We start from the raw sequence: 144,179 nt of genomic DNA on the forward strand, positions 1-144,179 counted from the left end.
TCTCACAATAAACACACACAAAGGCCTGTACCAGTACAATCGACTGGTTTTTGGAATTGCATCAGCTCCAGCTATCTGGCAAAGAGCTATGGAGCAAGTCCTGCAAGGGATTCCGGGGACTCAATGCTACCTAGACGACATCCTTATAACAGGAGAAAACGACAACGAGCACCTTGCCAATTTGGAGCAGGTGCTCACTAGGCTGAAAGAACGGGGCCTACGAGCAAATCGCCCCAAGTGCGAATTTTTCCAAAATCAGATATCATATTGTGGCCACATAATTAATAAGGAAGGGTTGCATAAGTCACCTGAAAAAATTGAAGCAGTTATAAAAGCCCCAGCACCTGAAAATGTTTCACAATTAAGGTCGTTCCTGGGATTAATAAATTACTATCATAAATTTTTACCGAACTTATCAACTATTCTACACCCTCTTAATGATCTTCTACAGACAGGAGTGATTTGGAAATGGAACGAAGACTGTAAACGTGCCTTCCATAAATGTAAAGACTTAATCACATCCGAGAAAATTTTGGCTCATTACAACCCATCACTACCAATCAGACTGGCGTGCGATGCATCCCCTTACGGCATAGGAGCGGTATTGTCCCATAGATTCCCTGATGGCTCGGAACGGCCGATAGCTTTTGCGTCACGCTCATTGAACTCAGCTGAGTGTAACTATGCCCAGATAGACAGGGAAGCACTCAGCCTGGTATGGGGAGTGAAGAAATTCAACCATTACCTACACGGACAAAAATTTACCTTGCTGACTGACCATCAACCCCTCATCTCCATATTCAACCCTAAAAAAGGTGTCCCCATTATGACGGCACAAAGACTACAGAGGTGGTCCCTTTTTCTAGGGGCACACCAATACAACATTGAATACAAAGGGTCAAAACAGCATGGGAATGCTGACGGTTTATCACGCCTACCGTTGCCAACGATAGAAGAGGCACCTACAGTAGACCCAGTAGAGATATTCCACTCTACCATAGTGGAATGTCTACCGGTGACAAATTCTGCCATTGAAAGGGAGACAAGAAATGACCCTAGTCTCTCACGGGTCTACGATTTAACAGTGAAGGGATGGCCAGCACATGGCGAACCACTGTTGCCAGCATTCTCGCAAAGAAGAGAACAGCTGTCAGTGTGCCGAGGAACCTTGATGTGTGGATCCAGAGTGGTGATTCCACCCAAACTCCAGGATAAAGTACTAAAGGAGCTTCACGAGGGGCATCTGGGTGGAGTGAAAATGAAGAACCTAGCTAGGGCGTTTGTATGGTGGCCAGGTATCGATGGATACATCGAAGACATGACCAAGAGCTGCCTAGGATGCCAGAAGGTCCAAAATGCTCCGCCACAGGCCCCTCTACATCCATGGGAGTGGCCCTCATCTCCCTGGCAAAGGGTGCACATCGACTTTGCTGGTCCATTTATGGACTCAATGTTCTTAATCGCAGTTGATGCACACTCCAAGTGGCCGGAGGTAATAAAGATGTCCTCCACCACCACGGAAAAAAACCATCACAGTATTAAGGACCATATTTGCCAGGAATGGGCTGCCGGAGCAGATATGTTCTGATAATGGACCGCAATTTGTGTCCAAAGAATTCAGAAAGTTCTTAAAGAACAATGGGGTAAAGCACTACACGTCCGCCCCATACCATCCCGCCACCAATGGATTGGCTGAAAGGTTTGTCCAGACCTTCAAGAAGGCCATCAAGGCCATGGGTAATGAAGACATAAAACTTCAGCACAAGGTGGATAACTTCTTATTTGCATATAGGAATGCAACGCATATGGTTACTAACCAAACTCCCGCCATGATGTTCTACAATAGAAACCTAAGATGCCGGCTGGATTTGGTCAAGCCCAACATCCGAAGGGACGTGGAGAACCGGCAGTTTCAGGGCATGAATGAAAGGCCAACTAGGGCCTTCCAGATAGGCCAACCGGTTTTGGCCCGGGACTACCGTACCGAGAAATGGCAGCCTGGAACTATCTGCACACGATTAGGACCACTGATGTATACCGTGGACATCGGAGACAGCATAATAAGGCGCCATGCTGACCAAATCATCAAGTCATCCGAAAAGGGACAACCTACACCACCACTCTATACATCTAACGATGAAGTAGAGATACCCATATCTACCTCCGATCCGGTGATACTGGAGCCCGATGAACCCGACACTGGCCTTCAAGCCGAATCAGCCTTGCCAGAAGAACCTACTACACCACCAGAAACTACTACACCCCCGAGGCGTTATCCGGACCGAGTCAGGAAGCCTCCTGAGAGACTAACTTATAATTAATTAATACAGCAATGTATATTATTTTGCATATAACATGTAATAATTACTTAAAATATGATGTACTAGTTAGCTAGAAGGGGAGGAATTGTGGGGTATGTGCCTTTAAGAGCAATTATGGTGTATGTGCCTTTAAGAGCCCCAGGTGTGCGTAATGCCGGTAATTGCCACTTGGGCTATATAAGCCTGTGTATTGTGTATATCCTTTAGAAACCCCCCCCAGACTTGCTTAGTAAATACCTATGAACCAACTCCTGTCTTCAGTGTCTTTATCTACACACGGACACTACATCATTGATCAATTTTTTCTTCACGGAAAGGATTTTGTGATCAAGTTATGTTTAAGTATTGCGTTTTAAAACACAATTTTATTTCACGAGGCGGCTTGGAGTCGAGTTGCGTGGTGGGCGGGGTTCGGACCCGCTGCCGGCTGGATCAGCTGTGGTTTTCCAATTTTAATTCAATTACCTTGTTAACTTCATTGGGGCACGCTGGCCGGTCCAATGACTGTGACCGGGTCTGTTAGCCATCTCTGATGACGTCATAATTGCAGCTGTTTTTAATGGTCCCATTCAACCTCAGCCTTTGTGTTCTTGATTCTGATGGTGTGTGCATGTTGGAGAGCTACAAGGAGTGCTTCCAGAAGCAAGGCAGCTCCACGCTTCAATGATGAGTCCCTCCAAGCTCTTGTTGAGGCAGTAAGAGGGCGCAGGGAGGTTCTTTTCCCTCCGGATGGCTGGAGGAAGCCTCCACAGCAAACGAAGGCAACCTGGCTGTGCATTGCTGAGGCGGTCAGCGTAAGGTCCGTGTGTTCATGGGTCCAGTGCAGTATCCCATCACACTTACCTTCAACAATAGCAAAATACTGCGGATGCTGGAAATCTGAAATAACAACAGAAAATGCTGGAAACAGTCAGCAGGCCAGGCAGCATCCGTGGAGAGAGCAACAGAGTTAACGTTTCAGGTCTGGGACCCTTCATCAGAACTGGAAAAAGCTGGAGATGTAACAGATATTAAGCAGATGCAGAGATGGGGGGGGGGTTGGGAGGGGAGGAAGGAATTGAAGGAGCATACTGTGCTAAGGTAAGAGGCAGGAAAGATAAAATGTTGTAAATGGGGATGGCAAAACCATACAGCATGAAAAATGGGAGCAGGGGTTATAGTTTGAAATTGTTGAACTCAATGTTGAGTCCAGAAGGCTGTAAAGTGCCTAATCGAAAGATGAGGTGCTGTTCCTCGAGCTTACGCTGAGCTTCATTGGAACAATGTAAGAGGCCGAGGACAGAGAGATCAGAGTGGGCGTGAAGCGGAGAATTAAAGTGACAGGCGACCGGAAGCTCAGGGTCACCCTTACGGACTGAATGGAGGTGTTCCGCAAAGCGGTCGCCCAATCTGCCTTTGGTCTCCCCAATGTAGAGGAGACCGCATCGTGAGCAGCGAATACAGTATATTAAATTGCAAGAAGTACAAGTAAATCACTGTTTCACATGGAAGGGGTGTTTGGGGCCCTGGATAGTGGGAAGGGAGGAGGTAATAGGGCAGGTGTTGCATCTCCTGCGCTTGCACGGGAAGGTGCCGGGCGAAGGGGAAGGACTGTTAGGGGTGATAGAGGAGTGGACCAGGGTGTCGCGGAGGGAGTGGTCCCTTCGGAATGCTGAAAGGGAAGGTGAGGGGAAGATGCGTTTGGTGGTGGGATCACATTGGAGGTGGCGGACATGGCGGAGGATGATCCGTTGAATGTGGAGGCTGGTGGGGTGAAAGGTGAGGACAAGGGGAACCCTATCATGGTTCTGGGAGGGGGGAAGGGGTAAGAGCAGAAGTGCGGGAAATGGAACGGACATGGTCAAGGGCCGTGTAAACCACAGTAGTGGGGAATCCTCGGTTGAGGAAAAAGGAAGACACGTCGGAAGCATTGGTATGGAAGGTGGCATCGTCAGAACAGACGCGGCAGAGCTGGCTGATGTCTTCACCGCCATCTTCAACCTGTCATTGGCCCAGGCAGTAGTCCCTACATGCTTCAAGACCGCCACCATCATTCCTGTGCCTAAACAAGCGGCTGTGACGTGTCTGAACAACTATCGACCTGTCGCACTCACACCCATCATAATGAAGTGTTTCGAGAGACTGGTCTTAGCCCACATCAAAGCCAGTGTTCCTGCCTCCCTTGACCAACACCAGTTTGCCTATCGGGCAAACAGATCAACGGAGGATGCAATCACAACTGCTCTACACTCGGCACTGAATCACCTAGATGGTAAGGAGACCTACATCAGAATGTTGTTTATAGACTACAGCTCAGCATTCAACACCATCGTCCCCAACAAGCTGGCCACCAAACTCCAAACTCTTGGCCTGAACACTTCCCTCTGCAACTGGACCCTGGACTTCCTAACAAACAGACCCCAGTCTGTCAAATTAGGTAACCACACCTCCCCCCCCCGACCCTGAACACGGGGGCCCCACAAGGATGTGTGCTGAGCCCCCTCCTCTACTCCCTCTTCACCCACGACTGTGTGGCTGTTAATGGTTCCAACACCATCATCAAGTTCGCAGATGACACCAGGGTAGTAGGCCAGATCACCAACAACGATGAGTCAGCCTACAGGGAGGAGGTCCAGCATCTCGTGAAGTGGTGCGCCGACAACAACCTGGCCCTTAACACCAAGAAAACAAAGGAAATAATTGTGGACTTCAGGAAGTCCAAAGGCGGAAGTCACACCCCCATCCACATCAATGGGGCGGAGGTGGAAAGGGTGGCCAGCTTTAAGTTCCTCGGAGTCCACATCACGGAAGACCTCTCCTGGTCCCTCAACACCTCCTCTCTGGTGAAGAAGGCCCAGCAGCGCCTATATTTCTTGAGGAGGCTGAAGGGATGTAATCTGTCACCCCCGATCCTCTCTAACTTCTACCGCTGCACTATAGAGAGCATCCTGACAAACTGTATCACGGTATGGTACGGCAGCTGTAGCTCCCATGACCGGAAAGCCCTGCAGTGGGTAGTCAAAACTGCCCAACGTATTACCGGCACCCGGCTACCGACCATAGAACATATATATCAGAAACGCTGCCTACGGAGGGCACAGTCCATCATCAAAGACCCTACCCACCCCAGCCATAGTCTGTTCGCCCTCCTACCATCTGGAAGACGCTACAGATGCATTTGCACCCGTACGACCAGATTTAGGAACAGCTTCTTTCCCAGGGCTGTCATCCTACTGAACTCCACAAATAAACACTAAAGCCTGCACATCTGCCGATGCACTTTATTATGGTCATATTTATGCTAATATATATGTACAAATGTATGTTGAAATGTTTAAGTGTCCTAATCCAAATTGTACACTCTCGGGAGCCGCAAGCCTACATTTCGTTGTACTGCACTTGTGCACTAACAATGACAATAAAAGTTGATTTGATTTGATTTGATTTGAGAAGCTGGGAGAATGGAATAGATTCCGTACAGGAAGCGGGGTGGGAGGAAGTGTAGTCCAGGTAGCTGTGGGAGTCAGTGGACTTGTAGTGGATGTTTGTCAATAGCTGATTGACAGAAATGGAGACAGAGAAATCAAGGAAGGTGTTAAGTCTGTGTGTTATAGTGAGAATTACTACACAGACCACAAGAGTAAATTTTAACAGGTCTTTACTAGTCGAAGGTCAGGGCGGAACTGCCCAATAAATCATTACACAGCACTTATATACCGGTGTGGTCACCACCGGTATTACAGTATACAGCAGCCAAGATAAAGTAGTGCAACCCTTAAAATAGTTCTCTTAAAGGTGGAACGGTTACATACACTACAATCCTCCCTTTTTAGCTTAACAGTATATATATTCCCCATTAAACATAACATCATAACATATATACACAACTTCATGTAAAAACAGTTCACAGATTCAGTCTCTGCGGAGGCGCCTCCTGCGCCTCCTGACTCGGTCCGGATAACGCCTCGGTGGTGTAGTAGTTCTCGGTGGTGTAGTAGGTTCTTGTTGCTGGGGTGACTCATCTAATAGTCCTTCACTGGACTTAACAGCTTGAACTTTCATAACTTCAGAACCAGCATTGCTGACTTCTAAAGGCTCGAGTACCTTGGGAAGTTTTTCTACTTCCAGACTGATTTGGCTCAGTTCGGATGGACCACGTGCGTGACCTGGTAGGGGTGATAATGGTTCAGATGAGTCATCATCTTCTGCTTCTTCTCTATTGTCTTCTATTTCCTCCATCACTTCAGCTTTTGCCTCCGCCACCAATCCCCTGAGTGGCTTATTACTGCTGACACTGCTCACAAAAGGGTGCTTTTTCTTCTTAGCTTTCAACTGATCGATGAATTTGACATATTCCCTTTCTTGCTCAGCTTTGATTCATTTGGCCTCATCGCGCAGACGGTTTGTGTGTTCCTGCTCCATTTTCTCAATCAGCTGCTTCTGCTGTCTTCCCAGATTCTCCAACTCTGTGTCAAAGAACTTTTTCTTTGCATTCATCTCTTGCTCAAAACAGCAAATCATTTGTTCTAATTGCTGTTGTAGTTTGAGATTGAGTTGAGTTCGAGCCCGGTGTTCTTCAGAAATGTGCATGTCTGTAGACTGGACAGACTCAGAATTCTCTGTCAAACTATGTTGTTGTTGTTCAGTGGAATTCTGTTCTGATACTTTGTTCTCTTCTGAAGCATTTATGCACTCCTTCGTTTTTCCATCATTAGTCTGCAAGTCCATTTTAGACTTGTCTTTTGCACATGGGCTGGTCTTACCATCATCAGTTCCAGAGTCTGAGCTGCTTGTCTTCACCGAGTTCTCACTCTCTTCTTTGTCACTGGCACTGCTGCATATGCCCTCATCCAATATTCTGGACAATCGTTCAGGTTTGACATCTTTTATTCCGGAATCTACCGTTATTGCTTTTAGGGAGTGCCAGTCCATATTTATTTTCCTGATCCACTCCCGTCCCAGAAGTGGTGGACCTCCCTCAGGTAGTACATATAAGTCCATTCCTTGGTGTTCTTTGCCCTTGTGTATCACCTTGACTTTTATCTTTCCGATGGGGTATACTTTTTGCCCCGTGTATGTCTGCAATACTATCTCCGTATCCCGTAGGGGAATATGTGTGAATAACCTTTTGTAATCTTGCTTATTCATGACCGTCAACGCCGATCCGGTGTCCAATTCCATCTTCACTTGGACTCCTGCTATCTGCAGTGTGACCCAGATAGTTTGTCGGTCAGCTTCCTTACTCACATTGTTAATTCTCAGACTACCCAGTTCCTTGCTGTTGGAGTCTGAATCCGAATTCTGTTCATCCGAACTCTTCTCAGCCACCTTATGTACCTTTCTGCACTTTTCCTGCGGTGACTTTTTGTTGCTGGTCTTCTTTCCTGACCGGCATACTTTAGCTATGTGACCAAGCTTGCCACATTTTCTACATTCCTGGTTTTTAAACCAGCATTGGTTCTGATCGTGTGTTGTCTTTCCACAACGATAACATTTCGTTGTACCCAAAGCCATTTGATCTACGCTGAGTACCGCTGCCTTCAGCTGCATTTCCGCAGTGCCTCTCGCTGCGGCTTCGTGCGATGCTGCAATAGTGACAGCCTTATCAAGTGTAAGATCATTCTCTTCAAGCAGCCGCTTTTGTGTTCCTTCTTTCGACAATCCACACACGAATTTGTCTCTCAGTGCCTCTGTCAGTCTTTCCCCAAACTGACAGTATTTCGCTAGCTTACGCAGTTCAATTAAATACTCCGCATTGCTTTCCTCTTTCAGTTGCGTTCTCGCATAAAATTTAAATCGTTCCGCTAACATCAGCGGTGTGGGGTTCAAATGATTCTTCAGGACAGCAACAATATTAGCGAAAGTCTGATCCGCCGGTTTAGCTGGTGATAGAAGATGCTTCAATAGCCCGTATGTCTTCGCACCCATTGAGTTTAGTAAGGTTAATGCTTTATCTTCATTTGATATTTTATTTGCCTTACAATATATCTCTATGCGTTCTACATACGTGGCCCAATCTTCAACATCGGGATCGAAATCGTTGATGTTACCACGCTTAGGCATCCTCGCAATCTTCTTGAGAAACAAAAAGAAATTTTCCTTTTATTTTTTTTTTCAAAATGGCGGTTCCCCCGCCTACGAAAATGGCGGCTTCCCGCGTTTGCCTTTCTCCCCTGCTGGCTGTAATGGCGATTGCCGTATTGCTGCGTTCGCCCTCCCCAGCGGTTCTCAAATCGTGCCTCCCAGCCCCCCTTGCAGTCCGGTCCTTTCCCCCCCGGCTGCGGCTGAGTTCTCCGCGGTTTTTTAAATTTTCTCCCGCGCCTTACGATCGTGCCTCCCAGCCCCTCTTGCAGTCCAGTCCTTTCCCCCCCCGGCTGCGGCTGAGTTCTCCGCGTTTTTTTTTAATTTTCTCCCGCGCCTTACGCTGTCCCAGTCTCAGCGCCTCTGGCCCCGACTTCTGTCCGGCTCTTTTCCCCGGCCGTGGTCGAGTTCTCTGCCCTTATATCCTCCGTTCTTCCCTCCCCGACTTCACAGCCAACATGGCCGACTTGCTGATCGTCGCTGATCGGCATACCCACCACCGTGATAGAAGGGATGATCACTGCCTGTTGCTGATGGAAGGCTTCGTGTCAGAATTCTTCCTTTGCTCTGCAGACCCGAGTCTTCTCTCAGCAGAATGATGAGGGCGGATGCCTCTTCTCGATGCCCGTTAAACTGCCTTGGGTGTGTCTCTGCCGTAGGGTAAGATCGTACTCGTCGCCACTGTTAAGTCTGTGTGTTATAGTGAGAATTACTACACAGACCACAAGAGTAAATTTTAACAGGTCTTTACTAGTCGAAGGTCAGGGCGGAACTGCCCAATAAATCATTACACAGCACTTATATACCGGTGTGGTCACCACCGGTATTACAGTATACAGCAGCCAAGATAAAGTAGTGCAACCCTTAAAATAGTTCTCTTAAAGGTGGAACGGTTGCATACACTACAGAAGGGAAGAAAAGAGTCGGAGATGGACCATGTGAAGGTAAGGGAAGGGTGGAAATTGGAAGTAAACTGAATGAACTTTTCTAGTTCAGGGCGAGAGCAGGAAACGGCACCAACACAGTCATCGATGTACCAGAAAAAGAGGTGAGGGAGGGGACCTGAGTAGGATTGGAACAAAGAATGTTCCACATATCCCATGAAAAGGCAGGCATAGCTACGGCCCATGCGGGTTCCCATAGCAACACCTTTAATTTGGAGGAAGTGAGAAGTTGTTCAATGTGAGAACAAGTTCAGCCAGACGGAGGAGGGTGGTGGTGGATGGTCTATACCTCCATCCTCCACCAGGTCAGCCCGAGGGCTCTCCACTTCTTCCTTGAACAGAGGCCCAACCAGTCCCCATCCACCACCACCCTCCTCCGCCTGGCTGAACTTGTTCTCACATTGAACAACTTCTCCTTTGACTCCACTCACTTCCTCCAACTCTTCTCTTCCCTTCCTTGACTTCTCTGTCTCCATTTCTGGTGATCAGCTATTGACAAACACCCACCACCAAACGCATCTTCCCCTCACCTCCCCTTTCATCATTCCGAAGGGACCACTTCCTCCGTGACACCCTGGTCCACTCCTCTATCACACCTAACAGCCCTTCCCCTTCGCCCGGCACCTTCCCGTGCAAGCGCAGGAGATGCAACAACTGCCCTATTACCTCCTCCCTTCCCACTGTCCAGGGCCCCAAACACCCCTTCCAGGTGAAACAGCGATTTACTTGTACTTCTAGCAATTTAGTATACTGTATTCTCTGCTCACGATGCGGTCCCCTCTACATTGGGGAGACCAAACACAGATCCCGATTTGCAACATTTTATCTTTCCTGCCTCTTACCTTAGCACAGTATGTTCCTTCAATTCCTTCCTCCCCTCCGAACCCCCGCCCACCCACCCCCCCATCCCCTCCCTGTATCTGCACCTGCTTAATATCTGTTACATCTCCAGCATTTTCCAGTTCTGATGAAGGGTCCCAGACCTGAAATGTTAACTCTGTTTCTCTCTCCATGGATGCTGCCTGGCCTGTTGAGTGTTTCCAGCATTTTCTGTTGTTATTTCACACTTACCTTCAATCTGCTTCCCTTCTCTTCTCACCACCAGCACTCTGCTTTGTAAGCCTGCTCCTCCACATCCCACCTTACCCTTACTTCCCTTGCACCCTTACCTATCCATCTCCGTCTCTGTACTGAATCACTTCACCACCTGCCTATGCATCCCTCAGACTCGCTCTCACTGTTATGCATTGACAACAACTAACAATGCACAGAGAGCTAGCTTCCTCTTGGCACCTCACTCCATCTTGGTCTCCCTCTAAGCTTCTATGTTAGGGATTCTTCACACTCACTCCATCACTGTGGTTGAAACTAGAATCATACAATCATAGAAAGTTACAGCATGGAGGAGGCCATTTCGGCCTATTGTGTCCGCGCCGGCCAACAAAGAGCTATCCAACCTAATCCCACTTCCCAGCTCTTGGTCTGTAGCCCTGCAGGTTACAGCATCCCAAGTGCACATCCAAGTACTTTTTAAATGTGGTTAGGGTTCCTGCCTCTACCACCCCTTCAGGCAGTGAGTTCCAGACCCCCACAACCCACTGGGTGAAGAAATTTCCCTCAAATCCCCTCTAAACCTTCCACCAATTACTTTAAATCTGTGCCCCCTGGTTTTTGACCCCTCTGCTAAGGGAAATAGGTCCTTTCTATCCACTTTATCTATGCCCCTCATAATTTTATACACCTCAATAAGGTCTCCCCTCAGTCTCCTCTGTTCTCAGGTAAACAAACCCAGCCTATCCAGTCTCTCCTCATAGCTAAGATTCTCTACTCCCGGCAACATCCTTGTAAATCTCCTCTGTACCCTCTCTAGTGCAATCACATCTTTTCTGTAATGTGGTGACCAGAACTGCATGCAGTACTCTAGCTGAGGCCTAACTAGTGTTTTATACAGTTGAAGCATAACCCCCCTGCTCTTGTATTCTATGCCACGGCTAATAAAAGCAAGCATTCCATATGCCTTCTTAACCACCTTATCTACCTGGCCTGCGACCTTCAGGGATCTGTGGACATACACTCCAAGGTCCCTTTGTTCCTCTACCCTACTCAGTGTCCTACCATTTAATGTGTATTCCCTTTCCTTGTTAGCCCTCCCCAAATGCATTACCTCACACTTCTCTGGATTGAATTCCATTTGCCACTGTTCTGCCCACCTGACCAATTTATTGATATCTTCCTGCAGTCTACAGCTTCCTCCTTCAGTATCAACCACACAGCCGATTTTAGTATCATCTGCAAACTTCTTAATCATACCCCCTATATTCAAGTTTAGATCATTGATATGTACCACAAAAAGCAAGGGAGCCCTGCAGAACCCCACTGGAAACAGCCTTCCAGTCGCAAAAACACCCATCAACCATTACCCTCTGCTTCCTGCCTCCGAGCCAGTTTTGAATCCAACTTGACACTTTGCCCTGGATTCCATGGGTTTTTAACTTCGTGAGCAGTCTGCCATGTGAAACCTTATCAAAAGCCTTGCTAAAGTCCATATACACAACATCAAATGCACCACCCTCATCTATCCTTCTTCTTACCTCCTCAAAAAATTCAATCAAGTTTGTCAGACACAACCTTCCCTTAACAAATCTGTGCTGACTATCCTTGATTAATCCATGTCTTTCTAAATTAAGATTTATCCTGTCCTTCAGAATTCTTTCCAATAATTTTCCCACCACCGAGGTTAGGCTGAAACTTCACCTGTGTCCCTCCTTGCAGGAAAAGATAGCCCACAATAAGAGGGAGAGAGCACAGACTGGAGAAGGCACATGAACCCTTGCAACGTTGACAAGTGCTGAGGAGGCTGCGCACGAAATTGTCGGAGGTGGCGAGGATCTGGAAGTGGGCGATGGAGAGATGAGCGCACTAGACGAAGCTGGTGACAGAATAGAGTTTCATCCCTTTCATTGACATTTAATGATTGACTGCAATGGCATATGATGATCATAGAGATTTGCTTTGTATCATCTGCACAAAAGGATGTGTGTGCTACATTAAAATCAGTTGTCTAAATCATGCCTTTACTCTCCCACAGGGCCATCGAGCGCCCCCCTCCCCACTGTCCAGGATGAACAGCCAGACGACTCCTCAGAGGAACCTGAAGCCTCTGAGGGAGCAGCGTCACCAGGACTCAGCGCACCCAGCACCAGCGCAGAAACGTACACCTCAGCGGGGCCCTCGCGACTTAGAGTAGTGTTGTCACCTGGTCTATCACAGCTCACAAGTGAGCATCAGCAGATGGTGGAGACAGCGACAGCAGTGGAAAGTCCTCATTGGAAGTCGCAGGAATCTCCTAGCTCTGCTCAGCTGCATGCTGACGCGGTGCCGCTGGGGCCATCCAGAAAGAGAAAGAGCGCAGTTTGGGAACTCCAGGAACAAGTGCAGGAGTCTCTAGAAGGGTTTGCCTCCAGGGTAAGTGTAAGTGTGCAGAGAATGGAGGAGTCCATCTCTAACATCAGCATTGCCTTGGTGGAGGCAATGGCACATGAACGTACCTCCATGGATAGGTTGCCAACCGCCATGGAGGAAATAATTCGCCAAAGTAACGAAAACATGGTGAGTGCTCAAAATAGATTGTCATCTCTGGAGGCGAGATGGGCAGCTATTGAGCAGAGACACCAGAACTTCATGGACGTCCTTGTTATGAGGACTGCCAGTATAGATACGGGCCCTCATGGCCCCCCTGATGAGCAGCAAGGTGCTCTCCTGCCATTTGCCTGCACTGAGGTGCGGCTGACCCATGAGAGAGATGTTGGTGGCAGGCTACAAGGAAGTGTGGGCTCCTCTCCAAGCACTCACACAACCATGCCGCTGCAGAACCCTCGCTCAGAGACCCACTTTGCAGAGCCACCTGTGATGGCTATTTCAGCCCCTGTACAGCCGCAGGAAGAGCAGACTGTTGAAGACCCCTCCCAGGCTCCCAAACCCAGAGGACGCCCGCCAAAGGCGTCTAAGCAGGCGCAGCATCCTAGTCAGCAAGGTGCCTCTACATCTGCTGAAGCCACAGGGGCAGCACTACATAGAAGCATGCATAAGAGGAAGATAAAGCACATCTTCTTCTTAGGCAGTCCCTCGGAACCGAGGATGACTTGCTTCCACATTAAAAATGAATTTGCAGGTGACTGATGAGTCCAATGCGGGACCTACAGTCTTTGTCACAGGTGGGGCAGACGGTGGTTGAAGGGGCGGGTGGGTGAGGTGCTTGGGTTGACGTGCACTCCTTCCGCTGTTTGTGCTTGGCTTCCACTTGCTCCCGGCGAAGGGACTCGAGGTGTTCAGCGCCTTCCCGGATGCTTCTCCTCCACTTTGTGCGGTCTTGGGCCAGGGATTCCCAGGTGTCAATGGGGATGTTACACTTTTTCAAGGAGTCTTTGAGGGTGTCCTTGAAGCGTTTCCTCTGCCCACCTGGGGCTCTCTTGCCGTGCCGGAGCTCCGAGTATAGCGCTTGTTTTGGGAGTCTTGTATCGGGCATGCGGACAATGTGACCCGTCCATCGGAGCTGATTGAGTGTGGTCAAAGCTTCGATGCTGGGGATGTTGGCCTGAGCAAGAACACTGACGTTGGTGTGCCTATCCTGCCAATGGATTTGCAGGATCTTGTGGAGGCAGCATTGGTGGTACCTCTCCAGTGCTTTGCGGTGCCTGCTGTACATGGTCCATGTCTCTGAGGCATACAGCAGGGCGGGTATCACTGCTGCTCTGTAGACCATGAGCTTAGTGCCGGGTTTGAGGTCCTGGTCTTCAAACACTCTCTTCCTCAGGCGACCGAAGGCTGCACTGGCACACTGAAGGCGATGTTGGACTTCGTTGTCGACGTCTGCCCTTGTTGACAGTAGGCTCCCGAGGTATAAAGCACATATAGTCACAAGGGGACTCACTTGGGTGTTTTGTCATGATTTTTCTGCTTGTACTTGCATTGTGATCCTTTTATAACTGTAGTAAAGAAAAGTGATGGCAAACAATTGAATGCGTGGCCTATGTGTTCTGGGAAATGGCAAATGCGCGCGCATTGAGGGCTCAGGGCGACTTGCATTTGTAATGATGATGGTGAAAGTGATAGGAAAGAACCGGTTATAGCAGAGATGATGTATGATGTTGGAGGAAGGTCGCCTACAATTAGAGAGCCATATGGTAGCCACCTATGGTTGAAGAGTAAGCTTATGCGAATGTGGCATGGCAGTGTGCATCCCCTGCTTAACGGGCAGCAGTGAACTGGAGCGATGCTGCACTGGTCACAACAGGGCCCGTAAGGCGTGCCTCCTCCTCCTCCTCTTCCTTCTCTTCTTCTTCCTCTTCTTCCTCGTCCTCCTCTTCCAAGGAAGATCTGCGCTGAGCCACGTGGCTGCTGCTCCTCCGATTATGAGGACCAGGATGAGAGGACATAAATGGTTCCCATCCCGTTGCTATAGGTTTAATTTGAGGCAAGAAGCTTGCAAGCGCACAGTCGAAGTGGCCTGAAATTATTCCAATCAGGTCACACTGCAGATGGCTGTCAGCTTGAATAGTCACAAGGTTAGTAGATTTGGAAAATCTTATCCCGAACCTCCAACAACAAAGTTGTTGCATTTGAATGTCAGCCATGTTACAGGAGTGTTTTTAAAGTGCTGCACCAATGACTACAAATCATGTCCTCCAGCAACGTGTCTCCTTGCAGCTGGCCTGTTTCTGACAAGACGGGAAACAGGGGCCAGAAGCACGAAAATGGGAAACCACTATCAAAATAGGATTAGCAAAGCAGTTAACAGGCTGTTAACTGCCTTAACTAGCTGTCCCACCGGTTCCAGTCGGGTCAGTTTGGGAACGGCTGACCCGACACTCACAAAAATCGGGTGGGGGCGGGATGGAGGCGGGTTGGCAGTCTGAAGCCATTTTTTCTGATTTTCGCTGCCAGCCCGCCTCCAAACCCACCTCCTCAGGGCTATTAAAATCGAGCCCAATGAATCCCACAGGCTAAAATACACAATAGGATGCAAGCATTGAAAATGTGTATTAAAGCCAGAAAGGCCAGTTTGTGAAATGCCACAGTTCACAATCTATTCCAAACTGATTCAGTGAGGGTCAATTTTCTCATCCCAGGTTCTTTGGCCATGATGAATGCCATTCATTTTGGAATTGGCAGGACATGTTCTCTTTAAACTCGCGTTCCAAGGGGGTAGGAGAAGTAGGCAATTTTATTAACAGGCCTACTGGCAAATCTCTGACCAGGGAGGAAGTCAGCATCACAACCTTCTTCCTGGCAGGGAACACAGATCACACATGGACAACCATGTTTTAAGCAGCAGAGGCAGCTGATCAAATAATCTCAATCTTAGTGACAAAGAAGTCCATGAGCTCCTCGCACTTGTTGTTGGAGGTGAGGGTGGAGGAGACAGGGGAGAGGGGTTTAACTAACATTGGGGCACACTAGATGTAATCCAATTTTTTTTTCATTCGCTTATGGGATCTGGGCGTCGCTGCCAAGGCCAGCATTTATTGCCCATCCCTAGTTGCCCTTGAGAAGGTGGTGGTGAGCCGCCTTCTTCAACCGCTGCAGTCCGTGTGGTGAAGGTACTCCCACAGTACTGTTAGGGAGGGAGTTCTAGGATTTTGACCCAGCGACGATGAAGGATCGGCAATATACTTTTAAGTCAGGATGGTGTGTGATTGGAGGAGAACTTGGAGGTGGTGGTGTTCCCATGCGCCTGCTGCCCTTGTCCTTCTAGGTGGAAGAGGCCGCGGGTTTGTGAGATGCTGCCGAAGAAGCCTTGGCGAGTTGCTGCAGTGCATCTTGTAGATGGTACACACTGCAGCCATAGATAGATTGAACTCCTTGTTGCGTTTGCAAAGATAATCCAGAGGCCGTATGCAGAGCTCAGTTCATGTTGCTTTTAATGGCTGATCCAAACACCCACTTACAGGCAAAAGCAATCGAATACCTATATCCAATGTCAGACACAATACAATGATAACAGCACTATCAAACTCCATGTGCTCAGGCCAGGGCAATCGAGTACCTATCACCAATGTCAGACATAACATTTCCTCCCCCCTCACAGAATTTCAAACATGAAATGTTGTGACAAAGTCCTGTAGGTGGCCAGGGCGAGAACGTGTACGAACAGGCTGAGGTGCGGACTGGTGAAGAGCAGGCCGAGGTGGGGAATGGTGAGGAGCAGGCTGAGGCACAATATCTGCTTGAGGGTTGGCTGGCTAAGCCACATGTGCATCCCGCCACTCTGGGGGTAAGGCTTGGGGATTAGATCCGTATAATCCCGCATCAGGGGGTGCTGGCACCTTCCGAAGGCGGCTGGCATGCCACCGAGAGCCGTCAGTGAGGCAGAAAGTGGCTGGTCCAAGTTGGCGGCTGATTTGGAGAGGGGAGGACCAGAATGAGGCCATCTTATTGTTGCGGTGAGGCCTGCGGACTCTGACCCAATCGGAGACTGAGATGTTGGGCGCCTTGGCCCTCTTCGACTGGTTGAAGCGGAGTTTCATCTTCTCCTGCTGTCTAGCGACTGTGGCTTGAACCCGTGGAGCAGGGCTCTGAGCTAGCGAGGGGCGGAGCCTGCCAAGGGGCAGCATGAGTTCACGGCCTAGCATGAGGGATGCGGGTGAGACCCCTGTAGTGGAATGCTGGGAGGCTCTGTAGTGCAGCAGTGTGTGGAGGAGGGCCTTGTCAAACGCACATCCCTGGGATAGGTGTGCTCTGAGGCCATTTTTCAGTGTCTGGTTAAAACGCTCCACCCCCCCATTTGACTCGGGGTGGTAGTACGTATGTGACGGATGCCCTTGCTCTCAAGGTAAGAGGAGAGTTCCGAAGAGACCATTTGGGGGCCATTGTCTGTGGTGATGGCCTTTGGATGCCCCCAGCGGGAGAAGAGGGACTCAAGGATATCGATGATGACCCGAGAGGTGACGGAGCACACGGCAGTGACCTCTGGCCATTTTGAGTGCAGGTTATAGGTCACCACTAGGAACCGTTGATGGTGGGGGACACCATGGATCTCCCCGCAGACGTCCAGCTGCAGGTGCTCCCAGGGCTGAGAGGGCCAGGCAAGGGGTTGCAGGGGTGGAGGAGCTTGGTGGCCAGCCTTGCCACTTACAAGGCAGGCTGCACAGTGTGGTAAACCACTGTTATTGTTGTTGTTGTTGTTGCACACTGTTGTACCTATGCATGCCTCAGCATGTCTCTGCAGGCTTCGCCCCTGGCTCCACCCACAGGCCCAGGTATAAAGGTGACCGCTCTGCAGCCCCCTGCCTTCTTGGAACCCAGTCAACCACGAGAGACATGCTCTGTTCTTTGCTAATAAAAGCCTTTAGTTACTCTCCTAACTCTCCGTCTTTTATGAGTAATTGATAGCGCATCAATTTTATTAGCAAAAACAAAATGTCGACAACAAACGCTGAGCAGCAGGCTGCTGCACCAAACGCTGAGCAGCAGGAGCTGCTGCGAGCCCTCAGACCAACATGCCTGGACCTAGACCCCCAAGAAGCGGGTTCGGCTACCAAATTCGCGCATTAGCTGCGTTGCTTCGAGGCCTACCTGCAAGCCTCAACTGTGACCCTGGACGAAAACAAGTTGGAAATCCTGGCCTCAAAGGTGAGCCACCAAGTTTATACAATAATCCAGGACGCGACGACCTACGCGGCGGCTATCGATCTGCTAAAAGGGCAATATGCACGCCTGGTAAATACGGTCTATGCCAGGCACCTCTTAAGATCCCGCAGACAGCAGCCCGGGGAATCGGTGGAGGCCTTCCTACGGGCACTACGGATACTCGGCCGAGGCTGCGATTGCCAAGAAGTATCAGCCGCAGCACACACGGAGGGACTGATCCGAGATGCTTTCGTTGCGGGTCTAAGGTCCAACTACTCCCGGCAGAGACTGTTGGAAAAGGGAGAAATGGACCTGAGAAAGGCAGTGTCCCTCGCGCTCTCACTCGACGCGGCCCACAGGAATATGGACGCCTTCTCCCCTAACCGCTCCGCAACGTGGACGCCACAACCTTGGGTCATGGGACCGCCACCTTCAACTGCTGCTGCGATGTCCAAGGCACAGAAATGTTATTTTTGTGGCCAAGCAAAACACCCCAGAGCACGCTGCCCGGCGAGAAACGCTACCTGCTCCGGCTGCGGGAAGAAAGGACACTATGTCAGCGCCTGCAAAGGTAAAACCGCTAACGCCAGCAGCGCCACGTGTGAACCGTGGGGGCAGCCATCTTGTCCGCCATCTTGGGCTCCCCCAGCCGCGTGGGGATCGGGATCATGGGCGCCGCCATTTTGTCCGCCATCTTGGACGTCTCCAACTTCAACCACGGGGGACCCGGACTCAACCACCGCCTCATCTGACGACCACATCGACTCGCTCGACCATACGCTGGCCTCCGTGACGCTGGACCAATCTCTCCCTCATCAACTGTCCAGGTCCATGATGGACATTACGGTAAACGGCCGCGCCACTACCTGCCTTTTTGACAGCGGGAGCACGGAGAGCTTTATCCACCCCGACACGGTGCGCAGTTACTCTCTCCCGGTCCTGCCGACGCGCCATCGGATCTCTTTGGCTTCCAAAGCCCAGTCAGCGGACGTCGGTGGCTACTGTGTAGTGACCCTTTCAGTAAGGGGCACAGAATACAAAAATTTTAAACTCCTGGTCCTGCTCCATCTCTGCGCTGCCGTTCTACTGGGGTTGGATTTTCAGTGCCACCTTAAGAGCGTCACATTAGCGTACGACGGACCCCTCCCCCCACTCACAGTCTGCAGCCAGCAGCTTTTAAGTCGCCCGCCGCGCACCATTTGCAGCCTCTCCACCCTTAAAGTCCCCCCCCTCCTTGTTCGCTAACCTCACCCACGACTGTAAGCCCATCGCTACCAAAAGCAGGCGTTACAGTGCCGGGGATAGGAGCTTCATTAAATCCGAGGTAGCGAGACTCCTGAAGGAAGGGATTATTGAAAGTAGCACCAGCCCATGGCGAGCACAAGTGGTGGTAGTGAAGACTGGCGAAAAACAGCGCCTAGTTATTGACTACAGCCAGACGATCAATCGCTACACCCAGTTAGATGCATACCCACTCCCCCGCATATCTGACATGGTCAATCAGATAGCACAATACCGGGTGTTCTCGACGATTGATCTGAAGTCGGCATACCACCAGCTCCCCATCAGGGCTGAGGACCGCCAGTACACAGCTTTTGAAGCTGACGGTCGTCTCTACCACTTCCTCAGAGTTCCCTTCGGCGTCACCAACGGGGTTTCAGTCTTCCAACGGGAGATGGACCGGATGGTTGACCAGAACGCGCTCCAGGCCACTTTCCCCTATCTAGACAATGTCACCATCTGCGGCCACGACCAGCAGGACCATGATGTTAACCTAGAGAAATTCCTCCGTACGGCCCAGCGGCTGAACCTAACATACAACAAGGACAAATGTATGTTTCGTACCAAGCGCCTTGCCATTCTTGGCTGTGTAGTGGAGAACGGAGTCATCGGCCCCGACCCCGACAGGATGCGCCCCCTTATGGAGCTCCCCCTCCCCCACTGCCAAAAAGCACTGAAGAGATGCCTAGGGTTTTTCTCGTACTATGCTCAGTGGGTGCCCAACTATGCGGACAAAGCCAGACCCCTCATCAAGTCCACCTCCTTCCCCCTGGCAGCAGAGGCCTGTGCAGCCTTCACTCTCATAAAAAGAGATATTGCGAGGGCCACGATGCACGCAGTGGATGAGTCCATCACTTTCCAAGTGGAGAGCGACGCATCCGACTTTGCCCTAGCTGCAACCCTTAACCAGGCAGGGAGACCCGTGGCCTTTTTCTCAAGGACCCTCCAGGGCCCCGAGATTCGACACTCCTCTGTCGAAAAGGAGGCCCAGGCCATTGTGGAAGCTGTGCGACATTGGAGGCATTACCTGGCCGGAAAACGATTTACCCTGCTCACTGACCAGCGTTCAGTAGCTTTTATGTTTAATAATAAGCAGAGGGGCAAAATCAAGAATGACAAGATCTTGAGGTGGAGAATCGAACTCTCCACCTACAATTACGATATCTTGTACCGGCCCGGGAAACTCAATGAGCCCCCAGATGCCCTATCACGTGGTACATGCGCCAACGCGCAGGTTGATAGACTGAAGACCCTCCACAATGACCTCTGCCACCCGGGGGTCACCAGGTTTTTTCACTTCATCAAATCCCGTAACCTGCCCTACTCCATCGAGGAGGTCAGGACCATGACCAGGAACTGCCAAATCTGCGCCGAGTGCAAACCGCATTTTTATAGGCCAGACAGAGCAAGCCTGATCAAAGCCACGCGCCCCTTTGAACGGCTGAGCGTCGATTTTAAAGGGCCCCTCCCCTCCTCTGACCGCAATGTGTACTTCCTCAACATAATTGACGAGTACTCCCGTTTCCCGTTTGCCATCCCTTGCTCAGACATGACCAGTACCACGGTCATTAAATGTCTGAATGACCTCTTCGCCTTGTTCGGTTTCCCTAGCTATATTCATAGCGACAGGGGCTCATCCTTTATGAGCGACGAACTTCATCAGTGCCTGCTCGCGAGAAGTATTGCTACAAGCAGGACCACCAGCTACAACCCCCGGGAGAATGGCCAGGTGGAAAGGGAGAATGCGACGGTCTGGAAGGCAGTCCTTTTAAACTTGAAATCTAAGGGCCTTCCGACCTCTCGCTGGCAGGAGGTCCTCCCTGCGGCGCTCCATTCCATTCGGTCACTGCTCTGTACAGCCACCAATGCCACCCCTCATGAGAGAATGTTCTCCTTCCCCAGGAAGTCCACATCGGGGATCTCGTTACCGACATGGCTGACTTCTCCAGGACCCGTCCTACTGCGGAAGCACGTGAGGTCCCATAAGACGGACCCCCTGGTCGAGAGGGTGAGCCTCCTCCATGCCAACCCTCAGTATGCTTACGTGGTGTACCCGGACGGGCGGGAGGACACAGTCTCCATACGAGACCTCGCACCTTCGGGTGCCCCCGAAACACCTCCTTCGCCACCCACCACTACCCACGCCTACCCCCAGTACGCTTACGTAGTGTACCCGGACGGGCGGGAGGACACAGCCTCCACACGAGATCTCGCACCTTCGGGTGTCCCTGAAACACTACCATTGCCATCCACCACTACCCACAACCCAACCCCGCTAGACGGCATGCCGCAGCCCCAGGACCCGTCATTGACCACCCAACCACTCAATGAGACGCCTGATTCAACGTTGGATGCTGCACCATCACCGCCGCCACCACGACGATAAGGACGGCATACAAGGCCACCTGATAGACTTACTTACACGAACCTTTAGTACACTTCACCCCGCCGGACTCAATTTTAAACAAGGGGTGAATGTGGTAAACCACTGTTATTGTTGTTGTTGTTGTTGCACACTGTTGTACCTATGCATGCCTCAGCATGTCTCTGCTGGCTCCGCCCCTGGCTCCACCCACAGGCCCAGGTATAAAGGTGACCGCTCTGCAGCCCCCTGCCTTCTTGGAACCCAGTCAACCACGAGAGACATGCTCTGTTCTTTGCTAATAAAAGCCTTTAGTTACTCTCCTAACTCTCCGTCTTTTATGAGTAATTGATAGCGCATCACACAGTCCTTGACCAGGGCCTCGATTTCCCTGTCGATACCCAGCCACCACACTAGGTCTCGGCATTGTTGTTTGAGCTTCACTATGCCCAAGTGGCCCTCATGCGCCATGGATAAAACACGCGCACGAAGGGCACTTGGGACCACAGTGCAGAGCCCACGTGCAACACATGAGTCATTCCAGCAGGAGAGCTCCTCTTTAACTCTGGAGTAGGCAGACAGCTCCTCAGGCACCTTGCGAGGCCAGCCATCTCTGATGAAGGTGCACAGCTGGGAGAGGGCCGGATCCTGTTCAGAGGCCTCTTTGCGCTCCTGGAGAGAGACTGTGGTTTGGAGAGGCGTGTGCAGCATCTGGTGATATCCTGTTCCACATGTTCAGACCCGACGAGTGGGGCTGGGGCAGAGACAGTGCGGGAGAGCAGATCTGCAACAACATTGTCACGTCCTGGTGTGAACTGGAGACTGAAACTGTATTGGCGGAGGCGGTCAGACCAGCGGTGTAGACGCAGTGGTCTGTGGCCCGTGCCGGATGTCGACAGCAGGGCAGTGAGAGCCTGGTGATCGGTTCGCAGGGTGAAGGCACGGCCATACGTGTACAGGTGCCACCGCTCACATGCCCAGACGCACACCAGCGCCTCACGCTCACCTACTGAGTACTTCTGTTCAGTGGGGCTAAGGGCTCGGGAGGCAAAGGCGATTGGTTTCTCCACTCCATTCTGTATCTGCGATAACACCGCCCCCACAGCTGCAGCGGGCGTGTCGCAGGTGACGAGGGTGGGGCTGACGACGTCAAAGTGAGCCAACACTGGAGGCGACGTGAGCTGCGATTTGAGGAGGCGAACAGCTTCCATACAGGCTTGTGACCACACCCAAGGCTCATCCTTTTGCAGGAGCTGGCGCAGTGGGGCTGTGGTGGCTGAGTACTGGGGCAAAAACTTCAGGTAGTACCCAGTCATGCCAAGGAAGGAGGCAACCTGTGCTGCAGAGCTGGGTTCTGGGATGCTGTGAATGGCATTCATGTTTGACTGGAGTGGGGATATACCATCAGCCGACAACCGAAACCCCACAAATTCGATCTCTGAAACAGAAAAGACACACTTTTCGCCATTCAGTGTGAGCTTCTGTTTTGCTAGAGCCGTGAAAACTCTGTGAAGGCGTTCGTCATGAGTGGAGGTCGAGGGCCCATGCACGACGATGTCATCCAGGTAGGTGGCCACCCCAGGAATGCCCGCGAGCACAGAGGACATCACCTTTTGGAAGCAGCTGGGTGCAGAGCTAAGTCCAAATGGCATCCTGGTGTACCGAAAGACGCCAGCATGTGTCACAAAAGCAGTGAGGTCCCTGCTGCTGGGGTGGAGGGGAACCTGTAGATAGCCCTGTCGAAGGTCCAGTTTCGAGAACAGGATGGAACCATAGAACTGCGCTGTGAGTTCCTCTGACGTGGGCAGTGGATATTTGTCAGGGATTACGGCCTTATTCACTGCTCGAAGATCGACACAGACATGTAGACCACCTGACATTTTCGTTGCGACCACCAGGTTGGAGACCCATGGGGAAGCATCAACTGGTTCGATGATGCCAGCTTCCAGTAGCTGCTTTAGTTCAGCTGTGAGCCCATCACGAAGAGCAAGCGGGATGTGGTGCAGTGGCTGAATGACAGGGGTAACGGTGGAGTCAACCATGGGCTGGTGGGTGAAGGCAGTCAGGCAGCCCAGACCCTCGAAGAGTGCTGGCCATGTTTGGCGCCACGGTGAGGCGACGTGTAGAATTGCAGACCCGCCGTGTCCAAGAGAGAAAAATCCAGGTCAGTGAAAAGATCCAGTCCCATCAGGTTAGCTCCTTGGCGTGCCACATGAAAACAGAAATCTGGCAAAACTTTTGTTCCATAGCGTACAGTGAGGTTGACTGAGCCCACTAGTCCAATTTTTGAATTACCATACCCGCAAAGGGCAGTGGAGGGCGCAGAGAGTGGCAGGGAGCTGAAAAAGCGTTTGAATGTGTCCACATTCAGCAGTGAGACGCTGGCACCGGTATCCAACAACAGAGGGATGCACACATCATTCAGGTTAATTGTGCATGACTTGAAAGCCACTACTGGCCCAGAGCTCACGTTGTGAATTATAGGCCAGCTGCTTGAGGACTGAGAGTGTTCATTTGTAGCAACAGGGGCAGAGCGACAGACATTGGCAAAGTGATTTTGTTTTCCACAATTGCGACAGGCTTGGCCACGCGCGGGGCAATTCTGCGCTCTGGTAGCATGTGAACGAGATCCGCAGTTTCCACACTGTTGCCGCGGTAGCGCGCGTTGCTGCCGTCACACGAGCATTACCGTGTCAGAGCTGTCGGGGCCGAGGGCGCTGTCACTGGGTGTGTGTGCTAGTTTCGCTGCACATTCGGCTGCAGACTCCACTTGAAAGGCAATGTTGACTGCCTGTGACAACGACAGATCGTCGGACTCGAGTAACAGTCTTTCACGCACTCTCACGTTGTTTGTGTGCTCTATTAGTTGATCACGCACCATCTCGTCTTGTAGTGCACCGAACTTGCATGAGCTAGCTAACCCCCTCAAATTAGCCACGTATTGATGCACCGACTCGCCGGGGAGTTGGTGACGCTGTCTAAAAATGAATCGTCGCAGGAGGGCACTTTGTGGGGCAGAGAAGTGTGTGCTTAACAGAGCCACAGCCACATCATACGTTTGAATTGAGTCTGCTGCACATAATGTCCCAAGAACACGCTGGCCCTCCGCTCCCAAGCAATGGGATAACAGTGCCTTTTTCCGTGCTATACTCACATTTTCTAGTCCAAGAGCAATGAGGTAGGTTTCAAAGGACTGTAACCAGCGAACCCATGGGATCGGGGGCTCACCGGGTAGTGCAAGGAAGGGAGGAGGTGGTGGAAGAGAGATTTCGCCATCCTCGTCACCAAATGTTGCGTTTGCAAAGATAATCCAGAGGCCGTATGCAGAGCTCAGTTCATGTTGCTTTTAATGGCTGATCCAAACACCCACTTACAGGCAAAAGCAATCGAATACCTATATCCTATGTCAGACACAATACAACGATAACAGCACTATCAAACTCCATGTGCTCAGGCCAAGGCAATCGAGTACCTATCACCAATGTCAGACATAACACTCCTATCTATCACCCCACTCAACTTAGTGTTATTCTGTGGGTTAGCAATATTTTCACTACCCACAGAATGAAATTTATTACAATAGCAAAACAATTTAGTTAGCTATCATTTAATGCTGTACATAGTGCACTGATTTTAAAGATACTCAAAGACTAAGGACACCAGGCCACTGATATTATGCTAACAATATTTTTTCAGTAATGTATTTTGCAGTACTTGTAACTTCTGGGTCTTTTGGTTAAAAATAAAATCTACAAAAGATTTCTCAGATAGATGAAATCATTAACTGTAATACGACCATTCTCCCATTCAGGTCAGTTGCAAATATTTTAAATGCTCATTACAAACTAACAAATTTTACTTAACAATGATCCAATGGATCCAGCTAATGCAACTTTCACAGCTGGTGACCCAATCACATAACAGATAATGTAGCAAAGTTGCAAATGTATGATTAATACTCATATTACTAGTTGTGAGAAAAATATTATTTGGTATTTCACCTCTTCCTTCTTTTATAAATATATCAGTTATCTTATTTATACAAGGTCCTAAGATTTGCCAGCACTATCCTGCTGACATTCTGTGTACAGACTGGGATAAAATAGTAGTTGTTAATAGTTGCGTCAGTGGCGTGAGAGTAGCAGCTGGCACAGTGCTATGATATAGTGAGATATTTGCTGTTACCAGGGTGTAACAGTAAGGTTATAACCTCACAAGTATAAAGTTGCATTTCCACAGCATCCGTTGATAGTACTTCATCAAGGATCAAGGCCCACTGGAATTTCATTCAAATCAAGCTGCAACAAGTAGGCATTTGAGTACAGAGCAACCCTGCATAAATAATAGTGAAAGAAGCCTACCCTCACTCCAATTTTAGGTTCTTTCCCAGGATATCAAAACCATTGAACCCTTTACCTTCCTTAATCTTGCTTTCCTCCTATAATCCACAATTTAGAAAAATAACAAGCTTGTATAGCAGAGTTTCTTGATTTATCTTGTCTTCTCTATATTCTTCTGAACTTTGGTGATTCCTAGCACTGTGGACTGTGGCTCTTCAGGTAGTTTCTTTCAACTTAAAAAAAGTTACAATTCCTTTCTTGAAGGCATTGACCGTTGCTATGGTCCAGTTCCATGAGCATTGGCCATTATGCTGTACCTCGCTCAAATACCTATTCTTCATATGTGACCCAAGATGGTGTCAGTAGTAGAACTCTTACTTCTGAGATAGAACGTCATGGGTTCAAGCCCTACCCAGAGACTTGAGCACATAATCTGACACTTTAGTGCAGTACTGAGTGAGTGTTGCACTGTTGGGGATACTGTCTTTCAGATTAAATGTTAAACTGAAGCACCATCTACCCTCCCAGATGAATATAACATCTTGTGGCACTATTTGAAGAAGAGCAAGGGAGTGTAGGATTCGCAAAATTGGACTTTATATTATAAAGGGTCAAATGGCAGGAGAGGCCATGATTTTAAAGACTGTTTTAAAAGAAGCCCAGAAAAAGGGGCATACAAAATGGCCGCCATACCACGTGACCGACCTATTGGGACACTTTAAAATGGTTCCTGCGAAACCTCAGACAGCTTTGTGGATTCAACCCACAGTAAGTTCTGGAAGCCGTTTCTGAGAGAACGAAACCAGACCCACACATATACATATGGATTAGATGCAGATCCAGTCAAGATCGGCCTGGAGACAGAGGCCATCTAAATGTTGACCCAGACAAAAGAGGACAATTTCATATTCATGAGAACAACACCAAGGACTAGATAACAAGATCAGCAGGACATTAAAAACAATGAAGGTCATTCCAGACCAGAGATGGGCCTTCACCGGCCATCTAAAATATTTTAAAATATAATAACTACCCCGCTGTGCTCCCAGCCCGCCAAAAAGTTAAACAAAGACTAACCTGATTCACAACAGCTGGGGCTGTTGTGAAAACCCTGAAGGAAAAGTATAATTGGAGGAGTTGGAGTTGTACAGATGAACCGAGTTGCAGTGGAACAAGAGTTGAGCAGTTGCGGAGACAGTTGGAGTGAAGTCACAGTTGCAGTCGTCGGACAGGCGAGTCATTGGAGAGTAGCTGGGTAAAGAGGAGCTGGTTTGGGAGAAGATCAGCGAACTCCTCTCCACCATCGGAGGAAGACGAAGAAGACTAAGCCGCCATCAAGAAGACCGCTCGAGCCGGCGTCCCGCCCCGGGGTCAAACATCGGGAGATCATCGACCAACCCCGGGCCGTTGACGAAAACGAGAGGCCCTCTCCCAACTCGGGAGAAGAGACAAAAATAAACAAAAGAAACGACGGGAGCCAGCCCAAGGCTCCTCTAACCGGGGTCGAGCCGACGATCCCCGACCCCGCCGACATCCAGAACCAGCTGGTGTCCAGCCGCCCCCGACCCCCACCTCAGGAGAGAGGTGTGGCGCAGCTCGCTGGGGCTCCATGATCCACGTGGAGACGGAACGCCTGAAAGGATCAAACGCAGACTGGTTCACAGATTCACAGAAACCCCACAGTGCAGATAGAGGCCATTTCGGCCCATCGAGCCTGCACCGACACATATCCCACCCGATCCCCGTAACCCCTACACCAACACATATCCCACTCTATCCCCGTAACCCCACGTATTTAATCCCCCTAACACTAAGGGTCAATTTATCATAGCCAATCAACCTAACCCGCACATCTTTGGACTGTGGGAGGAAACCTTGCACTTCCTAGTTGGATTGGTGAGCATGTTTCTGGCCCTTCACAATCAGATCTAGATAGGTTTAAGGGGGTGGATTTAAGGGTACAATTAACATGAGTTGTTGTCCCTCGATGTTCCGTGTGTTTCCTTATTTCATGATGATTTTTGTAGAGTATAAGATGCCTGTATTTGCCTTAGTTAGTATTGTGTCGTTATGATTTGTTTGTGTTTTTCCCTCCCATGTACTCTCTTATCTGCTTGCATTTGATTTATTTTTCCATATGCAATAAAATTTCATTTTGTTTCATCAAACTTGGTCTACAGGAGTTTTCTCTACATTGTAGTTCCTGCCCCAAAGTCCAGAGTATAGAATCTAAGGGACAAGTGGGTCGAACCACTCAAGGTTTTACTGTGCAAGAGAGAGAGGCCTCTAGAGAGAAAAACCTCTGTGATCTAAAACCCCTTACAGGAGTTCTCCCTGGTGTCCGAGCCAACATTTATCCCTCAACCAACATCACCAAAACAGATTATCTGGTCACTTATCTCAATGCTGTTTCTGAGACATTGCTGTGCTTGATTTGGCTGTGGTGTTTCCCTACGTTATAACAATGACTACACCTCAAAAGTTCTTCACTTTGGGACGTTGTGAGGAAATGAAAGGCATTATGTAAATGCAAGTTCTCTCTTCCTTAAAGAGTGAATTTCAGCAAGCTATTTGAACATACGGACATATGAAATTGACGGGCAGGAAAAGACCAGCTGGTCCATCAAAGCCAAGCCCATTGCATTCTCATCTATCGTCCAAGTATGTGAACTTTCCAGTAGGGCTCATTATATAGCAATGAAAAAAAAGAGTGGAATTGCTGGTTCATTTCCCCCTTCTTAACCTGGTGGGAGGACATGTGAAGTTTGAGAAAAATATTAGCACCCGAACTGCTCCCTACCTGAGATCGCTCAATACAGACGGTGGGGGGGGGGGTTAAAAATGTTGAGAAAGTCACCTGAGGAAGTTTGCAGAATGCAACAGACCACCCTGATTCTGAACACTTCAGTTTTCATTTAAAGCCCCCATCTTACCTGCTTAGGGTCAAAGTAATGGAATCTCTACTTGAGGGCATTGAAAACTTGCTTTATGATAATGCATTATCTTGTGAGCCTGATTGTACTTTTTTCTACTGGCATCTCTGAGTTGTGCAATGGCATTGTCAACCTAGAATTCAAACTATAATCCAAATCCCTCAATTGTGCATTCAATCGTCACCTTCAGAGTGCTGCAGTCAGGGATGGCTGGCTAAGAATGAAGGACTCATATAATGATTCATGGTATTATTCATTCAAATGCAAGTTCTTTCATGCATCAGAGATGTAGTTGGGAGTCTTTTAACAGTGGGTACCTTGGTCTCTACATAAGTGAAGCGGGTGATGTCCAAGATCTTGGAGAAGCAGCAATGGTACAGGATTGCTGCTTCTCTGCAACTGTAGCTCTGCATCTCTGCAATTCCTCTAGAACAGTGCCTTAGCCACATTTTGAATGCAGGTGGGCATCATGCTCTGGCTATTGTGTGGTTATCTGGATCTACAAGTGGGAAGAATCCCAGCCCCACAGGTCTACCTCTAGAGGTTCCATTAATGAGCCAGGCTGGCTGGTCATCCATCAATGGTGCTCTAGAGTACTGCAGCCTGACTTACTCATGCATCATATTACCCAGTAAAGTTGGTCAGGCAGGATCTTATCCTTCCAAAGGCATTTTGGCTACTATTTATTATCATTTTACTGTACAGATGATGTCAAGGTTGTTAATTGATGCCATTATTTTAGCTGTTATTGCCATATATTTGACAAAGTACAACAGAATGAATCGAAAGGGCTTTCAACTTCCCGTAATTTAGGATCTAAAGGTTTGTTTTATCTCAGCTAGCTAGTATTAATGATGTAAATAGGGTTGGAAACATATTCCTGGCTGTTTCATCACATGAACTCTGCCTCCAACTGCCTTGCTCCCACGCTTGTGGCTTTGGTTGCCCAACACGCCCATTCTCGTGGTACACCACGTTCCCACACCAATTGGAAAGTGAACAGGCGCTTCATTAGCCAATTGATTGATTCTTGACTGTCAGTCAGCCTTTTTCCAGTCTCCAATATTTGTATAATTATGCTTCTTCAACAGCACCTCCCAAACCCGCGATCTCCACCATCTAGCACAAGGGCAGCAGGCGCATTGGGAACACTGTCACCTTCAAGTTCCCCTCCAAGTCACACACCATCCTGACTTCGACACATATCACAGTTTCTTCATCGTCGCTGGGTCAAAATCTTGGAAGTCCCTATCTAACAGCACTGTGGGAGTACCTTTACCACACAGACTGCAACGGTCCAAGAAGAAGGCCTACCACCATCTTCTCAAGGGCAATTAGGGATGGGTAATAAATGCAGCCTTGCCAGCAACGCCCATTTCTCGAGAATGAATTTTTAAAAATAAAAGGAAGTGTTCAAAGAAAATGAAAAAAATGTTTTTTTAATGTCTTTATGATTTTTCTCCCTTGCAGTGTCCTGGCCAATATTTATGCCCCAATCAACATCACTAAATCAGATTATCTGGCCATTATCACATTGCTCTTTGTGGGAGCTTGCTGTGTGCAAATTAGCTGCTGCGTTTCCTACATTACAATAGCGACTACCTTTCAAAGATACATTGTTGGCTGTAAAGCACTTTGGAATGTCCTGATGTCGTGAAAGTACGTTCAAGGCTGAGATCGATAGATTTTTGGACTCCAGGAGAATCAAGGCCTATGAGGATCGGGCAGGAAAGTGGAGTTGAGATTGATGATCAGCAATGATCTTATTTTTTTTATTTGTTCCTGGGATGTGGGCGTTGCTGGCAATACCAGCATTAATTACCCATCCCTAATTGCCCTTGAGAAGGTGGTGGTGAGCCACCTTCTTGAACCGCTGCAGTCCATGTGGTAAAGGTACTTCCATAATGCTGTTAGGGAGGGAGTTCCAGGATTTTGACCCAGCGACGATGAAGGAAAGGCGATATATTTCCAAGTCAGGATGGTGTGTAACTTGGACGGGAATTTTCAGGTGATGGTGTTCCCATGCGCCTGCAGTGCATCTTGTAGATGGTACACACTGCAGCCACGGTGCACTGGTGGTGGAGGGAGTGAATGTTTAAGGTGGTGGATGGGGTGCCAGTCAAGCGGAGTGGATGTCCTGGATGGAGTCGAGCTTCTTGAGTGTTGTTGGAGCTGCATTCATCCAGACAAGAGGAGAGTATTCCATCACACTCCGGACTTGTGTCTTGTAGATGGTGGAAAGGATTTGGGGAATCAGGATGTGAGACACTTGCCGCAGAATACCCAGCCTCTAACCTGCTCTTGTTGCCACAGTATTTATGTGGCTGGTCCAGGATGTTGATGGTGGGGGATTTGGCGATGGTAATGCCGTTGAATGTCAAGGGGCGGTGGTTAGCCTCTCGCTTCTTAGAGATTGTCATTGTCTGGCACTTGTGTGGCGCGAATGTTACTTGCCACTTATCAGCCCAAGCCTGAATGTCGTCCAGGTCTTGCTGCATGCGGGCACGGACTGCTTCATTATCTGAGGAGTTGTGAGTGGAACTGAACACTGTGCAGTCATCAGCGAACATTCCCGCTTCTGACCTTATGATGGAGGGAAGGTCATTGATGAAGCAGCTGAAGATGGTTGGACCTATGACACAGCCCTGAGGAACTCCTGCAGCGATGTCCTGGGGCTGAGATTATTGGCCTCCAAGTTTTTCTTTTCTTCCAGAAGGATAACCTTTAATTGCCTGGATAAGCCCAGGAAAGTATTGGAGCGTTGTCAGCCCCAGATGTAAAACGTCAAATGAAGACCTAACTTTCTTTTTTGCCTCAGAGCCCCACATCCAGACCTCTGCCTCCCAGTCTAAGCCACAGGCCAGGCGATGACATCACCCTTAACTCAGCGCCCCGCTCACGCAGTGACGTCCGCGGTCTGGAATGCGTTTCCGGTGCAGCGGGGCGGGGCCGGGGTGTCGCCGCCGCTCGGCTGAACTCGGAACTATTCGGCAACGCTCAAGCAGGAGTCGGCAGCCAGCCAGTCAGTCGGAGTGAGAGTAAGAAGCGAAGCGAAGGCGAGGGGGAGCCGCCGCGGCCGCTGGACGGAGCGACGTTCCCGGGAGAGAAACCGGGAGCTGGTGGCTCAGGGTTAGGGGCGGGAAGAAGGAGGCGGAGGGGGTTAAAAAAAAGAAGAGACAAAGCCCGTTTGAAGCCAGAGCGTTAACGGCTGTCGCTACTGCCGCCCCTCAGAGGAGATTCGCCGGGGGCCCGAAGGGAATCTCAGCGGCTGTAAATATCCTTAGTCTAGATAGACTTTGTTTTAAAGGTAAGCGGGCCGCGTCCCGGGGGGCGATCATTAACCGGCTCTTCGCCGTCTCTTGTCTGCCCGAACCTTAGTCTGGGGGAGGGGGAGACAGACAGACCGAGACATCCACAAAGTCGTCAGCAGCAAGATTTTTTCTCTCTCAACTCCTGCCGCAGAAAGGGCAGGAATGTGATACATGTCCTATTTTTGGGTGGGGGACATGCAACTAGTTTAAATATATATCTTTTCACATTTTTATCTACACACACACGCAGAGGGGGAGGGGGTTCTGAAGCTTGTTGAGTGCAATCTGCTACTGTAAATGTTAAGAGACACAAATGTATTTTTTTCCCCGTGGACGTTTTTAGTCTCAATTTGGGTATTTCTTGTCAGCCCGGTTCAGGCTTTAGTCTTTCTCTCTTTCCCCCCCCCCCCCCCCGCCAACCTCAAAACTTTCAGTCCCATGTAAAAATAGTTTCCTTTTATCACTCATTTCTATTCTCAAGCTGTATCTTTAAGAATATTCAAGGTTATATATCTAGTGACAATTAAAACGCCCAAAGAGTTTGTTCTTTTTAGTGGCCTCGGGGCGTGTATTTTATTTTGCCTTTCCTTTTGTTTAAAAGGTCACAAGATTACTGCCGTTTGTTACTTTTATCATCTCGGCTTTAACTCGAGTTGAAAAAAGGATTCAATTTTTTTGCGTTTTAGGGTCATTTGCATGTATTAAAAAATGAATTAAGATTGTGCTGTAGGCATGTTAAATCTGATAACCGAGTTTTTTAAATTACCATGTCAGGCTTTGTACTGTTACAAATGATGGCCTGTGACCTATTCTGTTTGTATTTCACATTCACATATGTACAAATAAGGACATAGGTTTCAGTAGACCAGGAGGTGTTGAAGCATATTAGCCATTCCATTTGTTAATGTACCAATTTCAGTTGAGGGAAAGGAAGACTCATTTTAGTTCAGTTTTCAAGCTTTGCTTATATTTTAGTGAAGGGACGTACAAAAGTATCTTCCAAAATGAATCAGAAGACTAATAAAGATCAACATTGAGACCAATATAGATTATCTATTCTGCTTTACTTATGACTTTCTGCCCACTAACCTTAGTTTAGGTCTTTGACTGTTAGAACTTGTAACCCCAAGACAAAATGTCAGGTTTTTAAAACGTTTTGCAATTATTCTGCAGATGCAGTATGTTCTAATTTATATTGTTACATCATGGATCGCAATACTGTAATGTGCACTGATGAATGATGTACTGAAGCCATGGAGAAAGTGCTAGGTTCAATCCCTAATCTCTTAAGTGGAGTTGCTGTAAGGGCGCTATCCCTGACCCTGTGCTGGAAAAGGCAAAATTAGCTAGATTTTCCACTAGTCACTGATTCCCTGCTGGCAAGCATTTACATATGTATCAGAAGAAGAGATAGTTGGGCCTGAGTATGATGCTTCCTTTTTCGATTAGCCTACTGCAACTCACCACCTCAACTTGTATATGAACAATGATGGTTAGGGGAAGATGCCAGAAGGTTCCTGTGGAACTGTCATTTCATCGAGTTAGTTTTTTCATGAATAAAATCAGATTCTTTGTATAAATTTGGCTTGTCTTCAAGGTGAAAGTATGATTTTGCTTTAGTTGAATTATTGTGGTACTTTATCTTTAAATTGCTTCTTTGTACTCTGGTATGCGCTAACAATATACAGAACTAAAATTTAATGAATCCCACTCTCTTTTAAACATTTAGATCAGAAAATTTGAAGATGAGCAGATTTTTCTGTGTCCTGGCTAATATTTATCCCTCAACATCAATAAAAAGAGATTCGACTGGTCATTTGATGCATCACTGTTGAGACTATGCTGTGTTAATTAGCTGCTGCAATTCCCTACTTTACAGCAATGACTGCTTTAAAAGATTACTTCATTGGCTTTGAACTGCTTTGGGATGTCCTGAGGTAATAATTGCAAGTTGGTTCTTTCTCCCCCTACCACTCCATGCCACAGCATGCTGGAGCTGCAATACAGAATGCTGCATTTAAAGAACGAACGAACTTGCATTTATAAAGTGCCTTTCATCTTCTCAGGTCATTCCAAAACTCTTCACAGCCAATGGATTGCTTTTTAAGTTGCTGTTTTGTAGGCAGCCCGTTTGCATGCAGCAGTGTTCACAAATGTCAGATACGACCAGTTAGCAGTTAGTCTATTCTTGGTGTTGAGTTGAGGGACAAATGTTGGCCATGACACCGGATCAACTACCCTGCTGCTCTTTGAATAGTACCACCCACAGGAACTTATTTACATCCACCTGAACAGACATCTGGGCCTCGGTTTAATCTCTCATCCAAAAGATGGCACCTCTGATTCTGTTGTGCTCCTTTGGTACAGCACTGACATGTCAGCCTGGTTTATGTACTTCAGTCTCTGGAGTGGGGCTTCAACCGAAGACTCGGGATGGGGTTTATTCCAGTATTGCAGAGAAGTAATCGGCAATATCTCTATAGGTCACAATGTTGGTTTGTCAGGGGCTTTAATGTTGTGCACCACTGTCTATTAGCCTTCCTAGCTCCACACCAGAAAAGTTACAGCTACTCAATAACTTTCCCACTCGGATCCTCCCTGTTCTAGGTTGTCTCCTGGCTTTCCGTGTCCCATTACATTGACTTCCGTCTCGGCTCACGTCCTCATTCTTCTGACTATACTGGACATCCTCTGTCCCTCTGCTCCATCATCGGTGACAGAACTAGCAGCTGTTACGCCCTGCACTCTGGAATTCTTTACCTAAATATCTCTGCCTTGTTTAATTTATTCCTGCCTTCAAAAATCTCAAAAGCCACTGTCTTCAATCAGACCTTTGGTCATTTTGTCTTGACTTTTTTCTTATTCTTGGGATATGGCTGATATGTCCAAGGCCCTATTTCTTGTCCATTCTTGGTTGCTCTGCAAAGGTGCTTTTCCTTCGACTGCTGCAGTTTTTGTGGTGATGGTGTTTCCATGATCGTGTTAGGTAGGGAATTCAAGGCTTCTGACACAGCAATGATGAGGGAAAGGCAGGTTGGTGTGTAACTTGATCAAGTATAGTTCATGTGCAGTGTTGGTCTCTTCCTTCATTGTTCTGGCCACAAAGCTGTGGTAAAGATGCTTTATAAGTGCATGTTGTTTTTTTTAAGTGAGATGAGTGCTATGAAAGGAAAGTAGATCTGTGAAATTATACAGTTGAGTAGAGTTATGGGTAATGTAGTATTTCATTCAAATTTATCCAACTTTTGAGTAAAACCAGTTCATTTGCTCTGCAACCCTTGTCCTATTGCTACTTTTGCAATACAACACTGTCAGCCATAGCAGTCCAAACTTCAGTGTTACACTGTAATATCAATAGTTGTGATTTTTTGCATTACTACTGTGTAGGTATCTTTCCCCGACTTCAGGCAATGTCTAGGGCCAGAAATTTGAAGTCACAGTTGCAATTTACACTGCAAATGTGAAATCAACTCGGCAATTATAAAATGGGAAACAACCGCAGTATAAAGTGAGCATTAAGTGAAATGTGAGTGAGAGATTACTTGCATAATGTGAGTTATTGTAGCGCTTCAGATTGCTGCAATGGATTGTGTGGTCCCACCAAAGGGGTCAATTAGCATATTTTCCTGTGTGCAGTTGGTTAGCTGTTATTCATTGAGCGTGAAGATTTGTTACTTTATTCTTGTTGCTATCAGACTTCATTGTTCATGTATTCACACATATATGCTCATATGGTCTCTGGAGCACTGGAAAAAAAAATAATGCCATAGATTTATTTTCCTTTGCCGTGACTTATAATTTTGGATTTTATTTTTACCCTGCCATTTTCTAAGCTATTTCCTGTTGGCCAGGTAAGTTACCTCGACAATAACAACAGAAAATGCTGGAAAAACTCAGCAGGTCAGGCAACATCTGTGGAGAGAAATTTGAGTTGACGTTTTGGGTCGAACCCTTCAAAACTGGAAATAAAATAAAATAAATCGAAGGCAGGGCTGCGATCGGACAAAAGAAGTGAAAGCAACAAAAAAGCTAGACGAGATGGTAATAGGCTGAGATTAGGTGTAAAGTGTACTGGCAGGGCAAGAGATAGCTGCCAGGTGCGAGAGAAACAAAAGGAAAGGGGGGGGGGAAAAGGAGTGGAAAAATTACAAGAAAAAATGTGTAATAGGGGCCGAGGTTATGATCTGAAATTGTTGAACTCGATATTGAGTCCGGAAGGCTGCAGAGTGCCTAATCGGAAGATGAGGTGCTGTTCCTCGAGTTTACCTTGAGCTTCCGTGGAACAATACAAGAGGCCAAGGACGGTGAGGTCCGAGTGGGAATGGAGCGGTGAATTAAAATGACAGGCGACCGGAAGCTCGGGGTCACCCTTACGGACTGAACGGAGGTGTTCCGCAAAGCGGTCACCCAATCTGCGTTTGGTCTCCCCAATGTAGAGGAGACCACATCGTGAGCAGCAAATACAGTATACTAGATTGCGAGAAGTACAAGTAAATCGCTGTTTCACCTGGAAGGGGTGTTTGGGGCCCTGGACAGTGGGAAGGGGAGAGGTATAGGGGCAGGTGTTACATCTCCTCCGCGTTTTTACTGCCATCTCCGCACTCCTCGGCCACATTTTCTGTTAACTTCTTGCCATTTTAGTCGAGGTTGTTTGTAATTGATGCTGCTTAGTGTATGAATTGTCTGTCACTTTAAAATTTTCATGAGTGGCGAATTGTTTTGCAATCTTACCTCAGTGTAGCTTTTCTTCTCCCATTTGATGATGATCAGGGTGGATGATGGAGTAGAGCTGCCAGAAATCTGAGTCAAAATGCTCTGATTTTGCTTCATAATTTGCATAAATCCTTAGGTGTCAAGGGTCAAATTAAACTGTATTACGGCAGGCAGGCTTTGATTTTATTTAAAGTGCTTTTTTTTAAATTGAACTTGAGCACTAGGAGAAGCCTCAAGCTATTCTTGGTAAGATTCTGGTATGTCATGCAGTAAATTCGAGTAGTCTAAAAATGTTGTTTTGCTTACACCTTTTTTTTGGGCCAACAGAATTAGAAACTTCTGTATATTTCACCATGTAGAAAATACTGTTCATGGCAACCTCAAAACTCTTACCAACATTGTTATCTTTATTTAGAACTGAGAGGCTCTGTTCTGCGGTGTGGTTCATGTAGGACAGGAGCTTGTGGACCACAAGAATCATGTGATCCAGCCCAGTGCGGAGATGGCAGTAAAATAACCGACATGATGTGCACCTTCACCTCGATGAGCAGGAAGGCATCTTGATCCTCTATTTGTAACACATTGAGCTTCATGTACAGCACAAAGCAACTGTCAATTTTGTTTGGTGTGGTTGGACTGGGTGAGATCAATATGGCAGTAAAACCAGCCCCCAATGCAGGTCTTTAAGCTACATTTTTGCATGATTGGAAGCATGAGCCTTAAAAGAAACAAGCCTGCGCTTTGCATCTTCTCCCATAGCACTTATGCTTTACCGGACTTGGTGCGGTCATTTTTTTTGGCAATAAACCAATTTAAAAAAATAGCTATTGAAACTGGAGACACAAATTTAAAGATTCAGTTTAATCACCTGTTCACTCAAACCAAAAAGCTAAACAGAATTAAAAACATGAGCCAGTTGCCAGACAAAACCTGGAAAGTAGAATTTAAAAAGCTGGCGTGTGCTGTCCGGTGCCATTATAATAGAGCACACAGTTTTCAAAGAAGTTTGAACCATCCATGGCAGGTTACAGCTAGCAATTTTACACCAAAACGGTGCTAAGATTGCTGTGATGCAAGACAGCGCTACACAAATCCATTTGCCTGAAGTAGAAAGAGACAGAAACTCCGTGGTGGGTGTGTTGTTTTGGTAATCTGAGCACATTTGACCACCCTTCTAATTTGTTTGTGTGACGAGGTGAATATGGATGCTCAGACTTGCAACAAAGAGGAAAACAAATTGCTGCTTGATATCTGGTACAAAGTGTCCAATTTACATGTTTTCTTTAAATTTCCAAGCCAAGATTGAAATATCCTGCCTTTCCCTGGAAAATCTACACGCCTAGATTTCTGGCCCCAAGTCACTTTTTCTTGTGTATTGCTACCTGTACAAAAATGTAAAATACAGGTCTGCATTTTTAGGTTCTAAAATTTTCCGCTTTTTATATACACTATTCTTGTAGGCATGAAGCTTTAATCGTTTATGCCATTTTTGAAAAGCCAAGCTCTACATCCAATCAGATCATTTTCAAAAAAGTGCTCATTAAAAGTGAAGGATGCCAATGTTGGAAAAGGTTTCACAGCATTTCTTCACCATAAGAGCTTTTTAATGGCCTTTGATTGCACTTTTCCACTTTTTACATTGAATGTCAATGCCTTATATTCCTGGTCACGTGTGTCATGCGCTATAATCAGACTAAAAGAAAGGAAAGGGCTTGTATTTGTATACTAGCTTTCACAACCACAGGAGGTCCCAAAGCCCTTTCGTCAATGAAGTACTTTTTGAAGTCACTGTTGCAATGTAGGGAAACACCAACCATTTTACACACAGCAAGGCTGCACTGAACAACAATGACCAGATTATCTGTTTTCCTCATGTTGTTTGAAGGATAAATGTTGACCAGGATACTGGGAGAACACCACGCTCTTCAAATAGCGCCGTGAGATTTGGGTTATTTTCAAGCTAATACTTTTGAGCTGCATATACTAAGGTGGTTTCAGGCCTGTCACTGGCCGTGCTGGTGGTGGAAACAATTTGAGATGATGACATTTGTGCTCCCCAATGGCTGTGAATTAATTCAGTGAGTAGTTGAGCCAATTGTGGCCTAATCCAAGGTTGTCAGTATGGTTATTTCACTGATGGTTTTGTTTTCCTATGTTATCTTCCTTTGAAAAAGATCTGGGAACACTTTGAAACATTTGTCGTTGCCTTGGAATATTCAAAGCCTTTAGACGGGTTGACACCATGTTTCTGATGAAGGGTTTGCACCCGAAACGTTAACCTGCTTTTTTTTTCCCTATATGGATGCTGACAAATTGACTTTGTTTATTTTTGGCACCTTGTAACAAGTTACTGTGGCCTTCTATGGTTATCAAGTTTCCTTGTCTTCTGACTCTTATTTTCCATGAATCCAGTGGTTCATGAGAGCTCTGTCCCCTCCCATGCCCTGTTTCTTCTTTGTATCAATTACATATTTAACTTCTTACCCAACCAGTGCTTTTCTTGATTGCACAATACATTCAGCAGCTTTATTTAGATTATATGCTCTCGGGCGCACAAAACCTCTAATCCTCTTGTAATAGTTGCCAAATCTTGAACTTGTCCCTGCTTTTCGCTGTAGCAATGAAAATCTTGTTTTACAGTTAGGAACAGGAGTAGGCAATTTAGCTCCTCGAACCTGCTCTGCCATTCACTGAGATCATGGCTGATCTGTGACCTAACTCATGAGTTAGTCTTTGCCCCATATCCCTTAATACCTTTCGTTAACAAAAACTCAGATTTAAAATGAACTGATCTAGCATCAATTGCTGTTTACGGAAGAGAGTTCCAAGCTTCTTCTACCCTTTGTGTGTAGTAGTGTTTCCTAATTTCACTCCTGAAAGGTCTGGCTCTAATTTTTAGACTATACCTCCTAGTCCTGCTCTCTTGCTCTCTCTACAACCCCTGGAGTCCGGCTATCATTCTGGTAAACCTATGCTGCACTCCCTCATTGAAGTTCATCAAAAATAGTTTCCTTGTGTCTTGTAAGTCTAACCAGCTATCATCACCTCTTTATAGGTGGCTCTATCTTAGTTCTTGTCCTTATCTCCAAAGACCTTAAATGGAGCTCCCAGGGAAATGGGATTAGAATAGACGGTTCTTGTTGAGCCTACCATCAAATAGCCATCTTCTGTAATTTATACGATTCCACAGCGCCTCTAATTGCTAAGTTTTTTTATGCTAAAGGCTACTTTTCCCCTCAAAAACTCAGAATTCTCTATAAAACCCCATTTCACTCAAGAATGAAGTATTGCTTCCATATGTGGAGAGGCTTATTTCTTGCTAGTTGATTCTCTACTGGTGTTTGGATTTATGGCAACTGGCTGCTCTGGTACATGGGCCAAGGGAGCCATGTTCACGTTTGAGCCTCAAGTGTTAGTGCACTATTCACCTTCACTGTTGAAATTGAGACTCCATGTGCATTCTCCTAGTCTAACTGGATATTTCCCAGGCGCTCAAACTTGTACATCGTCAGGCATTTAAAACCTAAGCTTCACATTACCCAATTCCAATTTCCTGATTAATTTCCTCTTCTCTTTTCAACCACCTGTATTAATTTGCCATGTCCATTCACTATAGTTTCTTCAAATAAAGTCCCAGGTTCAAATCACTCAGTGGCTATATTAGCTGATCTCGGCTGGGCAGCGTCACGTGCTATAATTGGATTAGGGGGATGCAAATCAGCCAGTGTTCTTGCTCCATATCACTTACTTGCTCGAAGTGTTTGTATGTTGGGTGAGGACAGGACTCCCTATGTTTTGAATAGCCAGATATTGGATGTCATGGATATGTGTCAGTGCAGGCTCGATGGGCCGAAATGGCCTCTATCTGCATTGTGGTGTTTCTGTGATGAGTAATTGCCATTTGGATAATTACCAGAGGGCACTGGTGCCTGTGGAACTGTGCCTCAAGGAGTCAATATCTTCAGAAGTGGAGAGAGAATAGCATGCAGCATTAAAACATATTAGCTTAAGTGTAAATTTTCTGTTGCCCAGTGATGACATTAAGGAGCACATCTTGATCCCTATTTCAGAAAATCACCTCTGCCCAATTAAGTTGTACCATTTTTTTTTAGCCCCGGCCATCTTGCATTTAAGACCGACAGTTATTGTTGAATTATGTATTTTTGTGCTCTGTGGGCTTGTCTACTGAAGGAAGGGAAGAGGTGGAAAGAGATTCAAAACCATGCCCCAGATTTGAAAGAATGGTGTGTTTAACTAGCACTGCTATTTAGTTCTTCCCATCACTCTCTTCCAAGCATTCAGAATGTTCAATTATTGTGGTAGCTTGGGCTTGCATTGCTGCTAGTTTGGTTTTCACCTGTCATTCCATGCATGCTGAGTTCTAAATTATGCTTTTGAGAGCAAAGGTCTGATATTTTACTGTAAGGAGGAAGAGAAGAGTTATCACCCTATACTTGCCTGGCTCCTAATAACTTACACTTGTTATTGTACTAGGTGTATTTGGCATATTGGAATGAATATCTAACATGCCTCCGAAGTGCATTGTAATGTTTCCTAATGTTAAAGGTACTATATAAATGCAACAACCACCTGCATTTATATAGCAGCTTTAACATAGAAAAATGTCCGGAGGCATAATCAAAATAATGGATGCCAAGCCACAGAAGGAGATATTAGGATGGGTGACCAAATGTTTAGTCAAAGCTGTAAGTTTTAAGGAGGGTTTTGAAGGACGAGAAGGTTAAGGAGGGAAGTCCAGACTGAAGGCATAGCTGCCTGTGGTGGGCGATGGTAGGGGGTTCACAAGAACCCAGAGTTGGATGAATGGAGGGTTCGGTGTGAATGGTGGAACCAGAGGAGGTTACAGACATCGGGAGGGATGAGACTATCGGGATTCAAACAAAGTTGAGAATTTTAAATTTGAATCATTGGTGGCCTGGGAGCCGGCGTAGGTCAGCAGGTACAGGGGTTATGGTGTGCGATAGGATACAGACAGCACAGTTTTGGCTGATTTGAAGGCTACCAACGGTGGAGAATGGGAGGCTAGTCAGGAGAGCATTGGAATAGTTGAGTCTGGCAGGGCAGGTTGAGAAAGTGGTTAAAAAGCATATGGGATCTTGGGCTTCATAAATAGAGGCATAGAGTACAAAAGCAAGGAAGTTATGATGAACATTTATAAAACACTGGTTCGGCCTCAGCTGGAGTATTGTCCAGTTCTGGGCACCACACTTTAGGAAGGATGTGAAGGCCTTAGAGAGGGTGCAGAAAAGATTTACAAGAATGGTCCCAGGGATGAGGGACTTCAGTTATGTGGATAAGCTGGGGTTGTTCTCCTTAGAGCAGAGAAGGTTGAGAGGAGATTTGATAGAGGTGTTCAAAATCATGAGGGGTCCAGATAGAGAGAAACTGTTCTCATTGGCGGAAGTGTCGAGAACCAGAAGAGACATATTTAAGGTGATTAGCAAAAGAACCAAAAGCGACATGAGGAAAAACTTTTTTATGCAGCGAGTGGTTAGGATCTGGAATGCACGGCGAGAAAGGGTGGTGGAGGCGGACTCAATTGTGGCTTTCAAAAGGGAATTGGATAAAGTACCTGAAGGAGAAAAAATTGGCAGGCTACAGGGAAAGGGCGGGGGAGTGGGACTAGCTGAAGTGCTCTTGCAGAGAGCCGGCACGCCTCTGCTGAGACTTGAGCACATAATCTAGACTGACATTGCTAAGGGAGTATAAACAGAAAACGCTGGAAGTACTCAAGATCAAGCAGCATCTGTGGAGAGAGAAACAGAGTTAATGTTTTGTGATGAAAGGTCATCGACCTGAACCGTTAACACTCTTTCTCCACAGATGCTGCCTGACCCGCTGAGTACTTCTAGTATTTTCTGTGTTTATTTCAGATTTCCAGCATCTGAAGTATTTTGCTTTTGTATTGCTATGGGAGTGCTGCACTGTTGGTGCCCTCTTTATGGGAGTGCTGCACTATTGGAGGTGCCCTCTTTATGGGAGTGCTGCACTATTGGAGGTGCCCTCTTTATGGGAGTGCTGCACTATTGGAGGTGCCCTCTTTATGGGAGTGCTGCACTATTGGAGGTGCCCTCTTTATGGGAGTGCTGCACTGTTGGAGGTGCCCTCTTTCTGATGAGATGTTAATCCGAGGCACAGTTTACTCCGCAGGCGAACTTAAAATATCCCATAGCACCTTTTAAAGAACAGGGAAATTCTGAGTATACTGGTAACATTTATTCCTCAATTAATACCACCAAAAACAAATAAACTGGTAATTTTTCTCATTGCTGTTTGTGGGATCTTGCTGTGCCATGTATGCCTACCATACAATATTGACAACACTTCAAAGTGTCAACTGTGGCTCAGTTGGTAGCGCTCTCACCTCTGCGTCAGAAGGTTCTGGGTTTAAGTCCCACTCCAGAGACTTGAGCACAGAAATCTATGCTGACAGTGCAGTGCTGAGGGAGTGCTGCACTGTCTGAGGTGCTGTCTTTTGGATGAGACGTTAAACCGAGGCCCCGTCTAAACACTCAGGTGGACATAAAAGATCCTATTTCGAAGAAGAGCAGGGGAGTTACCCCCGGTGTCCTGGCCAATATTTATCCCTCAATCAACATAACAAAAACAGATTATCACATTGCAGTTTGTGGGAGCTTGCTGTGCGCAATTGGCTGCCGCTTTCTCTACAACAGTGACTACACTTCAAAAGTACTTCATTGTCTGTAAAGTGCTTTGAGACATCCGGTGGTTGTGAAAGGCGCTATATAAATGCAAATCTTTCTTTAAAGCGCTTTGGGCTGTCCTGAGTTTGTGAAAGGCACTTTATAGGAATATAGGATCAGGAATCGGCCATTCAGCCCCTTGAGTCGGTTCAGTTAGATCATGGCTGATTGTACCTCAGCTCCATTTAACCTGCCGTTGATCCATATCCCTTGATATCCTTGCCTAAATAAAATTTGCCGATCTCTGCCGTGAAAATTTCAATTGACCCAGCATTCACAGCCTTTTGTGGAAGAGAATTCCATACTTTCACGCCCTTTGTGGAATAAAGTGCTTCCTGTTTTTACCCATGAATGTCCTAGTTCTAAATGAAAGTTATTTTTCTCCCCTTTGTTCTTCTTTCCCCTCCCTCCTTTTTCTGTTGCACCCAAAGAACCTCATTTATGTTCCCTTTTTAGGGAAGGAATTGTTGCTGACTGTGTTCTGTCGCTCGAAGGCAGGATGTAAAGATAGACTCAGTAAATGTACATTTGACCCCAATGTAGATCTCTGCTACCATTGGACACTGGAGCTTGTCTCAAAGTATACCTAGCTGTTCTTTAGGTGTAGATAAGATTGTTGCTATGCAATGATTCAAAGATTTGCAGTGTTTATTTGCCAAAGCCTGGAATGTTAATGCATAGCCACTGGTTATTTTTTCTCCTTCACCCAACACACCTCCAGAATGAGTAATACAAACTTGCTCGTACTTGACAGATTTTCTGTTTGTCAGGGATAGTTCGTACTTAATTTTTTTTGAAGTAGCTTCCCCATGTGCACTGTACTGTTAGAAAATTGAGCTGCCCGCAGTTCCTGTTACCACTTGAAAACCACTATCAAAATTATATCTCTTGGTTGTCTGAAGAATGCCTGTCTTGTTTTCTTGCCAGTACAATTTTGGTCATTTAATTTTGTTGCTGTCAATTGTTGAAGCAAGCGGAAGCCAAGCGCAAACAGCGGAAGGAGCGCACGTCAACCCAAGCACCCCACCCACCTGCCCCTTCAACCACCGTCTGCCCCACCTGTGACAGAGACTAGGTCCTGCATTTGACTCATCAGTCACCTGAGAACTCATTTTTAATGTGGAATCAAGTCATCTTTGGTTCTGAGGGACTGTCTGAGATTCCTGAAAATTTGCATATTGAAATGCTCCCCCAAATACATGTATGTATTTACGAATCTGAGTGTTTGTGCTTCTTGCATACTTTTGTGCTGCTATTTGTAGGATTGTTGTAATTACTTGTGTACCTAATGAAGCAATTGATTTTATGCAAGTTATTCAGATAGTTTCTTTAAATATTCTTCATTGAAGGTTGAACTAGGTTCCGTTAATGTGGAAAAAGTGATTTTAGTTCTGCTGTTTCATGCCTTCTGGGTGCTCAATAGTAGGTGAAGGGCTTGTGGTTTCTTTTGAAGTAAATATACACCTTGGAAAAGTAGTTGTCTGCTTCTGTGTTAATATTGCTATGCATATATTGCACAACCAGCAAAACCTATCACATCCCCTACCGTGAAGGATTTTTGGTTGCTGAGGCAGTGTTGTGGTTTTGAGTTCCACAATCATACTACTCAACATTTGGGGGGGCGGAGGGGGAGGTCAGCTAGTGGAGGTATTAATGGACAACCTCACCAAGCCACAAAGCTGCATCGTTGCTCTGGTCCCTTTCTCGTGTGAGGGTGAGCAACACCCTCCCAACTTTTAACGTTCAATTTATAAAAAAGAACATAGCATCCTTGGAAAGAAAGTTTATATTGTGATTTTGGAAATAGTTAAAAGTTTACTTCAAATGTTTTTAGAGCTGAATTAGAATGACATCCTATTTTCCTTCCTGATTCACCAGTAAATGAGAGTAAATACTGTACTGCACATTGTGTTGGTATACGCTACCAAGCCTGTGCTGAGGAATTAATTTTTAAGTAACATTTAACTCCAATTTTGCTGACCATGTTTCATTTTAATTTGTGTGAAGTACTGAATTGCTTAAAAGGCAAGGTGAAAGTAAAAATATTACCTGAAGAAATTAGGCTACATCAATTTCTGTGTTCGGCATACTTAAGATTGATGTGAGAGCACAAAGGCCATTTGGGAATTTCTGTAAGGAAAAGTCAGCATGGTGTTAACTGCAGACTATTGACTAAGCTAGGTGTGTCCACCAAGGGTTGGAATTGTTGTGCTACTGGGGGGAAAAAAATGCCTAAAGAAAAGTGAACTGTAGCAGATCCTATGAAGTGTTTTTCATGTTATTTAAAGTTGTACAGTGCACTTATACCATGTGTCTATTTCCCTTATCTAAACTGGATGTGGCTTGTGTAGACAACGATGGCTGTACTTGATGTACACAGTATCTTGAGACATAACATTTTATAAGGCATTCCATAACTGCTTAATTTTTCCAGAGTATTTTAATCTGCTTATGGGAGGAAAGCAATATAATTCTTCCCAAATTTCCGTCATGTTTGACTTTTTTCGTATTGTCTTTCCAGCTGAGAGAGAATGTAAAAGTGTGGAATCTGCAAGGGAAATGGTTTTAATGCTCAACTATTTCCTTCACTTTGTACATAGTTTGAGGGTCTGCAGTGTGGTCATTTTAGAGTGGATTGCTATAATTCCAGTTATTTTAACTGAGTTATTGCATTCCAGAGGAAAAGGCTAATTGCACCGTTCCTTGCTGTTTGGAAAATGTTACTCAAGATGAGTGTGAATCATTGTGAATCTGGCCTCCAATTCCCAGTCTGACATTTCTGTGAAGAAACTAGATTGGCATTCAGAAATAAAACCAACCTACCTTGTGTTGCAGGAAGGAATGGGAGGGCCACTGTTGTAAACTGATGCAATCAAACCAGGTTGCTTGACAAATAAAAATGTCCAAAGTGCCCCATAAACAAACTAAATAAGTGGCCATAGCTAAAATGTGCATCTATTAATCCTAAGGTGGTTGTTGACTGTCAGCAGGCTAATTTATCATGTGCATCAGGGAGCGCGATCCTGTCCTCCGCTGATGCACAACACAGTGTCACTGGGCATCGGGAACTGAACCCCTAATTTCCCATCTTTTTTTCTCCACCAGCTCCCTCATTTCTCTTTTCTCCACCCCCCCCCCCCCAACAAAAAAATCCCAGAAGGCTTGGATTGCTAAATTAATATAAACCAAAATGCTTCTGTTTTGTGTATATAAAAAAAAAAATTAAAAAAAGTTTATTTGTTCACGGGATGTGGACGGCGCTGGCAAGGCCAGCATTTATTGCCCATCCCTAATTGCCCTCTAGAAGGTGGTGGTGAGCCGCCGCCTTGAACCGCTGCAGTCCTTGGTGAAGGTACTCCCACAGTGCTGTTAGGGAGGGAGTTCCAGGATTTTGACCCAGCGACGATGAAGGAACAGTGATATATTTCCAAATCAGGATGGTGTGTGACTTGGAGGTGGTGGTGTTCCCATGCGCCTGCTGCCCTTGTCCTTCTAGGTTGAAGAGGTCGCGGGTTTGGGAGGTGCTGCTGAAGAAGCCTTGGTGAGTTGCTGCAGTACATCTTGTGGATGGTACACACTGCAGCCACGGTACGTCGGTGGTGGAGGGAGTGAATGTTTAAGGTGGTGAATGGGGCGCCAATCAAGCGGGCTGGTTTGTCCTGGATGGTGTCGAGCTTCTTGAGTGCTATTGGAGCTGCACTCATCCAGGCAAGTATTCCATCACACTCCTGACTCTTATTCATTTGTTCACTGACTATACAAATAGGATGTGTTACTAATGACCGGAAGTGGTTGGGGTGGGGGTTGTCCATGCAGGAGAGGGGAAATTGCCTTAATAGGTGCTTGTCATGAGCGTTATTGCAGTTTACAATCTGATGAGAATTCCTATTGATAGACTACAGCAGCATACATTGTAGTGCAAAATATTTGAGTCCAAATAGGATGCTGTTTTCAAACCTTGATCACTAGAGTCTTTAATAAAAGAAAGTTATGCAGTGTCTTGCCATATGTGAGAAATGTTTGTACCACAGCACCAGCAGGATGAGGTGTAATTTCTGCAGTTCTGAGATGCGCTCTCCCGGTGGGTGAACTGAGAGTGGGGAGACAGGAAGTCCCTGAAAGATGTAAGATGGTTAAAGGAAATCGATGCCTGCACCTTCTAGGCAATGTTGGTATTGGCCAACAGCTTGATTTGGGAGTGTTGCAAAGGGACCGGAAAGATTTCAAAATAGAAAGGTAGAGAACGCATGTACTTCAGAACTCTCAATAGTTTCAACTGATGAGCATTGCAGCTGAGTGACTTTATTATGTATATAGTTTAAGCAGAAAAGAGACTTTTGATACAAAGAAAATATTTGCTCCAAAACCACTATCCTTCACAGTTTTAATCTGATTTCAGTTTAGTATCAAACTCTTCCAACAACTAGAAATTTAATTTTATCGCCAGATAAATTTACCAAATTTTTCATGACTACAGATCAAAATTGAGTAATATAAATCTGACTTTATGCCAGCATAATTCCTCCAGAGTGGGAAGTTAACGGCAAGTATAATTGAGGTTTCCCATATTCGAACCTTCTAGACCCAGTCTGACCAGACTTCTCAAGTGCATAAAGTTGATCCTCTTAATATTTTGGCAATTTAGTTTGGGTTTTAGCAACCTCTCCAATTCTTGTAATGCCAAATGTGATCACATTATGATCACTGGTACTTCGAAAAAGCCTCATCCAGCTTTGTGTTGGGAATTTGATCGTCTCCATTACTCATAATCAAATCCAGGATGGTTTCTCCCCTGTTTGGCTCTTTTGCAAACTGAGTCATAAAACAGTCTTCTGTTAACTCTAGGGATCCCTGCCTTATCTTACTAGTAGAGACATTATTGTCCCAGCCACTTTCTATTAAGTTGAGATCTCCAACTACTATAGTTGGTCCCTTACTTGTCGCCTTCCCCAGTTCCAGATCAAGGCTTTCACCCTAGCCTAGGGTCTATAGCATACCCCTTGTAATAGTTTGCCTCTGTTACTATCTATTAATTCCATCTAAAGTGATTGTGTCTGCCCTTTCCTTTTTTAATGTCCCCTCTCTTGTGCCTCAATACTAGAGTTTAACTGTACTGCCGCACCATCTCTGTTTCTCCCAATATGGTCCCTTCTAAACAATTTATATTCTTCCAGATATGTATTCTATTGATTGGAATCTTTCCACCATGTGGAACCATTCTGGTTTGCACAGAATTCAATCTAAACCAAATTACCAAATCCTCTAATGCCACAACTTGTCTGCTACTCATTCTCTTTTTCCCTCCTTCCCTGACAGACTGCTGTACATGCCACATCTTTGCTTGTCCCCTCACCCCTTGAGTCTCCACATCTTTCCAGAAGAGAGAAACTGTTGCGAGTACCAGGGATGGCTGCTGCTGCCCACGACTTCTGGCCTCCTTTCTACAGACACCCATCTACCCTCCTCTAGGTATCTGGTATGGTAGCATAGTGGTTATGTCACTGGACTAGTAATCCAGAGACCTGGACTAATAATCCGGAGACATGAGTTCAAATCCCACCACGGAGGTTGGGGAGTTAATAATTAAATCTGGAATAAAAAGCTAGTATCAGTAATGGTGACCATGAAACTACCAGATTGTTGTAAAAACCCACCTGGTTCACTAATGTTCTTTAGGGAAGGAAATCTGCTGTCCTTACTTGGTCTGGCCTATGTGACTCCAGACCCACAGCAACGTGGTTGACTCTTAACTGCCCTAGCAAGCCACTCGGTTGTCTTGGGCGGTTCACCACCACCACCTCTAGGGCAATTAGGGCACCCCGTGGACCAGGTACCAGGGTGTCATCTTCTCTAATACCTCACCTATAAAAGCTTCTCTTTTCCTAATACTTTGATGTTTGGCCAGTCACTCACTCAAGCTGACCACTTCAGCATCAAGCAATTTGCAGTTGTTGCAGATGAAACTCCAAAATCTGAGCTTGGAAGGTAAACATTTCACAACTTTTACAACGCATAAAGTAATTCCATCTTTGTGCAGCTTTAAACAACAACATAATGTATTTACATAGTGCCTTTTAATGTAGTAAAATGTCCCAAGGTGCTTCACAGGAGCGTCCTCAAAAAAAAAAAAAAGACGCTTGAACGTTGTTTTATAAAAAAAAAAAAAAAAACCTTTGGGAGAAAAGAAACCAACTCCCTTCAGTTAAATCCTTGAATTCCCCTGTCTCTCTCATTTATGCTTTTGTCCCTTGGTTAATTTACTTAGCTAAAATAACAGAAAATGCTGGAAATACTCAGCAGGTCAGGCAGCATCAAGGCAAGAGAAACAGTCAACGTTAACTGATGCTGCCTTACCTGAGTGTTTCCAGCATTTTCTGTTTCAGATTTCCAGCATCCGCAGTATTTTACTATTGTATTAATTTACTTAGCATTTCATCCCCACTCTGGCAAAATTCCTGTTTTGTAACATCCTCACTTTACCAGCTCGCTCTGCTGTGCTCTTGGCAGGTATACCCTCATAAATAAATACCTTTCCGACACAAACCAGTTTCAACTGGTCAGTTAGCCCCCAGCCACGCAGTCACACCTGGCCAGTGATGTACGTGCATTTGACTGACTTAGCTTTTAATCTGCAAGTCAGTTGGCAGTTAAGCTTAAATTTCAGTTTGATACCACAATTTCTGTACTACTTACCCACTAATCACTGTATTCCCACTCACGTCCTCGCTCTGTTCCCAGCTCACTCAGTTACCAGCTCACACTGCTGTGCTCGAGCTAACAGCTGGCATTTATATAGCACTTTTAATGTCAATAAACATCCCAAGGTGCTTCATAAATGAACGTAAAGGAACAGACGCCAAGCATGAAGGAAGAGACTAGGAAGGGTTACTGCACTTGGTCAAAACGATGGGTTTTGAGAAGGTTTTTTAAGTAGGGGGGGTTCCAGAGAGGACTGTGGCAACCGAAGGCTTTACCACCAATGGTGTAAAAAAAAAAAAAAAATTTAAATGGGGAGGGGTATACACACAAAAACCAAGAGTGAGGTGATAGGTGAGCAGGATTTTGAGAGGCAGAATATGGGCAGTTGAGTTTTAGACAAGTTTGAGTTTATAGAGATGGAAGATGGGTGACTGTTGAAGTAAGCCAAGTGTAGAGGTAACAAAAGCATTGATAAAGGTTTTGGCTGTGGAGGTGGAAATAAGCAGACTTAGTGACGGATAGGATGTTGGGTTCAAAGGACATCAAGGTTTTGCACCATCTAATTCAGCCTAAGCAAGGGGCTGGAGTCGGGTGGCAAGGATGTGGGGTTGGTCTACCCAATGTACAATTGAAGGAAATTGTGACTCATCCATGACTTGATGTCAGACAGGCATGTCTGAGTATGGAGGTGACTGAGGCATTAGTGTTTTTTAAAAATCTTATCCCCTAGTTTATTTTGTTAAATGGAATATGGATTGGGGACAGCAGAAGTTATCAGATGTAGAAAATATATTTTGTTCGTTCTAATTTTTGATTTGGGTATAGCTTTGAAAGCTAATTGAAGGATACAGCAGTTTTTGCAAGGAACCAGTAAATGTCAGTCAGGGGAGGCTAGACAAGCATATGAGGGAGAAGACTAGAGGGTTATACTGAGAGTTAGATGAGGAAAGACGGGAGGAGGCTCGCGTGGAGCATAAACGCCGGCATGGACTGGCTGGGCCGAATGGCCTGTGTCTGCTGTATATCCTATGTAATATTGTACTGCTGTTCTCTACATATAGAAAGAAAGACTTGCATTCACGACCTTGGGATGTCCCAAAGTGCTTTACAACCGATTAAATACTTTTTGAAGTGTAGTCACTGTTGTAATGAAGGAAACACGGCAACCAATTTGCGCACAGCAAGTTCCCACAAACGGCAATGTGATAATGTCCAGATAATCTGTTTTGGATAGGATACTGGAGAGAACTCCCCATCTCTCTGAAATAGTGCCATGGGATCTTTTATATCACCTGAGAGGGCCTCAGTTTAATGTCTCATCTGAAAGACGGCATCTCTGTGCAGCGCTTCCCTCGGGAAACTCCCTCAACATGGGTCAGCTTCCACATACAGTATATGGTGATGACGCTCTCCTCTAACCGTCCACCACTTCTCTCATCACCTTTACTGCCTCTGTGCTGTTCGACTGTTTGCTTGACATCAGTTTTGAGCCACAATTTCCTCCAGCTAAACATTGGAAATACTGAAGCCATTGTCTTCAACTCCTGCCACAAATTGGCAACGACTCTTTCCCTTTCCTGGCCAATATCACAAGCTGAACAAGACTGCTCACAGCCCCTTTTTGCAAAGACTGTTTACTTCCACCCTGTAACAGCACATACCTCTGCCTGTACCTCAGCCCATGTGGATGCTGAAACCCTCTTCCATGCCTTTCTCACCACTAGACTTGATTATACCAGTGGTTTCCTGGCCAGCCTCCCATTCTGCACCATTTGTAAACTTCAGTTCATTCAAAACTCTGCGATATTCTACTATGCCCCAAGTCCTGCTCGTCCATCACCCCTGCCCTCGCTGATCTACATTGGCTTCTGGTTCGACAGCACCTCAAATTTAAAATTCTTAACCTGCTGTTTAAATCCCTATTGGTCTCACTCCTACCTATCTCCGTAAATACCTCCTGCTCTTCAACCCCTCCGTCCTTCCCCCAAACCCTGTTTCTCTGACTCTGGCCTCTTGTGCATCACCCCTCTCCCTTTGCCCCCACCATTGGCAGCCATGTTGTTCAAAAAGGGGAGAATAGACCTGGTGATTACAGGCCAGTCAGTTTAACATCGGGGAAGCTTTTAGAATCAATCCGGGAGGGAATTAACAGCCACTTGGACAAGCATGGACAAATAAAGGAGAGCCAGCACGGATTTGTTAAGGGCAAATCATGTTTGACTAACTTGATTGAGTTTTTTGATGAGGTAACAGTGAGGGTGGATGAGGGCAGTGCAGTTGATGTTGGCATAGGGACTTTCAAAAAGCATTTGATTAACTACCACATACTAGGCTTGTTAGCAAAATTGAATAAAAGGGGCAGTAGCAGCATGGATACAAAATTGGCTGAAGGAGAGAAGAGTTTTGTGGTGAATGGCTGGCTGTTTTTCGGACTGGAGGGAGGTATACAGTGGAGTTCCCCAAGGTTCAGTACTAGGACCACTGCTGTTTTTGATGTACATTCATGACTTGGGGGTATAGGGCACAGTTTCAAAATTTGCAGATGACACAAAACTTGGAAGTGTAGTAAACAGTGAGGAAGATAGTAATAGATTTCAAGAAGACATGCAGGCTGGTGGACTGGGTGGACACATAGTGGATGATGGGGTACGGTAGCATTGTGGTTATGTTACAGGACTAGTAATCCAGAGGCCTGCACTAATCCAGAGACGTGAGTTCAAATCCCACCACGGCAGCTGGGGAATTTAAATTCAGTTAATTAAATAAATCTGGAATAAAAAGCTAGTATCAATAATGGTGACCATGAAACTATCGGATTGTCGTAAAAACCCATCTGGTTCACTAATGTCCTTTTTAGGGAAGGCAATCTGCTGCCCTTACCTGGTCTGGCCTATACGTGACTCTCAAACTTCTCCACCTCTGCCTTTCGCCGCCCCCTTAATCTCCCCTCAGACCTTTCTTAAAACCCACTTTTTTAACCAAGCCTTTGGTCACAGTGTGTTGGGCCGTGTGCGTGTGTGTGATTAATTGCCCACCCTAGTTGACTTGAGAAGTTGGTGGGCTTCTGTGAACTGTCATGTGATAGTGCTCCTATAATATTGGGTAAAGAATTCTAGGGTTCTGACCCAATGCCGGTGAAGGAACTGCAGTATGTGTTCAAGTCGGGATGGTGTGTGACTTGGAGGAGTACCTGAAGGTGATGGCTTTTGCAGGGGGAAGGAGGTGCTGTCGAAGTAACTTTGAGTTGCTGCAATGATTCCTGTAGTTTGTCCATCTTGCAGCCAGTGCGCCAATACTAGAGGGGGTGGCATGGGAACCAATCAAGCGACCTGCTCTGACCTGGATGTTGTTGAGCTTCTTGGCTGAATCCGTCCAGGCGAGTGGTTAGTACTCCATCATACTCCTGTCTTGAGCCTTGTAGATGGCAGAGAGGCTCTAAGGGATCATGAGGTGTGCCACAGACTACTCTGCCTCTATCTTACTGTTATAGATACAGCGTTGATGTGGCTGATCCAGTTCAATTTCTGGTCAATGATAACCCCAGGATGTTAATGGTGGGGGACTCTGCAATGACTGTCATTGAAGGTCAAAGGGAGGCCACTGGACTTCCTCTTGTTCGAGATGAGCCCTGCATGCCACTTGGGTAATATTTGCTTCACGCATCACCTTTCAGCCCAAGTGAACTCTTTTGTCCTGGATGGTATTAAGCAAGTGTTGCAGCTACACTCATTTGAGTAAATGGTGAGTATTTCATCTCCATCCTGACTAGAGTCTTGTAGATGGTGGAGAGACTTTGCGACCAGTGGCTCACCACCTGACACCACGGAGTACCCAGCCTCTGCTGTGCTCTTGCAGCCACATTGTTGATATGTCTGGTCTAGTTAAGCTTCTGGTCAGTGACCCTCGCAATGCCTATGTTGACCCCCAGAATGCTGATGGTGGGGGATTCAGCCATGGTAGTGCTGTTGATGGTTGGGGCCTTTTTTTTTGTTAGAGGTATCAACAGGTGGCTTGAACGTTTAAGATTTTTTGTTTATGGACTATATGGCCTAAAGACCAACAAATGATGATTAATATCATTGGTTCTTTCGTGAGAAACTTTTGGGTGTGCATATGTTGTCATAGCAACTGTTAACATATGTAAGGTTAATAAATTAAATGCTCCTGCAGAAATGTTAGTAATGGGGATCATTTTACTTTGACTTTACAGTAAATTCTTTCATGGGCCTTGAATACTCGAACCATGACTCGAGCTTTTAATCCAGATTTTCTTCATGTGCATGATGGATTCTACTCCTGTTTTGACCTGTTGCATTAATGGTTATGACACCTTGATTTGAGCAGAGGTGTGTCCAAACCTGTGTATGATATAATATCCTGTGTACTTTTCATATGTGTGAATTTCTGCTGGCATGGCTAGACACTGCTGAACAAGCTTCTGTTAATGCACTATGGTGTGCAATCATTTCCCTGTTGTTTTTATTTTCCCTCCCACCCAGAAATGTTTCTTGATGTCAAGTACAATATGGAATTGCAAAATCTAGCCTGAAAATGGCTGAATAAATAATTTTGCAATGCTAACAATATCCCCTCCTTTCATTTGTCCCAAAACTCTCAAAATTGGGGTAATCTGGTATCTAATTAAATGCCCTGAATTGAAGTTAAGACTTTGCAACCATTCCATCTAAGCTTTGGCTGATAGTTGGGTGCAGAACAGAGGAATATTTCAATGAAAGCAATAAGCAAGAGTACTTTTGAGTCCCAGTTAACTGCAGGTAATGTGAAATAAATAGCGCTTGAGCTCAATCAATCTTCTGTATCTCCTCTGCTCTGTAAATAAGCTGTCCTGACTTATTTCACCTGCTGTGAGGTATTAAATTACCTGCCTTATATGTGCACCAAGTTTTGATCAACTGTACAATCAATAGGATCTTCAAATTAGGCTAGATACTGATTACGCTAATAAATCTGCAGTGAAGATTAAAAATGTTGTTGACTAGAATATATTTATTTGTATGCATGAGATTCTGATCATCTGCTGAAGAATTGCTGCTTATGGTTGTGTATTCATGAGTACAATTGGAGCTTTTGAAGAAATCAGGCATTCTAGCTCAGTCCATTAACAGAAGCTTACATGCTATGCAGACATAGTACGTCGTCATATTTGAGACACTAGCAAAATGAACAGCCATTGCAAGTTGTTTGGCACCAAGCGAAGCACTACTTTGTTCTCATTTCAAGGACAATGTTTAATATTCATGTTTTGCTTTTTCGTGACTTAAAATCTGATGCATGTAAAATGGAATTTGGAGTTCAGACTGACAATACCATACTGTGACACTAAAGACACTTTATCCGAGCGCTATTTTAGTTTTGATTCCAGAAGGCTGGCATTCATGTGTGAGCTCTTTTAAACAAATCTAACTCCTTTACCCTGCCAAGAGGCTCACTGATCCACATAAAAACTGCATCTACAAGCCTGCTGCTGGGATAAGAAAGCTGAATTTAGCAGCATAAACACTGGCATCCAGCTCATGGGTCTTGTGGAATGTAAACCTAAAGCAGTGCCAGTATGAAAGAGGCTTGAAGAGCAATTGGTGCTACTGTTTCATTTACAAAACCAATGAAAGATGCTGAAACTGGCTGTGTAAATGTGATTAAGACTATTGGCTAATTCACCACCCTTTTAGAGTGAGATTAAAGGTACTTTTTAAAACCGACTCCTTACACAATGAAGCAATTTGTATGCTCAAAAGATTTTCAACCAAGTTTAGACTTTTTTACCAGCTCTATGTGCAGAAGGAATTCTGTGGCTGTGCTAAACACTATTGCAAGCATCTATCTGAGCAGCTAAACTAATTGAATACAGTCTATTGATAATTCAGTCAATTTCTGTGGTTAAATTTGAATTAAGCAACATAAATAACAGTGGCAATTTAGTACTTAAAATTGAATCATATAATTTAAATTGAGCAACTCTGAATTAAGAATAAACTCTGAATCACACAGAAAAGGGCCTAACTCTTCAATTGTGGAATCCAGCCTAATTTGTCTATACCCAATGAGTTTGCCTCTACCATAGAGTTTAAACTGTTGTAATACCACATAGAATACCCACTTTATAATTGGGATCGGCCTTGTTGCTTTTCTCAACACTTCTTTGCTTTTGTGTTTTTGTAGTGTGACAAGAATTGAATACAATACCTCATGGTCCAACCAGGACAATGTAGAGCTCCAGTAAATCCTTTGGAGACTTGTACTTCCTTTTTTTAATTGCTTCACCACTTTGTCTAGACATTGAGAATAATGAGTCGACCATCATTGCCTGATTTTTTTTCTCTATCAATTGAATTCCATTCATTATATACTTGCACACCTTTTTGACCATTGTGTAATTCTTTAAGTTTCTGTTGAATGGGGATAGTGCAGGAAAGTGGAGATGAGGTAGAAGATCAGCCATGATCTTATTTGAATGGCAGAGCAGGCTCGAAGGGCCAAATGGCCACCTCCTGCTCCTATTTCTTAGGTTCTTACGAATTTCATTTATTTACCAATTATATAATGGAGCTATACCTTTCGCTGTATCCTGTGTCTCCAGTGATTTCCTATTTCATTCTTTTGGACACTACACCTCTCATGTATTTTGTTTTAAATTTAACAAACTTCTGATCTAGTCCAATCATTTTACTCTGGATTCCTGTGACATTTAGCATAATTAAGAGTCTTTCACTTCAGACTTTGTCAAAGGATTTCTGAAAATCCAGCTAAGCTCTGCGAATTCCACAATCTATCTACTTCAAAGTTGTCCAGGTTTTCCAGGGGGATTGTCTCAAGTCCATACTGGCTAACTTATATTACTATATACTGGTATTCCTGCAGCCAATCATAAGAATAGTTTCCGTCATTTTACCTTGTGATATTGGGTCCTGATTGACTATCAGTTTTGTAAAACCTTTTTGAACATAAGGCACCATATTAACAGGCCTCGGCAGCTGAGCGCATTGATAGTGATTCTGGAATCAGATCCTGGAATGGGGTCTAGGGACTTGTAAAGCAAAGGGTGAGGGGGGTGGGGCGGGAGACAGAGTCTGCTAGTAGTAGGGGGAAGCAGGATATTCATCAAACCATGACTGTGAAGTGTTGTCTTAGTTTTCCTATTGCATTAGTGACTTTTTGCAAAACTTTTTGCCAAAGCAAACGGCTGTGACGTGTCTGAACGACTATCGACCTGTCGCACTCTCACCCATCATAATGAAGTGTTTCGAGAGACTGGTCCTGGCTCACATCAAAGCCAGTGTTCCCGCCTCTCTTGACCAACACCAGTTTGCCTATCGTGCAAACAGATCAACGGAGGATGCAATCACAACTGCTCTACACTCTGCACTGAATCACTTAGACGGTAGAGAGACCTACATCAGAATGCTGTTCATAGACTACAGCTCAGCATTCAACACTATCGTCCCCAACAAGCTGGCCACCAAACTCCACACTCTTGGCCTGAACACTTCCCTCTGCAACTGGACCCTGGACTTCCTAACAAACAGACCCCAGTCTGTCAAATTAGGTAACCACACCTTTTTCCCCCCCCCCCCCCCCCCCCCCCCCCCCCCCCCGACCCAGAACACGGGGGCCCCAAAGGATGTGTGCTGAGCCCCCTCTTCTACTCCCTCTTCACCCACGACTGTGTGGCTGTCCATGGTTCCAACACCATCATCAAGTTTGCGGATGATACCACGGTGGTAGGCCAGATCACCAACAACGATGAGTCAGCCTACAGGGAGGAGGTCCAGCATCTCGTGAAGTGGTGCACCGATAACAACCTGGCCCTCAACATCAAGAAAACCAAAGAAATCATTGTGGACTTCAGGAAGTCTAAAGGTGGAAGTCACCCCCTCCATCCACATCCATGGGGCTGTGGTGGAAAGGGTGGACAGCTTTAAGTTCCTCTGAGTCCACATCACGGAAGACCTCTCCTGGTCCCTCAATACCTCCTCTCTGGTGAAGAAGGCCCAGCAGCGCCTATATTTCCTAAGGAGGCTGAAGGGCTGTAACCCGTCACCCCTGATCCTCTCTAACTTTTACCGCTGCACAATAGAGAGCATCCTGACGAACTGTATCACAGTATGGTATGGCAGCTACTATGACCGGAAAGCCCTGCAGCGGGTAGTCAAAACTGCCCAACGCATTACCGGCACCCGGCTACCGACCATAGAACATATATACCAGAAACGCTGTCTACGGAGGTCACGGACCATCATCAAAGACCCTACCCACCCCAGCCACAGTCTGTTCGCCCTCCTGCCATCTGGGAGACGCTACAGATGCATTCGCACCCGAGCGACAAGATTTAGGAACAGCTTCTTTCCCAGGGCTGTCATCCTACTGAACTCCACAAAAAACTCTAAAGCCTGCACATCTGCCAATGCACTTTATTATGTTTATGTTAATGTATTACAAGTCAAATGAATGTTGAATGTTTAAATGTCTTAATCTAAATGTACACTCTCGGGAGCCGCAAGCCTACATTTCGTTGTACTGCACTTGTGCACTAACAATGACAAAGTTGATTATGATTATGATTTCCCATACCATTGTTCATGGCAAGTCTGGAGACTCATTCGTTCTTCTCTCTTGGTCCCCTCTCATGCTCTTTCCCGGAGCACAGGCATTGGCCACAATTCAAGTCGAGGAATTCACAGTTTGGGGGGGGGGGGAACTTTAAAGAGAAGGGGCATGGGTGTGATTGGAGCAGCAAAAGTGGATGATGGGGCTGGGAAGAATGGGAGTGCATGCAACTGGATGGGCTGGCAGCATCAGCAATGGGCTGGGTAGAAAGTGCAACCATTTAAAAATTGGGCCCGAGACTCAAACCCGCTGCAGAACAAGGGCTGGACCAAAGGGAGGCAAATCATAAAAATAACACTCTTTAAGCGGATAGCCAGTCATAAAAACAAGCGCAAATCTTAAAATAAGCAAATTTAAGCAGTGTACTAACTTGCAGCCCATTTTTGAAGGAGTTGTGGCTAGCACAGGTCAGCACAAGGGAGATGCCACATTGTTAAAGGCACGCGTTTATATAGATTTCCCATTTTAAATGTCTATAATGAAGTTTGAATTACAGATCCCCATTATTAACATTTTTGTAAGCAGTCGTCATTGGAAATGTTGATTTTAAAGTGTTACTCGAAGTGATCCAGGAAATGCATGCCAGACACATGACTTTTAATATTCACTTTCAGTGCCACTTATCTTTGGAATTGTAACTTCCAGCACAACAGGAAAATAGCAGTTAAAAGGGAAGAATATTTTTAACTTTTGGTATCCTCCTCTCTTGGACTGTGGTATCTCTTTTTTAACTTGTATCAGCAAATTTTTGTACCACACCCAAAGTTCTCCTTTCTCAAAGGGTTTGTATAGTCTGCCTCTCTTTTGTGCCCTAGTCATCCATTTTGGAGACTGCTTATTTAATTTACAATTTTTTGGTTGCATGCTTATATACTCTTTATTTGGGCTAAAAAGTCAGTGTAACATTGGCAATTTATATTTATATAGCTCCTTTAACGTAGTAAAACGTCCCAAGATGCTTCACCGAGCGCTATCAGACAAAATTTGACACTGCGCCTTCAATGCCTTTATATCCTTTCTATAATATGGAGACTAGAACTGTGCACAGTCCTCCAAGTGTGGTCTAACCAAGGTTCAATACAAGTTTAACTTCTCTGCTTTTCAAGTCTATCCCTCTAGAAACGAACCACAGTGCTTGGTTTGCTTTTTATGGCCTTATTAGCCTGCTTTGCTACTTTGTGATTTGTGAATGTGTACCCCTAGATTCCTTTGCTCCTTTACCCCATTTAGACTCTTAGGCCTAGAAATTCGGTGGGCTGCGCCACCAGTTAGCGCCTAAAGAGGGCACTCTGGCTTTAGCGCCACTGGCCACGCCTCCCGCGAATTTAGCGGGGCACTAATGGCGGCGCTGGCCTGTAGCGCTGCACCGCCACCGATGACGTCATCGGTGTGCGCAGCGCTCCACTACTGCCCCCGAACGCGATATTGGGTCACGCCCCCCCCCCTGTAACGCCGGTCGCAAATCGCGACTGGTTCACGGGGCTTACCTGTGGCGGTAGTGCCGCAAATTAAGGTGGAGGTGCAGGGCGGCCACTTTTTTTCGGTGGCCGCCTGCCAGCACCACCTCTTGCTGCTCTCCCCGGCCTCCTGATCTTTCCCCCCCCCCCCCCCCCCCCCCAAGGCAGTGCCAGCTGTGTCCCGAGAGCCCAGCACTTCTCCTCAGTGCTGGGCTCTTTTGCCGGCACTCGCGATCGGTGATTGTGCTGGTACAGGCCCCTCCCCCTTAAGAAGGGGAGGAAGGCCTGCAGTACCACAGCGCGCCGTGCTGCAGCATGTGGCGCTGCGGCACCTAGCGCTGTGATATTCAGTTTGAGCGCCCCAAGCGGGACGTGGGGAGCCTCGAGCAGCGCCCCGAGTCCCTCTTGGGGTGCTCCAACTGAATATCGGGAGGGCGCAAGTGGCTCCGCCCGGAGCGCAAATTCCGGTGCCCAGGCAAGCTTGGCGCCCCAAACGCGGCGCCACCGAATTTTTAGCCCTTCATATCCAGACAGTATGTTGCCTCTTTATTCTTCCTACCAAATTGCACTACCTCACACTTGTCTATATTGAAATTCATTTGCCAATTACATGCCCATTCTGGAAGTTTATTAATGTCGTCTTGTAGTTTGTTGCATTCTTCCTTTGTGTTAACTACACCCCCCCAATTTGGGGTTGTCCTCAAATTTTTAAATTGTACTACTGATTCCCGAGTTCAAATTGTTAATGTAAATTGTGAACAACAGTGGTCCTAGCACTGATCCCTGTGGAACACCACTTCCCACCTTTTGCCAGTCTGAGTACCCTTAACCCCTACTCTATTTTCCCACATGGATGTATGCTCTCCCTGTAGGGACACACAACACTTGCCAAAGTGCATAGAGCAAAAGTTAGGGAACGCAAAATGTGCACAAGGGTCCTGCTGGAATATAACTGGTAAAAGGCATGCAACCTACCGGCAGAGCACTACTGAGCTTCCCACTGCTACCAATTAGATTTTTAGGTAAGGATATCGAGCAATGGCAGGTAAATGGGGTTGAGGTACAGATCAGCCATGACCTAATTGAATGGCGGTGGAAGAGGCGCAAGGGGCTGAATGATCCTGTTTCTATGTTCCTAGACCATTGGCTTGCAGTGTTACCTGGAGCTGTGTGGGGAAAATCCCAGTGATGGGATTACTCAGTCAGGTTCTGGTAGTGAGCCAGGCTGGTTGACCAGTTTTCAGTAGTGCCTTGGAGTGCTGCAGACTTACCCTGCTCAGATATTACTAAGTGTGCCATGGCGTATTGGCTTGGTTTGATTTTTCATCAATAGGCGAGTCCTCTTTGAGCCATCTCAACCCCCAAAGAGACCCAGATTACCTTTTCCATTTGGCCCAACCAGTCCATGTCATTGTTTATCCTCCACTGGAGCAGTAGTCCTAATCTCATGTGCCTACCCTTTTCCCAAATCTTTTTATTCTCCTTTCCTTCAACCACCTGTCTAACGTATTCTTGTATGCTTAAACGGTCTCTGATTCAATCACTGACTCTCGTAGTGCATTTCACATCCCCTCAATCCTCTATATAAAAAAAATTCTCCTCAAATCTCTTGCGTTTAACCGTGTATCTATCCCCCCACTTCTGATTTTTGCCACAAACACAATATACTAAAGTAGCACATATGATAGCCCATGTTCTGTGTGCAGTTGTATGACCGGTAGTGGCAATACTTTATTTACATCACAACTCTCCAATGGAAGTAATTTTGTAATATCCACCAAATTCATCCTGTTATGCTGCAGGATAATTTGGTGGTGGTGCATTTACTAACATGGGTAATCTTAAGAGGCTCCATTGTGAAAACTCTCTAAATGAACATTCCTGGTTTGATCGAACATTGAGTGTACAGATGAATATCAACATCCCTCTGACAGATTGTCGCCTAACAGACTTTAACTGACAGTTTGTGGAAGGAAACTGGTTAAAGTGGGTGGGGAGGCTGATTGAACAGCAGGCCGGGGTCTGACCTCATATGGCAACAAATTCATTGTTCTGCAGAATCTGGCCAGGATAGTTTTCTAAAAGTTGCATTCCTGGGAGAATGTTTGAAGTATTCAGAGCTGTTTAATGCCTCATTCTACTTGTGAGGGTGCGGTTTAGAAAAAGATTTCGGTGAACTGGGCAGTGATGCTTTGATTTAGCCCAGAGATTTGTGCCACTTCACAAAACAGTGGGGTTATGTTCACTTTTACTTCTGTAAATTGCTACTGTTACAGAACTTTTAAACTAGCACCGAAAGTACCAAAACTACAGAATTCATACAAAACTTACAACAGTAACAACCATACTATAGTGGTTGTTACTGGACTAGCAATCTAGAGGATTTGACTAATAAGCTGGGCGATGCATAGTTCAAATCCCACCATGGTAGTTTGAGAATTTGAATTCAGTTTAAAAAGAAATCTGGAAATAAAAAGATGGTATCAGGAAAATTAACCATGATGTTGGATTGTCAGAAAAACCCAACTGGTTCACTTTCGGCAATGTGAACCTGCTGCCCTGATCCGGTCTGGCGCATACGTGACTCCAGTTTCCTCCTCCTCCCTGCTTTCCCAGCCTCTGTACTTGTTTAAAGCCTGTTACATCTCTAACTTTTTCACATTCTGAAGAAAGGGCATTGACCTTTTAGTTAATTCCATTTCTCTCTCCACAGATGCTGCCTGACCTGAGTATTTCCAGCATTTTCTGTTTTTATTCCAGCGATTGATGCTTGGCTGCCCTCTGAAGTGGCCTAGCAAGCCACTGTACAATCCACAAGTTGTATCAAACCGTGCAGCCTTTCAGGAAGGCCCATCACCACCTCAGGACAACTAGGGATGAGCAATAAATGTAGGCCTTGCCAGCAAGGCCCACATCCTGAGAATGAATTTTATATTTTAAAAAAGGCTCCTTCACTAAAATGACTTTGGCACATGCTTCAGCTTTTTAATACATAGTAACTACTACACTACATCAAGGTCAGCAGCTGTGTCATTTAATGATTGCTGATGCATTCTTTTAAAAAGCTGCTAGATAGAAAAGCATGTGGAATACATTTCAAGATTGAAGCTGGATTGTCTGTTTAAAAGCTTTTACTTTGTCTCGTTGCATGTCAGATGTGCATGCTGGAATAATGTCTGGGAAAGACTTGACATGCAAAAGTACTTGTTTGTACTTTCATAAGTGACTGTTTCAGACTTTTGTGGGGGGAGGAAACTGTGATTCTTGAGCTCCAAGTCTGAAAAATCAGCTTTGGATTCACTACAGCAGAGATGAGCAGATAAGGAACTTATTTGTTAGAAAGTACCATAATGATGTAGTAGTGACACAATTTTGAGACCAGTGCAAGCATAAAGTTAGATATACTGCTAACTATGCACAAAATGGCTGTCACATAAGTGACTGCGCTTGAAAGTAATTTAGGTAGACTGTACTGGGACATGAGATAAAATAAAACGTTTTATAAATACAGGTCTTTTCATTGCTGAGGAGCATGGGGGAGGTATAGTTCAGTGTGTAACAAATGCTGCTTAGTGACTACTTTTAGCTGATGTCAGCTTTTTTTTCAAATTAAGTAGAAGTTCAGAAGGTGTGAGGGTGTTGAAACAAAGTTTGAAAAGTAGATTTTGCACTGTCTGCAATTGCATGCGACGAGAAATTCAAAAGAAGCCCATACTTGTAGAATTATATTGCCCATTCCTAAAAAAGTGTAATTGATGCCAACTGTCCAGTCTGCTTGATTGGCACCCCTGCCTCTGAACTGTAGCAACTCACCAAGTTTACTAAAGCAACACCTCACCTCTGCAACTTCCACCACCAAGAAGGATGAGAGCAGTAAATTCATGGGAATGCCATCACCTTCAAGTTATAACATCAGGACACTGACACATTGCCTTTCCTTTATTGTCACTGGCTCAACATCCTGGAATTACCTACCGAGCACCATCACCACAGGGACTGCAGCAGTTCAAGACCCATCACCAGCACAGGGCAACTAAACTGGGTAATAAATGCGGTCTTTCCAGCATCGTCTCAATCCCATGAACAAATGATTTTTTTTTTAAAAAAAGCAAAACTAAACTTCAAGCCATTTGAGTTGGATTGCCATTTTGGGTCTTGCACCCTAAATAAAAATCTGTTTGGAAGTATAAGGATAGATTACATTTAATTCAGCTTTACTGAAATCCCTGGACATTAAATGTATAAAAAATTATCATCAAGTAGGTGTGAATGGCTATGGTCCTCTTTCTTTTCTTCCCTTCTTCCTTTCTTTCACCCCCCCCCCCCCCCCCCCCCCCAAAAAAAAATCTCAATTTTAAAATTCTTGTCCTTGTCCTCTCTTTATTATACACCAGGTCTACATCCTACCAAACCCTCCATTCCTCTGACTATGGCATCTTGTGCACCCCTTTTCCTTTGCCTACCATTGGTTGCTGAGGATTCCGCTGCCTATGTCCTACTCTCTGATTCTCCACTTAAACTCTGATGTCAGTCTTGGCTCGGTGGTGGCACTCTTGCTTGAGTCAGAAGGTCATCGGTATAAGTCCCAATTCAGACTAAAGCGCATAATCTAAGGTGATATTTCGATGTAGTTTTGAGGGCGCGCCGCATTGTTGGAGGTGTCGTCCATTGGATAAGATGTTAAATCAAGGCCTCCTCTGCCCCCACAAGTGAACGTAAAAGAGCCCATGGCACTATTTTGAGGAAGAGCAGGGGAGTTCTCCTAGCTGTCCTGGCCAATATTTATCCCACTATCATTAAAACAGATTATCTGGTCATTATCATGTTTGTGGGACCTTGCTGTGTACAAATTGACTGTGGTGTTTCCCTACATTACAAGTGACTACACCTCAAGAGTACTTCATTGCCTGTAAAGCACTTTCGGGTGACCTGAGGTGGTGAGCTTCTGGTCACCTAATCTCTCCACCTTTGGCCTCATGTCCATTTTCCTCGCCCCTTTGTGGCAGCCCCTTGGGGCATTTTTCTATGTTAAAGGTGCTATATGAATGCAAGTTACTACTTTGTGGTAGCTGCTTTTGGGTTGACCTAATAGCACAATTTCAGGATTTCTCTCTCACACTCAATAAAGCCTTCACAGCTATTGCAATATGGTAAAGACGGTTCTATCTGAAATATTGTTACCAAATCTCTATGTTCAATTTGACATTTTAGGTTGACCCTTTAATTCAGCATCTTTTATTTGGTACTTGAAGATAAAATTGTGCTACTAGTGTTCTGAAGCTGTGACTTTGTGTTTCTTTCAAATTGTTAAAACTGCTGTGGCAGCTGTACTGTAATGACTGGTGCCACACCCTTTGGTTCTGTAAATGATTTAATAGCTAGTTCTAATAAGATGCTTCCTCTGTTAGACAAACAGGAACTGCCTTGATATGGTAGCTAACTGACTAATTGGAAAATGTGGGAATACTATGCACATATACTTCAAAAAGGTTCAACTACTTTCTATACTTGTCTACAAGCTTTTTTAAAAAAAATCTGAGGAATGCTAAATACAAATGCATAAGTGGAAATGTAATCAACTCATTCTTTAAGGTTTAAAAACTTGGCTATATTTTACATGAAATTCTTTAAAGCTTTGGGTTCCTGTGTTTTTTGGCAAGGAAATACCATTGAACCTGGGAAGTAAGTGAAGTGTTAACCAAAGATTGGCAGTTAGTCATGGACATCCAAGCAAGGTGCAATCAAATAAGAACCGTTTAGAGATGCACTTCTTTGAGGAGTGGAGAGTTTGGGGGAGTCATGATCCAATTTCTGCTGGGCATGAATCCACAACATTTCGGCGCTAATTGGCAATTTCACTCTGAGGTCATAAGGATGGCTAGGGTGTATTTTGAAAAAGTTCATGCTGATGCATGATCTGAGGTTGGGCTGGGTAACATTGAAGCTTTACCCTGCAGTTTGCAATTTTGTACATGACCTGGCAATACTTAATGGATGAAATAGTTATTACAAAATTGCATATTGTCCTCGACTCTGTATAGTTAACGTAATTTTGAATATTCAAGTAGGATAGTACTTGTTAAACCTGCCCTATTTCTGAAGCTAGAGTGTGGTGTGCTTAACAGATACTAGCAAATCTCCCATAGTGATGCTCATAGTGAGCTGGAGGTTTTAGAACTACTTTATTGCAAGTAGGAACACTGACCTATCAACATGGAGGAGGGCACTAGATCTCGGGGTGCTGGGATGATGTTTTAGGATCTAACATTGGAGGGTGGGGGGGGGGGGGCGGTGCAAGGTTCCATGTCTGGTTGCACTGTGTCCTTGTGTTCCAGGAGCATTGCAGGGTAAGATTCTGGGAACAGTGGGGAAATAGGAGCATTGGAAGCGATTCGGGGATTGGGGAACACTGAAAATGATCTAGAGGTTTGTGAACACAGAGGAATACGATCTAGGAATGGCGGGGGCAGGTTTTACGGAGGGGTGTCTGTTTTCAAAAATCACTTTGCTTGACTCGGTTGATTAATCGACAGACTGTGAAAGGCTATTTACGTAGAGAAATGCCATCATATTTTTACATTGACTGTTTCAATATTGAATGTTAACATAAAAGCATTACCAAAAATGGTGCGCTCTAGAAGTAAAGTTTATGGGCAGGACGTATATGGCATAAGCAAGATTTTGAATGTGTATCTTTGATTGTGTATTCTTATGTTTTTTACTATTTTCTTCCTTTCAGATGGATTTGAAGTATATCCTTTGTACTGCACTGATTTGCTGCTGCATGTGGTATGGACTTGCTCAATCAGGTAACGTGATTAACTAATGCAGTGTATTACTGAGCATTTAAACATGTTAAGATATTCAAACATACATCAAGAATATTCCCTATGAATGCCACTGTTTTTCTGATAGCTGCAGTGATTCCATGAGAGCGTCACTTGAATTCACTCACCTCAGTTCAAGGCGTTCAGTGGCTTCTATTCCCACTCTTCACCGTTACTTCAAGTCCTCCAAGGATCTATCCTTGGCCCCTTCCTCTTCCTCATTTGAATGCTGTCTTTGGCAACATCACCTGCAGACATGGGTCATATTTCACATGTATGCTGACGACACCCAGCTCTACCTCGCCAACACCCCTCTCAACCCTTCTACTGCACTTGTGTTCTCGGACTGCTTGTCTGATATCTAGTCTTAGATGAGCCGCAATGCCCTCCAGTTAAATATGAGGAAGACTGAAACCATTGTCTTCAACCCCCACCACAAACTCCGTACTCGCCACTGTTTCCATCGCCATCCCAGTCTATTGTCACGGGCTGAACCAAACTATTTGCAGCCTTGCCATTCTATTTGACCCCGAGCTGAGCTTCCAAGCGCATTGTCTCTCTCTCAAACTGCACACTTCCACCTCTAACATTGCCCGGACTCTGCCCATACCTCAGTCCATCCGGTGCTGAAACTCTCCCTTTGCCCCCTCCACACTTGACTGTTCCAATGCTGTCATCTGCTCTCTTTCCTACCCCTCAAGCATGAAGTTATCAAACTAAATTAAAAATAAGCTTTTCATTAATTTGCTATGTTATGCAATATTCAAATATAATTAAAATTGTTTTATAATCTATATATTTTCATGGTTTTCAAATTGTATTACACACAGCGCTTGGTCTTGCCTGCCTTTTGTAGTACAAATTTTACTTGACAGCATTGCTAACTGGTGAGATTGCTTGAAAAAAGTAGCATTTAGTGGTAGAATGATTTGAATAATATTTTGCCCGAGTCTTCTCTTCCAAATAAACAATCCCAGGGTCTTAATGTCTCCTTATAACTCAGATGCCTTAAACTAAGTATCGATTTGGTTGCTTTTTTCTGTATAGCCTCCAATGCCCAGATATCTTTGCTGTAGTATAGCAACCAGAATTGTACATAGTATGCCATATCAGTGTCTAGTGCAAACTGTATCACCACCTGAGATTTGTGTTCTGCCCTCTGGCTATACATTTTGGTTAGCTTTCTTTACTACTGCCCCACGCTGCTTTGTTTTCAGTGGGCTATCTACCATTACACCCAGATCGCTCTGTTGTTCTGTAGTCTCGAGCCATTAAATTCATATCTACCCATTTCTTCCCCCCCCCCCCACCCCACTCTCATTTCCTTGCATTTGTCCACATTAAGTGCCATTTAAATAGGAAGCACAGGGAAAAGATAAAGAACTAAATGATTTATAGGTCCAGTTAATTGAGTCTTTAAAAATTAGTTCGAGGAATCAAAAAGTGACCTAAAATGCTGATTCGATGCTGGACTTCATCAAGCTGTGTGTAGAATCTAAAGAATTACTACTGCAGACAGCATTTTGGTCCTATGTCTAGTATATTGCATTAGTTCTGGGGCATCTCAGTTAAGGAAAGATTTATTAGGAGAGTCTAGTGATTCACCAGGATGATAACTGGGGTGAAAGGACTTGGCTATGTTAAGGAAGTTATGGGGTGATCTGATTGAAGTGTTTAAAATAATGAAGGAAGTTGGCAAGGCAACTGGGGAAAAATTTGTCCATCTAGGAGAATATGGAACAAGGAGACACAATATTAAAAGGCTGTAAAGGTGTTTAAAAGGAAGCTGGAAAATAGCACACAGAATTTTTTTTAACTCGGCTGCCATGGATAAGAAATTGAAGTAGGCTCAATGGGTCAACGGCCTACTCCTGTTTGTGTTCCAAATGTTTAATTTGCAGTTTAATTCATGACCGTGTCTGATTTTTGAACGGTATACAGATTTAATCTGGTTTAAATGGCTACTTTTGAGGACTTCTGAAATGCTTTCAGTATACATTTAATACTTTTTTGCACCATTAATGTAAATCACTAGACATATTTACAATGATCTTAATTTGCCTTTTCATGTTACAGATCCCAGTGAGTGCTTAAAAGCCAATGCAAAATCATGTGGGGAATGTATACAAGCTGGAAAAAATTGTGGATGGTGCACCATAAATGTAAGTTTTCAATTCTAAAAGTGGAAGATGGTTCCAGTTCTTGCCGTTGTCTTAACTAAGCCCTTTCAAACCTAGAGAACTTTGCAGTAATGCATTATGAATAGACTACAGCAAATGTGAATGCAAGGCAGAAGTGAATTGAGCCTAAAAATTATTGGCAATATTACTGGCTGAGTGCTTAACACTTCTGGCATTCTTTGGTCTGGTATTTTACCAGGGAGATTAACCTATTTTAAAATGAATTGTCTTTTGAAACAAACACACAATTGTAGTGTATGTGCCTTTAAGAGCCCCCTGTGTACTGTAATGCCGGTAATGGCCACTCGGGCTATATAAGCCTGTATATTGTGTTGTATCAGTTAGTTCACCTAGTTCCAGACTTTGTTCAGTAAACACCTGTGAAACTAACTCCTGCCTTCAGTGTCTCTCTTAACACACGGATACAACAGTGGCGACGAATTGGAAACGGACTTACCTGCAATTCGGCAGCACCTCAAGGACATCGATTCCTCAGACGTCCAAAGTCGAAGAAAAGCAAGAAAAGAAAAAAAAAAAAACTATGGTTTCACCAGCTAGCCGAGCTGGTGGCAGGTACTGCAATAATCCTTCCTGGGCGGCGGGCTGGGGCTCCGTCGGCTGGCTCTGCAGCGAGGCCAAGCGGCGGAGGCAAGCAGAAACAGACGGGGGGAGCACTCGGGAGACGGCCGACGCTGCAAAGCAGGTCGGCGGTCGGACCTAGCAGAGGGGGGGGGGGGGGGGGGAAGTCCCAGAGAGTCCGGCGGGAATGAGTCTCCACCTGTAAATAATTTTTTTTTTTGAAAACCGCGTTGTCAGCAGCAGCAGCGGCGAGAAAGCGCGGGAAGCGCCATTTTTTCCCAGGATGCCTAAGGCTGGCAATATTGATGCTTTTGATAACGATATAGAGGATTGGACCACATATGTGGAAAGAGTGGAGGTATATTGCACAGCAAATGGGATAGGAAATGATAAGGCGTCAGTACTTTTAAATCTAATGGGCGCAAAGACATACGGGCTGTTACGAAACTTAAATCACTCCAGCCAAACCAAAGGACAAGAATTTTAAGGAAATTGTTGATACCCTACAGGAGCACTTAAACCCAACACCGCTGCTGATAGCAGAACGATTCAAATTCTTCAAGAGGAATCAGCACAAGAATGAAAGTAACGCTGATTACCTCACCGAATTAAGAAAGCTATCAAAGCACTGCCAATTCGGGGCAGGACTGGCAGATTCTCTTCGAGACAAATTCGTCTGCGGTCTCCTAAGTGAAGGAACACAGAAAAGGCTGCTTTCTGAGAAAGATTTGACACTGGACAAGGCTTTCAGTATGGCTGTATCATACGAAGCAGCCGCAAGAGGAGCTGCAGAGATACAGCAAAAGACACAGGACTTCGGCACCCATGAAATGACACGGGTTTCGAGAGATGTTATCGCTGCGGCAGATCCACCCATGACCAGAGGGACTGCTGGCTCAAGGACAAAGCATGCAGGCAATGCGGAAAGATTGGACACATTGCACGGGTATGCCGATCTGGACAAAAAAAATCCACGGACAGGAAAAAAAAAAATCAATAAAGAAAAGTACAGAAAGGTACAAATGATGACTGACAGTAGCTCCGAAGACCAGAAGAGCGATAGCGACTCCGGAAACAAGAGACTAAGCTGTCTCAAATTACATAATGTAATTGCCAAAGAAGATTACCAGACCATTTGGGTTACCCTCACGATAGCAGGGTCCCCAGTTAAAATGGAGCTAGATACAGGATCAGCTCTGACCGTCATAAATCGACGGGATTACGAGCGGCTATTTCTGCATATACCTTTAAAAGACACATCCATTATCTTGAAAACATATACGGGACAGAAAGTATACCCCAAAGGAAAAATAAGGGTGCCTGTTGTATACAACGGCAAGGAAATACAGAAGTTGTATTTATACGTTCTACAAGATGGTGGTCCACCGCTGTTGGGACGTGAATGGATCAGGAAGATACGTTTAGACTGGCACTCCATTCAGGCACTGACGGTGACCAGTAAGGAAAAAAATGATGACGTCATACCTGAACGATTAAAAGACATCTTGGCCAACGCCAAGGAAGTGTTTCAAGAGAAACTAGGAACCTTGAAAGGCATCACCGCCTCAATAAAAGTGGAAGATGCGGCAATTCCCAAGTTTTTTAAGGCAAGGCCGGTGCCATACGCAATTCGTCTAGCAGTCGAGGCAGAGCTGGAGAATTTGGAAAAGGCAGGCATATTATCCAAGATAGATTGGAGCGAGTGGGCAACACCCATCGTCCCGGTCATGAAGAAAACATTGAATAATGATATATCTGAAGAACAGAGAAAAATTCGCATCTGTGGAGACTTCAAGGTGACTGTAAACCCGGTCCTTCACACGGTACAGTATCCTCTTCCGAGGATAGAAGATATTTTCGCCTCACAATCCGGAGGGAAATGTTTCACCAAAATTGACTTGGCACAGGCTTATCTACAGATGGAGGTTGAAGAGGCCTCTAAAAAGTATCTCACGATAAATACACACAAAGGCCTGTACCAGTACAATCGACTGGTTTTCGGAGTAGCATCACCTCCAGCTATCTGGCAAAGAGCTATGGAGCAAGTCCTCCAAGGGATTCCGGGGACTCAATGCTACCTAGACGACATCCTTGTAACAGGAGAAAACGACAACGAGCACCGTGCCAATTTGGAGCAGGTGCTCACTAGGCTGAGCGAACAGGGCCTACGAGCAAATCGCCCCAAGTGTGAATTTTTCCAGAAACAAAGCATATTGTGGCCACATAATTAATAAGGAAGGGTTGCATAAGTCACCTGAAAAAATTGAAGGGGTCATAAAAGCCTCAGCACCTGAAAATGTTTCACAATTAAGGTCGTTCCTGGGATTGATAAGTTCGGTAAAAATTTATGATAGTAATTTATCAACTCTTCTGCACCCTCTTAATGAACTGCTACAAACAGGAGTAATTTGGAAATGGATCGAAGACTGTAAACGTTCCTTCCATAAATGCAAAGACTTAATCACGTCCAAGGAAGTTTTGGCTCATTACAACCCATCACTGCCAATCAGACTGGCGTGCGATGCATCCCCTTACGGCGTAGGAGCGGTATTATCGCATAGATTCCCTGATGGCTCGGAACGGCCGATAGCTTTTGCGTCACGCTCATTGAACTCAGCTGAGTGTAACTATGCCCAAATCGACAGGGAAGCACTCAGCCTGGTATGGGGAGTGAAGAAATTCAACCATTACCTACACGGACAAAAATTTACCTTGTTGACTGACCATCAACCCCTCATCTCATATTCAACGCTAAAAAGGGTGTTCCCATTATGACAGCACAAAGGCTACAGAGGTGGTCCCTTTTTCTAGGGGCACACCAATATGACATAGAATACAAAAGATCAAAACAGCATGGGAATGCTGACGGTTTATCGCGCCTACCGTTGCCAATGGTAGAAGAGGCACCTACAGTAGACCCAGTGGAGATGTTCCACTCTACCATAGTCGAATGTCTACCAGTAACAAATTCTGCCATTGAAAGGGAAACTAGAAATGACCCGACTCTCTCTCTCTCGGGTCTACGATTTAACAGTGAAGGGGTGGCCAGCACATGGCGAACCACTGTTGCCAGCATTCTCGCAAAGAAGAGAGCAGCTGTCAGCGTGCCGAGGAACCTTGATGTGTGGATCCAGAGTGGTGATTCCACCCAAACTCCAGGATAAAGTACTAAAGGAACTTCACGAGGGGCATCTGGGTGGAGTGAAAATGAAGAACCTAGCCAGGGCGTTTGTATGGTGGCCAGGTATCGATGGAGACATCGAAGAAATGACCAAGAGCTGCCTAGGATGCCAGAAGGTCCAAAACGCTCCACCACAAGCCCCTCTACATCCATGGGAGTGGCCCTCATCTCCATGGCAAAGGGTACACATCGACTTTGCTGGTCCATTTATGGACTCGATGTTCTTAATCGCGGTTGATGCACACTCCAAGTGGCCGGAGGTAATAAAGATGTCCTCCACCACCACGGAAAAAACCATCACAGTATTAAGGACCATATTTGCCAGGAATGGGCTGCCTGAACAGATCTGTTCTGATAATGGACCGCAATTTGTGTCCGAAGAATTCAGGAAGTTCTTAAAAAAAAAAAAACAATGGGGTTAAGCACTACACGTCCGCCCCATACCATCCCGCCACCAATGGATTGGCTGAAAGGTTTGTCCAGACCGTCAAGAAGGCCATAAAGGCCATGGGTAATGAAGACATAAAACTTCAGCACAAGGTGGATAACTACTTGTTCGCATACAGGAATGCAACACATGGTTACAAACCAAACTCCCGCCATCATGATCTTCAATAGAAGCCTAAGATGCCGGCTGGATTTGATCAAGCCAAACATCAGAAGGGACGTGGAGAACCGGCAATTTCAAGGCATGAATGAAAGGCCAACTAGAACCTTCCAGATAGGTCAACAAGTTTTGGCCTGGGGCTACCGTACCGAGAAATGGCAGCCTGGAACTATTTGCACACGACTTGGACCGCTGATGTACACCGTGGACATTGGAGAAAGCATAATAAGGCGCCATGCTGACCAGATCATAGTCATCCGAAAAGGAACAACCTACACCACAACTCTATACACCTAATGCTGAAGTAGAGATACCCATAGTATCTACCTCCGATCCGGTGATACTGGAACCAGATGAACCCGACACTGGCGTTCAAGCCGAATCGGCCTTGCCAAAAGAACCTACTACACCACCAGAAACTACTACACCACCGAGGTGTTATCCGGACCGAGTCAGGAAGCCTCCAGAGAGACTGACTTATAATTGATTAACTGCAGCAATGTGTAGATTATTGTTCTTGTAACATGTAATTAATGATTACTTAAAATATGATGTACTGGTTGGCTAAAAGGGGAGGAATTGTAGTGTATGTGCCTTTAAGAGCCCCCTGTGTACTGTAATGCCGGTAATGACCACTCGGGCTATATAAGCCTGTATATTGTTGTATCAGTTAGTTCCTCTCCAGACTTTGTTCAGTAAACACCTGTGAAACTAACTCCTGCCTTCAGTGTCTTTATTAACACACGGCTACAACAACATGTTTTGCATATTTGTCAATCATTGTGATTTATGAAGTTGAAATACTACTTTTTAAGAAAAGGTGTAACCTAATTTATGATTTTAAACAATTATTTTAATTTTTATCTATCCAGTCAGAGCCAGAGAATCACCTGCAATGGCTTCTCTTCCTGCTCCCACATTGTTACCTCTGGTGTCCCCCAAGGATCTATCCTTGGCCCCACTCCTATTTCCCATCTACATGCTGGCCCTCAGCGACATCATCTGAAAACACGAAGTCTGGTTCCACATGTATGCTGACAACACCCAGCTCTACCTCACCAGCACACCTCGACTTCTCCACTGTCTCTAAATTGTCTCACTGCTTGTCTGACATCCAGCTGAATATTGGGAAGACTGAAGCTGTTGCATAGCATTTACAGCACAGAAACCGCGCATTTACAGGCCATTCAGCCCAACCAGTCCATGCTGGTGTTTATGCTCCACACGAACTTCCACACACCCCTCTTCATCTCACCCTATCAGCATATAACTTCTATTCCTTTCTTCCTCGTGTTTAGCTAGCTTCCCCTTGAATGCATCTATGCTATTCGCCTCAAACACTACATGTTCCACATTCTCACCCCTCTCTGGGTAAAGAATAGAACTGATTATTAAGCGAGGCATGTAACGGGAGTCTGATGCGATTGTCTTCAGTTCCTGCCACAAACCCCATTCCCTAGCCACCAACTCCATCCCTGTCCTGGCATCTGTCTGAGGCTGAACCAGACTGTTCGCAACCTTGGTGTCGCATTTGACCCCGAGATGAGCTTCCGCCCACACATCCGCGCCCTCACTAAGACCACCTACTTCCACATCATCCGAAAAGTCAGTTTCCACATGTACGCTGACGACACTCAGCTCTACCTCACCACCACTTCTCTTGACCCCCCCCACGGTCTCTACCAGTACTAGATGAGCAGAAATTTTCTCCAGTTAAATATTGGGAAGACCGAAGCCATTGTTTTCGGTCCCTGTCACAAACTCCGTTCCCTAGCCACTGACCCCATTCTTCACCCTAGCACCTGTCTGAGGCTGAACCAGACTTTGCAACCTTGGTGTCATATTTGACACTGAAATGAGCTTCCGACCACACATCTGCGGCAGAACTAAGACCGCCTATTTCCACCTCCATAACATCGCCTGTTTCTGCCCTTGCTTCAGCTCATCTGCTGCAACCTTCATCCATGCCTTTGTTACCTCTAGACTAGACTGTTCCAACACACTCCTGGCTGGCCTCCCACGTTCTACCCTACGTAAACTTGAGGTCATCCAAAACTTGGCTGCCCGTATCCTAACTCGCACCAAGTCCCGCTCGCCCATCACCCCTGTGCTCGCTGACCTACATTGGCTCCCGGTTAAGCAATGTATCGATTTCAAAATCCCTCCATGGCCTTGCCCCTCCCTATCTCTCTGTAATTTCCTCCAGCCCCACAACCCCTTCTCTCCCTTTCACTCCCCCGCCCCGCCCCCCCCCCCCCCCCCACCCCCGGCTCCTGTAATTCTGCCCTCTTGAGCATCCCTGATTATAATCGCTCAACCATTGGTGGCTGTGCCTTCAGTTGCCGAGGCCCTAAGCTCTGGAATCCCTCCCCCCCCCCCCCCCCCCCCCAAAACCGGCTCTCCGCCTCTCTCCTCCTTTAAGACGCTCCTTAAAACCTACCTCTTTGAACAAACTTTTGGTCATCTGCCCTAATTTCTCCTTGTGTGGCTCGGTGTCAAATTTTTGTCTTATGACACTCCTGTGAAGCGCCTTGGGATGTTTTACTATGTTAAAGACGCTATATAAATACAAGTTATTTTCAAATCACTCCATGGTCTTGCCCCTCCCTATCTCTCTAACCTCCTCCAGCCCTATAACTCTCCGACATCTGCGCTCCTCTTGCACATCCCCGATTTTAATCGCTCTACCATTGGCGGCTGTGCCTTCAGCTGCTGAGGTCATAAGCTCTCGAATTCCCTCCCTAAACCTCTCCACACCTCTTTCCTCTTAAGATGCTCCTTAAAGCGTACCTCTGCCATAATATCTCCTTCTATGGCTGTCAAATTTTGTTAATGCTCCCGTGAAGCACCTTGGGTCGGTTTATTACGTTAAAGGTAATAAATGTAAGTGGTTGTTGTAAATCCCCTAAAAGGCAGTTTGAACCAGAATTGCTTTGGAAGAATTAACTTTAAAGTTTGTTGGGATGAAGCAGAGGTATGCTGTTGAAATGCAAGGTCACCAAGACCAGAGTAACTGCCATGGATTTACTAGGAATTCCAGCAGGGGATTGGGGAAGTCTGGTAGTTGCCATCATGCAGGTAGCAGAGATTGTAATAAAAATAACAATTATCACTTAGCTTGGATATTTTTATGTCTGGAGAGGAGGGAGAATGCTGGGACAGTATCTTCATGTACAACTAAGTGGTATACTGACGCACATACTATAGCTTAAACAAGTTGCGAAGTTTGCCAGTTTTGGCTGAAAGTTACTTAATGTGGAACTTCATTGGGGAAATTATTAAATCAAAACAAACAGCTTATATGGAGGACTTTGTAACATATTTTGGATCGTTCATGTTCACTGATCTGTGCAATAGATACTTTTGTTTTACATTAAAGTAACTATTGTGTATATTGTAATGTCATGAAATTTAAAAAAAAAATTGCTGGAAATACTTGGGTCAGTCAGCATCTCAAGAGAAATTCAGGTGATGATTTCTTTGAGTTCTGATGACGGGTACACACCCAAAATGAAGTAATCTTTCTTTGCTTTTTACAAATGCTGACTGACCTGAGCATTTCCATTATTCCTGTTTCTTTATTTGTAATTTTTCCTTTTCATTTTAATAATGTACTATTTAGAGCAGGTGCAAAATTGTCATTGGCTCGCCCAACTAGAATAGACATTTATTTACTATTTGATATCGATATATTTGCTAAGCAGTTCAAATTTAGAACTAATTATATGAACTTTGTATATCCATACATTTCAATTGGGATAAATAAGTAGCTAGAAGCTATTGCTTGTACTAAATCATTTTCATAACTTAACCTCGGTAGCAACCTCACCTCGTGTGTCAGAAGGTTGCGGATTCAAGTCCCAGTCCAGACACTTGTGCACAAAAATCTAGGCTGACACTCCAGTGCAGTACTGAGGGAGTGTGAGACTGTCGGAGGTGCAGTCTTTTCAATCAACATCACTAAAACAGATTATCTGGTCATTATCACATGCTGTTTGTGGGAGCTTGCATGTGCAAATTGGCTGCTGCATTTCCTACATTACAACAGTGACTACACTTCAAAAAGTACTTCATTGGCTGTAAAGTGCTTTGGGATGTCCAGTGGTTGTGAAAGGCGCTATATAAATGCAAGTTTTTTAAAACATTGGTTTGATTATAGAATACTCGGGAAAACTTGTCAAAATACTAGCTGGCCTCCCATGGTGTTGCTCACCAAGAGGATATTGTCTTTCGGAAGGAAGTAGATTTGGTGTGGCACTCATTGCCATAGATGAAACAATGTGGTTTGTGGGAATGGGATATTTAACTTGAAAGTATTTGGTAGTGGTGAAGAATAAATGAAGTGGGTTGAGGAAGTAATGAGTATTGGGGGTTTAAGACAGTTGGGAACAGCTGTACAGGAACAAAAAATAGATGGTGCAGGCGCTGGAGGTAAGCCGAGGGGAAGGGGAAAAATGTACAACGTTGATTTGTTTTAAAGAAACGTGCAGGAAGGGTTTTAATAAAAGTAGCAGAATTAGAAATGGATGGAAGGGGAAGTAAGAGGCACAGTGGGCGTTGAGTGGAGCTGGGAATTTAAAAAAAGAAACCTCCACAATTGGTGGAGGGCAAAAGTGGGACCTGAAATTCCCCAAAATAAGAACAAAAAGAACAATCCAGAAGTTCGAAAGAAAGAGACACAGAGGTGATTAGGAACTGGTGGAAAATGGTGAGCCAAAAAAGGTGAGCTGTTCAGTGAATTGAAAAAAGCACCAAAGCAGGGGGGTTAAATGTGAAGCGGCAAATGGAAGAGGCAAGTATCTTGCTGTTTGAGACCTGGCTGTGCGCTTCCCTACATTGCAACAGTGACTACACTTCAAAAGTACATCATTGGATGTAATGCACTTTGAGACGTCCTGAGGCCATGAAAGGCACTTATCCTTTCCATTCCTGTAGAGAATATTGTATGGTGTCGGCAAGTAATTTGGTTAAATAGTCCACGCCTCCTTCCCTTCCGTCAGAAGTCCTGATCATGAAAATAGGTTGTTAATGGGCCAGATTTGTCCACCCACTGACTTTGGGCAGAAAATCTAGCCCTAAATAACTTCTACATTCAAATCGTAAATGTAGAATGTTCCCTGCATGAGTTTTCAGTTTACTGAAGTTCAAAAGATGTCATATTGCCAAATGGATTAAATACTTTTTTGATTTCATGCCAAATAATTGCCCATATGGGTCATATGCACACTATTTTACCTGTTCTTCCTCGTGACACTTTTAGCATATTCAGGGCAACAAAAGCAGTTTCTGTAAGAAGGCCAAACTGCTTATGAACCAAACCGGCGCCCTTATGTGTGCAATGAGTGACTATCATGTCATGGCACTAACAATTGCCCCTGGCCTATGTTATGTTACATTGGAGACCAGATGAGATGCCGAACATTTTGTCAGGTTAAAAGTAATAAATTTATCTACAAGTAAAATAATATAATATACAGCAACAAAAAAAGGCAAGATATTGATGGCACTTTTTAATGATTGAATCAGACCATGAGTTTGGAACCTATTTCCTACACAGTCTAATATGCATAACTTTAAGAAGCTGCATTTTATAGACCTCCGATCTGATGATTGTATGTGAGTAAGCCATACCACAGGGCATCGAGTGTTAATTCCAGAAACTGAAGGAGCTAAAAGTTGAACTAAAGTTTAGTAGCTATGCCAAAAGGAGCCTACCATGTCATGGGTGCTAATCATGAAGCATGAATCATCTTCCTCCAAATATATACCCAGATACAAGAGCAGGTCTGAGGCTAGGTATTCTGCGGTGAGTGCCGCACCTCCTGCATCCCCAAAGCCTTTCCACCATCTACAAGGCACGAGTATGGAGTGTGATGGAATACTCTCCCCTTGCCTGGATGAGTGCGGCTTCAACAACACTCAAGAAGCTCGACACCATCCAGGACAAAGCAGCCTGTTTGATTGGCACCCCATCGACCACCTTAAACATTCACTCCCTCCACCACTGGCATACTGTGGCTGCGGTGTGTACCATCTACAAGATGCACTGCAGCAACTCGCCAAGGCTTCTTCGGCAGCACCTCCCAAACCCGCAACCTCTTCCACCTAGAAGGACAATGGCAGCAGGCGCATGGGAGCACCACCACCTCCAAGTTCCCCTCCAAGTCACACACCATCCTGACTTGGAAGTATATCGCCATTCCTTCATCAGTGGGTCAAAATCCTGGAACTCCCTAACAGCACTGTGGGAGTACCTTCACCACATGGACTGCAGCAGTTCAAGAAGGCAGCTCATCACCTTCTGAAGGGCAACTGGGATGGGCAATAAATGCTGGCCTTGCCAGCGACGCCCACATCCCATGAATGAATTGGAGAAAAAGATGGGCAAGCCAGTAAAGGTGATGAATTTGTCGTCTACTTCACCTGCCGCCCCCCCCCCCCCCCCCCCCCCCCAAAAAAAAAAAAAAAACCAGGTCTGCAAACTCATACATTTAACACTTACCAGCAATCAAAACTATTCCTAATGTCTGGATAGTAATTGGAAGATCAATTTCCCGTTGTCCTTGAAGGGACCACTCCAGTTATCACGTAGAGCCACCCTTCTGCATTCTTGCTAGCTTGCATGTTGAACCTGCCTGTGCTCAAGTAGACAGTTTGCAAATATGGGTAAATCATATGGCACATTGGTTATCTTGCCCCAGGTCAGGGAAACTATCTTTTACCAGTTACAGGTAAAAATACAATTTTTATTGATCGCCAGTTGATCTCACTTGCATGGAGCCTTGGGCTGATAATTAGATCAGCATGCAGATGTATTTCAATCCCCATTTTAAAGTACTGTAGTCATGCCTTACTTTTATCTAATACTTTGACAAAACTTGCAGCAATTTGGGAAGTGGAGTTGGTTGCAGCAGAGCAATTTCTCTGCAATGTGGGTCGAGGAACTGGGAGATGTGAACTTGAGGCGTTACAGTACCACCACAGGCGGAGGGTGTAATTGCAACATGATGCGTTTTCTTGGAATCATACCACATAGAAGGAGGCCATTCAGCCCATCGTGCCTGTGCCAACTCTTTAAAAGAGCTATCCAGTTAATCCCACTCCCCTGCTCTTTCCCATAGTCCTGCAAATTTTTCCTTTAAGTATATATCCAGTTCCTTTTGAAAGTTGCTGTTGGATCAGCTTCCACTACCCTTTCAGGCAGTGCGTTGCAGATCATCATAACGCGCTGCTTAAAAATTCTCCATCTCCCCTCTGGTTCTTTTGCCAGTTATCTTCATACAAGCTGCTTGTTTATACAACAGTTTGTTATAAATGTGGACGTAGGTATTTATAATGGAAAATGTTCAGATGTAATTTTATTTTGTAAATAATTGTAGCTTATTGGAATCTATATTTTGCCCATTAAAAGGTATATAACTAGTGCTTAGTCATATTTTTAAATGTAGAACTTAGGAAGGGCTTTAAGGGAGTAAACAGTGAATGATTGCTTCCACTGGTTACATAACACAAGAATTAGGAGCAGGAGTAGGCCATATGGCCCCTTGTGCCTGCTCCGCCATTCAGTAAGATCATGGCTGATCTTCGACCTCGACTCCACTTTCCTGCCCGATCTCCATATCCCTTGATTTCCCCTCTAGAGTCCAAAAATCTATTTATCTCAGCCTTGAATATGCTCAATGATTCAACATCCACAGCCCTTTGGGGTAGAGAATTCCAAAGATTCACAACCCTCTGAGTGAAGAAATTCCTCTTCATCTCAGTCTTGAATGGCCGACCCCTTATCCTGAGACTAGTTCTAGACTCTCAGCCAGGGGAAAACAACCTCTCGGCATATACCCTGTCAATCCCCCTCAGAATCTTGTATGTTTCAATGAGATCACCTCTCATTCTTCTAAACGCCAGAGAGTATAGACCCAATCTGCTCAATCTCTCCTCATAGGACAACCCTCTTAGCCCAGGAATCAATCTAGTGGACCTTTGTTGCACCGCCTCTAAGGCAAGTATGTCCTTCCTCAGATGAGACCAAAACTCTGCACAGTACTCCTGGTATGGTCTCACCAAAGCCCTGTACAATTGTAGCAAGACTTCCTTACTTTTGTACTCCAACCCTCTAGCAATAAAGGCCAACATGCCATTTGCCTTCCTAATTGCTTGCTGTACCTGCATGCTAACTCCCTGTGTTTCCTGAATGAGGCCACCTAAATCTCTCTCCTCCAACATTTAATAGTTTCTCACCATTTAAAAAAATATTCTGTTTCTATTCTTCCTACCAAAGTGAATAACCTCACATCTCCCCACATTATACTCCATCTGCCACCTTATTACCCACTCGCTTAACCTGTCTATATCTGTTTGCATGCTCTTTTCCTCCTCGCAACTTACTTTCCCACCTAGCTTTGTATCGTTAGCAAACTTGGATACATTGCACTCGGTCCCTTCATCTAAGTCATTAATATAAATTGTAAATAGCTGAGGCCCAAGAACTGATCCTTGTGGCACCCCACTAGTTACAACCTGCCAACCTGAAAATGACCTGTTTATCTCTACTGTTTTCTCAGTTAACCAATCCTCTATCCATGCTAATATATTACGCAAGATAAAGGCACATGGTGTTTTGGGTAACAACTTTTTATGTGGCACCTTATCGAATGCCTTTTGGAAATCCAAATATACTACATCCACTGGTTCCCCTTATCTACCCTGCTAGCTATATCCTCAAACATTTAAAGAAATAACTTTTAATCTACCTTGGCCAACTCTCCCCTCCTACCTATGTAATTGGCTTTATTTAAGTTTAGGGCTCTAGTTTCATATTTAAGTATTTCACACTCAAATCCAAGGTGAAATTCATCATGATCACTCCTCCCCACAGGATACTTTATTATGAGATTACTAATCAAACCTGTCTCATTACACAATACAAGATCTAAAATAGCCTGTTCCCTGGTTGGTTCCACAAAACATTGTTCTAGGAAACTGGAGCATGGAATGCTTTGCCACAAGAGGTGATTCATGCAGAGACCATTACACCTCATATTTGAAAAGGAAAAATATAAAAGGGGTAGGTGAATGGGATTAGATAGCCCATATTTCCGATCTAGTGTGATCCTGACCAGAGTAGGTTTGTGTGTGAATGCTGCCCACCCAATGTAGAATGCTGAGTCTCATCACAATTTCTGGGGTCAGTCTCATTTCAATATTTGGGGCAAGCTTCAGGCATGAGGAGATCACTGAGCTTGCCTGTTTGTGTGGGTGGAGTAGAAAGTGTGCTGCTGCAGGAAGTTGGGCAGAAGACAAATCGGAATATTTTCTTAATGGTGAGAGACTAGGAGCTTGGGGTGTGGTGGGGGATCGAGTTGGAAGGGGGAGAATAGTGAGGTGCTAAAGTGCCTAGCATCCCAGTGGAACAGAACTCCAGCCAGAATCTCGGCTACATGACTTGCTCAGATTTAAAATGGGCAGTCTTGATTGGAAAATCTGTGTGGGTAGCTCCAGATGAAATCTTAACTACCACCTGTGCTGCAATTTCTATGAGCATGATAATGGGATCGAATGGCAGGAAATAATTGGTACTCAATGAGATCAAAAGCCTACAAATGTGATTAATTCATTTTAGTATCTCAAGCATGTGAACTTGTATCATATTCCTTTTTTTGCAGGAATTCTTGCAACAAGGAGAACCAAACTCTGCACGGTGTGATGATATAGAATCATTAAAAAAGAGAGGATGTACAATGGAAGATATTGAAAATCCCAAAGGTTCACAACGTGTAGATGCTAATAAAGTACTTACTGGCCGCACAAGCGGCGAGAAGGTAAAGCTGGAAGACATTACACAGATTCGACCACAGAAGCTAACCTTAAAATTACGATCAGGTATTTCCACAACAAGCTTTGAAAATAATACTTTGGGTTTTGTTACTTGCTCTAAAGTGAAATATGATTTTAGTTTAGTATGCACTGCTGCAAATAATCCCTGCACCATTCAAATATATGCCTAAAACAAATCCTGGCAGGGAAAAGTGGTTTATATACTAGGTTTCACTGGGTGTTCATAACTGAAAACATCATCATCAATACATGGGAGTATGATATTGTTGCTATCACAGAGACATGGTTGAGGGAGGGGCAGGACTGGCAGCTCAATATTCCGGGGTATAGAATCTTCAGGCGAGACGGGAGTGGGGGGGGGGGGGGAGGAGTAAAAGAGGAGGGGATGTCACAATATTAATCAAGGAGTCAATTACTGCTATAAGGAGGGATGATATCTTAGCAGGTTATTTAATGAGGCCATATGGGTAGAACTTAAACAAAAAGGGGGCAAACACTTTGGTGGGAGTGTACTATAGGCCCCCCAAACAGTCAGGGGAAGATAGAGGAACAGATATGTAGGCAAATCTCAGAAGTGTAGAAATAATAGGGGATTTCAACTTCCCCAATATCAACTGGGATAGTCAGTGTGAAAGGCTTAGAGGGTGTGGAATTCTTAAAGTGCATCCAGGAGAGCGTTTTGAGCCAGCATGTAGAAAGTCCTACAAGAAAGGAGGCGGTACTGGACATAATTCTAGGGAATGTAGTCAGGCAAGTGGTAGAAGTGTCGGTAGGAGAGCATTTTGGTGACCGTGACCATAATTCGGTGAGATTTAAGGTAGCCATGGAAAAGGACAAAGATGGACCGGAAATAAAGGTTCTAAATTGGGGGAAGGCCGATTTTAATATGATAGGGCAGGATCTGGCCAAAGTGGACTGGGATCAGCTACTTGTAGGAAAATCCACATCACAGCAGTGGGAGTCTTTCAGAAAGGAAATAGAGTACAACGGCAACATGTTCCTGTAAAGGTCAAGGGTGGGACCAACAAGCCCAGGAAACCCTGGATGTCAAGCGATATACAAGAATGGATTAGGGGGAAAAAAGGGAGGCTTTTGGCAGATACAAAGGACTAAAAACAGCAGAAGCCCTAGAGGAGTATAGCAAGTGCAGGGGGGTACTTAAAAAAAAAAAAAAAAAAAAGAAATTAGGAGAGCGAAGAGGGGGCATGAAAAAACACTGGCGGGCAAAATAAAGGAAAATCCCACTGTGTTTTATAAGTATATTAAGGGCAAGAGGATAACCAGGGAAAAAGTAGGGCCCAACTTCACCGCTCCACTCCCACTCAGACTTCGCCGTCCTCGGGCTCTTGCATTGTTCCACGGAAGCTCAGCGTAAGCTCGAGGAACAGCACCTCATCTTTCAATTAGGCACTTTACAGCCCTCTGGGCTCAACATAGAGTTCAACAATTTCAGATCATAACCTCGGCCCCTATCACACATACATATATTTTTTTCTCTTTTAATCCACACTTTCGTCTGGGCTTTTTTCTTCCCTCCCACATGGCAGCTGTCCTTCATTCTGCCAGGGCCATTCACACTTCATCCAGAGCCATCCTTTGTTCCTTGAATATTTCCTAATCTCTCCTGCTTTCTGTCCTGTCGCTGACCTTCCCTTTTGTTCTTTCATCCCCTCCCCCTTTTCCCAGCCCCTACTTGCTTTAAAATCTATCCCCTTTTCTGTTTTTTTCCAGTTCTGACGAAGGGTCTTCGACCTGAAACGTTAACTCTTTCTCTCTCCACGGATGTTGCCTGGCCTGCTGAGTTTTTCCAGTGTTTTCTGTTTTGGATTTCCAGCATCCGCAGTATTTTGCTATCGAAAGAGTAGGGCCCATTAGGGACCAAAGTGGCAATCTGTGTGTAGAGCCAGAAGATGTAGGTGAGGTTTTAAATGAATATTTTGCATCTGTGTTCACTATGGAGAAGGACGATGTAGGCATAGAAATCAGGCAGGGGGATTGTGATATACTTGAACAAATAGTATTGAGAGGGAGGAGGTACTAGCAGTTTGAGTGGGCTTAAAAGTGGATAAATCCCCAGGCCCAGACGAGATGTATCCCAGGCTGCTGTGTGAGGCAAGGGAGGAGATTGCAGGGGCTCTGACACAAATTTTCAGAACCTCTCTGGCCACAGGGGAGGTGCCAGAGGACTGGAGGACAGCTAACGTAGTACCATTATTCAAGAAGGGTAGTAGGGATAAACCAGGGAATTACAGGCCAGTGAGCCTGACATCAGTGGTAAGGAAATGATTGGGAAAAATTCTGAGACAGAATCAGTCTCCACTTGGAGAGGCAAGGATTAATCAAGGATAGTCAGCATAGCTTTGTCAGGGGGAGATCATGTCTGACCAGTTTGATTGAATTTTTCGAGGGGGTGACTAGGTGCATGGATGAGTGCAGTGCAGTTGATGTGGTCTACATGGACTTCAGTAAGGCTTTTGACAAAGTCCCACATGGGAGACTGGTCAAGAAGGTAAGAGCCCATGGGATCCAGGGCAACTTGGCACATTGGATCCAAAATTGGCTTAGTGGCAGGAGGCAGAGGGTGATGGTCGAAGGTTGTTTTTGTGACTGGAAGCCTGTGTCCAGTGGTGTACCGCAGGGATCGGTGCTAGGTCCTTTGCTGTTTGTAGTGTACATTAATGATTTAGATATGAATGTAAGAGGTATGATCAGTAAGTTCGCAGATGACATGAAAATTGGTGGGGTGGTAAATAGCGAGGAGGGAAGCCTCATTGATTTAGATGGGCAGAACAGTGGCAAATGGAATTTAACCCTGAAAAGTGTGAGTTGATGCATTTTGGGAGGACTAACAAGGCAAGGGGATACACAATGAATGGTGGGACAGAGGATCAGAGGGACCTTGGTGTGCACGTACATAGATCCCTGAAGGCAGCAGGATGGGTAGATAAAGTGGTTAAAAAGGCATATGGGATACATGCCTTCATTAGCCAAGGCATAGAATATAAGAGCAGGGAGGTTATGATGGAGCTGTACAAAACGCTAGTTAGGCCACAGCTGGAATACTGTGTGCAGTTCTGGTCGCCACACTATAGGAAGGATGTGATTGCATTGCAGAGGAGATTCACCAGGATGTTACCTGGGCTGGAGTGCTTCAGCTATGAAGAAAGACTGGACAGGCTGGGGTTGTTTTCCTTAGAGCAGAGAAGGCTGAGGGGGGATCTGATTGAGGTGTACAAAATTGAGGGGCGTAGATAGAAAATAACTTTTCCCCTTAGTAGAGGGGTCAATAACCAGGGGGTATAGTTTCAAGGTAAGGGGCAGGAGGTTTAGAGGTTTGAGGAAAAACTTTTTCACCCAGAGGGTGGTTGGAATCTGGGACTCACTGCCTGAAAGGGTGGTAGAGGCAGGAACCCTCAACATTCAAGCAGCATTTAGATGAGCACTTGAAATGCAATAGCATACAAGGCTATGGACCAAGTGCTGGAAAATGGGATTACAATAGACAGGGCTTGATGGCTGGCGTGGACACGATGGGCCGAAGGGCCTCTTTCTGTGCTGTATAACTCTCTGATTTTTTTTTTAAAGAGCGCTATTGCCACTGGTCAGAGAGTCAGTAACTAGAGGGCATAAATTTAAGGTCATAAAGAACCAAGGGAGATGTTTTTCGGATGTGGAATACCCTACTAGTGGTGGAAGCAGAATGCTTAATAGTCTTTAAAAGGGAAGTGGATAAATATTTGGGAAGTAAAAATGGGAAACGACAGGGGAATGGACAAAATGTTTAGCTCCGATAGAGAGCAGATATAATGGGTGTGTGTAGAGCTTCTATGATTCAATGTCATAGCATGAATTTAACCATTGGTGTTCTGATCAGTACTATCTGATTGGATTCTGAATATCCAGCTACCATGTAGCTGCAGATACTTAGATTAGGTTTATCACCCAGCTTTTTAAGGGTCTATATAGTAAATAGATTATCTTGCTAATGTAGTTGGGAATTCCCTGCAAGGCCAAGCTATTTATTGGTCTGCTAATCTCTTGTTTATTTGAGTAAAGGATGTTAAATCTGTTTGAATCTATAGGCTTGAGGAGCCTTAACTTTCTTGCACTTCAGAATTTCTTAATCCTTATTTTGCTACATGAGGTCCATTTATTTGGAATGCGATAGGATTGATACTAGATTGCATTCATTATTTTGTCAATTTAAATGTTTCTAGTCTTAGTAAATCAGCACTAAAATTTATCCGCCACCTTCCTTTGAAAGGAAAAAAAAAAGTTGTGTTAATATAGTGCTTTGTGCTCCGATGTCCCAAAGCACCTCATAGCCAATTAATTACTTTTGAAGTTATTTTATAGTCCAATGCAGCAACCAATTTGTGTACTGCAAGGTCCCATAAACAGACAAATGAGAGAAATGCAAAAGAAAAATACTGCGGATGCTAGAAATCTGAAATAAAAACAGAAAATCAGGCAGCATCTTTAGAGAGAGAAACAGTGTTAACATTTCAGGTCAATCGCCTTTCGTTCTGACCGAAGGCCATCAACCTGAAACATTAACTCCGTTTCTCTCTCCACAGATGCTGCCTGACCGGCTGAGTGTTTCCAGCATTTTCTGTTTTTATCAAATGAGATAAATGATCTGTTTTGGTGGTGATGGTTGAGGGAGGACACTGAGAACTTGCCTGCTTCTCTTTGAATTGAATAGTGATAATTTTTTACATCCACTCAAGCAGACAGGCAGGGCCTCAATTTATTATCTGATTCAAAAGACAGCACTCCCTCAATGCTGCACCAAATTTTCAACCTCGATTGCGCTGATGTCCTTGGGTGGAGCTTCAAAGCATCACTTTGTTGTGCATAGAACTTTAGCTTTTTGTTTAAGACTAAGAGTTTGCCACAGGAAGCAAAATTGTGTGGTAACCTTGCTAAGCTATTTGAGGAACTGGGTAGTAAAATGTCTCTTTCATATCAAGGCAAAATACATCAGTGTTGGAGTTCAGTATGCTTGTGCAACAACCACTTTGTATAATGTGTTGAGGGTTTCTCATCACTGTTCATAAGCGAACTCTCTTCCCCACTTTCTCCATTTTACTGCTCCAAGCCCTCTGATGTTTTGCTATTAGGAGCTGTTGAGTTTAAACTGAGACATTTTGTGGATTGTCACTGTCTTAGTGCTGTCTCTCTGATCCAAGAATAAAGATGCAGTTTGGAACCAGGTTTTGTATGTATTGTATTGATTAAAGATTACTTATGTCAGTGCAAGGGTACAAATAGCTTAGATATAGTGTTAACCTGCATGACACTTTCTTCCTGAGGACTGCTTTCAAAGAATGAAGGCCATATTTGTGACATTCAATCATTCATAGTTCACACAGTACAAAACTTAGTGCTATTTAGTGAGATTAGCACCCTTGAGAAATCTTCCTAAACCATATCAAACTTTTGAATTTGCATTTCATATGTCCATTTCTAACATTGACATTTCTTGGAATTTAATTTCAGGAGAGCCACAAACCTTCCCACTATATTTTAAGAGAGCGGAGGACTATCCCATTGATCTCTATTATCTTATGGACCTCTCTTTTTCTATGAAGGATGACTTGGAAAATGTAAAGAAGTTGGGAACGGAATTGAAAAATGAAATGCAGCAGATAACTTCTGATTTCAGAATTGGTAAAAATTGTCTCTTATCTTCCTTTTTTAATTAGTTCCTGGGATGAGCATCGCTGGCAAGGCCAGCATTTATTGCCCATCCCTAATTGCCCTGGAGAGGGTGGTGAATGTACTCCCACAGTGCTGTTAGGGAGGGAGTTCCAGGACTTTGACCCAGTGACAATGAAGGAACGGCGATATATTTCCAAGTCAGGATGGTGTGTAACTCTGAGGTGATGGTGTTCCTATGCACCTGCTTTCCTAGTCCTTCTAGGTGGCAGAGGTCATGGGTTTGGGAGATGCTGCCGAAGAAGCCTTGGCGAGTTGCTGCATTGCATCTTGTAGATGGTACACACTGCAGCCATGGTGCACCGATGGTGGAGGGAGTGAATGTTTAAGGTGGTGGATGAGGTGCCACTCAAGCGGGCTGCTTTGTCCTGGATGGTGTCGAGCTTCTTGAGTGTTGTTGGAGCTGCACTCATCCAGGCAAGTGGAGAGTATTCCATTGCACTCCTGACTTGTGCCTTGCAGATGGTGGAAAGGTTTTGGGGAGTCAGGAGGTGAGACACTTGTCTCAGAATACCCAGCCTCTGACCTGCTCTTGTTGCCACAGTATTTACATTTAACAGATAGCACTTCATCTTGTGAAAAACCTGTTCTTCTTTAGGATTTGGTTCTTTTGTGGATAAGACTGTGATGCCTTACATCAGCACAACCCCAGCCAAAAGGAAAAATCCTTGCACAGGTGGTGAAATATGTACAAGCCCCTTCAGCTACAAAAATGTGCTGCCATTGACCAACGATGGATCAAAGTTCAATGAACTTGTAAGCAACCAAACTATTTCTGGAAACCTGGACTCTCCAGAAGGTGGTTTTGATGCCATAATGCAGGTTGCTGTCTGTGGGGTAAGTGAAAATAATTGTATCAGATTAGTATTTTGAGTAGTCCAATATTTTGTGTCTTAGCTTGCTTCATTATTCCAAAGTTTTTACTCACTTCTGAATTTATTTTCACAAGTTTTATTTCTTCTCGTGGTGCTTTCATAATCTGGATTTACTGCATCTATACACCATTTAATATTTTATATACTTTAATAGATCTCTCCTTGACTCCTTCCTTTCTATACTAGAAAACTTAAGCTTTTCCAATATTTCCTCATAGTGCTCTTATTTTTTGTACCATTTGCTTCCACCCATACTTCTCTTTCCCAAGTAAACCTATTTTTAAGAGAACTGTAGAAGTTTGCAGCACAGAAGGAAGCGATTCGGGACACCATTTAATTATTATCTACTTCACAGGATAAAATTGGCTGGCGAAATGTCACTCGATTGCTCGTGTTCTCTACAGATGCAGGGTTTCACTTTGCTGGAGATGGTAAACTGGGTGGCATTGTTCTACCAAATGATGGGAATTGCCATCTCAATACTCAGGGTCTCTACACCATGAGTGATTATTATGTAAGTTTGCTGTTTGATCTTGGCAGTATGGATCGTGGAAATGTTATTTAGCTTAACTTAATTCTTCAACCTGCCTTTAGAATACTTTGTGTAAAATATTGAATGTTCTGTAAAATATCAAATCGCCTGAAATTCTGAAATTTTGTCTACAGGATTATCCATCCATTGCTCATTTGGTACAAAAGCTTAGTGACAATAATATTCAGCCTATTTTTGCTGTTACAGAAGAGTTCAAGGGTGTATACAAGGTAAGTGCTTCCAAATACACAAATTTCAGAACTATTGCACAACTTTATTTTGTATGCATCAGTACAGAATTACAATTGCAGAATCTGAGATACAAAAGACATTCTGAATGCCCGTTCATTATTGTCATTTGACACAGGGTGTACCTGGCATTGGGACTTGATGCTTAAATGACATACCATATGGTTTTGAGGGGAAGAAGTAATCAATATTGATGCGGAAGAAACACTTGCGTTTATATAGTGTTAACGCATTTTTCAGGATGTTCTAAAGCATGTCTGAACCAATTAATTACTTTTCTTGAAGTACGGTCAAAAATGCTTAAGCAATTTACACACATGGTTCCACTAATAACAAATGAGATGAATGACAAGTTAATCCTTTTGATGGTTGGTTGATGCAGGAATGTTGGTTAGGACATTGGGATAATTCCCCACTATTCAAGTCGTCTCATAGGGTGTTTTCCATTCATCCAAACCACTGGAAAATGCAGGCAGAGCCTCTGTTTAATGACTTATTTAAAGGGCAGTACATTTGGCAATGTCATACTCATAAGGACATAGCAACAGCAGTAGGCCATTCTGCCCCTCGAACCTTTTCCACCATTCAATCCAATCATGGCTGACCTGTACCTCAACTCTTTATCTGCTTTTGCTGCATATCCCTAACAAAAAGCTATTGATCTTGGTCCTCAAAATTTCTACTGACCCTGCATCAATGGCCTTTATGGGGAGAGTGTTACAGATTTTCACGACCCTTTGTGTGGAAAAAGTGCTTCCTGATTTCACTCCTGAATGGTCTAGCTCTAATTTTATGATGCCCTCTTGTTTTGGATTCACTGTATAAACCCTATCGAATCCCTTAATCATTTTAAATACTTCAATTAGAGCACCCCTCAACCTTGTAAACTCAAAGGAATACAAATCAAGTTTATGCAACCTGGCCTCATAATTTAATCCTGGTATAATTCCAGTAAACCTGCACTGTACCCTCTCCAAGGCCAATATATCCTTCCTCTGGTTCTGTACCCAGGACTGAGTGCATAATTCCTTTAGACTTCCCTGGTGTTAAACTAGATTGTGTTCAAGTGCATTAAAGGTTTGATTGTAGAAAGCGTTATGACATAGTGCACTTAAGACTCCCTGAAAGCCTTTGACAAACTTCTACATGAAAGGCAATTACATATGCTTTAAAGTGGTTGGAATTCGGGGTAAAATCTAAAAATGGATAGAAAATTGACTAAGGAAAGAAACAGCAGCTACTTGTTAGGGCAGTGATGTCAGCGCTGCAGAAAGTAGTGGGTTGTGCTTACCTCAGCTTGGATTTAATACAGCCCTTTTTTTGTTGAGGGTGTTTTCCATTCATCCAAACCAATGGAAATGGCAGACAGGGCCTCAGTTCAATGCAAGTTAACAAGATTCATAGACAATACTAAAGGTGATAGTAGTCGAGTCTGAGGCAGCCAAGGACTTCATGTGTAAGACACAGTCTAAGTGGGCAGAACTGTGGCAGATAAAATTCAATGCAGTTGCAAGCAGGGCTCATTGGGGACGTCTGTCAAATTATATAAAGGATAGATGTACGGTTACTTGAAATTTCCGTATGTTGTGAAATTGCAACAAAGCAAATGGAATGCTGAGCTATCTTGCTAAATTAGAGTATAAATCAGGATGCACTGCTCATGGGAGATTTTTTATTTTGTCTGCTGTAGCGATGTCTTTAATTTTGCTAGCTCACAGCTGAGTGCAGTTAAGATTTATTGAATATTTAGTTCCTGGTTTTGTTCACTGATCCTTCCCTCTGTTCCAATTCTACTCAGATGTTGTCCATGTATTGAACCCCACAGTTACTTTCAAGATTATAAAATTTTGGATTAGATTTTCAATTTGGAGAATGGAATTGGCATATTTAGCTCTTCTAAATCGTAGTTCACTTATTTCAGAGTTCATGCAATCCCTTTTATTTTAGTGTTTCCCATTCATCTGAACCAATGGAAAAGGCAGAAATGACTTCGGATTAATGCCTTATTTAAAGTGGAAACATTTGGTAATTTGATACTTAGTATTGCCATTTCATAACTTGCATTTAACATTGTTGCTCTGTTTTTAATAGGCACTCCATGATCTCATTCCAAAATCTGAAGTGGGTGTTCTGTCATCAAACTCCAGTAATGTAATCAAGCTAATCATTGATGCTTATCATGTAAGTTGACCCTTGCATCAATTTATTCAACTTCCTTTACCAGTCCAATACTTAGAAGTGTAGCAATCACTGCATTTATAACTTTTTTACAGGCTTTGTCTTCCGAGGTTATCCTGGAGAACAGCAAATTGCCAGAAGGAGTGTCAATACATTATACAGCCTACTGTAAGAATAATACTGTTCATACAGGGGAAAATGGCAGGAAGTGTTTAGGCATTCAAATTGGCGATGAGGTAAGATCCAGTCAATCCATTGCTCACTTAACATTTTCTGAAAACTTTTATCTATGACTATGCAGATGAAATATGCACTTGCCATGACACAGAACTTGGGAGCCAGGAAGATAACTCATTATCCGCTTATTTCTTGCGTATTGTGGTTTAGGCTGAAGTTGACTTAAAATTTAGAAGCTACCCTTTACCCCCCTTCCACCCCCCAAACTACTTGTCTTATAATGCTTGGGTCTTCCTCCTGCATAATATGTAAATGTATGCATCTACTCTATACCTAGGGTCTATTTTGTCTATTTTCAGTACCTATGAAAAGTTGGTGTCTGTGAAGATGTGTTGCTGCTCTCAAAGCATCTGATGCAGTCACTCTGTCTTAACCTACTGTGTGAGGATCCAAAAATATACCATGGTAATTCATGACCGTAACCCAAGTCAGTGTTGTCCCTCCTCTGCCCTTGCATTTTCTACTACCTCCATGTCCAGGCGCACCTCCAATTGAATCTAGTAGAGGTCTTGTAAATTAAATCTCCTTGTCCTTCCCTTCTGGTCTGTAGTTTAGTGCTACATTGGGCATTCCCTTTCTGCACAAGGCTGTTGGAGCAGCATACTGTACACCTATTATTTTTTTTTTTGCTGCATCTGCTGTAGCAGTACTGTTAAATTATAAAAGTTTCTTTGGCTTTACAGCACTGTGCCAAAAATTTGTTATGCAGCTTTTGTCGCTGCACTTCTAATTTGGGACAGAATGAGAGAAATGGTGCAATGATTGTAGTAAGGAATAAGAAATAGAGATTTGGCGATAGACCAGCAGATCTGGGGGCTGGGTGGTGCAGCGGGTTAGACACTGGGATTTCAACTATAGGATATAGAATCATAGAATAGTACAGCACAGAAGGGAGGCCATTTGGCTCATCGAGTCTGTGCCGGCGCGCGCTCTCCCCCTCGCTCTTTTTCCCCCCTCATCTCGTCGCTCTTTTCCCCCCTCATCTCGTCGCTCTTTTCCCCCCTCATCTCGTCGCTCTTTTCCCCCCTCATCTCGTCGCTCTTTTCCCCCCTCATCTCGTCGCTCTTTTCCCCCCTCATCTCGTCGCTCTTTTCCCCCCTCATCTCGTCGCTCTTTTCCCCCCTCATCTCGTCGCTCTTTTCCCCCCTCATCTCGTCGCTCTTTTCCCCCCTCATCTCGTCGCTCTTTTCCCCCCTCATCTCGTCGCTCTTTTCCCCCCTCATCTCGTCGCTCTTTTCCCCCCTCATCTCGTCGCTCTTTTCCCCCCTCATCTCGTCGCTCTTTTCCCCCCTCATCTCGTCGCTCTTTTCCCCCCTCATCTCGTCGCTCTTTTCCCCCCTCATCTCGTCGCTCTTTTCCCCCCTCATCTCGTCGCTCTTTTCCCCCCTCATCTCGTCGCTCTTTTCCCCCCTCATCTCGTCGCTCTTTTCCCCCCTCATCTCGTCGCTCTTTTCCCCCCTCATCTCGTCGCTCTTTTCCCCCCTCATCTCGTCGCTCTTTTCCCCCCTCATCTCGTCGCTCTTTTCCCCCCTCATCTCGTCGCTCTTTTCCCCCCTCATCTCGTCGCTCTTTTCCCCCCTCATCTCGTCGCTCTTTTCCCCCCTCATCTCGTCGCTCTTTTCCCCCCTCATCTCGTCGCTCTTTTCCCCCCTCATCTCGTCGCTCTTTTCCCCCCTCATCTCGTCGCTCTTTTCCCCCCTCATCTCGTCGCTCTTTTCCCCCCTCATCTCGTCGCTCTTTTCCCCCCTCATCTCGTCGCTCTTTTCCCCCCTCATCTCGTCGCTCTTTTCCCCCCTCATCTCGTCGCTCTTTTCCCCCCTCATCTCGTCGCTCTTTTCCCCCCTCATCTCGTCGCTCTTTTCCCCCCTCATCTCGTCGCTCTTTTCCCCCCTCATCTCGTCGCTCTTTTCCCCCCTCATCTCGTCGCTCTTTTCCCCCCTCATCTCGTCGCTCTTTTCCCCCCTCATCTCGTCGCTCTTTTCCCCCCTCATCTCGTCGCTCTTTTCCCCCCTCATCTCGTCGCTCTTTTCCCCCCTCATCTCGTCGCTCTTTTCCCCCCTCATCTCGTCGCTCTTTTCCCCCCTCATCTCGTCGCTCTTTTCCCCCCTCATCTCGTCGCTCTTTTCCCCCCTCATCTCGTCGCTCTTTTCCCCCCTCATCTCGTCGCTCTTTTCCCCCCTCATCTCGTCGCTCTTTTCCCCCCTCATCTCGTCGCTCTTTTCCCCCCTCATCTCGTCGCTCTTTTCCCCCCTCATCTCGTCGCTCTTTTCCCCCCTCATCTCGTCGCTCTTTTCCCCCCTCATCTCGTCGCTCTTTTCCCCCCTCATCTCGTCGCTCTTTTCCCCCCTCATCTCGTCGCTCTTTTCCCCCCTCATCTCGTCGCTCTTTTCCCCCCTCATCTCGTCGCTCTTTTCCCCCCTCATCTCGTCGCTCTTTTCCCCCCTCATCTCGTCGCTCTTTTCCCCCCTCATCTCGTCGCTCTTTTCCCCCCTCATCTCGTCGCTCTTTTCCCCCCTCATCTCGTCGCTCTTTTCCCCCCTCGCTGCAATGTTTTTCTCAAGTATTTATCCAATTCCCTTTTGAAGGCTACTATTGAATCTGTATCCACCACCCTATCAGGCAGTGCATTCCAAATCCCGACCACTTGTTGCATTAAAAAGTTTTTCCTCATGTTGCCTCTGGTTCTTTTGACAGTCATAAATCTGTGGCCTCTGGTTATCGACCGTTCAACCATTGTAAACAGTTTCTCTCTCTTTACTCTATCTAAACCCTTCATGATTTTAACCATCTCTTATCAAATCTTCTCTTAGCCTTCTCTGCTCAAAGGAGAACAACCCCAGCTTCTCTAGTCTATCCATGTAAATGTAATCCCTTGATCCTGGAACCATTCTAGTAAATCTCTTCTGTACCCTCTCAAAAGCCTTCACGTCCTTTCTGAAGTCTGGTGCCTGGAATTGGACATAATACTCCAGCTGCCACTGAACTAGTGTTTTATATACGTTTAGCATAACTTCTTGGCTTTTGTACTCTGCCTCTATTTATAAAGCCCAGAATCCCATATGCTTTATTAACTGCTTTGTTAACCTGTCCTGCCACCTTCAAAGGGTTGTGCACAAACACCCCCAGATCTCGCTCTTCTTGCACCCTCTTTAAAATTGTACTATTTAACATGTATTGTCCAGTTTATCCTTCTCTCCTTTTTTGAACAAGGGTGTAACATTTGCAGTCTTCCAGTCCTTTGGCACCACCCCTGTATCTAAGGAGGATTGGAAGATTGTGGCCAGCACCTTTGCAATTTCTACTCTTAGTTCCCTCAGTAGCCTAGGATGCATCCCATCTGGACCAGGTGACTTATCTACTTTAAGTACTGCCAGCCTTCCTAGTACCTCCTTTATTTTTATCTCATCCAGTATCCTGGTGATCTCCTTGTTCACCATAGCTTTGGCAAAGTTCTCTTCCTTGGTAAACACTGATGCAAAGTATGCATTTGGTACCTCGGCCATGCTTTCTGCCTCCACCATTCGATCTCCCATTTTGGTCCCAAATCGGCCCTGACGCAACCCTTTTACTGTTAATATACCTATAGAAGACCTTTGAAATATGTTAGCCACCAATCTATTCTCGTACTCTCTCTTTGCCCCTCTTATTTCCCTTTTCACATGCCCTCTGTACTTTTTGTATTCAGCCTGATTCTCCCTTGTATTATCAAGCTGACATCTGTCATACACCCCCTTTTTACTGCTTCATCCTATTCTCTAACTCTTTTGTCATCCAGGGAGCTCTGGCTTTGGTTGCCCTCCCTTTCCCTCTTGTGGGATTATACTTGGACTGTATCCAAACTATATCCTCTTTAAAGGCCTATTACATTTCTACCGGTCCGTCTTTGACTCCAATTTACCCGGGCCGGATCCCTGCTCAATTTGCTGAAATTAGCCGCCCTCCAGTTACGTATATTTAGTTGCAAATCCAATCCAGTACGATGGAATGAAAATCTCCCTTGCTGGCTGTAGAGGTCCTGTGTTCAATGAATTTGGCCAGTTTCTAACCAGTTCCTATTGATCTGGGCCCAAGCACAAAAATGCCCCTAATTTACCACTAAATCGATATCTTACCAAGAAGCTATAGGATGGCTGGTATGGGAAAATAGCTTTCCTGAATTTAGGACTGATATGTTTTTCAGGGAAACTTCAGGGAGCTTTATTCTCCATCTGACACTTCTCTGCATCTAACTGTGCTATATCTTACCTTTGAAATGTTGATTGCTATAATGGAAAATGTTCATTCCCTACTACTAACATTCATCACTTTACAGAATATAGGAATTTACAAAAAATTAATAAAGAGCACATATTGGTCGGGAAATAAATGGTTTGTATTAAAATCCTTTAAAACTTGAGGTCAGCACATGAGTGTAAACTATTTGAAGTGATAATTGCTTCTAATACATTGAACAGGTCAATAGTTTGTTGTGAAGGTGGATCTGATTTTAATAGAACAATTGTGCAGCAAAATTGCATGGTGAAAATACTGAACACATTTGTAACTTTAATACAGAAATTAAACTAGTCTTGCTACATTGCAAACGATACTAATTTTGTTCTTGAAATCATCTTCTTTTCTCCTCTTTCTCTTTCTCCTCCCGAAACCAGCACATGCCATACACTTTACTCTGCTGGCTCTTCGAACTCTGCAAACATGCCAATGAGAAAATGCATGAACATGCTGCAGTGAATAGTAATTTCACCCTTCCTCTTTTTTTTTCTCTCTCCTATCTTTCTCTCCCCCCCCCCCCCCCCCCAAAAAAAAAGCCCTGCGACTTGGTGTGTCCCCATGCCAACATGGGTCAAATCAGGAGCCCATCACATCAGAAGCTGGTGCAAACTAATGGTTTTTTTGTTGAAGCAATCCGCAGTAGCACCTGCATTGGAAGTATCCAAGAATGAAAAATGTTCTTTATATATAAAAGTTACTTTCCTTTTAGGTGAGCTTCAACATTAGTATCACAGCAAAACAATGCCCAAATAATGGAGAGAAGACAACTATTCAAATCAAACCTCTGGGATTTAATGAGAAGGTAGAAGTTGCTCTGGAGTTTGTTTGTGAATGCGAGTGCCACAAAAAGGGATTCCCTAATAGCCCAGATTGTCACCAGGGTAATGGAACATTTGAGTGTGGAGCCTGCAGGTAGGTGATCAACTTGTTCAGAGATTAATTAATAAGATTGTGCTTGCTTGGTGTTGGGATAGTAATGAATGAAAGCTCAACAAAATGGACATTTTTAATGTTTTTATTGTCGCCTTTGTTATTTAAGTAATACAATGTTGAGTTACAATGAGTTTCAAGATGTTTTGATTTTTCAGCAAAAGTTAGTTATCAAAGTAGGGATTTAATGGTAAAACACGTTCATTGAGGCAGCTTGTCTTTAGGGATGTTTTTAATGAATTATTTTATTCAAGGTAAGGAATATTGGTGCTGCAGAATTGAACACAATTAAGTTTGAGGTGGCAAGAAAAACTGGCAATACACAAACCAACAAGCATCTGAAGGGGAAACAGGTCAATATTTTGGGTGAGACTTACTCAGGAGGACAAAGGTTCACACCTGAAACATTAACCTTCCCCCCCCCACCCCCCAATCTCAGGGTAGAGCTGCTAATTCTGTCCAGAACAGAGAATATTCTTCCTTTTAATGAAGAGGCAGTAATTTGGGCTGTAAGAAAGTGGAGGAATTATTTTGATGCAGTGATACAGTTTATAGCACTGCGACTGCAGTAAATTATTTCTAATTGCCATCTGGTATAGTTATTCTTCATAGCCCATTAATGGAATTCCACCAAGGACTACTATTCTACTCCACTCATGCTAAAGTTAATATTGTATTTTTACTCTTAGTTCTGGTAGGGCAGTGTCATGTAGTTAAATCTCTGGCACTTGGTAAACTGCGGAATATTGGGCGCAAAGACCTGAGCCTTTAATGTGCCTGAGGAGCCCAGCGCACCCCAATGTGGGTGGCTTGCACTAAGACAAACTAGGGGCAGCCCTAATTTAAAAATGATTCAAATGGTTACCCTCGTGCCCGACTAACAGCTGTTTCTCTTCACCATGCCAGAAAACTGCCTGGCACTGTAGGGGTACCATAAATTCCAGCCCTGCTGCATCATGAGCGGAAAATTATTCAAATGAGCTAGCCTTGCATTATCCGATGTGGTCAGCTCCTTCCTGTGCAGGCATGCAGAATGACTGAATAGCAACTGCAGAACTCCGATTTTATAAAGGTGGGGGGTGGGGTGGTGGAGGAACCGAGGAAATGAGAAAATAGATGAGAAACTAAAATCAATTGGTACTGTATTTTTCAGTCACTAATTTGAAAACTGGACTGCTTCATTTTCAGATGTAACAAAGGACGTATTGGTCGATTTTGTGAATGCAGCACTGATGAAGTAAATAGTGAGGACATGGATGCTTCATGTAGAAAAGATAATACATCTCTAATCTGTAGTGACAATGGAGATTGTATCTGTGGGGAATGTGTCTGCAAAAAGAGGGAAAATCCCAGTGAAATCATCTCTGGCAAATATTGTGAATGTGATAACTTCAATTGTGACCGATCCAGTGGGTTGATTTGTGGAGGCAAGTATACAGCACAATGAATTACCTGCCAGAATTTACTTTTCCATATGCTGGTAACTGTTCTTCACACTATACATTTCTTTGCAACTAACTTGACAGCACACTTATTATGGCAAGATACTTGTGCAACTTTCACAACACACTGCATTACATAACTAGATTCAGTCCCCAAGGTGAATGATTGATTATAATAGCTTTAAAGTGTCTGATGGTATGTTTAAGTTCAATTTTCATTTTGGAAATGTGATAAATACACAACATTTATTAACTTTACAATTAATTAGAATATTACTCAATCCTATTGTGCTTTGCTGCTGCCTAATCTCATAATTTGATACTTAACTGCGTTGAATGCGAGCTGTGGCCAACTCCACCTTGGAAAGAAATTGTCAGCCTGGAGACTTGTTTACCTTGTGCTTCTTTAACCTAGTATACCCTCCCTTGTGCTGCTAAGAGTTTTCAGTACTGTTTACTCAATTCCGGGACTTCTTTCTGCACCCTTCATTGATTAGAAACACAATGGATGTTTATAACCTCCATATTTAAAAACAACTGCAAAAATGTGTTAAGTACTTGAAAATGGACTTCTAAATCCATTGTTTGAGATATATACTATGGCAATGAAGTCCATTTTAAACTGTAATAGATAAACTGAGCCTTGGTCTTTACACCCTTTTTCATCGGAGATCAAATTTGGAAGTGTGACCGTATCTCCATGTACATTCTTCTGTGCAACTCTTTTTAACATTGTATTAAATATTCCATTGCACTGCAGAAAGGAATATGAAGATCTAAGTTTGTATCCATAATTTCCCACATGGCAAATTCACAATGTCTACTCTTCCCATTCTCAAGTGCTGCATTTCCCATAGTGTCTTAACCAATGGAACCAATTACTGTGCTGCTTTACAAGTATGTTAACCGGGGAGATGGGGGATGAAAAGCAAAAACATGGCAATAAACTTAAACATTTCTGAATCTTCTTTTGCAGGGAATGGTATTTGTAAGTGTAGGGTGTGTGAATGTTTCCCCAACTTTACTGGCAACGCCTGTGATTGCTCCCTGGACAATTCAACATGTATTTCAAAGAATGGACAGATGTGTAATGGGAGAGGTAAATGTGAATGTGGTCGCTGCAAATGCACTGATCTTAAATTCCAGGGATCTGCCTGTGAAATGTGCCCAACCTGCCCTGGAGTCTGTACAGAACACAAGTAGGTATTTGGATGATTGAAAGGTATATCATCCAGTATTTAAGTAAATTTTGTTGCCTGTTTTGAAAATGGTGTTTAATTCCCTTGAAGGGTTCAATGTTAAGTTTAAAAGGGGAAGGACAATCTAGGGGGAGTACCTGGAGTACCCCCCTTTTTTAATTCAATGTAAAATCATGTACAGAAAGTGAAAGAGGGAAAGAAAGATGGGATTAAGGCAGAGATGAGATGAAAAAATGTAAAAATTTAAATCTCCAACAATAATTAAATTCTGAAGGAATGAGACCCCATACTTGTAAAGTAAAATAAAATATTACAGGCCAGAGAGGTGGTTTGGCAGTAATTGAGACTGATCACAGTTAAAAATTCACTTACACCTGAATGCACCAGCCCTAACTCTTTCTGGTGTGTTTAGTGGGTAAGTACTACAACTTCATGCCCTTATTGGATTTGGTATTAAAATACATCAGTGAGGTACCAGTGTAGCGAAGCTTGTGGAGGAGCAGGGAAAATCTGACAGCTACCTCCGGATTTCAGTGTTTAACTGCGTAAGTGCAGATGCCAGACGTTGCTGTCCGATTTACTCCATAATAATGGTGAGACTGATGCTGGAAAATCTGGGCCGATGACTTCTCCCAGTCTGCACAGTCATGTGCATTAACACTTCAAAGAACAGCCCAGCCTCAAAATTTCTGAATGCAAACAGTAACACCAACAAAAGAAACCAGTTAAATGTCATTGAAAATGTGAATTAATCAGGACAGTTTTGTGTATTGGTCAGTCCCCCGACATAGGAAGTAACTGTTTTGAAGATAGATATTTGACCCCAATTCTTATAACTTTAAAAGTAAATGTTAAGAATCCAGAAATCTTAACCCATTTGCCATAGAATAATAACTCTAGTCAGTTGTCCTAGAGTAATTGTGCAATAGTGCTCACTTGAGTTTTCAAAACACCAATTTGCAACTGCTCTGATAGGATATGCATAATTTAGTAGAAACTACTCTGATTATGGAGTTACTTTTATACAGAAAGAACAAAGCAAGCCCAGGTAGAGTTTGTTTCAGGCATCTTTACTTGTGCAGTTTGTAGCATAGATTTGAAGTGGGCTTTTTAAAAAAAAAAAAAAAAAAACATTTGGATCTTTATAGGATCCTGTTTGACCCTGAGCTGAATTTCTGACCACATGCCACTCCATCAGAAAGAGCATCTACTTCCACCTCATAACTGTCTTCCTCCAATCCTACCTCAGCTCATCTGCCACTGAAATCTTCATACATGCCTTTATCCCCTCCAGATTCCTACTCCAGTGCTATCCTTGTAGACAATCTCCCATGCTCTGTAAACTTCAGTTTATCTAAAACTCTGCTGCTGCAATGCTGCCCTGCCCCAACCCCAACTCTCTCACCCTCCCTCTCCTCGCTGCTGTATGTTGGCTACCTGTCCACTGTCTCAAATTTGAAATTATTTTCCTTGTCTTTAAATCATTGTGATTTCACTGTCCTATCTCTGTAATCTCGTCCAGTCTTATCCTCCAACTCCCGAACTCTCCATTCCTTTGACTCTGGCCTCCTGTGCATTCTCCCTTCCTTTGCCCCATCATCGATAGCTGCTTAGGTCCCACTTAATAGCTAAACGTACCCTCTTTTAAGATCCCCTCTGTAAAACCTACCTCTTCAACCAAGCTTTTGGTCATCCTCTTAATCACTCCTTTTCTGGTTCAGTGTCTGTTTTCCTCCGACTTCTTGTATTGAACCTTGAGACATTTTCTACATTAACAGCACTGGAAAAATACAAGATTGTGTTTACAAATCATTTATGGTTTTTCTTCTATTTTCAGTTTGGCTGTTGCTTTAGGGTTGAATGTTTATGTAACCCATGTTTTACTGGTAATTATGTAATTATGGACTGGCTTACTGTTTGACGGTCTCTTGGATTGATGCATGTTAGAATGCGGCTTACTGTTTTAACTAGTATTGTATTCTGGTCCGAAACAACAAATTTGTATCATTAAAATCGCAGCTATTATGAGATTGAGACTGAGGTGAAGTTATTTAGTCTCTTCAAAATAAGGCCCACCAAATTCCCTTTTTTAAAATGCATGCCAAGCAAAATAATTCCGTCTCATCTATATTTTGTCTCATTTATTACTGCAGCCACACCTCCTTTTCATACTGAAACTAATGTAGCTTGGGATGGAGTCTGTTTAATGTTCATGAAAATGTTTTCATAGTCAAATCCTACATAGACTATGGAAAGTAACCTGAGCAATCTTGTGAACTTTATGTAAACCGCTTAACCCAAGTCATCCAGTCTATACAAAAGCAAAATACTGCGGATGCTGGAAATCTGAAATAAAAACAAAGTGCTGGAAGTGCTCGGCAGGTCAGGCAGCATCTGTGGAGAGAGAAAGAGTTAACGTTTCAGGTCAATGACCCTTTGTCGTTGACCTGAAATGTTGACTCTTTCTCTCTCCACAGATGCTGCCTGACCTGTGTATTTCCAGCATTTTCTGTTTTTATTTCATCCAGTCTATAATTGAATCTTTGAAGTGCTGTAGTTGGAAAGTTTGTATACATTAACTTTTTCAATACTTTTGTGTTTTATAGGGATTGTGTTCAGTGTAAAGCCTTTAATAAAGGACCCAAGAAAGATACCTGTGATCAGTGTGAGTTTGAAGTGCAGTTGGTGAAAAAGCAGGATGAGTTGCCACAACCAGGCCAAGTTGCATCTATTGCTCATTGTAAAGAGAAGGATGAGGATGACTGTTGGTTCTACTTTTCCTATTCTGTTAATGACCACAATGTTCCAGAAGTTCATGTTACTGAAAACCCAGGTGAGTGGTGTGTTCTGAGCAGTGATTACAAACCATATTTGCCCTAAAGGCATACTCAACTGTTAATAAGTAAGACTGGCCAAAACAGAAGAGAAGTGAGAAGAACATAGGATGTGTCAATCATTCTAACCACAAAAGGTTAATGGCTGTCAACTTTCTTTTTTTAAATACGCTAGAGGGGTGTTAGTTTACAAGTCATCTGTCAAGCTATGAAAAGGTATTAAAAAGAAAACAGGTGAGCAAAAAGCACAAAAATTGGTAGCAAACTGCCAGGGAAGGGTTTGTCAAATTTAAAAAAAGGAAACTGCAAATGTTAAACATCTGGAATAAAAACTTCAATTGTTGGAACTACATGACCGCAGGTCAGTCAGCATCTGTAAGTAGAAAAGACAAATTGACATTTTGGTTGAGGTACTTTGCATCAGAACAGATTTGTCAAGATCACAACTGCTGCTGTAACTCCCAATGAAGAGGTAACTTGTAGATATCACTTTAAAATGAAGGGGTTTTTAATGACTAAATTTCATACATTTCAAGGTTAACCAATCTTCATTCTAACAAAAACTAGTTTGCTTCGATGTTGAGCATTCAAGTACTTTAATTTTTTGTATAGTGCAAGTAGAGTTATAGTTGTGCCAGAAGAGAATAGAATACTTACTAAGACTCTGTATAAGAAAAGTTGCATATCTGGTCAATTTAATGTACTCTTAAGAAGGCAGGCATACCAACGTTCACCCATATGCTATGTTGGCTTGATTACATCCTCCAGGGATGTGGAATATTTCAAGAATAAGAACTAAGTAACAAGTTTTGGTTGTTTTCATACCAATTAACAGTTGGTAGGGTTGCATTCACTGTGGAATGACCTTCATGCATTTTGAAGTGTTCTATATTTTCCAGTGCATCTAATTTAGTTGGAGGTGCCAACAAAATAATGATTGGAGGACTCTGGTCTGCTTCTGAAGAATAGCTATATCTTCTGTAACATAGATTATCCCAAAACCCATAAAATATAAGATGGGTTTTATTTGTCTATATAAAATGATTCAGTAGTCAAAGAAAAGTTGTTTTTAATACTTAAATGTATATTTTCTTTTAGAATGTCCGCAAGCACCTGACATCATTCCAATTGTAGCTGGTGTGGTTGCTGGTATTGTCTTGATAGGCCTTGCCTTGTTGCTGATATGGAAATTGCTGATGATCATTCATGACCGAAGGGAATTTGCAAAATTTGAAAAAGAGAAAATGAATGCTAAATGGGATACAGTAAGTCCATTGTTCATAGTTAGATAACAGTTGTCTATTCAGAAACCATTCAATCACAGGCTTAACAAAATAATCAAAAATAGCAGAATCTTGTCCATGAAGATGAGGGAGTTTTACCTTTTTATAATGTAAAGCTACAGTCTCCGTACCATATTTTCAGATCCCATTCTTGGGAATGTGAATGATGCCTCATTTATTGTTCCAAGCTGGCGATGTAATGATGTGCTATCAGAAGCATGTCATGAGGTGACAGATCTGATTAAGAAATGTCAAGGTAATCTACTGTTTCTGGGAAAAGCACTTTGTGTAACCCATATGAAAAGGATATGAAGTGTATGTCTGAACGTATTATGTGAATTAACAGTCATGAAATAACACTTGCCACACCAGTCTATAAATGAGCACTTCTGTAATGTGGATTGTTTTTCTTTTTGGTCAGCTGGTTCTGACATGCTGAAACTGTAACCATTTTGAGTCTCTGAACAAAGGTAATGAAATATCCATAGAGTTTTTGTTTGGCCAACCTGGAATGTGCACTTCTCCCCATTTACCTAAATCCAGAAAGCTGCACTGCAAGTTGGCAGAGCAGAGGCTAAGCCCCCCCCCCCCCCCCAAAATGTGTGTACAAGGGCATTGCTGGGATTTTAACCAGCTAAAACCATGCAGTCTTCCAACATAGAGCATTGGTATGGTTCTGTCAATCTAACCAGGAGCACCCTGCCCTTTGAGTCATTGACCTGTCCAGGTTATTGGGAGCAAGGTGGAAGAATGCCAGAGCTCGTTGATAGGCCTACCCTTCCAGGCTTCCATTAGTAAGCAAGGCTGACTGGACAATCATTAACAGTGCCCTAAAGTACTGTGAATCTTCCTGGTTCCAGTATTGGATTACAGAGTTTGCCACAGAGGATCAACTTGATTCCAAGCTTCCATTGCCAGAAGTGTCACCTTGGAGCTATGTTGACCCCAAAGACACGTTTATCTCTCACCTTCCCTTATCCTCCCAGGAGTCACTTGCTTGTCATTGAGCAACTGATGAGCATGCTTGATTATTAGTAGGTGGATAGCAGGGACTCGTGAGCACCACAACTCTCCATACAGTGAATGTGTGCATTGCTACCATCCTCCTGATCATAGGATGGACATGCAACATACCCCATTGAATGGTGCCACAACTAGTTGAAGATGTGGAGCATCACCAGCAGCTGCTTGCCTTTCTGCAACCCAGTCATGGTCAGAAGTGGGGATGTTCGCTGATGATTGCACACTGTTCACCATTCGAGACTCGTCGGATACTGACGCAGTCCGTGTCCATATGCAGCAAGACCTGGACAACATTCAGACTTGGGCTGACAAGTGACAAGTAACATTCGCACCACACAAGTGCCAGGCAATGACCATCTCCAACAAGCGAGACGCTAACCATCTCCCCTTGACATTCAATGGCATTACCATCGCTGAATCCCCCACTATCAACATCCTGGGGGTTACCATTGATCAGAAATTGAACTGGACCAGCCATATAAATACTGTGGCTACAAGAGCAGGCCAGAGGCTGGGAATTCTGCGGCGAGTGTCTCACCTCCTGACTTCCCCAAAGCCTTTCCACCATCTACAAGGCACAAGTCAGGAGTGTGATGGAATACTCTCCACTTGCCTGGATGAGTGCAGCTCCAACAACACTCAAGAAGCTCGACACCATTCAGGATAAAGCAGCCCGCTTGATTGGCACTCCATCCACCACCTTCAACATTCACTCCCTCCACCACCGGCGCACTGTGGCTGCAGTGTGTACCATCTACAAGATGCACTGCAGCAACTCGCCACAGCACCTTCCAAACCCGCAACCTTTACCACTTAGAAGGACAAGGGCAGCAGACGCATGGGAACATCACCACCTACAAGTTCCCCTCCAAGCCGCACACCATCCTGACTTGGACCTGTATTGCCGTTCCTTCACTGTCGCTGGGCCAAAATCCTGGAACTCCCTTCCTAATAGCATTGTGGGTGTACCTACACCATATGGACTGCAGCGGTTCAAGAAGGCGGCTCACCACCATCTTGAGGGCAATTAGGGATGGGCACTAAATGCAGGCCTAGCCAGCCAGCGACGCCCACATCCCATCAATGAATTAAAAAAAAAAAAAAAAACACCATGTCCTGAATATGTGAGCATCTGTTCTTGTGCTTGGCCTTCAGGTAATATCTCCCTCTCCCAGCAGTAATCACTCCAAGCCTTAGGAGCTTCCTCATCAATAATATGATGGACGTCTATGGTTAGCATGATAGTAAGACCTACACAAGGCAGCTTCCAATAGTCTTGCTCATCATAAATCTGTTTAATCTAGGTCATAGCAAAAAGGGCCTATCCACTGCAAAGCTGACTCTCCCTCTAAGGGAACTCGGTGACAGGTCATTGTAGTCAGGAGTCTGTCCTCCTCCCTGGAACAGTTTCCCCTTTTTTGCACTAATCAACCTTGCTGCTTAGTCCCGGATCTTGCACGTGAACAGGGGGATGCCCTTTGTAGCCTACATTAAAATCCTGACCCATGGAGACTTGGTTTGGACATTTTTTGTACAGAAGTTTAATCTGTACTAGGACTTGCTAACATTAAAGAAAAACCTAAATGCCCCTTGTGATTTCTCAATGCTGTCCCAAAGAACTGTATTTAGATTGAAATGGGTATCCATCGGGACCTTCCAGCAGCAGCATAAAGACATGCTCATTTTAGCTTCCAATCAATATCGTCAAAACTCCCTGTTGAGTCATGCAAAGTTGGACCCAATACTATATCCCACTGGTAAGATGTGTGGATTAAAAGTTGAACCCCTCTGACCAAGAAATTTAGTTATCTAAAACCTTAATCAATTTCATCTATTTTCAGATTGACTTACAGCTGAGTGCTGCTTTTCCTCAAACTCAGCTGATTAGTAAATGAGGTTTCACTCCTGTATGAAAATATATTTAATGTTCTACAACTCCTGTACAGTAAAGTCCATTCAATCTGTAGATGAGATGAGTCTACTTAACACTATTTAAATTGGCGACACCTTTGCACAAATAATCCTCTCCTCCAAGTACAGAACTTTGTACCACTGCATTGGCGATAAATTCAGCTTGGAAAACTTCCGTCTTTCTGAATAACTTGACGCTACCTGGGGTCCCAGTAAAAATAGTAATGGAATAGATTATCCAAAATACTGAGCTGCAATTAAATACTTGAAACGAGTCTCAGGTGGGATATCTGTATAGTGAAACCTGCCTTTCTTTTCCTTGCCCTGCCAAGCAGAATGCCAAAGTCAGCAGGAAGAAGGTGTAGTGTTACCACCTCCTGGTTGGAAGCACAAGTGGAAATTTTTGTTTTTGTTCATGGGATGTGGGTGTCACTGGCTAGGCCAGCATTTTTGCCCATCCCTAGTTGCCCTTGAGAAGGTGGTGGTGAGCTGCCGCCTTGAACCGTAGCAGTGCGTGTGGTGAAGGTACTCCCACAGTGCTGTTAGGGAGGGAGTTCCAGGATTTTGACTCTGCGACAATTAAGGAACAGTGATATACTTCTAAGTCAGGATGGTGTGTGACTTGGAGGGGAACTTGGAGGTGGGGGTGTTCTTCTAGGTGGTAGAGGTTGCGGGTTTGGGAGGTGCTGGCGAAGAAGCCTTGGCAAGTTGTTGCCATTACCTTGTATGTTCCCATTACAGTGCAAATTTTTCTATCAGCAGGTAGTGTTGACCATTTTTGGGCTGAATTTTATCTGTAGGGTTATGATATTTTGACAGACTTAGGAAATCAAAATATGAGCAACAACGAGGCCATTCCTTTCTCATAATTACTGTGCACTGACCTAGCTCAGCATTACTGTAAATGAATGTTGACTGGGTTCGGTGGAAGAAATCTCCCATCAGTTCCTGAATCTTTTTTCAGGTATTACTTTACATAGTCAACTCTGTGCCAATTGTGAATTATCAGATACAGGACACAAGTACTTGTGTACATATAGCCCCATTAGTATAAAGGAATTACTGAAGCAATTGTCTAAGCTTACTAAAACTGCCTGATCAGTTTAAAATTTTAGTTGCTGAGAAAATAGGATATATAAGCCATAAGGGTATAAGTTCAGATCTATACGGATCATTTTTCTTTGAATTTTGTTCATTCTCCATGTTTATATTTCTTTTTTCTGTAGCAAGAAAATCCTATTTACAAGAGTCCTATACACAAATTCAAGAATCCAAATTATGGGCGTAAAGTTGCTTCTCTCTAAATCTGTTTGTATTATCTTCTCTTCTTGCATGTTTTTCTCATCTTTGCTTTTCTGCTTGTGCCTATTTAACAATTTATGGTAACTGAAGACTTGCCCTTTAAACAGCTGCAAACCTTTACAAGGGAAAATAAAATGCAATTTACTGTACTTAGTATTTTCAGTTGGTGCTGTGCAAATGGGGATTCAAATACCATCAGACACAGCTACAGGAATCAAATGCATTAGTCAGCAAAGTAATGTAATTTAAGCAAGTTTCACTAATATATACACAATATAGGAACAAATATACTTTTTAAAAAACATGCTTGCTGCATTTTTCTCTTGGAAATGGCGAGGCTTCGTTCAAAATCCTTGTGTGCCTGAGAGCATGGTCTGTGTCCATTACTAACTGAGAACCACTTGCATAGCTTTTAAACAAAATTTCATAGCTCAAGCTATTTAAATTTTTTTGCCCTTTTGGGTAATGTCCCTAGCGGTATTTTGTATCCCAATTACCTGAACGTGTGATGATTACGTCAATTACCAATCTCATAGGATATTTCCAATAACATGGAGGACTCCTTCAGCTAACAAACAGAGAAGACTTGGTCTGGGTGTGGATTTCAAACCATTCTAGAATAAAAGGCCAGTCAAGTACACCATCCAATAACCTGTGATTCTATTTTAATGTCTGGAACATGTAGCATTAAAATTGGAATGTGCTGTGCTGAGCATCGCCCACACATTGCTATTGTGAGTAGGAAGGCTGGTTTGAGCCCCCTGCTCAAGAGATCACCATCTTGGCCATCCTGGATATCTCCCTGATAAAGGGAGAGAAAAGATAAGAAAAATTGGACCGTGTATGCTCACCAGGTTATTGCTCCCGAAGCAGCCATACAAGTGCAATATTGGTGGACTTGGGAGCAGGCTATACCACAGAGGCACGGGGCTTGGACCTACCAAAACTGAAAGGAGCGGGAAGGTCACTTTTTAATTCCCTCAAATGCATGTATCAAAGTCTTGCCTTGTATTCTGTTTAAAGGTGCAACTTGTTCACCAGATTTTACAGTAGTATAAATCTTAGTGTTGACATACTATTCAAAGGTGAGCAGTTTGGGAGTAGGATGGCAAGCTTCAGTTTGCCTGTGCTTCTACTCATGCCTACATGTTTTTAATTTGCAGGATGTGGGTGATGTTTGAAAGGCCCCATTTATTTCCTGTACTTGGTTGTCCTGAGAAAGTTGTGGGCCTTCTTGGGCCACTGCAGTCCCTGTAGTGATGGTGCTCCAACAATGGTGTTAGGTAATTCTAGGATATTGACCCAGCGACAGTGGAAGAATGGCAGTGCCTTGAGTCAAGATGTTGTGTCTTGGAGAAAAGGGAATTGTCCTGTGGATGCTTGAGGAACCCTTTTTGTCCCCATTAAAGATTATGGTACATTGCCAGTTCCCCAGTTATTTGAATTTGAGCCTCCTCTCTACCAAATCTTCCACAGATCTGTAGGCCCAGAAGATTAAAGGACTACTTATGAGTTGCTTTTATACTGGCACTCCTTTAGTTAAGATTCTGGGAGATGGCTGTCTGTTAGCTCTTTTATCCCAGTACAGTAGTCAGTTTTTCTCCTCACGATAAGCCATTGATGTAGTATAAATGCAGGGAACTAGCTCACCAGCGGCAGTGTAAAAGTGGCTGACATGCCATAGGCACAAACAAGGAAAATAGGAAGCTGAGGGGGAAGGAGTAGCATTAGTACTAAACCTTTTTTCATTTCATTAACTTAAACTTCCAAGGGTTTTGTGCCAAGAGGATAACTGTGCAGGTGAATTGTCTACATATGTAAATTGATAAACATTCCTCTGATTTCAGTACAAGATACAGTGGGGGGGGAAAAACTGTCATTATTGGTTTATCTGGTAATGTATTAATACAATGTGGGCTCTTTCATAGACGACTATAACAGAGCACTAAAAGATATGAGTGAATCTTGCCAATGATGTGGAGCACTGTCATGTTTAGCTTGTTTTGTTCCAAATCAAAATCCAGAATTCATTTTACATTTTTCTTCCCCAGGGTGAAAATCCAATCTACAAGAGTGCTGTGACGACTATTGTCAACCCAAAATATGAGGGGAAATGATGGAGTTTGTGCATTTTTGTGAGGGTTCCTTTTTATTTTATTAAAACTATGGATAATTGGGTTTGGGTTTTTTTGTAGTCACAAATTAGCTTTAGATCACATTGCAGTGATTTACTAACCAATAATGTAAGTTTTTCTATGCAGATTTTGAAATGTGTACAGTATGTGTAAACCAAGATTGGTTGGTTGTTTTTTAAAAAAAAATTTAAAAAAATAATTTGAAGAGGGTGCCAAGACCAGCTTTAGAATGGAATGATTGTTTCAGTGATATACAGCTTTGTTTTAATTTTTAATTTTTTTTCCCCAGGATTTTGGTTTTCCAAAGTTCTTATGTAAATTGTCTCAGTAGTATTTTAAACCAGGTCAAACGTTTGAAAATAGCAAAAGAATCACCCTCATTTAATGTGCCAAAAGGAATGATTTGGAATAAATTCTACAGTCACTAACACGTGCCTGTGAGATTTCTGCAGAAGTCCAAAATAAATCTCAATATTTTTCAGAAATCATTAGAAACTGTGCATTTGTCTGACCGTCATATTGTGACTTGCAAAACCCACACCTGCATTCTCTTCACTGTCTGTTGAGCACCCTTTAGGTTAGGGCAATTGAGAAAAAATACATGCTGTTTATTTTTAAAGCATTATGCAGTTGTGTTAAACATGTAGCAGAAATATATTTGACATTATCCATACACTACTCTGCCAAATGTGGACAACTTTATTTAATTGTAAATGGCTTTGCCAAATCATGACAGATCAAACTGTTTTTTAAAATTAGATGCAAGTCTTTGTTGGTATGTAATTTTGCAAACTTTTTAATGTAAGTATTTTGTAGCAACCACTAGTCCTCAATTTTTGTATCCGCGCACATAGCCATCATTTCCGTTTCTAAGCAGGTTCTCTTAAACCTGTGCACAAACTCAAAGTTCCCTTATGATTAGTAGCTATTAATACTATTAAGGTGCAAGCAAATGGTAACTTGGATACATGCTCGATACAGCTGTTTGCATTAATTCTGTCCTGAGTTGTGACCTATTTCACTGGGATCACATTCTTGATTTAAAGTGCCTTTTTATTTTAACAATGTTTTCACTATTGCCGTACACTTTACTTGAGTTATTTATTAAATAAATGACTTTATAAAAATATTAATGCTTGTCTTTGGATCTGCATTTTACTGCCATATTTATTTTATTTCTTCAGTTTTCCATTGTACACCGATGTTTGCTAGCTTACATACGTGTTATTAAAATGATTAATGGGTCAGAAACAATTGAGTTTTTCCAAAAGTGCTTTTTTTTTTAATGGAAGGAAAAGCTATTTCAGGAATAATTTGTTTTTCAAATATGCTTCCATGCCTCGCTATACCATTGCCCCTCTTCTAAGCATGTGCGCACTTAGCAAAAATATGGCTGATATGGTCTTGTGGCCTAGAAATTGGAGAACTTTGGCCTGATTCTCCTCCATTGCTGACCAGGGTGTTAAAATCATTGTGTACATTGCAATTCAAGTAGACCCATTACTAAAATTAAATTTCAAGGATATACAGTCTTGTTTCCACACAATTCTGCCTAGCTGTGTGAACATGAGTGACTCCTACTTTCTTCATCCACACCATGCAGGCGTTTTAACTGGCAAGCTGATAAACCATCATCACTGGCAGCTCTCTATACATCACCTCACAGACCAACTATAGCAAGTCTCTTCTCCAGGGCAAGAGCCCAGTACTCTCCAAGAGACCAACAAATTGGATGCCTTCAGAAAATAGTGGGTGTCTGCACACCTGTGGATGCAGTTAACAAACTATTCATCATTGAGCGCAGCAAATTAATACTGCAATGAAATTGGTTCACTCCTCCAACTTTATTTATATTGCAGCAACACGACATCTACATGTGCATTTGTTTTAAAGCTTTCTATTATTTGCTTGGGGCTGCTACCTTCCTCTGGTTGGGGAGTCCAGCAACAGCGAAGCCCCTTTGGTGCTATGTACAGGGTGGGTTTGAGTGGTTCAGCCCACTGGCAGGAAATCATAGATGCACCTGATGCCAAGCTAAGTTGGCAGCTGAGGCAAAATTTACTTCTCATTGGTTCTAACACTTCAGGACTGCTGTCAGTGACAAAGCCAAGATACCAGTATTGATCTGTCAGTTTTATTATGATTCTCACAGCTAGAAATGTGCATTAATGTCAAATGTAGGACTGAAAATGTCTCTGCAAATTCTTTCCTGCTGTAATCATAGTGTGATTTAATTTGGGCAGTTCACCGTTCTGTTGTCTAGTCATTCAAATATGGATATTTTTATAGCTGTTCATTCTATTGAAGGAGAAAAAATTATTTTTTAAAAACTAGTTATTGTATTCCACTACACTGTACAGTGTGAAAAACACTTGGGAAGGGAGAAACACACGTTCCTGCAGTTATTTATTATGTTAGGACTGGCAGAGCTGAACTCTTGCTGGAGGTCAACTTTGAGACAGAGTTCATCTGGTGCTGGTTTATATTTTGGAATTGCATTTACTTGCCATGTGCTGAGGCTCATAAGAACATAAGAAATAGGAGCAGGAGTAGGCCAATCGGCCCCTCGAGCCTGCTCCGCCATTCAATAAGATCATGGCTGATCTGATCCTAACCGCCAATCTACTATCACAGAACCAGCTCCTGAATCTAACAGAATTAGACACACGAAATAGGAGCAGGATCAGGCTACATGGCCCCTGGGCCCGCTCCGCTACCCACAGGGTCATGACCGATCCGAACCTAGACTCATGTCCAAATTCCTGCCCGCTCCCCATAACCCTTTTATTCCCTTCTAGGAAACTGTCTATTTCTGTTTTAAATTTATGTAATGATGTAGCTTCTACAGCTTTTTGGGGCAGCATATTCCATGGACCTACCACCCTCTGAGTGAAGTGGTTCCTCCTCATCTCAGTTTTAGCTTCCACTGCCTTAGAATTTACCCTAATGTTGACTGACTATTACAATTTTGCAGTCTTGGTCTGGACTGTCTGGCAATGCTGTAATGTAAATAGAGCACCAAACTCTGGGTGGGGGTGTGGGAAGAAATGGATTCCTTTTTACTTTATATCTGTTCAAAATCCCCATATTGGTAACTCAAAAATCAAGTAAAACAGATAATTTGCTACGGAATCTTTTCAATGTCTAATTTGGTTAACGGCCAGCTTTTTTGGTATTTTGATTTGGGTAAGTCAGTGTAAATATGACTCCTTTTAAAAGGTGTGAAACTTCAACCCATACTTTGCGCACAGCCACTCCCTTTGTTTCGGTAGCTAGCACGCAGCTTTAAAATTACTGACGTAAGGAAGTCACGGTTACACCCAAAACCACGGAAAAATAGCCAGTCATCTTTTTTAAAACAATGTATATTGTGGTCATTGCTTAAACAACACATGACCCTCGCGTATTGCATCTCTGGTTACTCAAAATAAGGCTGTAGGAGTTGGGAGTGATTATTTCCATAGTGTTCTGAGTCCCTCTGCGCATGCGCCCCTGTTTGGTACTGCTCATGTGCACGTGATCCGGTCGCACATGCGCAGTACCAAACGGGGGCGCATGCGCACCCGACATTGCAGCGGCTGCGACCTTAACCGGCACACTTGCCCCGGCTCCCTGTGGAGAAGGTCAGGGGTTCGAAGCGGGGAGGAGGAGAGGTGTGGGAGCCAGGAGCTCTGGGTGGAGGAATGGCTTTCTTTATACTTTATCTGTTCAAAAGTTTTAAGCTTAAAGCCAATTACATAGGTAGGAGGGGCGACTTGGCTAAGGTAGTTTGGGAAATTAGATTACAGTTAAAGAAATATTCCAAAATTCTCAATGAATATACATTACATTGAGAAATAAAAATTCCACGAGAAAAATGATCCATCTGTAGCTAATTAAAGAAGTTAAGGATAGTATTAGATTAAGAGGCTTATGTTGCAAAGAATGGTAGAGATCCTGAGGATTGGGAGAGCTTTAGAAGCTAGCAAAGGATGACCAAAAAATTGATAAAGGGAGAAAATAGAATGAGAGTAAAAATAGAATGAGAGTAAATTAGCAAGAAATATAAAAACAGATTGTAAGAGCTACAAGTATGTAGAAAGAAAGAGTAGCAAAAGCAAGCGTTAGTCTGTTAAAGCTGAGACAGGAGAATTTATATCGGGGAACAAGGAAATGGCAGAGACTTTAAACAGATGTTGTATCTGTCTTCACAGTAGAAGACACAAAGTATACCAAAAATAATGGGGAACCAAGGGGCTAATGAGAGTGAGGAACTTAAAAGTAATGAATATCAGTAGAGAAAAAGTGGGAAACTTAATGGGACCAAATGCCAACAAATCCCTTGTGCACAGTTTTGGTCTCCTTATCTAAGGAAGGACATACTTGCCTTTGAGGTGGAGCAACAAAGGTTCACTGGATTGATTCCTGGGATGAGCGGGTTGTCCTATGAGGAGAGATTGAGCAGATTGGGCTTATACTGTCTGGAGTTTAGAAGAATGAGGTGTGATCTCATTGAAACAAGATTCTGAAGGGGATTGACAGGATAGATGTTCAGAAGTTGTTTTGCCTGGCTGGAGAGTCTAGAACTAGGGGCATGGTCTCAGGATAAGGGGTCAGGCTTTTAAGATTGTGATGAGTTTCTTCACTGAGGGTTGTGAATCTTTGGAATTCTCTGCCCCAAAGAGCTGTGGATGCTCAGTTGTTGAGTATATTTGAGGCTGAGAGAGATTTTTGGACTTGTAGGGAATCGAGGGATATGGGGATAGGGCAGGAAAGTGGAGTTGAGGTCAAAGATCCGCCATGATTTTGTTGAATGGTGGAGCAGGCTCGAGGGGCCATATTGCCTACTCCTCTGAATTCTTGTGTTCTTAAAATCCCCAGATTGGTAACTTAGAAAAATCGAGTAAAACAGATCATTTGCTACAAAATATTTTTAATATGTCTAATTTGGTTAACAACCAGCTTCTTGTATTTTAATTAAAGTCAGTGTAACTATGACCCCTTTTAAAAGATGTGAAATATCAACCCATACTTTGCGCACGTCACTCCCTTTGTTTGGTAGCTAGCACGCAGCTTTAAAATTATAGGTAAGGAAGTCACGGTTACACCCAAAACAGAAAAATAGCCAGTCATCTTTTTTAAACTGTGTATATGGTGGCTGTTACATAATCCACACATGATCTTCACATGTTACCATCTGTATGGTTACTCGAATTAAAATAAGGCTGCAGGAGTTCGGAGTGATTATTTCCAGTGTTCTGAGTCCCTCTGCGCACGTGCCCCTGTTTCGTACTGCTCATGCTTTCCTTTGCTCCCTATGGAGAATAGCAGTGAATTGGATGGTGGGGAAGAGGAGCTCTGAGGGGGGGGGGGGGGGGGGTTGGAGGGAGGAGCGGTGGGGTTGGGGGGGTTTGGAGGCGGGCAGGGGGTGTTGGAGGGAAGAGAAGTCGGGAACTGGGGGGGGGCGGCAGCAGAGGGGGGGGGGGGAGAGAGAGGGGTCAGGAACTTGGGTTGGGGCTGGTTAGAGCACAGAGGGAACACGGGTTGGGGGGAAAAACATGATCTAGGTCTAAAGGGGGAGGGGAGAGGAGGCAGACAATGAGAGCCAAAAGTGATCCAGATGGGAAGATGGATCACATTCTCTCCTCTTTCTTCCCCCCCCTCCCGGGCCTCTGCTAGGCTCTACCAGCCAAGGACAACTATAATTATAAAAGCAGAATACTATTAAGATCTTCACAAAGCTAACTATACTTCCACGTTCTGTAGTCTGGCAAGACTGGATCAAATTACACATTGCAGGATTGTCGACGACAGGCAGGATCAAATTACACATTTGAGACAAACTGTTTGGTTTCCTTGGAGGACAAGATACACCCAACAGAAATCTGGTGTTGCAAATGGACGCTGCCGCAGGAGTTGCCACAGGAACTATATTTAAGAGAAAATAAATTCTGAAATTTCATTCTGTACAAGTATGGGATATGTTCATCAAACTTCAGTTCAGCACACTTCAATGTGTCATGGTTACACTGGTTTAACTCAAATAACTACCATCTAAGTTGATTGTGATTTGTTCAAAAATAGATATAGAAAAATGTATGAATCACAAACCACCAACTCACAAAACCAACCAATCAATCAATTCACTCAATTTTTTTCTCAAACTTGCCAATCTGGACCTAGCAACTGTAACACAGTGAACCAAATGAACTGGCATTTTTCAGATTTCTTTTGACAACCGTCTGGTTTCCTCAGCCATCTGATAATATAGTTTAAAAAAATACAAGTTATTGCATAAATGCAGGCACTAATTTACCCATAAAATTTCCCATGTACTGTTGGAAATCAGTACTGTCCAATAAATCTTTCCCCTCAGAGACCTACCTTCTATTAAGTCCCTGTTGCCTGGGTTTTGCTTTGGCTTGGAGCTTCCATTCTTTAATGACCATAGCCACCATCTGTTCTCCCAGGGCAGCTATCTGTCCTCCTGATGTGGTCAGCAGTTATGCTGATACTACACAGTCAAGATTCACATTCCTGGCCTGCAACCATGTTCTTCTCTGAAACTGCTTCCTAATCCTAATGTGGACACATTCCTTCTCTTCCACCCCTAACGTCCTCAAATTCCTCTTGCTCCCAGACCCTACCCCATCCTCCAAGTGCTCAAATCTCATCATCTATATATTTTTAATTGATTCTCTGGATGTGGGGATTGCTGGCAAGCTCGTCATTTATTGCCCATCCCTAGTTGCCTGAGAAGGTGGTGGTGGTCCTTCTTGAACTGCTATCTTATTAATTGTACTAGTTTGATACAACTGAGTTGTTTGCTAAGCCACTTCATAGGGCAAGGACGGCAGGTTTCCTTCCCTAAACGACATTATCAAAACAGTTGGGTTTTTACGACCATAGGACAGCCTCACTGTTACTTTTCCCAGTGCCAGCTTTTTATTTCTAGATTTTAAAACTGAATTCAAATTCTCAAACTGCCATGGTAGGATTTGAACTTGTGTTGTTTGGATTATTAGTCCGGGCCTCTAGGTTACTATTCCAGTAATGTAACCAGGAATATACCAAATGTCTCCTCCCACACAGCACTGCCTGACCCCATCTGCCTAGCTCTAGTTCAAAGCTCCAGGTCTCTCTTATCCCATCGCCTACCATCTTTCTGGCCCCTGTTGTATGTCTGCTTAGCCACTTTTACCTTTTATAGCCTCTCCCTGCCTAATTGAGGTACTAACATCCAACCCTGGTAACATTGCCTACCAGCTATTAACAATTTGGGCTTCTGTCCAACATTTTTTCTTGTTCACAGTTAGACTACAGTTTCCATTAGCAGACTGAGTCCATTATGAATCAGAACCGGAGTATTTACCTTGTGTGTGGATTAGCATTGGCTACTTTAACAATTAACCTCATCACTTACTGTGGGGTATGTTGGTTGGCCACAATGTTGTGCCATAGCAGTTAAAAGCAGAAAATGACATGTTGCCAAACCAGTGTGTACAGGCTAAACTATTTGGTCAGCTTTATTTACAGGTGAAATACATAGAAACAAAAAGACACCAAGATTCTACGACCGAACAATAACCAAACTTGCACTCCTGCTCCTTCAGGGCCCACAAATATAATTCGACACTTACTTTAGGTAGGCCTCTTTGGTTTTATCACCTGTGGAACTAGTCGCCGTGTGCACGGAGCAGGATACATCCAATTTCAACCTAAAATGGAAATTTGGATTTATTTATGTCATAGTACCCCGATTTCCATATTAAAAGGATTATTCCCTAAAACAGGCAGGTGTTTTGGACACCTGACAGTAGGCCCCTTTCAAAAATGGAGCCAGTAGCATCGTGGGTGTTAAGGCTACCGACCCCATTTTGAGGCTGTTGCCGCTCTGTTAACGCCAGGCAAAGGCAGTGAAATCAACCTCACTGGGTTTGTGTCTTTGAGTTAAAGTGTCCACCTGTTTTGCAAAGTTATGCAAGGGGTGTTAATCAACTTCCACCAAAGGAAGTAGATACTGAGTCATTGAGTATATTCAAGACTTGAGATAGAGATTTTTGGACTCTAGGGGAATCGAGGGATATGGGAATCAGATGGGAAAGTGGAGTTGAGGTTGATGATCAGCCATGATCTTATTGAATGGTGGAGCAGGCTCGAGGGGCCTTATGACCTACTCCTCCTAATTCTTATGTTGTCAGGGGGAGGGGGGAAAGAGCCAAGGAAGACTAAATGAAATTGATAGCAGTTCACTCTGGTTAATGGTGAACATAAGTAGTGTAGTGGTTATATTACTGAACTAGTAATCCAGAGAATGTGAGGCAAAATCCCAGTTATTTCAGGTTTAAAAAAAAAATCTGGTATCAGAAGAAGTGACCATGAAGATGTCAGTTTGACATAAAAACCCAACTGGTTCACTAATGTCCCTTAGGGAAAGAAACCTGCCCTCCTTACCCAGTCTCACCTACATATGACTGCAGTCCTACACTAACATGGTTGACTCAACTGCCCTCAAGAAGCTTAACAAGTCACTCAGTTCTGTCAAACCGTGGGCAATTAGGGATGGGCAGTAAATGCCAGCCTTGCCAGTGATGGGCAGTAAATGTCAGTCTTGTGGCACCCACACCCTGAGAATGAATAAAAAATATACCATTTGAAGGCGCTTGACTATCGCGTGGTTCTTCAACCCCACCAATTTCTCCCTTTTGTGCCAGCTAAGACAGTCTTACAGTATAAAGAACCTGACATGTTTGCCATTGGTTTCACTTGGTGTCTTTGACCAAAAGTGCTGGGCTATTTGCTATTGGGTCATCATTTTGTGTCTGTCTGTGGGTAAGCTGACATCTCAGCCCCCTCCTCCCCCCTTACTGTACAGGCCAGCACTTGAGGGTAGACAGACAATGTTGGCAAATTATTTAATCATAGAGATCAGAGCTAAATTCAGTCCTGTACCATACATACAGATCACTGGATAACAATCCGAATGGGGAACCCTTCTGAATTTTTTTGTACCTTTTTAAAGTTTGTCTAGCTCCTTTTATTGTGACACTACAAAGCCCAGGTGGATTTTGATCATCTCTGAAGCTCAAGTAATTTAACTAATTTCTTGAGATGAAATCTTTCAAAATAGATGCATCTAAAGTGCTTGAAGAGCATTATTTTAAAAAATGACTTTCTGGCCAACAGAGCCGCCTTCATCATCCCAATGCATCTGGACTTCAAATGCTTTTTCTGATACTATCAGAAGGACAGGATTTACCAATGATCAGTCATGATCTGTGGGCTGTCAATTGCACCCAGACATTAACAATGGTACAAAAGCAAAATACTGCGGATGCTGGAAATCTGAAATAAAAACAAAATGCTGGAAATACTCAGGTCAGGCAGCATCTGTAGAGAGAGAAACAGTTAACGTTTCAGGTCGATGACCCTTTGTCAGAATAAGAGTGTTTTAACATAAGAACGTAAGAAGTAGGAGCAGGAGTAGGCCATTGGGCCCTTCATGCCTGCTCCACCATTCAGTAAGATCATGGCTGATCTTCTACCTCCGCTCCACCTTCTCGCACTATCCCCATATCCCTTCTTGAATATACTCATCGACTGAGTATCCACAGCCCTCTGGGGTAGAGAATTCCAAAGATTCACAAACTTTTAGGTGAAGTAATTTCTCATCTCAGTCCTAAATGACTGACCCCTTATTCTGAAACTGTGACCCCAAGTTCAAGACTCCCCAGCCAGGGGGGAAATCCTCCAAAGGGAAATAAACAGGTTAAGTCACTGGATAAGCATCTACCTTGTCAAGCCCCTCAAGAATTTTCTGTTTCAATGAGATCGCCTCTCTTCTAAATTCCAGGAAATATAGGCCTAGTCTACTCAAATACTCTTCATAGGACAATCCCCCCATCCCAGGAATCAGTCCAGTGAACTTTTGTTGCACTCTCTCTAAGGCAAGTCATCCGTCCTGAGGTAAGGAGGCCAAAACTGTACAGTACTCCAGGTATGGTCTCACCAAGGCCCTATATAATTGCAGTAAGACTTCTTTACTCTTGTACTCCAATCCTTTTGTACAAAAGGCTAACATACTATTTGCTGTCTTAATTGCTTGCTGTACCTGCATGTTAACTTTCTGTGATCCATGTACAAGGACCCCCAGATCCCTCCTGAATACCAACATTTCCCAGTCTCACCATTTAAAGAATATTCTGCTGTTCTATTCTTCCTACCAAAGTAAATAACTTCACATTTCCCTACATTATACTTCATCTGCCAGGTTCTTGCCCACTCACTTAACCTGTCTATTTCCCTTTGCAGGCTCTTTAGAATCATAGAAAGTTACAGCACGGAAGGAGGCCATTTCGGCCCATCGTGTCTGCGCCGGCCAACAAAGAGCTATCCAGCCTAATCCCACTTCCCAGCTCTTGGTCCGTAGCCCTGCAGGTTAGAGCATCCCAAGTGCACATCCAAGTACTTTTTAAATGTGGTTAGGGTTCCTGCCTCTACCATCCTTTCAGGTAGTGAGTTCCAGACCCCCAAAACCCTCTGGGTGAAGAAATTTCCCCTCAAATCCCCTCTAAACCTTTCATCAATTACTTTAAATCTGTACCCCCTGGTTTTTGACCCCTCTGCTAAGGGAAATAGGTCCTTTCTATCCACTTTATCTATGCCCCTCATAATTTTATACACCTCAATAAGGTCTCCCCTCAGCCTCCTCTGTTCCAAGGAAAACAGACCCAGCCTATCCAGTCTTTCCTCACAGCTAAGATTCTCTACTCCTGGCAACATCCTTGTAAATCTCCTCTGTACCCTCTCTAGTGCAATCACATCTTTCCTGTAATGTGGTGACCAGAACTGCACGCAGTACTCTAGCTGAGGCCTAACTAGTGTTTTATACAGTTGAAGCATAACCCCCTGCTCTTGTATTCTATGCCACGGCTAATAAGGGCAAGCATTCCGTATGCCTTCTTAACCACCTTATCTACCTGGCCTGCTACCTTCAGGGATCTATGGACATGCACTCCAAGGTCCCTTTGTTCTTCTACACTACTCAGTGGCCTACCATTTAATGTGTATTCCCTTTCCTTGTTGGCCCTCCCCAAATGCATTACCTCACACTTCACCGGATTAAATTCCATTTGCCACTGTTCTGCCAACCTGACCAATTTATTGATATCTTCCTGCAGTCTACAGCTTCCTTCTTCAGTATCAACCACATAGCCGATTTTAGTATCATCTGCAAACTTCTTAATCATACCCGCTATATTCAAGTCTAGATCATTGATATATACCACAAAAAGCAAAGGACCTAGTACTGAGCCTTGCAGAACCCCACTGGAAACAGCCTTCCAGTCACAAAAACACCCATTAACCATTACCCTCTGCTTCCTGTCTCCGAGCCAGTTTTGAATCCAACTTGACACTTTGCCCTGGATCCCATGGGCTTTTAACTTCGTGACGAGTCTGCCATGTGGAACCTTATCAAGTCCATATACACTACATCAAACGCACTACCCTCATCTACCCTCCTTGTTACCTCCTCAAAAAAATTAAATCAAATTTGTCAGACACGACCTTCCCTTAACAAATTGTTGCTGACTATCCTTGATTAATGTCTTTCTAAATGAAGATTTATCCTGTCCTTCAGAATTCTTTCCAATAATTTTCCCACCACTGAAGTTAGGCTGACTGGCCTGTAATTACTCGGCCTACCCTTTTCTCCCTTTTTAAACAAGAGTACCACATTAGCAGTCCTCCAGCACCACACCTGAAGCCAGAGAGGATTTAAAAATGATGGTCAGGTCCTCTGCAATTTCCTCTTTTGCTTCGCTTAACAGCCTGGGATACATTTCATCCGGGCCTGGGGATTTATCCACTTTTAAAGCTGCTAAACCCCTTAATACTTCCTCTCTCACTATGTTTATTTCATCTAATATTTTACACTCCTCCCCCCAATAGCAATGTCTGCTTCGCCCCTCCTTTGTGAAAACAGACGCAAAGTATTCATTAAAAACCCTACTGACGTCTCCCGCCTCCACACACACATTACCCTCATGATCTCTAATAGGCCCAACTCTTTCTTTAGTTATCCTCTTACTCTTAATATATTTATAAAACATCTTTGGGTTTTCCTTGATTTTACTTGCCAAGAATTTTTCACGCTCTCTCTTTGTTTTCCTAATATCCTTTTTAATTGCAACCCTGCACTTTCTGTACTCTAAAGATTCTGGAGTATTTAGCCCTTGGTATCTGTCATACGCCTCCCGTTTTTTCTTTATCCTACCCTGTATGTCTCTAGACATCCAGGGGGCTCTAGATTTGTTAGTCCCACCTTTTTTCTTTAAGGGCACATATTTGGTCTGAACCCTCCAGATCTCCTCCTTGAATGCCTCCCACTGCTCTGACACTGATTTACCTTCAAGTAGCTGTTTCCAGTCCACTATGGCTAAATCCCCTCTGAGCTTAGCAAAATTGGCTTTTCCCCAATTTAGAATTTTTATTCCTGGTCTATCCTTGTCCTTTTCCATAATTACTTTAAATCTAACAGAATTATGGTCACTAGCACCAAAATGCTCCCCCACTGATACGCCTTCTACCTGCCCAGCTTCATTCCCTAAAACTAAGTCCAGAACCGCCCCCTCCCTTGTTGGGCTTGCTACATACTGGCTAAAAAAGTTCTCCTGGGTGCATTTTAGGAATTCTGCACCCTCTATACACTTCACACTAATTTTATCCCAGTTAATATTGGGGTAGTTGAAATCCCCTACTATTACTGCCCTATAGTTTTTGCACTTCTCAGAAATGTGTCTACAAATTTGTTCTTCTATCTCCCTCTCACTGTTTGGGGGTCTGTAGTACACTCCCAGCAGTGTGATCGCCCCTTTTTTGTTTTTCAATTCGACCCATATGGCCTCATTTGATGATCCCTCCAACATATCATCCCTCCTCACAGTTGTAATAGTTTCATTAATCAATACCGCGATCCCCCCTCCCTTTTTACCTCCATCTCTATCCCGTCTGAAAATCCTGTAACCAGGAATGTTGAGCTGCCATGCCCACCCCTCTTTCAGCCACGTCTCTGTAATAGCTATAATATCATAGTCCCAAGAATCTACCTGTGCCCTCAGCTCATCTGCCTTGTTCGCTATACTCCTTGCATTGAAGTATATACCATTTAATACAGGCAAACCTCCTTGTTGACTACTATCTAGCCCTTGATTCCTCTGTCCTTCCAATTTACTTTCTACGTTTTTGTTTTCCAATTCCAGTTTTTCTTCCCTCTCGATTGACTCTATACTTAGGTTCCCATCCCCCTGCCAAGCTAGTTTAAACCCTCCCCAACAGCACTAGCAAACCCTCCTGCGAGGATATTGGAAACGTTCCCATTGAGGTGCAACCCGTCTGGCTTGTAGAGGTCCCACCTCCCCCAGAAACGGTTCCAATTCCTCAGGAATCTAAAGCCCTCCCTCCTACACCATCTCTCCAGCCTTGCATTCACCTGCTCTATCTTCCTATTTCTGTACTCACTAGCACATGGCACTGGTAGTAATCCGGAGATTACTATCTTTGAGGTCCTGCTTTTTAAGCTCTTTCCTAGCTCCCTGAAATCTGCCTGCAGGATCTCATCCCTCTTCCTATCTATGTCGTTGGTACCGATATGGACCACGACCTCTGGCTGTTCACCTTCCCCCCTCAGAATGCCCTGCAGCTGTTCAGTGACATCCTTGACCCTGGAACCAGGGAGGCAACATACCATCCTGGAGTCACATCTGCGGCTGCAGAAACGCCTGTTTGCTCCCCTAACAATTGAATCTCCTCTTCCCCCCCCCCCCACCTGTGCAGCTGAGCCTTCCACGGCACTGTGGACTTGGCTCTGGCTGCACTCCCCAGAGAAACCATTGCCCTCACCAGTACTTAGCACCGAATACTGGTTGGTGAGCAAGATGGGCTCAGGGGACTCCTGCACTACCTGCCCGGTCCTCCTCTTCTGTCTGACGGTCACCCATTCCCTCTCTACCTGCACACTCTTAAGCTGCAGGGTGACCACCTCCCGAAACGTGCTATCCATGTAGCTCTCAACCTCGCGGATGCACAGCAGTGACTGCAGCCGCCGCTCAAGCTCCGTAACCCGGTGCTCAAGCTGCTGGAGCTGGCAACACTTCCCGTACATGTGGTCGTCCAGACCACAGGAGGTGTCCAGGACTTCCCACATGGCACAGGACGTGCATTCCATGGGTGTGAGCTGCCCTGCCATACCTATACTTAACAGACTATTTACTAACCTAGCTGCAATGAACTTGAAAACTTTAAGAAAGCCAAGTAAAAACACTTACCAGATACTCACCAATCAGCTCCCTCTTTTTGAACGTTTAGTTTTTAATCCCGGCTCTTAATTTAAACCAATGCCCAAGATAAAGAGAGAAATACTGACCAACCAATCACTTCCCTGCTTTCTTTGTGTCCTCCTCACAGCTTTCTTTTCCACACAGCTTTGTATCGTCAGCAAACTTGGATACATTACACTCGGTCCCCTCATCCAAGTCATTAATATAGATTGTAAATTGCGGAGGCCCAAGCAATGATCCTTGCGGTACCCCACTAGTTACAGCCTGCCAACTGGAAAATGACCCGTTTATTCCTACTCTCTGTTTTCTGTCCATTAACCAATCCTCAATCCATGCTAATATATTACCCCCAATCCCATGAGCCCAAATTTTGTGTAATAACTTCTTGTGTGGCACCTTATCGAATGCTTTTTGAAAATCCAAATACACTACATCCACTGGTTCCCCCTTATCTACCCCGCTAGTCACAACCTCAAAAAACTTTTGTCAAACATGATTTCTCTTTCATAAATCAGTGTTGACTCTGCCAAATCATATTATGATTTTCTAAGTGGCCTGTTACCACATCCCTAATACAGGAAACTCTTTGGTATCCGGCACCGACGGGACTGGGATGGTGCTGGTTGATTAAAAATTCCGGATGAGGGAGAGGGTTATCTACCGAGGCTATTTTTAACAAACAAAAATAAAAAAATCAAGAAATATGCAGTATACAGTAATTGGGTACTCCCCTACAGAATGTTGTCATAGAGGGAGAAATTCGGTTGGTTGCGCCAGTGATTAGCGCCTAAAGAGGCCGAAAATTGGGGCGTTAGCCAATTTTCGCCCGTGCGCAGTGAACCTAGCGCCTCTTGCTATATTGAGTGGGTTTTAGCAGCGGCGCTAAATTTTAGCGCCCGCTCGCGGGCGCAGGCAGATCATGACGTCATTTCAGTGTGCAACGCCTTTTTGGCGCCCCGGACCGGAAATTGAGTGGCGCCCGCCTCCGTTCCATCTGGCGCTAATAGTGACAGCTTGCTGGAACGTTCCCAAGCCCTTCTCGGGCTAGGGGGGCGCTATTTAAAGGGGACTGCACTAGTATAAAAGTGGCAGCCATTTTGGGTGGGCATCTTGCTGGTTGTTGGAGAGAGTTGCTGACCTTCAGTGAGAGAGTGTACTTTTCATTGAGCCAGCGGTGCCTTTGGACCTTCAGCCCTGTCCACAACAGTTTGCTGGTGAGATATTACTGCGTCTTACTTCTTTCACATTATAATGGGAGCTGCTTTGGAGGGGAACGTCCTGCTGGCTGAACATATGGCAAGGGCACAGAGGCGGAGGGAGAGAGGGCCAGGAATGGCCAGAAGGAGGCGGGGCAATGGACGTCGCCAAATGCGACCGTACGCTGCCTGGGTTTTCAGGCAGCAGGTGTCATACATTACCATGTCGGAGGAGCAGTGTATGCAAAGGCTCCGATTCAGAAAGGATGTGGTGACTGAGCTGTGCCACCTGCTTGCTGAAGATCTGCAGCCGCGGTTACGGTGCAGGACCTCTCTGTCGGTGGCCGTCAAAGTCACTGTTGCCCTAAACTTTTTCGGCAATGGCTCGTTTCAGCCAGCAACTGGGGACATTGCAAAAATTTCTCAATTTGCGGTGCATTGCTGCATCTGGCAAGTTACAGCTGCCCTATATAGAAGAAAGCGGGAATTAATCATCTTCCCTTTGACCCTGGAGAAGCAGGGGGAGCGCGCACAGGGCTTCACGGCTACAGCAGACTTCCCCATGGTGCAGGGCGCCATTGATTGCACACATGTGGCTTTGCGGCCGCCATTACAGAATCCCAAAGAGTTCCGCAACAGCAAGGGGTTCCACTCCCTCAATGTGCAGCTGGTCTGTGACCACCGGCAGATGATCATCGCGGTCAACGCCCAATTCCCTGGCAGCAGCCACGACGCGTTCATCCTGCGGCAGACCTCAGTGGCTGACCTTTTCAAGGCCCCGGCTTACCCACGAGGCTGGCTTCTTGGCGACAAGGGCTACCCTCTCTGCCCATGGCTCATGACCCCGCTCCGTTTGCCCAGCACCCCGGCAGAAGAGCATTACAACAGCAGCCATCAGGCGACCAGGAACATTGTGGAGCACACAATCGGTGTGCTCAAGCAGCGGTTCCGTTGTCTCGACCATTCGGGGGGCACCCTGCAGTACTCACCGGAGCAAGTGTCGCGCATCGTCGTGGTCTGCTGCGTGCTCCACAACCTGGCCATTCAACGCACCCAACCAATGCCAGCCGACCCTGAAGGTCCAGCAGAGCAGGCGGACGAGGAGGAGGAGGAAGAGGAGGAAGACGGGAGGGGTCCAGAAACTGGAAGGGCCGTCCGTCAGAGGCTCATAAGGACTCGGTTCTAGGCCCCTCTGACGGAATGCTGGGTGTAATTGGAACAGTGCCCTCCGGCTCGCCCAAAGCCTATGAAGGCCACCATGCTTGTAAATAGTCTAGAGTTCCAGTGTAAATAAAACATTTTCTTTATTTTCCAAAAAGTGCTTCCTTCCAGCATGACAAAGCAATGGCAACAGAAAGCATAACTAACGAACTAACACATAACTGTCTGGCAAACCCGCGACACTACCCAAAACATGACTAACATTCACAGCAGGTGTAGACGGCCTTGAATTCTACAAATGAGATGTTTCAACAGCTCCCTCTACTCTTTACCCCTTGATGGAGATCTACTTCTCTTACGAGATCGGCCCCTTCCCTCCCTGCAGCTCCTCCGTAATTGGACCCCAGTGGCTGCGTCAAGGCTGGGGGATGCCTGCTGAGTGTCCGAAAGCGCAGAAGCCCCTGAGGGACGACCTCTGGGCTTGGAAGGCCCGGATGCTGACTGCTCCAACTGTGCATGGTTGGAAGCAGTCTGTCCTGCAGGTGGTGGCAGCTGCAGTGGAGACGTGCCAGCGATGGCATCAGGAATGCTTACATCCTGAGAGCAGACACCTGCTCCGTGGTCAGCCGACACACTGGCACTCTGACGGGGCAGCACCGCAGCATGCGCCAAAATCGGCTGGTCCACAGATTGATGGCCTGCTGTGGTGCTGCAAGGGCCCCGGGTAATCCTGCTTGATCTAGCTAGGGTGGCTGCAGTCAGTGTTCGCGTGGCCTCAATCTGCGTGTGCAGGAGGCCAGCAAGTGACTGCGTGGCAGCACTGAGCACTTGCGTGGCAGGTGCCAGTGCTTCGGAGAAGCCCTGGACAGTCCTTTCCACTGCTTCAGACAAGGCCGGGACAGCCCTTTCCATTGCTTCGGTCAAGCCCTGGACAGACCTTTCCAGGGCTGGCCCGAAGCCCTGGACAGACCTTTCCAGGGCTGGCCCGAAGCCCTGGACAGTCCTTTCCATTGCTGGCCTGAAGCCCTGGACAGTCCTTTCCATTGCTGCCCCAAAGTCCTGCACACTCTTTGCCAGTGTCGATGGAGTCAGGCATCCTCCCCACTGCAGCCATCAGCTCAGTGTGCCTGAGCTGAGCCTGGGCACTCATTTCTGAAAGGCTACGCACCTCCTCTGCACTCTGTGCAGCAGTCATCGTGGCCTGCCTCGCCCTCCGGGGAGACGGTCCCCGAGCTTCCCTGCCCCCCTCGCGTTGCTGCAGCCCACTGGTTCCTGCAACTGGTACCTCATCAGAGATCCCCCCCCCTCCCCTCCAGGGAACTACTATCCCCAGTCTCCAGATGGGCTGGCTCCCCTGAGGCTGGCAGGGATGTTCCGGCTTCCTCCTGCTCGTCGCCTCCGGAGGCAGTAGCACTGGCAACTTGAGGGCCCGGCTCCCGAGCTGGTGATGCAGCATCTGAAAGCAGGGAGGTTGAAGAGTGGCTTTAGCGAAAGGACAGGGTGGCAGCAAGGGATGCAAGATTGCTGCAATGCTATGACATGGGTCCAGAGTGAAAAAGCATGCTGGTGGGGGGAACAAGTGGAAGGAGACAGCTCAAAAAGGTGAGGACCTTACCATCGCTGTGCACAATGGGGTCGGCAGCTCCAGTGGTGACAGGACCAATCATACGGCCTCCAACAATCTGGTGGACTCTCTCTTCGAGATCCGTGAGAGTCTGGAGTTGAGGACATCCTCCTCCGGTGTGAAGCTGCTCCTTGTGGTTCCTCGCCAGCTTGGCCTGCAGGAGAAAGGACGGGAAGTGATGAAACATGATGCCCTGAGTTGTCATCTCATGCCCCCCATGGTGGAAGAGCCCTTACATGATGCCCTGAGTTATCATCTCATGCCCCTCATGCTGGAATAGCCCTTATATCATGCCCTGAGTTGTCATCTCATGCCCCCCATGGTGGAAGAGCCCTTACATGATGCCCTGAGTTATCATCTCATGCCCCCCATGGTAGAATAGCCCTCACATCATGCCCTGAGTTTAATGTTCATGTGTGTTCCCAGAAAGGGCCATGGGTGCTTGCTGACAGATGGCCAATGGGGCATCGCGCACCCTCTGGCCATAAAGTCAGGTGCAGATGGAGGGATGAAGAAGTTTGCCGAAACACCACTCACCCTCACGACCCGAGTGAGGTCGTTGAATTTCTTCCTGCACTGCACAGGGCTCCTGGTCACCATGCTGTTGGAGTTGACCTTTTGAGAAACTTCCCTCCAAGCTCTTCGGTATTCCTTCTGATTAGGCCTCCTGCCATTGTCGGGGTTCAGCACATCTCGCCGGCGCTCCACTGCGCCTACCAATTCATCCAATGCCCCATTGGTAAAGCGCTCCGCTCTCTGCCTCACCCTCTCCATCTTCTCAAAGTTTGTAACGCCACAGAATGGCCAGCTCCGATTTTGAGGCCTACAAGGCACAGAGTGTGGCTGCTGATCCTTACTGACCCACCCCTTTAAGAGCTGGCCGGCGCCTGAAAGTCTCATGGTCATCGGTAATTGACAGCACCTGCGCTGCGCCCGCCCGCTCCAATATTGAGTAGCGCCGCCAGGTTAGCGCCTTAGGAGTCCCGTGTAACGCCTGATTTGCGCCTCAATCACCTTTAGGGGCGCTGCAACCCAATATCGCGCGAGGTGGCGATAAGTTGCGTCTGGCTATAAAATTTGCGCAGCGCCAATTCTAACGCCCCAAGCGGGCCTATACCCAATTTCTAGGCCATAGAGTCATAGAGTCATAGGCCTAGAAATTCAGTATAGCCACTTTTGGGGCGGTAAAGTCGGGCGGCCGCTAAAGTTTGCGCCCGGCGCAAAGTGGAGGCCACTTCGCTGATATTCAGTAGCTTTGGCCAAGGAGTTTGCTCGAGCACTAAAACTGGCGATGCACGGCTATCTTTAGGCGCTAAGCCGGCGGTGCAGACTGATACCGCCGAGGCCGGGTGCAGCGCAGGTGCGGTCATGTCTTGATTGACAGCAGACACCCTGGCGCCGGCCAGCTCTTAAAGGGGGAAGGGTCGACTTGGTCTGCTGCCACGCCCTGGATACTGCAGCCCTCCAGCTAGGCCTAAACACTGCTGCTGGAGAGAAATAGCGCCAGGAAGGATGCAGAGGGCCCGTGAGCGAGCGCAGCGCTTCTCTGCCCATGATTTAAAGGTGCTGGTTAGGGCTTTGGAGAGGAGACGCCATATCTTGTTCCCGGACAGTGGCAAGAAGCCTGCCACCAGGGTCTACAGGAGAGCCTGGAGGGATATCGCCCAGAGGGTCACAGCCACCTGCGATGTCCCCAGGACTGGTGTCCAATGCCGGAAAAAGTTTAACGACCTCACTCGGATTGTCAGGGTGAGTACCCTTTCCAGTGTCCTCCTCATCATGTGCACCTCACATTATGGGCAAAGGGACCTCAAAGCCCTAATGGCCAGCCCTCATCCAGCAGCTATGGCACTGGCATGAACATCAATTGCACTTTCTGCACTTTACACACTGGCCAAGCTATTCCACCATGGGAGGCAGTGCATACAGCAACAGGGCACCACACTGGCCAAGCTATTCGACCATGGGAGGCAGTGCATACAGCAACAGGGCACCACACTGGCCAAGCTATTCGACCATGGGAGGCAGTGCATACAGCAACAGGGCACCACACTGGCCAAGCTATTCGACCATGGGAGGCAGTGCACACAACAACAGGGCACCACACTGGCCAAGCTATTCGACCATGGGAGGCAGTGCACACAACAACAGGGCACCACACTGTACTTAGAGGCCGTCCTTTCTCTTGCAGGCCAAGCTGGCCCAGAATCTGAGGAGCCGGACTGTCACCAGGGGAGGCCGTCCCCAGTTCCAGCAGCTCAGTGACCTGGAGGAGCGCGTGGATCGACTCATGGGTGGCCGGCTGATTGGCCCCGTTGCATGTGGAGATGCCGACCCTGTGCTGGGCCCCAATGGTAAGGACATCACCTTTTGGACCTCTCTCGTTCCCCTTGCGCTTCAGATCTACATCCTTTGCCACTGTCCGACCAATGCGCTGAATGCCACCACTCATGCCTCCCTCGCTGACGCCCTGTCCTCACTCTAAAGCTACTTTTGTGCCTTCCTGCTTTCAGCTGGTGAGGAGGAGGTCCCTGAAGCTGCCAGTGACAGTCCCTCGGAAGAGGAGGACAAGGAGGAGCAAGAGGAAGGCGGCCCATCGGGGGAACCCTCATCCGCGCCAGGGGATGGCAATGGAGGGGACACGTCTTCCCTGGAGGAGAGGCAGGGGGAAGTGTTGCAGGGGGGTGTAGCTCCTGTGCCCAGTGGCGTCGAGCCACGCGGGAAGGGTCGGGCAGCTCGGCGGCCTTCTCCCCAGAGGGGGGAAGTGTTGCAGGGGAGTGTAGCTCCTGTGCCCAGTGGCGTCCAGCCACGCGGGAAGGGTCGGGCAGCTCGGCTGCCTTCTCCCCAGAGGGGGGAAGTGTTGCAGGGGAGTGTAGTTGCTGGGCCCAGTGGTGTCCAGCCACGCGGGAAGGGTCGGGCAGCTCAGCTGCCTTCTCCCCAGAGGGGGGAAGTGTTGCAGGGGAGCGTAGTTGCTGGGCCCAGTGGCGTCCAGCCACGCGGGAAGGGTCGGCCAGCTCGGCGGCCTTCTCCCCAGAGGGAGAGTCCGGCCTCCAGTCCGGAGACGGTCCTCGCCCAGGAGGTGCGCCTCCTCGATCAAATGTCCGCGGACTCGGATCGCCGGCACACTGAGTTCATGGGGGTTGTGGCACGGTTGCCTGAGGCCATTGAGCCCCTGGCTCATAGTGTGTCCGATTTCGGGGCCTCACAGGCAAGGGGTTTCGAACAACTCGGGGCAGCACAGGCCAGGGGTCTCGAACAATTCGGGGCAGCACAGGACGCGAGTCGGGCCGAATTGAGGGCAGCACAGGACGCGAGCCGGGCCGAATTCAGGGCAGCACAGGACGCGAGTCGGGACGACTTCAGGGCAGCACAGGCAGCGAGTGGCCAGTTGATCAGTGGTGCCGTGCAGTCACTGGCTGGTCTGATGCGGGCACAGACCAGGGCAGTACGGGCACTCACTGCTGCCACACTCACTGTGTCAGGCAGGCATCGCCAGGGCACCCGCCGCGCTGCAGCAGCACAGTGGCCTGGCCTTCAGCAGATTGCTGCACTTGCTGCAGTGCCAGCCCGGCCGAGTGCCAGTGTCTCAGGCTAGCAGCGAGCGCCTGGCATCAGCCAGCTTGCCCCCATTGCTGCAGCCGCCACTGACACTCCCCCAGCGAAGCTGCCACGAGCTGCTGGAGAGACTGATGCTGCCCAGCCACAGCTGCAGCAGTCAGCAGCCGGCCCCTCGAGGGCCAGAGCTCGTCTAGGCCGACCCCCAAGGGCATCTGCCGTCACGCAATGTGCCCCTCAGGAGCCTTCCCCCAGCCTTGCTGCACCCACAGGGCCCAGGTTGAGGCGGAGCAGCAGGTCGGCCAGGGGCCGGAAAAGGCTGGACAAGGACTCGCCCTCTCGGCACACATAGTAGAGTGTGTTGCCAAATGTTTTTTTATATCCCATATGCCTTTTTCACCACCTTATCCACCTGTTCTGCTGTCTTCAGGGATCTATGTACATGCACACCAAGGTCCCTCTGATCCTCTGTCTTTCCTAGGGTCTTACCATTCATTGTGTATTCCCTTGCCTTGTTAGTCCCTCCAAAATGCATCACCTCACACTTTTCAGGGTTAAATTCCATTTGTCACTGTTCCGCCCATCTGACCAACCCATCTATATCGTCCTGCAGACTGAGGCTACCCTCCTCACTATTTACCACCCCACCAATTTTCGTGTTATCTGCGAACTTACTGATCATACCTTTTACATTCACATCCAAATCATTAATGTAGACCACAAACAGCAAGGGACCCAGCACCAATCCCTGCGGTACCCCACTGGACACAGGCTTCAAGTCACAAAAACAACCTTTGACCATCACCCTCTGCCTTCTGCCACTAAGCCAGTTTTGGATCCAATGTGCCAAGACACCTTGGATCCCATGGCCTCTTACCTTCTTGACCAGTCTCCTATGCGGGACTTTATCGAAAGCCTTACTGAAATCCATGTATACCACATCCACTGCACTACCCTCATCCACACACCTAGTCACCCCTCGAAAAATTCAATCGAATTGGTCAGACATGATCTTCCCTTGACAAAGCCATGCTGACTATCCCTGATTAATCCTTGCCTCTCCAAGTGGAGGCTAATTCTGTCCCTCAGAATTTTTTCCAATAATTTTTATATTGGTTATGCTAGTTATAATAGTTAGGCTCACTGGCCTGTAATTCCCTGGTTTATCCCCACTACCCTTCTTGAATAATGGTACTACGTTAGCTGTTCTCCAGTCCTCTGGCACATCCCCTGTGGCCAGAGAGGTTCTGAAAATTTGTGTCAGAGCCCCTGCAATCTCCTCCTTTGCCTCACACAGCAGCCTGGGATACATCTCGTCCGGGCCTGGGGATTTATCCACTTTTAAGCCTGCTAAAACCGCTAGTACCTCCTCCCTCATGATGCTAATATGTTCAAGTATATCACAGTCCCCCTGCCCGATTTCTATGTCTACATCGTCCTTCTCCATAGTGAACACAGATGCAAAAAATTCATTTAAAACCCCACCTACATCTTCTGGTTGTGTTAAATGGATGGTGGAAGATGCTTGATTAAGTACAGTACTGCCAGTTGAGGGTAATCCATAACACTTCAATGACTTCCGACAGCGCCAAGAAGCTGAGTAGTGGCAGTTTGGAGAACTACCCCCATTGACGAACTCGGCAACATTTCCGGTTATTAAGGTGTTGTTTTCGGAGTATGAATTTTGCCGGTTAATAGAGAATTCTGGATATTTAGGTGCCGTTTAAACGAGAGTTTCCTGTAATAGATTCTAGCATTTTCCCTACTATTGATGTCAGGCTAACTGGTCTATAGTTCCCTGTTTTCTCCCTCCCTCCTTTCTTGACTAGTGGGTTTACGTTTGCTACCTTCCAATCCGCGGGGACCATTCTAACATCTAGGGAATTTTGGAAGATCAAAATCAATGCATCCACTATCTCTGTAGCCACCTTTTTTAAAACTCTAGGATGTAGGCCATTAGATCTAGGGGTTTTATCCAGTTGTGCCTCTTTGACAAATAAATCATTGTTGATTTACTTGGGTGGTATCTTAAGCAGCAGACTTTAAAGAGACCTTACTTTTACTTATCAAAGGACTTTTCCGTCTTATGACAGCGATGAGATTTGAGATTATTTTATCCAAGCTGATCATCTGCTTAGTATTCCTCCGGCATTCCAAAACTATCACTCTCGAAATCCCACCTCCGAAGAGACTGCCAATCTTGAATTATTCCACCCTTCTGAATTAGCTCAATCTTTCTCAGCAAGAGTTGACTGCTGCTCTGGACCACAGAATAACCCATGGCATGAATCCTTTGTCTCTCGTTCTCAGGATTCTCAAAATCTTGTAGTCTAGCGTTTTCACTGAGACCTCTATCAGTTCTTCACTTCTAGGTTTATTTAGATTTACACGTTCAAACTTGAGTTTTTTGTACCAATGATGCTATATTTACTTTGTATATAATTGTGAACTCTATTTGCTTCAAGCGATTAAACTGAAAGACAGAGGGTAATTTTCTGATACGTGTAACGTTAACCACCTGTTCATTGATGCCATACACGTTATCTGACTAGGATTTAATACAGCATCAAGGATTAACATTCATGAACAAAAGCACTGTTTGAGCCAATTGTTGAGGAGTGGATCTTACTTGAATTATCCAAATTGCCATTTCCTGATTTTTGAATCCATTACTCCAGAAGTCCGACAATTATAATTTGAAGTAGGCTATACTCCCTCCCACTGACTTCATTTAAAAGTCTTCCAAATGTGTTTTTTTTAGTTATACTAAATGACTGTGAAATTGCTAAGTATAAGATTGTTCTAATTTATGTAAACACAGCCAAATGTTTCTCCACAACTTTTGTGCTATGTACATGTAAAAAGTACAAAACAATTGCATTAAATGACAATGGAGTGAAGTGGAGTGGATCTGTCCAAATATGTTATTGCAAATACTGTGAAATGCGATTGTATTTATGATTTTACTGGCCCAAAGCAAGCACCTTTAACATAATTATATTAGTGAACAGACCCAGATGATTAAAGTGAGCAGCAGGCCAAACACTTGTGAAATTGAAAGAGATTTGAAATGACATGGTCACCTCACAAAATGCTTCAATTTTTTTTTAAGGAAATGGTAACTGACTCCATGTGAAGGGGTAAAGTTACTGGATTCAAGTGATGAACAAACAAAGCTTTCTTTTAAATAAATAATTAATATTTAAAGGGTAAATGAGCAATGTTTCTCATCAACTAAATGTGTTACTGTCACTATTTAAAATATAGTTCGAAAAATAAATTGAAATAAGATATCGGGATGCTGTAGAATTGTCATCTCAATCACAGCAACTCGCATTTATGTAGGGCCTCTAACATAGTAAAATGTCCCAAGGTGCTTTACGGGAGTGCTATCAGACAAAATTTGACACTGAGCCACATAATGAGATATTAGGCCAGGTGACCAAAAGCTTGATCAAAGAGGTAGGTTTTAAGGAGCATCTTGAAGGAGGAGAGAGAGACGGAGAGGTTTAGGGAGGGAATTCCAGTGCTTATAACCTAGACAGCTGAAGGCACGGCCGCCAACGGTGGGGCAAAGGATATCGGGGATGCACAAGATGCTCGAATTCTTTGAGGACGTAACAAACAGGGTGGATAAAGGGGAACCAGTGGATGTGGTGTATTTGGACTTCCAAAAGGCATTTGACAAGGTGCCACACAAAAGTTTACTGATCAAGATAAAAAATCATGGGATTGGGGGTAATATACTGGCATGGGTGGAAGATTGGCTATCTAACAGAAAACAGAGAGTTGGGATAAATGGTTCATTCTCAGGTTGGCAATCAGTAACTAGTGGTGTTCCGCAGGGGTCAGTGCTGGGGCCCCAACTCTTTACAATCTATATTAACGATTTGGAGGAGGGGACCAAGTGCAACGTATCCAAGTTTGCCGACGATACAAAGATGGGAGGGAAAGCAGTGAGTGAGGAGGACATAAAAAACCTGCAAAAGGACATAGACAGGCTAAGTGAGTGGGCAGAAATTTGGCAGATGGAATATAATATTGGAAAGTGTGAGGTTATGCACTTTGGCAGAAAAATCAAAGAGCAAGTTATTATCTAAATGGAAAGAAACTGCAAAGTGCTACAGCACAAAGGGATCTGGGGGTCCTGGTGCATGAAACACAGAAGGTTAGTATGCAGGTACAGCAGGTGATCAGGAAGGCCAATGGAATCTTGGCTTTTATTGCAAGGGGGATGGAGTATAAAAGCAGGGAAGTCTTGTTTCAGTTATACAGGGTACTGGTGAGGCCACACCTGGAATACTGCGTACAGTTTTGGTTTCCATATTTAAGAAAAGATATACTTGCTCTCGAGGCAGTTCAGAGAAGGTTCACTCAGTTGATTCCGGAGATGAGGGGGTTGACTTATGAGGAAAGGTTGAGTAGGTTGGGCCTCTACTCATTGGAATTCAGAAGAATGAGAGGTGATCTTATCGAAACATATAAGATTGTGAGGGGGCTTGATCGGGTGGATGCGAGGAGGATGTTTCCACGGATGGGTGAGACTAGAACTAGGGGGCATAATCTTAGAATAAGGGGCTACCCTTTCAAAACTGAGATGAGGAGAAACTTCTTCACTCAGAAGGTGGTGAATCTATGGAATTTGCTACCTCAGAGAGCTGTGGAAGCTGCGACATTAAATACATTTAAAACGGAGATAGACAGTTTCCTAGCTGATAAGGGAATTAAGGGTTATGGGGAGCGGGCAGGGAAGTGGACGTGAGTCTAGGTTCGGATCAGCCATGATCCTATTGAATGGCGGAGCAGGCCCGAGGGGCCGTATGGCCTACTCATGCTCCTACTTCTTATGTTATCTTATGTTATGCCAGAATTGAAGGAATGCGGAGTTCTCAGGGTTGTAGGGCTGGAGGGGGTTAGAGATATGGATGGGAAAATCCATGGAGGGATTTGAACACAAGGATGAGAATTTTAAATCCAAGGTGTTGCTGGACTGGGAGCCAGTGTAGTTAGCGAAAGGTCATCGACCTGAAACGTCAACTCTGTTTCTCTCTTCACAGATGCTGCCTGACCTGCTGAGTATCTCCAGCCTTTTCTGTTTTTATTTCAGATTTCCAGCATCTGCAGTATTTTCTTTTTGTTTTGGAGCATTGGAATACTTGAGTCTAACAAAAGCATGAATGAGGGTTTCAGCAGCAGATGGGCTGAGGCAAGGGCGGAGACCGATGATATTAGAGGTGAAAGTAGGCTGTCTTGGTGATTGGGAGGACATGGGGTCGGAGCTCAGCTCAGAGTCAAATAGGACACAAAGGTTGAGAACAGTCCTGTTCAGCCTGAGACAGTGCCCAGGGAGCAGGATGGAATCAGTGGCTAAGGAACAGAGATTATGGTGGGGGCCAAAGACAGTGGCTTCAGTCTTCTCAAACATTTAATTGGAGGAAATTTCTGCTCATCCAGTACTGGATGTTAGACAAGTTGTGTGACAAATTAGAGGCAATAGAGGGGGGGGGGGGTGGAGAGAGAGGTGATGGTGAGGTGAGGTGGGTGTCGTCATCATACATGTGGAATCTGACATGTTTTCGGATGTCACCGAGGGGCTGCATGCAGATGAGAAATAGGAGGCCAATGATAGATCAAAGTATCTATTGACACCGCTGCGTCTGCCAATTGGTTGGAGGAGGAACAGAACTTATGGCAGGACTTACAGCAAACCATCTACTTACTCAGCAAAAAGTCTATTTAAAAAAGAGTCTCTATGAACTACAGCAAACAGAATTCCTGACCAAAACTACAGCAACGACTCCCGATAACAGCAGGGTTATTTCTCCAGCAAACTGTAGTCAGTGGAGGATAGTTACATAATACAAATTATGTGTGTAAAATTGATCCCAGTCACCTACAGCACTAATTGACGAGGGAATTACCCAATCATTTCCATTCTGGCTGGGAATAGTGGTGTTACTATATGCAGCTAGGAAAGATCCTTGGGAGATTTCAGAGGTAATGGCGCAGGAGCAGCAAGAGAAGCCATTGCAGGCGATTCTCTGGCTATGATATCGATAAGAATGAAACCAAGCGAGGACAATGGAGTAGAGGCATTGGAGGAGGATGGTGTGTTAAACCATGTCAAAGGCTGCAGACAGGTCGAGAAGAATGAGGAGAAAATGCTGTGAATCACAATCACATAGGCTGTCATTTGTGACTTTGATTTGGGGCCGTTTCAGTACTGTGGCGGGGCGGAAACCTGACTGGAGAGGTTCAAACATGGAGTAAAGTAATTCCTCATCCATGGTGGCACTTGAGGCTGCTCCAACAGTCTTACCAGTCTGGCCTTCAATTGTCTTACTAGAACACTGAATTCTAGCATCCCTAAGGATTGTTGATTGTGAACCATTGCCATGAGCAAATTGACCAGAGAATCGACCTTTTTCTCCAACCTGTTAATTTCAGCTTGGACTGCACAATGCACGGCATCATGTCAACTGGTGGAAGCGCAGCTTCAAGTGTATTTCAATGTCCTGAAGCCATGAGACACTCTCTGTCTCTTACATGCAGGTGTTGAGTCAAGGGCTTTGAGTGGACAAGTCCTCCTCAGTGGCAGTAAGGTCCCTTTATAGATGTGTGAAGAGAAAAAGATTGGTGAAGTCAAGCGTAGGTCCCTTGCAGTCAGAATCAGAGGAATTTATAATGGGGAACAAAGAAATGGCAGACCAACTAAATACATATTTTGGTTCTGTCTTCACAAAGGAGGACACAAATAACCTCCCAGAGATGCCGGGGAACATAGGGTCTGATGAAAGGGAGGAACTGAAAGAAATCAGTATTTGTAGGGAAATGGTGTTAGGGAAATTGATGGGATTGAAGGCCGATAAATCCCCAGGGCCTGATAATCTACATCCTAGGGTACTTAAGGAAGTGGCCCTAGAAATAGTAGATGCATTGCTGATCATCTTCCAACATTCGATGGAATCTGGAACAGTACCCATGGATTGGAGGGTAGCTAATGTTACCCCACTATTCAAAAAAGGTGGTAGAGAGAAAACGGGGAATTACAGACCGGTAAGCCTGACATCGGTAGTGGGGAAAATGCTAGAGTCCATTATAAAAGATTTAATAGCAGAGCACTTGGTAAACAGTGACAGGATCGGACAAAGTCAACATGGATTTGCAAAAGGTAAATCGTGCTTGACTAATCTACTGGAATTTTTTGAGGATGTAACTGGTAAAATAGATAAGGGAGAACCAGTGGATGTGGTGTATTTGGACTTTCAGAAGGCTTTCGATAAGGTCCCGCATAAGAGATTAGCGTGTAAAGTTAAGGCACATGGGATTGGGGGCAAGGTATTGACTTGGATAGAGAACTGGTTGGCAGACAGAAAGCAAAGAGTTGGAATAAACGGCTCTTTTTCCGAGTGGCAGGCAGTGACTAGTGGGGTACCGCAGGGATCGGTCCTTGGACCCCAGCTATTCACAATATATATTAATGATCTAGACAAGGGAACTAGATGTAATATCTCCAAATTTGCAGACGACACAAAGCTGAGTGGGCGTGTGTGCGGTGAGGAGGATGCCGAGAAACTTCAGGATGATTTGGACAGGTTGGGTGATTGGGCAGAAGCATGGCAGATGCAATATAACGTGGATGAATGTGAGGTTATCCACTTTGGTGGCAAAAACAGGAAGGCAGATTATTATCTGAAGGGCAATAGATTGGAAGAAGGGGAAGTGCAACGAGACCTGGCATCCTTGTGCACCAGTCACTGAAGGTAAGCATGCAAGTGCAGCAGGTGGTTAAGAAGGCAAATGATATGTTGGCCTTCGTAGCGAGAGGGTTTGAGTACAGGAACAAGGATGTCTTGCTGCAGTTGTACAGGGCCTTGGTGAGACCACATCTTGAGTATTGTGTGCAGCTTTGGTCACCTTATCTGAGGAAGGATGTTCTTGCTATGGAAGGAGTTCAGCGAAGATTCACCAGGCTGATACCTGGGGTGGCAGGAATGACGTATGAGGAGAGATTGGGTCGATTGGGCTTGTACTCACTGGAGTTTAGAAGAATGAGAGGGGATCTCATTGAAACTTATAAAATTCTGACAGGACTGGACAGACTAGATGCAGGAAAGATGTTCCCGATGGTTGGGGAGTCCAGAACCAGGGGTCACAGTCTAAGGATAAGGGGTAGGCCATTTAGGACAGAAATGAGGAGGAATTTCTTCACCCAGAGAGTGGTGAACCTGTGGAATTCTCTACCACAGAAGGCAGTAGAGGCCAATTCATTAAATATATTCAAGAAGGAGTTGGATATATTTCTTAAGGCTAAAGGGATCAAGGGGTATGGGGAGAAAGCAGGGACCGGGTACTGAATTTGGATGATCAGCCATGATCGCATTGAATGGCGGAGCAGGCTCGAGGGGCCCAATGGCCTACTCCTGCTCCTATCTTCTATGTTTCTATATTGATGCGCATCAACTATCTGGCAGGATGACATGGCTCTTTTCAGGGTGGCCCTGTGGATCCTTCAGTAATAATATCATTTTGTCATTCAGATGTTGTTTCTGTGCTTTTGGCTAAGAATAACATTTATACAGAAGAAATGCTGTATCACCATCATTTCCCCCTGCTTCATCCTTGTTGTTTTAACCTCATTGTTTTTATCCTCGAGTCTAATAGTTTTCTCAGTCCAAGTAAGTACTCTATAGTGACATATTTTGCAGGCAGACATCTTGCTATGGCCACTCTCATCTGGCCATCATTTTGAAGTTGTCCATGTATTTTTGTCAGTCTTTGCTATTCTCACAGAAAGCATGCTAATAGCTTGAATGCCTACGTCTATGGCACCCACTAGAATTTGGCAATGAACTGGTTGAAACCAGCTAACCTTTTTTATGGATGTTTTATTAATACATGGAGTTCACGTTTCCCAAAGCATGCCACTGACTGTAGTCACCATTCCTGCCTTCTTACCACAGGAGTATTCTAAGCGAGCCTCATTTACTAAGATCAAGTAGTTGATTTATGTCTGTTGAGATAAATTTGCATAATTTCAATCAACTTACGACCACATGCTTTTGTTTTAGCAGTGAGCTAACCCACAGTTGATCAGAAAATGATGTTGTTTATGAATTTAATAGTAAACAACCAGGGTTACAGCCTAGAATGGCACAATGCCTACGAATTCAAAAATAGGCACATCATTCTTTGCATTTTTTCTGACAGGACATTTCCAGTACAAGCCAAAGAACAATTTTAGGCAACGGAAATTCAACAAGCTATGTTTATACTTATTTTAGTTCTAGGACAGAAAGTCTCCAGGAATAACCTTGTTATTTTTCTCTCCTATTTACATTGTTTTCTGCCCTGTTGCTGTTTCACTGGAACATTTATTTATCTAGCTCGTTACAGATATATGCAGCAGACTGTAGCACCAGCATTTTACGTTTCTATTTCATTCCTGAGATTGAGTGCTTCCCCTAATTTTTTGCATACGAAATGCAACTACATGTAATACAAATTTTTCCATCCTTGTAAACGTTTTTATATATAACGGGCACTTAAACGTAAAATATATTCCTGGCTGCTGACCAATTGCTGAGGTAAAGTAGTCCACATTTTATTCAAAGAATCACTTACATGTGACACTATTTTTGATACAGAATTGGGTTTTTTTATGGGTGTGTTCAGTGTCTTGACGTGTGGGCTCCTTAGTTAAGAGTCTCCAAACCAAACTACTGAGCAATCCAGATATTTTTTTGTTTGCCCGATATGTAGTACAAACTTTTAGACATGCCCTATTTAGCTAAATCCAGAGATTTTAGGTGCAGGTTGGTAGAGCCAAACCTCAAGTGTGCACAGGGTTAATGGTGGAGTTAACCAGCTACGCCTGTGCAGCTTCCCAGTACTGAAAACATTGGCTAGCGTTGCACTGCTTGTCCAGCCAAGGCCATTATTATGACTATTGGCTTGCAGGATTATCTGGAGCTTAGTCGGAAGAATCATATCCCTCAGTGACAGGTCTACCCCTCCAGGTTCCATCATCATCAACAGTGACCTGGAGCACTGTGGACCTGTCTGGTTTAGGTATCAGATTAACGAGTCTGTCACAGAGAGCTGACTCAAATCCAAGCATCTATCGGTAAGCAGGTCATCTTGGAACTGAAACAAGTCTGTCTGTCTTTCTGCTGCAAGGAGGATGCAGCATATTTCTGTCTTCTCTTCCTCCTGCTCCCCCAACATTACAACAGTGACTACAATTCAAAAGTATTTCATTGGCTGTAAAGCACATTAGGATGTCCTGAGGTCGTGAAAGGTGCTGTATAAATGCAAGAATTCCGACTCCTTTTCTGTAAAGAATATGCAGGTACCTCTGAATTAGGGGCATTTTTAACGTGTCTTTTGTTGTGAATTCTTTGTCATAACTGTTAGATCCGTGATTCTTTAAATAGGATGTTTCCCCAAGAACTACACGGAGGCTGTAACTTAACAATCAACAGGTGTTTACTGGAGTAGGGTAGTCTCAAGGCTGGGAGTACAGAGGCAGGCTCAAGGCTTATATACAGGTGTGGTCACTGCCGGTACTACAGTATACAGGAGCTGTAAAAGTA

At 44.9% G+C, this 144,179-nt stretch overlaps 1 protein-coding gene across 3 annotated transcripts; it reads left to right on the forward strand.

The window, feature by feature from the left end:
- Positions 1–31,913: 31,913 nt before the first annotated feature.
- Positions 31,914–112,863, forward strand: LOC147117051 (integrin beta-1-like). 3 transcript variants are annotated; one of them, XM_085987648.1, is made up of 17 exons: positions 31,914–32,176; positions 67,139–67,208; positions 69,303–69,388; positions 83,436–83,652; positions 89,110–89,280; positions 89,927–90,165; positions 90,559–90,717; positions 90,870–90,965; positions 93,076–93,165; positions 93,258–93,398; positions 98,381–98,583; positions 99,790–100,028; positions 101,020–101,242; positions 103,849–104,075; positions 105,175–105,341; positions 109,520–109,601; positions 111,647–112,863. In XM_085987648.1, the coding sequence occupies exons 2-16, from the start codon at positions 67,139–67,141 to the stop codon at positions 109,595–109,597; spliced, it is 2,406 nt and encodes an 801-aa protein (XP_085843774.1). In that variant the 5' UTR covers positions 31,914–32,176; the 3' UTR covers positions 109,598–109,601; positions 111,647–112,863. The 3 variants fall into 3 exon arrangements, with proteins under 3 accessions (XP_085843774.1, XP_085843775.1, XP_085843776.1); XM_085987649.1 differs by lacking the exon at positions 109,520–109,601; XM_085987650.1 differs by lacking the exons at positions 105,175–105,341; positions 109,520–109,601.
- Positions 112,864–144,179: the final 31,316 nt, after the last annotated feature.

This window comes from Somniosus microcephalus, chromosome 5 (assembly GCF_052327205.1).
Source record: "Somniosus microcephalus isolate GS21.2 chromosome 5, FLI_Smic_1.0, whole genome shotgun sequence".
NCBI classification, from domain to species: Eukaryota; Metazoa; Chordata; class Chondrichthyes; order Squaliformes; family Somniosidae; genus Somniosus; species Somniosus microcephalus.

Coding starts and splice junctions, on each gene's coding strand:
- LOC147117051 (XM_085987648.1), top strand. CDS start 67,139: ATGGATTTGAAGTATATCCTTTGTACTGCACTGATTTGCTGCTGCATG. Junction 89,281..89,926: donor AACTTCTGATTTCAGAATTG/GTAAAAATTGTC, acceptor GTTCTTCTTTAG/GATTTGGTTCTTTTGTGGAT. Junction 93,166..93,257: donor TAATCATTGATGCTTATCAT/GTAAGTTGACCC, acceptor ACTTTTTTACAG/GCTTTGTCTTCCGAGGTTAT.